Consider the following 144179-nt stretch of genomic DNA (forward strand, 5'->3'; position numbering starts at 1 on the left):
GAGCAGATCATGGCTCTATTCTTCTTGTAGTCTGTAGAATTATTAGCCAAAATAAACCTATTTTCTTTATAAGTTACCCAGGCTCAGGTATTCCTTTACAGCAATGCAAAATGAAATAATACATATCCAAATGAAATAAATTGTTCTACCAATAAGACACATGCACTTGTATGTTTATCGCAGCACTGTTCACAATAGCAGAGATATAGAATCAACCTAGGTGCCCATCAGTGGTGGATTGGATAAAGAAAGTATGGTACATATATACCATGGAATCCTATGCAGCCATAAAAAAGAATGAAATTATGTCCTTTGCAGCAACATGGATGCAGTTAGAGGTCATTATCCTAACTGAATTAATACAAAAATAGGAAACCAAATATTGTATGTTCTTTCTCTCTCTCTTTTTTTTTTTTTTTTTGAGACAGAGTCTCTGTCACCAGGCTGGAGTGCAGTGGCATGATCTCGGCTCACTGCAACCTCTGCCTCATGGGTTTAAGTGATTCTTCTGCCTCAGCCTCCCGAGTAGCTGGGGTTAGAGGCAAGCGCCACCACACCCCGCTAATTTTTGTATTTTTAGTAGAGATGGCTTTTCACCATGTTGGCCAGGATGGCCTCAATCTCTTGACCTTGTGATCTGCCCACCTCAGCCTCCCAAAGTGCTGGGATTACAGGCTTGAGCCACCATGCCCAGCCTTATGTTCTCTCTTATAAGTAGGAATTAACCACTGGGTACACACAGATATAAAGGTGGGACCAATAGGCACTGGAGACTCCAAAAGATGGGAAGGAGGGTTGAAAAACTATTTATTGGGTTCTATACTTACTATCTGGGTGATAGCATCAATTGAAGCCTAAACCTCAGCATCATACAATATATCCATGTTAACAAACTGCATATGTATCCCCTGAATCTAAAATTTTATTTTTAAAATGAAGCTCCTTCCAGGTGTGGTGTCATGTGCCTGTAGTCCCAGCTAAGGCTTAAATGAGAAGATCACTTGAGCATAGGAGTTTGAGGCCAGCCTAGGCAACACATTAAGACTCCATGTCAAAAAATAAAATGCAACTCCCTGTTTCTCCCTGGAAGACGTTTGTGCCACTAATCAAGTGTCACAACTTTTACAGCGCTCTCCCAAAGAACCCAATCCTAAACTTCTTAGCTCTGGGAGGAGAAAGCACTAGGCATACATGAGTCTCCTTAGATGACAGAACAAAGACGTGGTCTTAACAGGTATGCAAACATGTTTACAAACGATGCCCCCTTTGAGTAGTGTGAAAAAGGGGCAGGAATATGCAGCTCCCATTTTCTCTCCAGAAGGGCTGTATGGCACACACTCCCAGTGGCTACTTGACAGCTTGAGTTCTAATAAACTTGCACTGGGGAGCCAATGGGGCAAACAAACAATAGCCCACTGGCAGCTGCAGCCAGAGCTTGGCAGTTCCTGAGCCTTTTCTCTGGCCCACCCCAGGCCTACCATTCTTCCTGGAAGAAGTTTGGCCATGCACTATGTGCCACAACTTCTATACTCACACCCAAGAGGCTACCTTCTTAACAAACTCTCTCTGAGAGTTAATGAAGCTTTGCATTCCTTAGTGACCCTAGACAACAAAAAACAAACAGATGGACATACGATGGGTTCACATCCAGCAGCTATCTCCTTAGGATCAGAGGGTGCAGCCTGAACATGAATATGAATTTTGCCACACATCCACTACCTGGCTTAGTGCAGACAGAGTGGGAGATTAACATCCATGCTCAGCTTCACCGTAAAGATACAAGTAACTGAAACATAGAGCCAATACTCCCACCATTTTATCGACATCTAGAGATTCTGGCTCCTACCTTTCTGGACTTAAAGTACTGACAGGGTATGGCATATCCTAAGCTCCAGGTGGGCACCAAAAACAAAGACAGCAGCCTGGATAAACACAAAGATGTAAGAAGCACCTTAAAATCTTTGGCTGGATGGATTGGCAATGCCCTTCTCCTATATGGAGCCAGTCCGACAAGACTGGGAGACATAGTGGTATTAGCTAATGCACAGCAACCAACATGGAAAGTCAAGAAATATTTTAAAACAGGGGAATATGGTCCAAACAAAGGAACTAAATAAATCTCCAGAAACCAACCTGAGTAAAGTAATGTTATTTACTTGACAGAGAACTCAAAATAACGGCCATAAAGATGCTCACCAAAGTCAACAGAGCAATACAAGAACAAATTAAGAACTTCCACAAATAGAAAGCAGAGAAGAGTACCAAACAGAAATCATAAATCTGGAGAAATATTATGAATAAATTGAAAACTGCAGTAGAAGGGGCTCAACAGCAGACTACATCAATAAGAAGAAAGGATCAGTGAACTCAAAGACAGGTCACTGAAAATCATCCAATCTGAGGGAAAAAAGGAAAAAGAGTGAAAAACAATGAAGAAAGCTTAAGGGACTTATGGGAAACCATCAAGCCAAACAACTTATGCATCACTGATATGCCAGAAGGAGAGGCGAGAAAGGGATGGAAAACATATTCAAAGAAATAATGGCAGAAAACATCACAAGCCTGGAAAAGGAAATAGAAAGCCAGAATCTGAAATCTCAAAGGACACCAAATAAGATGAATCTAAGGACACTCACACCAAAACACAGCATAATAAATTATCAAAAGTTAAAGACAAAGAGAGAGTGCTGAAAACAGCAAAGGAAAAGTGAATCATTACATGTAAGCAAACAACTATAAGACTATCAGTGAATTTCTTAGCAGAAACATTGCAGGCCAGAAAGGAGTGGGATGATATATTTAAAAAGCTTAAAGAAAAAAAACTGTCAACAAAGAATACTATAACCAGCAATCTTATCTTTTAAAAACCAAGAGGTGATAAAGAATTTCTCAATTAAAATCTGAGAGAGTTTATCACTACTAGACCTGCCTTACAAGAAATGTTAAAGGGGGTTCTTAAGGCTGAAGGAAGAAGACCCTAATTATTAATGTGAAAACATATGAAAGCATAAGACCCACTGGTAAAAGTAAATACATTGTCAAATTCAAAACACTCTAATAGAGTAATTGGAGTGCATAAATCAATGATATCTAGTATAAATATTGAAAGGTGAAGCTATTAAAACAATTAAAGCTACAAGAATTTGTTAAGGGATACAAATTATAAAAAGATGTAAAGTTTGCCATCAGAAACATAAAACATGAGAGGAGGGGGAGTAAAATTGTAGAATCTGCGTATGTAATCAAAATTGTTGTTATTATTTTTCACTACTCTCAGCTCATACCTATAACTTTTTTTATCAAATTAAAATAGCCTGTTATAAGTATAAGATGATTTTTTTGGTTTGCTTTTTTTTTTTTTTTTGAGATGGAGTCTTGCTCTGTCACCCAGGCTGGAGTGCAGTGGTGCAGTCTTGGCTCACTGCAACCTCAGTCTCCTGTGTTCAAGTGATTATCCTGCCTCAGCCTCCCAAGTAGCTGGGACTACAGGTGTGCACCACCACACCCGGTTAATTTTTGTATTTTTGGTAGAGACAAAGTTTTGATAGAGACGGGGCCAACCTGTTGGCCTGGTTGGTCTCAAACTTCTGACCTCAGGTGATCCACCTGCCTCAGGCTCCCAAAGTTCTGGGATTACAAGTGTGAGTCACCATGCCTGGCCAGTATAAGATGTTCTATGTAAACCTAATGGTAACCACAAAAGTCTATAATAGATACACAAAACATAAAAAGAAAATATCCAAAGAATATTACTACAGACAGCCATCAAATCACAAAAAGAGAGAAAAAAAGGAACAAAGGATTTATTTACAAAACAATCAAAAATAATTAACAAAATGGCACTAGTAAGTCCTTATTAATAATTACTTTAAATGTAAATCGATTAAATTTTCCAATAAAAAAAGAACAGCAGAATGGATTAAAAACAAGACCCAAGTATATGCTACCTCCAAGAGACTCACTTCACCTTAAAGGAAACTCAGACTTAATGTGAAGAAATGGAAAATGATAGTCTAACAAAAAGAGAATAGGGTTAGCTACAATTATTTGAGACAAAATAGACTTTAAGGGCCAGGTGCGGTGGCTCATGCCTGTAATCCTAACATATTGGGAGGCTGAGGTGGGTGGATCACCTGAAGTCAGGAGTTAGAGACCAGACTGGCCAACATGGTGAAATCTCATCTCCACTAAACAAAAAAATTATCCAGTTGTGGTGGTGGGCACCTATAATCCCAGCTAGTCAGGAGGCTGAGGCAGGAGAGAATCGCTTGAACCCAGGAGGCAGAGGTAGCAGTTAGTTGAGATCATGCCACTGCACTCCAGCCTGGGTGACAGAGTGAGACTCTGCCTCCAAAAAAAAAAAAAAAATAGACTTTAGGGAAAAAAAACTATAAAAAGAGATGAAAAATGTCATTATATAGTAATAAAGGAGTAAATACATCAAGAGGATGTAGCAATTGTAAATTTATATGCACCCAACATTATAGCACTTAAAATAAATGTACAGCAATAATTAAGACATTCAAAGGGAGACAAAGACTGCAGTGCAATAATAGGAGGAAACTTCAATATTCCACTTTCAACATTGAACAGATCATCCGGGGAGAAAATCAATAAGGATACATTGAACTTGACCTACTTTAGACCAAATGAACCTAACAGACATATGAAATATTTAACCCAACAGCAACAGAATACACATTGTTCTCAATGCACATGATACATTCTTCTGGATAGATTATATAATAGGCCACAGGCCAGGCACAATGGCTCATGCCTGTAATAACAGCACTTTGGAAGGCTGAGGTGGGAGGATCATTTGAGCCCAGCCCAGAAGTTCAAGGCCAGCCTGGGCAACATACTGAGACCCTATCTCTAAAAACATGTATGTGTGTGTGTGTGTGCGTATATATGTGTGTGTGTGTGTGTGTGTGTGTAATAGGTCACAGAACAAGTCTTAACAAATTTAAGAAGACTGAAATTATATCAAGTATGTTTTCCAAACACAATGTTATAAAACTAGAAATCTGTAACATAAAGAACCATGGAAAATTGGCGGAATTTGCGGCTTTGGCAGATTGAAATAATGGCAGGTCCAGAAAGTGATGCGCAATACCAGTTCACTGGTATTAAAAAATATTTCAACTCTTATACTCTCACAGGTAGAATGAATTGTGTACTGGTCACATACAGAAGCATTGCTTTGATTGTCTTATATTTCAAGTTAAGGTCCAAAAAAACTCCAGCTATGAAAGCAACATAAATGGATTTTAAACTGTCTACAGTTCTTAATCTCATCTGTTAAGTTCCCATGCCTGGAGAAGCTAATGCCAACTCATCATGTGATAATTCAATTTGTACAATATATTATGAACCTGGAAAAAAAAGAACATGGAAAATTAACAAATATGTGAAAATTAAACAATATGCTCCTGAGAAAATATTAATATTAGAGCAAAGAAGAAATTAAAGAAGAAATTTTAAAATATCTTGAGACTAACAAAAATGGAGATGCAACATACCAAAACTTAAGAGATGCAGCAAAAGCAGTTCTAAGAGGAAATTTTATAGCAATAAATACTAAACCAAAAAAAAAAAAAAGGATCTCAACAAAATAACCTAATGCTACACCTCAAGGAACTAGAAAAAGAAGAACAAACTAAGCCCAATGTTAGAAGAAGAAATGACAAAACAAAAATCAGAGCAGAAATAAATGGATTAGAGTCTAGAAAAACAATAGAAAAGATCAATGAAACAGTATTTTTGCACGCATTAACCAAATTCTCTTTATCCCCTCCTTCCCCACTCCCACTCTTCCCAGCTTCTGGTAACCATTAATTTACTCACTATCTCCATGAGATCACATTTTTTAGCTCCCACATATGAATGTGATCATGTGATATTTGTCTTTCTGTGCCTGGATTATTTCCCTTAACATAATGTGACTATAGTTTCAAGCATGTATTGTATATTTCAAAACAGCTAAACTAGAAGATTTGGAATGTTTCCAACACAAAAAATGTTAAATGTTTCAGGCAATAATTATCTGAATTACCCTGATTTGATCATTATATATTGTATGCATGTATCAAAATATCATATATACACTATACATTTGTACAATATTATGTATCAATTTTAAAAATGTAAGAAAAGATCAATGAAACTAAAAGCTAGTATTTGGTAGAGCTAAATGAAATTGACAAACTTTAGCTAGACTAACAAAAAGAAAGAAGACTCAAATAAATAAACTCATGAATGAAAGAAGGGACATTAAAACTCAAAACACAAAAATACGAAGGATAATCAGAAAAAACTATAAATAATTACACGTCAACAAAGAGGAAAACCTAGAAAAAATGGATAAATTTCTAGAAACATAAAACCTACCAAGACTGAACTAAGAAGAAATTGATTATCTGAACAGACCAATAATGAGTAGGGAGATTGAATCAGTAATAAAGTCTCCTGTCAAGAAAAAGGTCAGGACCAGATGGCTTCATGACTAAATTCCACCAAACATTTAAATAAGAACTAATACTAATCCTTCTCAAACTCTTCCAAAAAGTTGAATAGGAGAAAATACTTCCACACTCATTCTATGAGGCCAGCATCACCTTGATACCAAAGCCAGACGGACACTACAAAAAAGAAAAACTCTACAATGCAGTATCACTGATAAACATAAATGCCAAATTCCTCAACAAATACTAGCAAACCATATTCAACAGTACATTAAAAGGATAATTCACTGTGATCAAGTGAGATTTATCTCACGGATGCAAGGTTGGTTCAACATATTGAAATCAGTAAATGTGATTCACCATATTAACAGAATAAAGGACAAAAACTACATGATCATCTCCATAAATTCAGAAAAAGAATTTGACAAAGTTCAACATTCTTTCATGATAAAAGCTCTCAACAAATTAGGTATAGAAAGACTGTTCCTCAACACATAAAGGAAAGCCATATATGACCAGCCCACACCTAACATCATACTCAATGGTGAAAAGTTAAAGCCTTTTCCTCTAAGAGAAGGAAAAGAGACAGATGCCCACTCTCACCACTTCTTTTCAACATAGTAATAGAAGTCCTAACCAGAGCAATTAGACAGAATAAATAAAAGGCACCCAAATAGAAAATGATAACGTGAAATTGTCTCTGTTTGCTGACGACATGAATTTATATATAGAAAATCCTGAAGATTTTGCCAAAACTGCTAGAATTGATAAATGAATTCAGTATAATCACAGGATACAAAATCAAGTTACAAAAATTAGTAGCATTTCTATACACTAACAATGAACTTGAAAAGAAATTAAGAAAACAATCCCATTTATAATAGTATCAAAAAATACTTAGGAGTAAATTTAACCAAGGAAGTGAAATATCTATATACTGAAAACTATAAAACTTTGATGGGAAAAAATTAAAGAGGATGCAAACAAATGGAAAGATACCTTGTGTTCATGAATTATAAAAATTAATATTGTTAAGACATCCATACTACTCAAGGTGATGTACAGATTCAATGAAATCTCTATTAAAATTCTAATATCTTAACCGGGTATGGTGGCTCATGTCTGTAATCCCAGCACTTTGGGAGGCCGAGGTGGGCAGATCACTTAAGGTCAGGAGTCTGAGAACAGCCTGGCCAACATGGTGAAACCCCGTCTCTACTAAAAATGTAAAAATTAGCCAGGCATGGTGGCGGGAGCCTGTAATCCAAGCTACTTGGGAGACTGAGGCAGGAGAATTGCTCGAACCCATGAGGCGAAGGTTGCAGTGAACTGAGATCATGCCACTGCACTCCAGCCTGGGTGACAGAGTGAGACTCTGTCTCAAAAAATATATAGATATATATAATATCAGTCTTAACATAAATAGAAAAAACAATCCTATAATTTGTATAGAACCATAAAAAAAAAAACTAAATAGCCAAAACGCTATTGACCAAAAATAACAAAGCTAGCTAGAGGCATCACACTACCAGATTTCAAAATATATTATAAATCTATAGTAATTAAAACAACATGCTACTGGCATAAAAACAGACACATCAGGCCGGACATGGTGGCTCATGCCTGCAATCCCAGCACTTTGAGAGGCTGAGGCGGGTGGATCACGAGGTCAGGAGATGGAGACCATCCTGGCTAACATGGTGAAACCCCATCTTTACTAAAAATACAAAAAAAAAAAAAAAAACAAACTTGCCAGGCGTGGTGGCATGTGCCTGTAGTCCCAGCCACTTGGGAGGCTGAGGCAGGAGAATCGCTTGAACCCAGGAGGCGGAGGTGGCAGTGAGCCGAGATCGCACCATTGCACTCCAGCCTGGGTGACAGAGCGAGACTCTGTCAAAAAAAAAAAAAAAAAAAAAAAAACCAGACATATCAATCAGTGGAATAAGAAAGATAGACATCCCAGAAATAAAACTATGCATCTATGGTCAATTGGTTTTGAACAAAAGTACCAAGAACATGCAATGGGTAAAGGACAGTTGCTTCAATAAATGCCTCTGAAAAAACTAGACATCCACATAAAAAAGAATGAAAATGAGCCACTGTCTCACTTCTTATACAAGAATCAACTCAAAATGGATTAAAGACTTAAACATAAAACCTGAAACTATATAACTACTAGAAGAAAACATAGGAGAAAATTTCCATGACATTGACGTGAGCAGAGATTTCTTGGATATGACTCCAAAAGCACAAGTAACAAAAGCAAAATTAGACAAACAAGACTGCATCAAGCTAAAAAGCTTCTGTACTGCAAAGGAAACAATTGAGTGAGGGAAAAATCCAGGGACTGGGAGAAAATATCTGCAAGTTATACATTCAATAAGAAAGTAATATCCAAAACCTACAAGGAACTCAAACTACTCAATAACAAGAAAACAAATAACCCTTTTAGAAAATGGGTAAAGGACTTGAATAAACATTTCTCAAAAGAAGACATAAAAATGGACATCAGATATATTTTAAAATGCTCAACATTTCTAATCATCAGAAAAGTACAAATCAAAACCACAAGATATCACCTCACACCTGTTAGACTATTATCAAAAAGATGAAAGATAAATGTCAGTGAGGATGTGGAGAAAAGGGAACACTAGCACACCAATGGTGATACTGTAAATTAGTACAGTCATTTTAGGAAATAGTATGAAGGTACATCAAAAAACTAAAAATAGTATTACCCACCCACAGCTCCAATAGAAAATAAAAAACAGAAGAGGGAGGATAAAATTGGCCTATACCGCCTCCTCTAATTGCAGAAACATCTGTACCACCTCCTTCAGTGGCAGAAATAGAGACCCTAATACAAAGAATTTTAAACTCTGCTGCCATAGCTGGAGAGCCCTTAGGACCTTGCGCTTTTCCTATTTCTGCAAGGCCTGATCCAAATAATCCACAGCAGCTTATTCATGAACACACTCCACTAGAGTTTAAAGTTGTTGAAGGAATTAAAAGCAAGTGTGGCAAATAATGGTGTAAAGAGCCCATTCACCTTAGGATTGTTAGAATTTGTGTTTGGTGCTTTGCGTCTTTTACCCTTTGATGTGAAACACTTGGCGCAAACTTGCTTGTCCACTAGTGCATATCTGACATGGAATTTAAATTGGCAAGAAATGTGTGCAGACCAGGCTAAACAGAACCATGTTGCTGGACACGCAGACATTACAGAGGATACGCTACAGCTATCAGTCCCTGTCTTAAGCAGGCAGCATTAGAAGGAGAGCTCTTAACATGCTCAGTAATGCAAAATCGGCAAGGCAATCAGGTGTATGTTTATAAAAAGATAAGAAAAAGACATTAGAAGTCGAAACCACTTGGCCAAGCAGGCGGTGGGCAGAAAAAAAGGCTCAGCGGCAGAAAAGTTTGCAGCAACCAAGCCGACAAGGTCTGCCCAGGCCGGCAGCATCCCCCACCCCACCGGCAAAGAAGGGAGTGAGTGGAGCAGACACAGGCAAAGCCTAAGCAAGTACAATGCGGCTGCCGCCCAAGACCTGCAACCGCTGCCCTCTGGCTCTGAGGGCAGCCCATAGCAAAATTTCATGTGTTACATCCCAGGCTATGATTCTTTGCTAATATTTTAGTAAAATGTAAGAAATTGAAAAACCTCTTTTCTAATAATGGCCACTATTGTTATCGCTCTCCTACCCCTGACGTAGCTTTCCAAATTCAATTTAATTAAAACAGTAACCTCTAAAGGGAGAGAGATTACAGAGGGCCCATGAATTAGTTAAAGAGTAATTAAAAGCTAAGCATGTAAAACCACACATTACCCTTTAAAAGAGAACTTTAAACCTAATTAAATGATATTTGTTAAATTAGAAGGTAAAAATGTTGTGTCCTTCTCAGAAAGTGAAGAAAAGTTGTATGTAAGTGTACTGAAAACTCATGCATGAATGACTGTCTTAACTCACTGATTACAGATAGTCTTTGATTTGTACTTGCTAAGAGAGTCCTAAATTGAGTTCCCCAGCTAGTGAGTCACTGTTTTCAAGACTGTTTGCCAGATTAAAGTCCATAAACTTGGTCAGCCTGAAAACTCAATTACAAGATTTAAGCTATTCTGCCTGTGGCTTTAAGCACATGGCTAAAGTATATTATTTCAGTCTCTGCTTCTAGAGATGCTTTCAGATTTTCTTTTTAAACTTCTTGTTACTTATTTCAGCTTGCCATCTTAATAATTAATGCAGTCATTTGCTAAGTTATGACCCTGATATCATCAGGATTCCTTTAAGTAAAAGGCAATTCAAAGCGGTATTGCACTCCCCCAAACCTAATGTTTTAACACTGTTCACTGATGGGTCTGGTAAATATGGAAAAGCGGCAGTCTAGTAGAGACCACATAATTCAATCACTCAATCTGAGTTTACTAGCACTCACAGAGCTAAGGTTACTCTGTTTATTTATCAAAGAACTTTTACAACCTTAAGCTCACTCTGGACTTTCCAGACTTATGTTGCAAATATAACCGTCAATTAATGGGGTCAAGACTTACAGCATGGGATATGAGACTTACAAATGAAAACTTTGATAATCCAGTATTTAAAATGTTGAAGAACATGTGATATCACAGTGGAAAAGGTTTGGGGAGCTTTCTACAGTGAAATCCTAACCCGATATCAGTAACTGGAAAAACAGATAGAAAAGCGCTAGGAGGTCAGGATTTCTGATGGGGGTCATTAATATTTCTCCTCCGCCCACTGCCTTAACATTAGAATGGCTTAGTGACAAACCTGTATGGGTGGATCAATGGCCCCTAACACAGGAGAAGCTAGATCAACTTCATCTGTTGGTAAAAGAGCAACTGAATGCAGGAAATATAGAAAAGTCAGTTAGCTCCTGGAATTCACCGGTATTTGTTGTCCCAAAAAGTTCCAAAAACAATAATGATCTCTGGGGTTTCAGCTCAACGCTCAGAGCTAATTGCAGTCATTCAGGTTTTATAGCTCACAGATTCAGATCCTATCAACATTGTCTATGATTCAGCTTATGTTGTGAATGTAGCCAGTCACATAGAAATTGCTACAGTTAAAAGTACACTAGACCCAGAACTGCTTAATTTTTTTCACTTATTCTCATATGCTGCATGCTACATGTCAAACAGGTGAGACAGTTGGTCATGTACAGCAACACTGTCTGTCATCATTTGCTCATATGGGGATACCTAAATAATTAAAAACTGACAATGGACCTGCTTATACTAGTCATGCTTTTCAAAATTTCTTGCGTTTTGGGCTATAACCCATAAAACAGGAATTCTTTATAATCCTAGAGGACAAGGCATTATAGAACAGGCACAACGAATATTAAAACGCATGTTGAAAAGACAAAAAGGGGGTAAAGGAGGCCAACTACCACCTCAATCAAAACTACATTTAGCCTTATTTACTTTAAATTTTTGGATTCCTGGTACGGATGGTAAGACTCCAGCAGAAAGACATTGCCAAGTGTTAGAGGAAAAGAGGAAAGTTTATTAGAAAGTGTTACGGAAATCCCCGGAAGGACAATGGAAAGGTCCAGTGGATTTACTGACGTGGGGAAGAGGGTATGCTTGTGTTTTTACAGGAGATGAACAAGCCATGTGGGTGCCCTCACGGTGCATGCAACCATGGAATGGGAAACTGGAGGAACTGAGGGTGGCCCACTATAGGCCCGGTCCCTCCGGTACGAGCCATGAGTCAGCTGAGCCTGAGTGCAAAGATGGACAGAAGGCCGACTGGAGTCATGACACAGTTCTAATATTACACTTGTAAAGAATATCACCACTTAATTTACAGTTTGTGTTTTTAATTCTTATGTCTTTTTAGCAGCTAAGAAGGACCAGCTCCAGTTAAACAACACCCGATTGACCTGTAAATCTTGTCAGTTATATCACTGCATTAATCATAGCACATTGCAAACACATAATATCTCTACTTTGATGATTTTAGGTAGCATCCTTGGGCTATGGATTCCTGTTAATCTATCTGAGCCTTGAGCTGCCACACCTGCTTTGCATTTTATGAAACTTCTTCTAACTCTGCTTACTTATTGTGTCCGTAGAGCCTTAGGCATGATAATTTTTGCTATTGTTTCCTTGGTCACACTAATAACTTCTATTGTGATATCTTCTGTAGCTTTGCATAGTTCTGTTCAAACAGCTCAGTACATGGAGAACTGGACATGTACAGCTAACCAAGCATGGCTACTTCAGAATAAAATTAACACTGAGTTACAAACTGAAGTGCCAATGTTGAAATCCACGGTTCTATGGTTAGGGGAACAAGTACAAACCTTGCAATTGCAGCAGTAATTGCGTTGTCATTTTAATCACACTCATATTTGTGTAATCAACTTAGAATACAACCAAAGTGAGTATCCGTGGGACCCTGTGAAAGCCCATTTGCAGGGAGCTTTCACATCCAACATCACCTTTGATATTGGTGAATTACAAAACAAAATTCTTGATTTAAATAGGCAAACTCAAGAGTTTCAGCCTTCTTTAGAAGACTGGACCGAATTCCAGCAGGGCCTGGAGAGCCCCAAGCCTTGGACCTATCTAAAGCACCACATTAACATCTTATATGTAGTTCTTGGAATAATGTTGTTTTGTCTCTTCTTTTTATAGTCTGTAAAATCAGATGGACCACCAATCAGAGAATAAGAGCTGCCCAGCCTGGCCTTACATTCTTCCAATTAATTCATAAACAGAAAGGGGGAATATGTAGGGAGCCGAAGGCCTGTGGGACATGACCAACTCGGCATTCCACTGGAGGCTATATGATCAAACAGCAAACTGTTTATCATGAATGCAGGATGTGAGCAAACTCAGGACTGCTCCTGCTGACAGAAGGTTTGCTGGAGGCAATCACTCCCTGGCGCCAAAGTTATCTACTGTGACATCTAGAGCCTGTTGATCGAGGAATGCAGTCTTGCAAGCCTACTCCGGACTGAGCAGCTGACCCTTTCTTCCACCCCCTTTCTCACTATCTCTTTTGCCTAATAAATACAGAGGGCTGTGTAAAGTTCAGGGCCCTTGTCCACTAGAGGCAAGGCGCCCCCCGATCCCTCCTTCCAAATATATTCTTTTGTCTCATGTCTTTTATTCCCACATTTGCCCCGCTTTGTTCAGTCCCCCTAAGTCCATGCGGGTTACATAGTGGCACCCCGAGCAGCGACAGAATCGGGTGCTCAACATTACTTGACTAGACTTGTCAGGGATATCTGTTTTCCGTTCAGAAAACTAGAGTTTTGATTTGTTTATCAACTGATTTTGTTTTATAATATGCTAATTTCTCATTTTAGACTTATTATTTTGTTTTCTCTAGATTTTTTCCCCTAACTCTTTGAGACTGATGCTCATTTTTTGTTTGTATACAAAGGAATGCATTGAAGGATTTTGAACTATCTCTTAAGTTCAAATATGTTCAAATCCCATCCATTTTGATGTGTGGCAGTCTTGTTTTCTAAGTAGTTTACAAATGTGTTTTAAATTTCTGGTTCAATAATTAAGAGTCTTTAAAAAAAAAACCACAATAAGATACCATCTCACATCAGTCAGAATGGCGATTATTAAAAAGTCAAGAAAAAACAGATGCTGGTGAGGCTGCAGAGAAACAGGAACACTTTTACACTGTTGGTGGAAATGTAAATTAGTTCAGCCATTGTGGTAGACAGTGTGGTGATTCCTCAAAGACCAGAACGAGAAATACCATTTGACTCAGCAATCCCATTACTGGGTATATACCCAAAGGAATATAAATAATTATATTATAAAGATACATACATGTACATGATCATTGCAGCACTATTTACAATAGCAAATACATAGAATCAACCCAAACGCCCATCAACGATAGACTGGATAAAGAAAATGTAGTACATATACACCATGGAATACTATGCAGCCATAAAAAGGAACAAGATCATGTCATTTGCAGGGACATGGATGGAGCTGGAAGCCACTATTCTCAGCAAACTAATGCAGGAACAGAAAACCAAACACTGCATATTCTCACTTATAAGTGGGAGCTGAACAATGAGAATACATAGACACAGGGTAGGGAAAAACGCACACTGGGACCTGTTTGTGGGGGTCGGGGGAGGGAAAAATAGCTAATGCATGCTGGGCTTAATACCTAGGTGATGGGTTGATAGGTGCAGTAAATCACCACGGGACACATTTACCTATGTAACAAACCTGCATATCCTGAATGTGTATCCCAGAACTTAAAATAAAAATTTAAAAACTTAAAAACAACAAAAGTAATGAAATCAGTATGCTGAAGAGATATCTGCACTACCATGTTCAATGCAGCATTCTTCACAATACCCAAGATATGGAAACAACCTAAGTGTCTACCAACAGAAGAATTAATTTTTAAAAGTGATATATATGCACAATGGAATACCATTCAGCTCTTTAAAAACAGGAAATTCTGTCATTTGCAACAACATGGATGAATCTAGAGGACATTATGTGAAATAAGTAAGGCACAGAGAGACAAATACTGTATGATCTCACTTATATAAGGAATCTAAAAAGTCAAACTCATAGAAGTAGAGAATAGAGTGGTGTTTGCCAGAGGCTGGGGAAGAAAGAGGTGAATGGGGAAAGAGGAGACATTGGTCAATTGGTACAAAGGCACAATTAGGAGAAAAATTCTGGTGTTATATTGAACGGCAAGGTGACTATAATTAATATTGTAATGTATATTTCAAAATATCTAAAAGAGGATTTTAAATGTTCTCACACAAAAAAATGATAAATATTTAAGATTATAGATACACTAATTACCTGATTTGATCATTTCACAATGTATACAAGTATTGAAACATCACCTTGTACCCCACAAATATATATAATTACTATTCGTCAATTAAAAATAAAATAAAACTTAAAAAAACAAATTAACATCACCAGCAATAAGACAAATCAACATCATATATTTTCTGATATGATGCATTGAGAAGATACAACATGTCCTCTGTAGTATTATCATCAAAAATGCATAACCTTAATCTAATCATAAGATTCAATCAATCCAAACTGAGGAACACTCAACAATAAAAGTAGTAAGTGGAATTCAAAGATGGCTCCCAAGTTTCCTTTTCTCTAGTGTTAACCCCTCTTTTTTAGTGTGGTTGTAACCTTTAAATATGATGAGATAATCAATGTCTTGATTAGGTTACATTTTATGGCAAAGGTGATGAAATAGTAACTATTATAATAATGTTACATTATATAAGAATCTCCCATAGCAGACTAGAGATTTATCTGCTGGCTTCCAAGAAGTAAGCTGCTATATTGTGAGAGGTACACATGACTAGGACCTGAGGGAAGCATCTAAAAACAGAGCAAACCCTTGACAATAGCAAAAAAAAAAAAAAAAAGGAAGACTGCAGTCCTCAAACTGTTAGAACTATATTCTGCCAACAACCAGCGAATCTGGAAGGGGATCCCAAGCCTCAGGTAAGATCACAGCCTCAGGTGACATTTTAATTTCAGCCCACTGGTACCTGGAGCAGAGAACTCAGCTAATGCATACCTGGACTTTTGAGCCATGAAAGCTGTGAGGTAATAAATTTGTGTTGTTTTCAGCCTCTAAATTTTTGGTAGTTTTATGCAGCAATAGAAAATAATACAATAACTGACACACACTCTCCAAAACTTTCAAGGTCATGAAAGACAAGGAAAGATTGAAGGCCTGTCACAGATTAAAAGAGAACAAAGAGAAGTGACAACTAAAGGCAATGTGAGATCCTGAGTTACACCTTGGGACAGAAAAATACATTAGTTATATAACTGGTGAAATGTAAATAAAGTGTGTAGTTTAATTTAACATATTGTACCATGTTAATTTCCAATTTTTTATAATTATACTATGGTTATGTAAGTTATTAACATTAGGGAAAAAAGGGTGAGGGGAAATGAAAATTTTTATCTCCTATTTAAAATTTCTCTGGACTATAACATTATTTTAGTAATAAAGAGTTTAAAAATAAAACCTGGATGGTGGGAGGCCAAGGAGGGCAGATCACCTGAGGTCAGGAGTTCAAGACCAGCCTGGCCAAGATAGTGAAACCCCATCTCTACTAAAAATACAAAAATTAGCTGGGTGTGGTGGCGGACGCCTGTAATCCCAGCTACTAGGGTGGCTGAGGCAGGTGAATCGCTTGCACCCGAGAGAGGTTGCAGTGAGCCCGGATCGCACCACTACACTCCCGCCTGGGCAACAGAGCAAGACTCCATCTCAGAAAAAAAAAAAAAAAAGAAAAAAGAAAACCTGAATGGATGATCAGGAGGCTGAGGGCCAGTGGCCTCAATAAAAAGACATAGTTTCCTGGTCCAGTTTCTCGACCTGAACCAACGTTCAGAGCCACCATAAACTGAAACGGGACTGGGTTCCCAGGAGGAGAGATTTGTAACATCATGGCAAGTATACATGGTAATTATTTTTTCAGTCCTTCTCCAAAGGGTCCTACATCCATTTACTTGAGTAATTGTGCATTGAAGAAAGAAGAATACTCAAACAAGTCAAGGACTTTTAGTCACAGTGTCTGTGTTAATATTGATACTCAGATACCCAATTGGCTTCCTGGCTTTCCTATCTAGTATGATTGCCCCTTCTCCTAAGAGCAGTGAAGAGGAAGAGCAAAAGGATGAAGAAGTTCTTCAGGGAGAACAAGGAGATTTTAATAATAATGATACCGAACCAGAAAATCTGAGTCACAGGCCTCTCCTCATGGATTCTGAAGATGAGGAAGAAGAGGAGAAACGTAGCTCTGATTCTGATTATGAGCAGGCTAAAGCAAAGTACAGTGATATGAGCCCTGTCTACAGAGACAAATCTGGCAGTGGACCAACCCAAGATATTAATACAATACTCCTCACCTCAGCCCAATTGTCCTCTGATGTTGGAGTGGAGACTCCTAAACAGGAGTTCGATATATTTGGCGCCGTCCCCTTCTTTGCAGTGTGTGCTCAACAGCCCCAGCAAGAAAAGAATGAAAAGAGCCTCCCTCAACACAGGTTTCCTGCTGCGGGACTCCAGCAGGAGGAATTTGATGTATTCACAAAGGCGCCTTTTAGCAAGAAGGTGAATGTACAAGAATGCCATGCGGTGGAGCCTGAGACACATCCCAAAAGCATAGATATATTTGACTTCACTCCATTTCAGCCCTTCCTCACATCAACAAGTAAAAGTGAAAGCAACGAGAGGACCTTTTTGGGCTTGTGCCCTTTGAGGAAATAATGCGGAGCCAGCAGCAAAAAGTCCAACAGCGCAGCTTACAGAAACTGTCCTCTCGCCAAAGGCGCACAAAGCAGGATATGTCCAAAAGTAATGGGAAGCGGCATCATGGCACGCCAACTAGCAAAAAGAAGACTTTGAAGCCTACCTACCGCACTCCAGAGAGGGCTCGCAGGCACAAAAAAGTGGGTCGCCGAGTCTCTCAAACCAGCAATGAATTTTTAACCATCTCAGACTCCAAGGAGAACATTGGTGCTGCAGTGACTGATGGGAACGATAGGGGGAACATCTTACAACTCGAGGAGAGTCTGTTGGACCCCTTTGGTGCCAAGCCCTTCCATCCCCCAGACCTGTCATGGCACCCTCTACATCAGGGCCTGAATGACATCCGTGCTGATCACAATACTGTCCTGCCTAAGCAGCCAAGGCAAAATTCACTACATGGGTCATTCCATAGTGCAGATGTATTGACAATGGATGATTTTGGTGCCATGCCCTTTACAGAACTTGTGGTGCAAAGCATCACTCCACAGCAGTCCCAACAGTCCCAACCAGTCGAATTAGACCCATTTGGTGCTGCCCCATTTCCTTCTAAACAGTAGATACTTCTGATGGATTACTGGCATTAACTCCTGTTTCAAAAAAGTATGAATAGTTTTATGAATTTGAAAAAAAAATTTAATGGCTGTTTATGTCGTTCGTTCTTAAAGATCAATCAGAACAGGTGATTTTGAAAAAACCAAATAGAAAAATGAAGTATCTCTACAGGGTAGTAACTTGATGCCTCTTCCAAGCAGGAGAAAAGGGAGCTAAATTGCCAGCTCTAACTAAGGGTTTCTGCTACTGACCTCACAACACAGAAATGCAAGTGTGGTACTTCCAGTGAAAGCACATGGCACCCTTCCAGGTGTGTAACCACTCAGGAGGGACAGTAAAACTGTTATTTTTAATATCAGAATGTCATTTTTGTGAGCATATCCCTAAAATTAGGGTTATTTGTTCATACACTAGTTATGTTTGTGAATTTTTTTAAGATCTCTTCTAATTTCCATGCAGTTAAAAACAATCTAGTTCTCTTAAAGCATTAGAAAGTTATTATCTGGAGAGTGCAGAGATTTCACTCCATACACCTTTCTCCACAAAGCAGAACCAGAAGTAACTGACTATTGTGCCTAAAACTATTTCATTTTAAAAACAAGTGCCATTAATATGGAATATCTAATGATAAGTACATGAAATAACGTTATATTAATTAGCTCAATTTAGCTATTCCACAATTTACATATTTCAAAACAATGTTATACATGATAAATATATATAATTTTTGTCAATTAAAACATAAATTTTAAAAATTGACTATCGCATAGAAGCCTAGAACAGAAATATAAAGAGAAATATCTGACATTCAAAAAGAAATGATAAGCAGAAAAAATGATATAGAAGAAAAAATTCACTACTTTAGAAACACTTTATATTGTTTATGAATGGCTTCTTGCCCCAAACTTTTATTAACATGGCCCTAATAAAGCAGATTATTGGAAAAAATTGGGAGTGAGGACAAGGGTTATATAAAAATTTTATTTTAGGAAGAAAATATGTAGGAGAAACTGAATTTTCACGACATTTACAGTGTGAAATCATGTTGCATTTACTAATGTACTTTATTAGCAACTTCACCAAATATTCCCCAAGTCATAAGCAACGATTATTTTTATTAGGTTTGGGGGGTGGAGTAGTTTTAATAAAGTGCACAGAATGGTGACATCCACAAAGCCTTACAGGCAGGATTCATGCATCCTGCTGCAAGTACCTCTGCACTAATAAATTAGATCCTAAAATGCCTATAAGGTGGACTAGCATCTTAACTCTGCTAGTTGATCGTATCTTCACTGAAAAGAACCCAGCTACCAATTGCCTTTTTTTAACACCACAAATGCTAATTAGAAACTTGAGATTTTATAGAAATTATTTAATGATAGAGATTACATATGTGAATTAATGTGAATATAATATCTGTGATTCCTGTGTCTATAAATATTTTAAGTTATAATTAACTGTCCGGCACTATCAGATTAACATTTGGAAGTTTCTAGAACAGTTAATGCTATTTACAGAAAGGAGTGGAAACTCATCAACTGGCACTCTCTTTGATTTTTATATTTTAAATTAACTCTCTTTGAACCCAATTAAAGTATATTTTATGAGTAATTTTGTTAGGCATCTTTTTTTTTTTTTTTTTTTTTTATTGATCATTCTTGGGTGTTTCTCGCAGAGGGGGATTTGGCAGGGTTACAGGACAATAGTGGAGGGAAGGTCAGCAGATAAACAAGTGAACAAAGTTCTCTGGTTTTCCTAGGCAGAGGACCCTGCGGCCTTCCGCAGTGTTTGTGTCCCTGGGTACTTGAGATTAGGGAGTGGTGATGGCTCTTAACGAGCATGCTGCCTTCAAGCATCTGTTTAACAAAGCACATCTTGCACCGCCCTTAATCCATTCAACCCTGAGTGGATACAGCACATGTTTCAGAGAGCACAGGGTTGGGGGTAAGGTCACAGATCAACAGGATCCCAAGGCAGAAGAATTTTTTCTTAGTACAGAACAAAATGAAAAGTCTCCCATGTCTACCTCTTTCTACACAGACACTGCAACCATCTGATTTCTCAATCTTTTCCCCACCTTTCCCCCCTTTCTATTCCACAAAACCGCCATTGTCATCATGGCCCGTTCTCAATGAGCTGTTGGGTACACCTCCCAGACGGGGTGGTGGCCGGGCAGAGGGGCTCCTCACTTCCCAGTAGGGGCGGCCGGGCAGAGGCGCCCCTCACCTCCCGGACGGGGCGGCTGGCCGGGCAGGGGGCTGACCACCCCCACCTCCCTCCTGGACGGGGCGGCTGGCCGGGCAGAGGGGCTCCTCACTTCCCAGTAGGGGCGGCCGGGCAGAGGCGCCCCTCACCTCCCGGATGGGGCAGCTGGCCAGGCGGGGGGCTGACCCCCCCACCTCCCTCCCGGACGGGGCGGCTGGCCGGGCAGAGGCTGCAATCTCGGCACTTTGGGAGGCCAAGGCAGGCGGCTGGGAGGTGGAGGTTGTAGCAAGCCGAGATCACGCCACTGCACTCCAGCCTGGGCACCATTGAGCACTGAGTGAACGAGACTCCGTCTGCAATCCCGGCACCTCGGGAGGCCGAGGCTGGCCGATCACTCGCGGTTAGGAGCTGGAGACCAGCCCGGCCAACACAGCGAAACCCCGTCTCCACCAAAAAAAATATGAAAACCAGTCAGGCGTGGCGGCACGCGCCTGCAATCGCAGGCACTCGGCAGGCTGAGGCAGGAGAATCAGGCAGGGAGGTTGCAGTCACCTGAGATGGCAGCAGTACCGTCCAGCTTCGGCTCGGCATCAGAGGGAGACCATGGAAAGAGAGGGAGAGGGAGACCATGGGGAGAGGGAGAGGGAGAGGGAGAGGGAGAGGCAGAGGGAGAGGGAGAGCTAGGCATCTCTTAATTATAGTGCCTCAATGGGATAAGATACTTGCCTATTTTCACAGTTCTGAACTTGGAAAGAAGCAAAGTATATGTAAATAAACCACATATTTGTCTTTTTATTGCTTTTTTCCCTCTTTTATATGCTAAATCAAATACAAATTTGTGGATAGGGAAGCAATATGTGAATCACAATGTAGCAGAGGCAGACCAAGCATTACATTATTACTTAGAGTTGTACTTTTAGAGCTGGACTGCACCAATTACTTGTCCTCATGCCAAAGGCAAATATATTTGCAACTTTTTTTTTTTCAATTCTCAGGTTGATTAATACTGCTAATGCAAATGCTCAAGTAGATGTTTAAAAACTTTACAAAATAGATTCAAGGAATACTTTCTTTTAAAAGTGAAGACTTGATGATTACACATAGTAAATTCATGAACTACAGTAGGTTTGTATCAAACAGAATAACTTTTTAAATGAAAATCTTTTGAGGTGTGCACAATATGCTTCTTATTTTAGTCCTTGGTCTTTGCTAGATCTCATGAGTTTCATCATTTAGAAAAGGGGTAGGGGATGAACTAATGTGGTCTCCTTCAGATGTAAACATGAAATACCTAGCGTTTTACTCGCTTCTCAATACACTGAATAATTTTAAATGATTCAGACACTGATGTAGACCCTTTGGCTTATAATGTTGGATAAATTCTGAGGAAACAACTCTGACACCTTAAAATATTTACATTCTTATGTTATAACACAGCACAGTAACTTTCTTCTTTCAAGATTGTAGCTCAGAGAAAAGATACAGGATTCCATTGGGGGTTCAAAGGGATAGAAATGGAGAGATTCCTTTGTGTTGAAGTAGAGGCATTTTCCTAAAAAGTATATATTTATACTTTGCATTTTCATTCATCATCCCCCAGAATCATGGTCAAAGTGTAGGTCACTCCACACAGCTGATGCTCAGGTCATTGCATTATGAGAATTATGAGAATAAAGCTCCCAAGGTATGTGAAAGTGCTTAACACAGTACCTGGCATACAGCACTCAATAAAAGTTTGGCTCTATTATGGGATGTTCCAATTCTGGTTTAAGAATGTAAGAAAGGTTATATATATATACCACTAAGCAAATATAAATATATATGTATATATATAGCAAAGACCATATATATATACGGGTTTTTTTCCCTAATATTATTTGGGTGTCCCCTGTGCTTCTTTAGGATGTAGTTATAACTCTCAATGAGAACACATGGACACAGGGAAGGAACATTACACACTGGGGCCTGTCAGAAGGTGGGGGGCAAGGGAAGGGATAGCACTAGGAGAAATACCTAATGTAGATGACGGGTTGATGGGTGCAGCAAACCACCATGGCACATGTATACCTATGTAACAAACCTGCACGTTCTGCACATGTATCCCAGAACTTAAAGTATAATAAAAAAAAGATAAAAACAAACAAAACAAACAAACAAACAAACAAAATGTCTGCTGGGTTTGATAAGGATTGAATCTGCAGATGAGTTAAAGGGGTATTGCCATTTTAACAATATAAAGTCTTTATGGAATGTCATTCTATTTATTTAAGACTTCTTTAATGTTTTAACAATGTTTGTTTGTTGTTTTCAGAGTATATGTTTTGCACTTGTTTTGTTACATTTATTCCTAAGGATTTTGTTCTTTTTCATGATATTGCAAATTAAATCATTCTTTTCATTTTTGTTTTGCTCATTGCTGCTGTAGAGAAATACAATTGATTTTGTATATTGATCTGTTCTCCTGCCACTGTGTTGAAATTGTTAATTATTTCCAATAGTTTGTAGTAGATTCCTTAGGATATTCATGCATACATTTATGTCATCTACAAATACAGATTGTCTTACTTCCTTCCAAATCGGGTTGATTTTTATTTCTTTTTCTTGCCTGATTGCCCTGACTGGAATCTTCAGTACAATGTGGAATAAAAGTGGTGAAGGCAAACATCCGTGTCTTGTTCTGGATCTTAGGGAGAAAGCTTTTATCATTAACTATTTTGTTAGCTGTGGCTTTTCCATAGATGCCCTTTGTCAGCTTTGAGGAAGTTTCCTTCTGTTCCTAGTCTGTTGAGTGTTTTTATCATGAAAGAGTGCTAGATTTTGTCAAACAGTTTTTACTTCTATTGAGATGATCATTTGGTTTTTGTTTTCATTCTTTTGACATGGTGTATTACATTAACTGATTTTCAAATGTAAAACAACCTTTCATTCCTAGGATAAATGTTACTAGGTCATGCCGTACAATTCTTTTTATATGTTGTTGAATTCAGTTTGTTAATACTTTGCTGAGGATTTTTGTGTCTATACTCATAAGCAATATCAGTATGTAGTTTTCTTTCCTTGTAATATTGTCTGGTTTTGGTATCTTGATAGTAATGTACTCACAGGATGTGTAGGGAAGTGTGCCCTCCTCTTCTAGTTTTAGAAATTTGGTATATGTTATTAAGTGTTGGATAGAATTAACCAGTGAAGTCTACTGTTTTTGGCCTTTTCTTTGTATGAAATTGAACGATTGCTTATTTACATCTCCTTACTCTCTATAGGTCCACTCAGATTTTACATTTTTTTCTTGAGTTAGTTTCAGTAGTTTGTGTTCTTCTATGAACTTATCCATTTCACATGTTATCTATTTTGTTGTCATATAATTGTAGACAGTATTTCCTTACATTTCTCTTGTTTTTGTAATGTTGGTAGTAATGGCAACTCTTTCATTTTTATTTTAGTAAATTGAGTATTCTCCTTTTTTCTTGATTTGTGTAGCTCGTTTCATCAATTTTGTTAATCTTTTAAAAGAACCAAGTTTTTGATTACCTCATTTTCTCTCTTGTTTTTCTCTTTTACATAATATTAACTTCTGACCTAATCTTCATGATTCCATTCTTCTGCTTAATTTGTGTTTATTATTATTGAATTACAAATAAAAATTTTATATATTTATGGTGTACAACATGATTTCTTAAAGTATGTATACATTATGAAGTGGCTCAATCAAGCTAATTCACATATGCATTACCTTGGATATCTATTTTTGTGGTGAAAACACTTAAAATCTACCCTAAGCAAATTTCAAGTACAAAATATATCATTAATGCATTGTTGTAAGTATAGTCACCATGTTAGACAATATTCTTGAACTTATTCCTCTTGTCTAACTAACTAAAATTTTCTATCCTTTAACCAATATCTCCTCTATCTCCCATTTCCCCAACAGGGCTCCTGTCTACACTCTGCCTCTGTGAATCTATCATTTTTAGATTCCACATATAAGTGAGATCACGGAGTTTTTGTCTTTCGGTGCTCGGCTTATTTCACATAACACATTATCCTCTGGGTTCACCCATGTTGCCCCAAATGACAGGATATCCTTTTAGAAGACTAAAGAGTATTCCATGTGTATATATACCACAGTTTCTTTATCCATTCATTTGTCAATGGACATTTAGGTTGCATCCATATTTTAGCTGTGGTGAATAATGTAAATAATATGGGAGTGCAGATATCTCTTGAAATACTGATTACATTTTCTTTGGATATTTACCTAGAAGTCGAATTGCTGGATCATATGGTAACTTTTTTGAAGAACCTCTGTATTGTTTTTGATAATAGTGGTATTGATTTACTTTCCCACCAACAGTGTACAATGGTTCCCTTTTCTTTTCATTCTGCCCAACACTGACCGTCTTTCCCCTTTTTGATACTAGCTCACTCTATGGGCGTGATGTGATACGGTGGTTTTTAATTTTCATTTCCCTGATGATTAGTAACGTTGAGCATTTTTTTTCATATATCTAATGGCCATTTGTATGTCTTCTTTTGAAAATAACAACTTAGGTCTTTTTGTCCATTGTTTAATTGGGTTACTTGTTTTCTTGCTATTGAGTTGAGTTCCTTATATATTTTGTATATTAACTTTTTATCATATATGTGGATTACAAATATTTTCCCCCATTTTATGGGTTGTCTCTTCACTTTGATTGTTTCCTTTGCTGTGCATAACCTTTTTAATTTGTTGTAATAGCATTTGTCCATTTTTGGTTTTGTTACCTGTGCTTTTGGGGTTATAGCCAAGAAATCATTGCCCACACCAGACATGGAACTTTTGCCCTATGTTTTCTCGTAGTTTTACAGTTTCAGGTTTTACATTTAAGTCTTTTATCCATTTTGAATTGATATTTTGTATATAGTGTGAAATAAGGATCTAATTTTATTCTTTATTCTTCTGTGTATGTATATCCAGTTGTCCCAACACCATTTATCAAAGAGACTGTCCTTTCCCCATTGTGTGTTCTTGGCACCTTTGTCAAACATCAATTGACTGTAAATGTGTGGATTTATTTCTGGGCTCTCTGTTCTGTTCCATTAGTCTATTTGTCTGTTTTTATGCTAGTATCAAGTTGTTTTGACTACTATAACTTTATAGTAGATTTTAAAATCAGGAAATGTGATGCCTCCAGCTTTATTCTTTTTGCTCAAGATTACTTTGGCTATTCAGCATCTTCTATAGTTCCATACAAATTGTCGGGTTGTTCTATTTCTGTGAAAAATGTCATTGAAGTTTTGATATGGATGGCATAAAATCTGTAGATTGCTTTGATTGATTTGGGCATTTTAACAATATTAATTCTTACAGCTTATAGACACAAGATACATTTCTAGTTATTCACATTTTCTTTAGTTTCTTTCATCAGTGTTTTATACTTTTTACTGTACAGATCTCTAACCTTCATGGTTAAATTTATTCCTCAGAGTTTTAGTTTTATAGCTATTGTAAATGAGATTGGTTTGTTGATTTCTTTTTCAGAAATTTATTGTTAGTGTATAGAAACACTTCAGATTTTGTATCTTAATTTTGTATACTGTAAATTTTCAGAAGATGTTTATTAGGTCCAATTGTTCTTTTGTGGAGTCTTTATAGTTTTCTAATAAGATCATGTTATCAGCAAACAGAAATAACTTCACTTGTTCCTTTCTGAAATAAAAGCCTTTTATTTCATCTTCACTAACTGCTCTTGCTAGGAATTCCAGTATTCTATTGAATAGAAGTGAGTGGGCATCTTTGTCTAGTTCCTGATCACAGAGAAAAAGATTTTAGCTTTTTCCCATTGAGTATGATGTCAGCTGTGGGCTGTTATATATAAATGGCTTTTATTTTGTTGACATATATTCCTTCTATACATAATTTGTTGAGGCTTTTTATTATAAAAGTATGTTTTGTCAAGTGCTTCTGCACCTATTAAGATGATCAATTGGCTTTTGTCTTTTATCCTATTAATGTGATGTACCATATTTATTAATCTGCATATGTTGAACCATTCTTTCCTCCCTGGGATAAATGCCATTTGGTCACGGTGAATGACCCATTAATGCGTTGTTGAATTGAGTTTGCTAGCATTTTGTTGAGGATTTTGCATCTATGTTCATCGGGAATATTGGTCTGCTGTTTTCTGTCCTTGTAGTGTCTTGTCTGGCTTTGGTATCTGAGTAACGCTGGCCTCAAAATGAGTTTGAATGTATTCCCTCCTCCTCAATTTTGTGGAATATTTTGAGAAGGATTGGTATTAGTTCTTCCTTAAATGTTTGGTATAATTCAGCAGTGAGGTCATCAGGTCCTGGGCTTTTCTATGTTGGGAGTTTTGGATTAATCATTTAATATACTTGTTATTGGTCTACACAGATTTTCTGTTTCTTCATGATTCAGTCTCGGTAGGCTGTATGTTTTTAGGAATGTATCCATTTTTCTAGGTTATCAATTTTTGGGGGAATATAATTGCTCATAGTTTCTTATGACTTTATATTTCTGTGGTATCAGTTGTAATGTCTTCTCTTTCATTTATGATTTTATTCATTTCAGTCTTCTCTCTTTTTCTTAGTCAAGCTAAAAGTTTGTCAATTTTGCTTATCTTTTCAAAATACTAACTCTTAGTTCTGTTTATCCTTTCTGTTGTTTTTCTAGTCTCTATTCATTTTTATTCCTGTTCTGACCTTTATTCCCTTTCTGCCAGCTTTCAGTTTAGGCTGGTCTCTTTTAGAGTTCCTTGAGGTATAATGTTAGTTTGGATTTTTAAGTCTTTTTTCTTTTTTGATGTAGGCATTTATTGCTATAAAGTCCCCTCCTAGAACTGCTTTTGCTGCATCCCATAAATTTGGCGTGTTGTTTCCACTTTCTGTTGTCCCAAGATATTTTTCAATTCCTTTTCATTTCTTCTTGACTCTTTGTTCAGGAGCATGTTGTTTAATTTCTACATATTTGTGAATTCTCCAATTTTTCTTGTTATTGATTTCTAGATTCATACCGTTATGGTTACTGAGATTCCTGGGGCAGGCCTGGATCCTGATTCTGCTGGACTGTCAGGGGTGGCCTCAAGCTTGGGTCTATGCATGCCAACCTGGTGCTGGAGTGAGACTGGAGGCTAGGTCCACAAGTGTTGGCCTGGAGTCTGGGGCTGAAGAGGCAGACCAGGCAATGGTATGGGGCGGGGGGCGCCTGAAGCCTGGGCCCATGTGGTACTGGGCCAATCCCAGTCTGGTACTGGGCCAATCTGAAGTCTGGGTTGGGCCTGAAGCTTGAGTCTCCAGGGGCCAGCCTGGACCCTGAGGCTGCAGGAGCAGGCTTGGTGCTGGTGCCTGTTGGTGCCACCCTAGCACTACAGTGAGCCTGAAGCCTGGGGCTTCAGGGGCCAGCCTGGTGCTAGAGCAGGCCTGGAGCCTGGGTCTGCAGATGCTGGCTTGGAGTCTGGAGATGTGGTGGCTAGCCTGGCACTGTGGTGGACTGGTTCCTAGGTTAGTAAAGGCTAGCCTGGAGCTAGGGTCTAGTGGTGTTGGTCTGGTGCAGAGGAGGGCCTGGAAACTAGGCCCATGGGTATCTGCCTGGTGTCTGGGGCTATGGGGCCTGGCCTGGCAGTGGGGCAGGCCTAGAAGCTGTGTACTTAAGGTCATGGCTGGGTCCTAGGGCTGTGGGTGCTGGCCTGGTGCCTGAGACTGCCAAGGTTATCCAGGAGCTGGGTCCTGGGTGTACTGGCCTGGAGGTTCCATCCACAAGTGCTGGCCTGAAGCCTGGAGGCATGACTCTTGGCTACACTCACCAGGAATTTAGTCAATTCAAGTTGGAATTGAAGGGGACAAGAAATGCAGGCAGGTTGACACTCCAGGTGAGATATAATAAGCCTTGAATGGGAGCTAGACACAGACCTTACACCCTTCATAAAAATGTTCTTAAAATGGACCATAGACCTAAGTGTAAAATGAAAAACTATAAAACTCCTGTAAAATAGCATAGGAGAAAATCTGGTTGACCTAGGGTTTAGCAATGACTTTTTAGAAGCAATACCAAAAGTACAACCAATGCAAGAAAGAATAGATTAACTGAACTTCATTAAAATTGAAAAATTCTACCCTGTGACAATGTAAAAAGAATGAGAAGATAAGCCACAGACTGAAATAAAATATTAGCAAAGGACATTCTGATAGAGAACTTTTATCCAAAATATAGAAAGAACTCTTTAAACTCAACAATAAGAAAATAAACCTGATTTTTTTTATGTTTTAAATAAATTTTATTGTCTATATTAAGGTATACAACACAACGTTAAATGAAACATATATATATATAGTAAAACTATAGTGGAACAACGAACATACCCATCATCTCACATAGTTACTGATTATTCCCCCATTGGCAAGAGCAGGTATAATCTACTCATTTAGCAAAAAATCCTGAACACAATATACAATATGTATTAACTATAGTCCTCATGTTGTACATTTGATCTTTGATCTTTTCACTTGTTCATCCTGCATATTTACTACTTTGCATCCTTTGACCTACATCTCATTTCCTCCACCTTATCCTGACCTTAGTAATTACTGTTTTATTCTCTATCTCTATATATTTAACCTTTTTTTTCTTGATTCCACATATAAGTGAGATCACGCAATATTTTTCTTTCTGTGTCTGGCTTATTTCATTTAGCATAATGTCTTCTAGGTCTATCCATGTTTTGGCAAATGACAGGACTGCCTTCTTTTTAAAGGCTAAATAATATTCTAATTATCTATCTATTGATCTCTCTATATCACAGTTTCTTTATCCATTTGCCCATTGATGAACACCTAGGTTGTATCTGTATCTTGACTATTGTGAATTGTGCTGCAATAAACTTGGGAGTGCAGAGATAATCTCATTCCCTTTGGGGATATACCCAGAAGAGGGATTGCTGGGTCATACGGTAGTTCTATTTTTAATTTACTTAGGAACCTCCATACTGTCTTCCATAATGGCTGCACCAATCTATAATACATTCCCACTAACAGTGTACAAGTGCTCCCTCTTCTCCACACCCTCACCAACACTTGTTAGCTCTTGTCTTTTTGATAATAGCTATCCTAACAGGTATGAGGTGGTATCTCAAAGTAGTTTTGATTTGCATTTTCCTGATGATTGGTGATATTGAGCACCATTTCATATACCTGTTGGTCATTTTCTGTCATCTTTGAAGAAATGTCTATTCAAGTCCTTTCCCCATTTTTTTAAAATCAGGTTATATGTTGTCTTGCTATTGAGTTGTATGAGTTCTTCCTAAATCCTGAATATTAAACCCTTGCCTGATATATGGTTTGCAAATATTTTCTCCTTATCTGTACATTGCCTTTTCATTTTGTTGACTGTTTTCATTCTGTGTAGAAGTTTTTTAGATTGATATAATTTCATTTATTTATTGTTGCTTTTGTAGCCTGAGGTTTTGGTGTGATATCCAAGGAAACATTGCCAAAGCCAGTGTCAAGGAGCTTTTCCCTTATGTTTTCTTCTAGATTTATGGCTTCAGGTCTTACATTCAGATCTTTTATCCATTTTGGATTGATTTTTGTGTATGGTGTAATGTAAGAGTCTAATTTCATTCTTTTGCATGTGGAAATTCCAGCACCTATTTATTGAAGAGACTACCCTTTTCTCATTTTGTCTTTTTGGTGCTCTTGTCAAAAATTCATTAACCATATATGTTTGGATTTATTTCTGGCTATTTCACTGTCTTGTGTATCTCTTATGCCAATACTGTATTGTTTTGATTACTCTCGTTTTGTAATATAAATTTAAATCGGGAAGTATGATGCCTCCAGGATTTTTTTTTCTCAGAATTGCTTTGGTTATTTGGGATCTTTTGTGGATCCACAGAAATTGTATGATTTTTTTCTATTTCTGTGAAGAATGCTGATGAGATTTTGATAGGGATTGCATTGAATCTATATATTGCTTTGGGTAGTATAGACACTTTAACAACATTAATTCTTCCAATCTATGAGCATGGAATATCGTTTTATTTATTTGTGTCCTCTTCAATGTATTTCATCAGTGTTTTGTGGTTTTCAGTGTGCAGGCTATACTGATGCACTTTCATCTTCTTGGTCAAATGTATTCTTAAGTGTTTTATGTTATCATAAATGGGATTGTTTTCTTGATTTCTCAGCTAGGTTGTTATTTGTGAATAAAATGGCCATGGGGAGGCTGAGGCAGGAGAATGGCGTGAACCCGGGAGGCGGAGCTTGCAGTGAGCCGAGATTGCACCACTGCACTCCAGCCTGGGCGACAGAGCAAGACTCCGTCTCAAAAAAAAAAAAAAAAAAAAAAAAAAAGGCCATGGATTTTTGTATATTAATTTTATATCCTGCAACTTTACTGAATTCATTTATTAGGTCTAATAGGTTTTTTTGGTGGAGTCTTTGGAGTTTTCTACACATAGGATCATATCATGTGCAAAGAGAGATCATTTTACTTCTTCCTTTCCAATTTAGATATCTTTAATTTCTTTTTCTTGTCTAATTGCTCTTGATAGTACTTCCAGTACTATGCTGAATAGAAGTGGTGGGAGTGGGTAATAACTGATTTTTAAATGTACAAACATCTGAAAAGGACCCCTCACCAAAGAAGATATACATATGGAAAATAGGCATATGAAAAGAAGCTCAAGGTGATATGAGTTGTCTTCCAAAAGGTAATGAAAAATGCATATTATGAAAAAATTATGGAGTCCAAATTTTTTATACCAAAATAAGCTCATACTAACTTGTTATAACATGCCTGAACAGGATGTAGTTTGAGGCACTAAAAAGGTAAGACGTAAGTTTGAAAAGAGCACCTGTCAGAGCAACATAAATTCTACTAAAATTGAAGCAAAAACAAACATCAAATTAGTGTGAAGCTTGGGTGGAAGAATGGTAAAATCATTGATGCTTTATGAGAAGTTTATGGGGATGATTCTCCAAAAGAAATCAGCAGTTTGCAAACAGATAACTCATTTTAAGAAGGGATGAGATGATGCTGAAGATGAAGCACATAGCAGCAAGCCTTCCACATCATTTGAAAAAAATCTTGAAAAAAATTATGTCCATGCCTTAAATGAAGAAGACCAAGAATTAACAGCACAAACAATAGTCAACACCATAGATATCTAAATTGGCTTAGCTTACACTATTCTGACTGAAAAATTAAAGTTGAGCAAACTTTCCACTCAATGGGTACCAAAACTGTTGTGCCCAGATCAGCTGCAGACAAGAGCTGAGCTTTCAATGGAAATTTTAACAAGTAGGATCAAGATCCTGTAGCAATTTCTTGAAGAATTTTAACAGGAGACAAAACATGGCTTTACCAGTATGATCCTAAAGATAAAGCACAATCAAAGCAATGGCTACCAAGAAGTGGAAGTGGTCTAGTCAAAGCAAAAGTGGACTGGTCAAGAACATAGCTCATGGCAATAGTCTTTTGGAATGTTTAAGGAATTTTTCTAGTTGGTTTTCTGGAGGGCCAAAGAACAATAACATCTGCTTATTATGAAAGTGTTTTGAGAAAGCCAAAGCTTTAGCAGAAAAACACCTGGGAAAGCTTCACTAGAGAGTCCTTCCCCATCACAATGCTTCTGCTTATTCCTCTTATCAAACAAGGGCAATTTTGTGAGAGCTTTGATGGGAAATCATTAGGCATTCATCCACTTTACAGTCCTGATTTGGCTCCTTCTGACTTCTTTTTGTTTCAAAGTCTTAACAAACCTTTAAATTGCACACATTTTTCTTCAGTTCATAACGTAAAAAAGACTTCATTGACCTGATTAAATTCTTAGAACCCTCAGTTCCTTAGGGATGAACCAAATGGCTGGTATCATTGCTTACAAAGTATCTTGAACTCGATGGAGCTTATGTTAAGAAGTTTATATTTTTTACTTTTACCTTTTAGTTCAATTTTTCCATGAATTTTTGAAGTCCCCTCATACATCATCAGGGAATTGCAAATTAAAACAACACGATGCCACTATGCACCTGAAAGAATAGCCAAAATCTATAACACTGACCATACCAAATACTGTAGAGGATGTTTAGCATAAGGAACTCCCATTCACTGTTAGTGGAAATGCAAAATGATACAGCCACTTTGGAAGACAGTTTGCAGTTTCCTACAAAACTAAACAGAATTGCTATACTATCTAGCAATTATATTCCTAGGTATTTAACCAAATGAGTGGAAATTCATGATAACACAAAAACCTGCAAATGAATGTTTATAACAGCTTTATTAATATTGGCCAAAACTTGGAAGCAACCAAGATGTCCCTCTATAGGTGCATAGATAAACATTTTATGGCCCATCCATAAAATGAAACATTATTCAGCAATAAAAGGAAATGAGGTATAAAGCCATGAAGAGATATGGGGGAAATTTAAATTCATATTGCTAAGTGAGAGAAGCCAGTTTGTTAGTTTATTTTATAAATCAGGATATGGTTTATTTTGGTGAATATTCCATGTGTACTTGCAAAAATTGTGAATTCTACCACTTTTGGTTATAGTGGTCTATAAATGTCCATTAGGACAAGTTTATTCTAGTGTTGTTCAGATCTATCCTTATTAACTTTTTAGCTAATTTATTTAGCTAAAATTAATTTTTTAGCTAATTTTTTATTAATTATTAAGAGTAAAGCATTTAAATCCCAAATATAATTGTGGATTTGTCAATTTCCCCTTGCAGTTATGTCAATTTTTACTTCCGGTATTGTTATGTCTTTATCAGAGGGCAATTCACCAGGCAGTGCCCTCTTTCTCTCTGATAATATTGCTTCTTTTGAAGTCCACTTTTGTTTATATTAATATTGTCATTCCAACTTTTTTTTGACTAGAGTTTGCACAATATATTGTCCCTTTCTTTTTATTTACGGTGAGTTACTGGTAGAAAGCATATATTTGGGTCTCTAGGAAGAATTGAATATTTAATACCTTGTGACTATATAAGATTTCTATTTTTTCTTGAGTAGGTTTTGATAATTTATATTTTGCTAGTAATTTGTCTATTTTCTCTAAACTTTCAAACCCTATTGGCATAAATTGTTAACACTGTCCCTTAATCTTTTTAATCTTTATGGTGTTTTTCAATATGCTCCCCCTTTTCTTTCATAATATTATTTCTATATACTTTTCTTTTTGTCTTGATTAATCTGCCAAATGTTTGTCTATTTTATTACAAAACTAAAATAACCAAAACAGGCTGGTACTGGCATAAAGATAAACATTTAGACCAATAGAATTGAATTGAGACTGCAGAAGTAAACTCATACATATATCTTCAATTGAATTTCTACAAGGGTGTCAGGACCATACCATCAGAAAATAATATTTTTCAACAAATCACTTTGGGTCAATTGCATAGATACATGCAAAACAATGAAGCTGGACTCCTAACACATACTATATTAAAAATTAACTTCAATTGATTACAGACATGAATACAAGAGCTAAAACTAAAAATTATAGAAGAAAAAGTAAGAGTAACTCTTCATGACCTTTAATTTAACAATGAATTATCAATAATGATACCAAAACACAAGCAATAAAAAATAAAAAAGACAAAAGACAACCCATAAAATGGGAGAAAATATGTGCAAATTACATATCTAATAAGGATCTGTTATCCAGATTATAACTCTTACAACCTAACAACAAAAAGACAATAACTCATTTAGAAACTGCCAAAGACTTGAATAGACATTTCTTCAAAGAAGATATACTAATGGCCAAGAAGCACATGAAAAGATGCTCAATATCATTAATCATTTAGGGAAATGCAAAATAAAATCACAATGAGATACCACTTTACACCTACTAGGATGGCTATAATCAAAAAGAAAAACAGAAAATAATAAAGGGGTTCTCAGGATGTGGAGAAATTTGTAACTTCATACACTGCTGGTAGGAATATACAATGGCACAGCCACCATGGGGAACAGTTGGGAAGTTCTTCAAAAAGTTGAACAGAACTACAATATGACCCAGCAATTCCACTCCTAGATATATACCCAAGAAAAATAAAAACTTGTGTCCACTAAAACCCTGTACACAAATGTTCACAGCAATATTATTCATAATAGCTAAAAAAAAAGTAGAAACAACCAATCAATGGATAAATGGATAAACAAAATGTGGTATACTCATACAATGAAATATTTTTCTCCATGAAAATGAATGAAGGCTGAGCATGGTGGCTCACGCCTGTAATCCCAGCACTTTGGGAGGCTGAGGCAGGCGGATCACCTGAGGTCAGGAGTTTGAGACCAGCCTGGCCAACATGGTGAAACCCTGTCTCTACTAAAAATACAAAAAAATTAGCTGGGCATGGTGCCAGGCGCCTGTAATCCTGGCTACTTGGGAAGCCAAGACAGGAGAATCGCTTGAACCTAGAAGGCAGAGGTTGAAGTGAGCCGAGACTGCACCACTGCACTCCAGCCTGGGCAAGAAGAATGAAACTCCATCTCAAAAAAAAAAAAAAAAAAAAAATTAAGTCCTGATACATGCTATATGGATTACCCTACAAAACATCCTAAGTGAAAGAAACCCATGATAAAAGGCATCTATTGTATTATTCCATTTACGTGAATTATCCGGAACAGGGGAATCCATAGAGACAGAACATAAATCAGTGGTTGACAGGGATGGGGGAAAATAGGGGTGACTGCTTAATGAATGCAAGATTTATTTTGGGGGTGACAGCAATGTTCTGGAACTAGGTAGTGGTTAACGCCTGCACAACATTATGAATTTTCTGTTGGTAGGACAGCAGTAGAGGCCATGGGTCATGGCAATCTTCTCACGTCAGTCAGCCGAGGCATCATCATCCTGTCCTTAATGGCCTTAGCAGGTCCGGGGGCTATGTGGTTCCCAATCCACGTGCAGATGACAGTGTTGCAGGCATAGGGCCAGGGGCCAAGAACCAAGGGCCTGAGGGTACAAGCAACATGTACTCGGTGATTCAGGTGGGTAAGGAGAAGTATGCCACCTCAGTGTCAGAGGAGGAGGCCACCTTTGAGCTGCTGCTGCTACTGTACTTGGGCTTCGCCGAGGTGTACCTGCAGGACCTGCACCCAGACTAGGGGAGCAGGAAGATGCAGTGGTATACCTTGAAATCCAAACCAGGAGAGAAGGATAAAGAGGAGAAATTGAGGTTGACATCAAGCTTATGAGAAACAACATGACTGCCAGTATGTTTGACCTTTTCATCAAAGACAAGCCTCAGAATCCATTTGGAAAACTTTAAGACAAGATCAAGGGGAAGAATATGGATAGTGCATCAGGTGCTGCCTCCAACATAGTCTCCAGCACTACACCTTCAGTCAAAAGTGATGATTAGTCTTCGTCCAAAGACAAGAAGGATCAAGACCTTGTTTTCCAAGTCTAATTTGCAGAAATTTCCTGATCCATGATTGCCCTGCAGACTTCAAAGCTAAAATGCTGCCTCAACTGGGAGACTTTCAGTCCTGGTGGGACAATGACAACAATCAGAGGGACTCCTCTTCAGCTTCAGATGTCATGTCTCACAAGACAACAGCAAGTACATATCTTAAGCAGCTAAACGAAATCAATGTCACCCTTCCCAAAATGGAAGGACTTTCCTTTCTTGGGGGTCTTCGGTCTATGAACGAAGTCCTTTCCCACTCTAATGTCTGTATCAATGGGAACCATGTTTAACTGGAGCAGCCAGAAGCCAAGGGTGAGAACAAGTATAGCAGTCCTTCTTCCTACCTGAAGCCCCAGGGCTTCAGGAAGAAACATTTGTTCTCATCTACCAAAAACCTGGCTGCTCAGTCTTGGAAGTAACCTGGGGAAGGAAGTGGGATGTCTCATGACAGGTGGCTCTTTGAGTCTTCTACCAAGAACTCGCTGAAGTCCATGTCTCTGCCATCCTACCAACCACTGTTCTGTGGGGACATTAGAGAAAACATGGCTCCAGCAAACTTGGAAGCTGCAAAAGAAACCAAAGAGAGCAAGAAGCAGAATAACGAGAGTCTTCTTTGCTTTCTCGGGTGACGGGGAAGAAGGACATGGCTAAGAACAGTGAAGGTGAAAACCCTCTTACCATCCTGGAGAAGAAGGAAGGCATGCTTATGGAGGTCAAGCTGGGTAGCATGCTTCAGGGCCTGTTAAAGACCTTACGAGAAGATTGGAGAAAGATATTGTAGCTATTGTCTCCAGAAGGGGTAACTCCCTGAACCCCTTTGAAGATGCGCAGATCACAGAACCAAACACTGACCCAGAATCCAAGTCTGAACAGAATCACCAATTCTCTCTGTGATGGCTCCAAAAACCAGAGCTGTCAAACCTTGACTTCATCCTGTGAAGCCAATGAACACAATGGCCACGAAGATTGCTATCTCTAGCTTGGGAACTGCCACCATCATCAGTGAGAACTTGATCAACAAGACCACGATCAAGAAAACCCCTCAGATTCTGCTTTTGCGTACGCACAGCTAACCCAGAATGAGCTTATCCAGCTGCTCCTCAAACAGAAGAAAACAATAATAATAATAATAAGAGGATTTCCAGGATCCTGAGCTGGAAGACTATACTGACAACCTGCCAATCAGTCATGGAAGAAACCCCCACGCTCCACATTCTGGGTCAGGTTAGCAAAAAATGCAGGAAAGATGTAAATCACCAGAATTAAACACAGGCATGTTTCCGTGAGTTTGTTTCCACCTGTTCTTGAGGTAAAGGACTCGCTATGCCTCATAACCAGCTAGCAGGTTCCGAATCACCATCTCCCTCGCATGTTATCTGACAAGAGTCAATTCTACCAATTGAAGCCAGGTTAATAATTACAGTGAATCTTTTACCATGGGTCCCCAAGACTTTATTTTTAAATGCCACTGTGCCTTTAACTAGATTGTAAATATTTTATGACCACCAGAGACGTGATCCTAAGTTCTGATCCTGAGCCAGAGATTCAGATGGCACAGGAGGTATTAATGTATTTCAACACTGAAGTTTTCTTTCTTTCATATTGAGATTTTTTTCAATATGTATCCTCCAGCTATTAAAACTTACCTGAGAAAGCTTTAAATAAGAAAAGGACCATGCAATAGTTGCTGTGTTACATACATGTACTTTCTCAGCTTTTGAGTAGCACAGGTGTGGCTTTTGGCTGCAGATGCTAAATTTTTGATACCATGTAAATGTACTCAACTTCTCAGACTTCGGTCCTGTTTTTAATTTTTTTTTTTTTTATGGGAGCCAAAATGTTTAGAGAAAGCTTCTGGGTGTGCCTTTCAGATTTTGAACAAGCTGCCTTGTCTAAACATCAATTTCTACTACTCTCTAGCCTTAAAATGTGCTCTATTTAGATCCACAGGACCCTTCTACTGGTGATATGAAAAACAGAATACAGAAATCAAGAGAAGCACTTTTTACTCAATTAGGGGAAGTAAGTCAAAGCCCTCCTCTTGCGACAGCACATTTCCTGCTGGCCACCTGTTCAGCACCTTGATAGGGGATTGGGTGATCGAAGCACTCACGAAAACAGTTCATTCAGGTATGGAATGTCAGAATTCCTTTGGCCATTTTCTCCTGAGTCTTTGCTAGGTCCCCTGGTTTCCTTGGCAGCACTTCCTGGATGGAGGACAGGGTCCACCAACTTCTCAAGACATTGAGTCTTGAGACACAAGAAACCAAAGACTTCGACCCTGAAGGGCCTAACTCTGTCCATATGTCTGTCCTTTGAATACTTCCTGTCCCTGCCTAAAAGGAAACCCAAATTGTTTCTAGGATACTGGTGAAGTTGTAGTGAGGGGCTTAATGCAGTTAATAATCTAAAAGCCAGCAGAAAACCAAAATGCCTCAGCCTTAAATGGTTGTTTCTTTTTTATTTTCCATAATGAATAGACTCACAGGCATTTTACCCCCGTATTATAAAATTGTGAAGAGAAAGAAGATGACACATTTTTGGACGCTGTATTTTATGTATTTATTTTTGAGACAGAGTCTTGCTCTCCTCGCCCAGGCTGGAGTGCAGTGGCACGATCACAGCTCGCTGTAGCTTTGGCCTGCTGGGCTCAGGCAATCCTCCTACGTCAGCCCTCCAGGTACCTGGAACCACAGGTATATGCCACCATGCCCAGCTTTTTAAAATTATTTTTGTAGAGATGGGGGTCTCCCTATTTTGTTCAGGCTGGTCTTCAACTCCTGGGTTTAAGCAGTCCTCTCACCTCGGCCTCTCAAAATGCTGAGATTATAGGCATGAGCCACCACATGCAGCCAATTGCTATGTTTTTAAAACTAGATTTATAGACATATTTTTTAAAAGCTAGGGCACTTTTCCCCTTAACTAAAAGCACTAGTTCAGTTCTTCAGGTAATTTCATTGGAACTCACCCAAGACTGGAATTGGAATGTTTCCATGTTGCTCATTTTTTCTACAGGTTATGATAGAATCTCATTAAATCTTGACATCTCTCCCAGGGGAAGAATATCACAGGCCAGTGGTGTGAATGGGGTATGAGATGATAGCATTTACTAAATCAGTAATCTCTTTTATGTATGTTCTTGTTATATTGAGGTTAAGAGGCAAGATGATTGGCAGCAGAATTCTTCAGGATTTTGTTTGCTGTGGTATGGATTATATTGGAGCACCTTAATCTGAAGGATGAAACTGTGACTTGATTTATCTAATTAGCTTTTAATTACCTATAGCTATTTTATTTTATTCTCTCCTATAGTTTTGGGGACCACTGTAAACATCTCTCAGATGACTTGTATTTTTGTAGTGCTATGAAATTTATTTACACACTTGAAAACTGTATATTCACTTGAACTCTAACAATGTACATGTATATGTATATATTTGCTCCACATTATGTTTTTTACTTTATATAAATGTATTTTTATTGTGATAACCCAAGTGTGCCATGGGGGCATGTGTACTCTTAATGGTTGGAGAGCTGGTGTGGAAAACTGGTGTGGAAACCTGCATTTTTCATTAGGGTGGTTGGCTTCGAGATATCTGCTGCTAGATACTGGGGTGCGTGACTCAGTGTGAGAGGAATATCTGGGTGGAAGAGTGAATTCCTGTGCTCTGAAATGCCACTTGGGAACTCTGGAGAATGAAGGACAATTGACTTCAAGGTGTCTGGCTTCTGCCACTGCTGGAAAAAAATTCAGTTTATAGCATTTCTGCATTTCCCAAAGTAGATAACCTGGAGGTTATTCAATAAATATCTGTCCCCGAGGACTCAATTTTGGGGGAGGGATTATCTAGGAGAAGCTTTACCCTGCTCTGAGCCATCAGCAGAATTTGGTGAATTGGAGCACAGGAGAATCCTACAAATGGAGTATGTCTCAGGGCATACATCAGCTATACAAGAGAGCTGGGACTTGCCTCTAGCTTCTGCAGGCACTTACCTGATGGGCCCTGGGGGGGGGGGGGGGGTGGCCTGGAGGAGCCAGAACAACTCTTGGCCTGGCCTCTCTGCTTCCAGAAAGAGTATTCAGTACTTGAGGGAAGCATCAGATTAAATACCAGTGAACAGTTCGAGGTCAACTTCCTGAAGTGTCAATCCTTTTCCCAATTGTTTCATATACTCTTATTCCTTGCACTTTGGCAGATGTCCTGCCCTCCTCTTTCATTCCAGTATGTTAACCTCATCAAGGCAGCAAAGTGGAAGAGAAAGCAAGTCTGCCCTTTGCCATACTGAACAGCTATGGACCCTGAGGGGTAGTACACATGCCTGTAAGAATGAGATACAAGTGTGTGCTTTCCAGCTTTGCTAACAGTGGGAGTTCAAAGGGGCAGAGAGGGAGGAAGGTCCATGACACTCAGCCACATAGTGTAGGGAGGCAATTTAATATTAAGTGATGCACCATCCTCCCTCCCTAGGTCCCTTCTCCCAATCAACCTTTTTCCTTTTTTCAAGAATGACTAATTATCCCTCAAGAACAATTAATTATCCCTTAATTGCCTTAGGTGGAGAACTTAACTCCTAGAAGCCACATCAACCAACCTCAACTCTGGTTTGTCCATATCTACTGTGTGAGCTACTTAACTGACTCCTCCTCTCTCCAACTGAAGGATCACCCAGTGTTTTTTGGACTATAGAATTATTATTTCCTGCTTTGTTACTTTGGGAATTTTTTATTTCTTTTGTTTGTTTTTATTTGTATGTGTTTTTTTTCATTTTTTCTTTTTGGAGACAGGGTCTCCCTCTGCACCCGGGCTGGAGTGCAGTGGTGCAATCATGGCTCACTACAGCCTCAACCTCCCAGGCTCAAACAATCTACTCACCTCAGCCACCCCAATAGCTGGAGTCTTGCTATGTTAGCCAGGCTGGTCTTGAACTCCCAAACTCAAGCAATCCTTCTGCCTCAGCCTCCCAAAGTGCTGGGATTATGGGTGTGAGCTGCCGCACCTGGCCACGTTTTAAGAAGTAACCTGGGCTCAGTGCAGTGGCTTGCGCCTGTAGACGCAGCACTCTGGGAGGCCTAGGTGGGTGGATCTCTTGAGCCCAGGAGTTTGAGACCAGCTTGGGCAACATGGCAAAACCCTGTCTCTACAAAAAGTAAAAAATTAGCCAGGCATGGTAGTGCATGCCTGTTGTCCCAACTACTCAGGAGGCTGAGGCAGGAGGATCACTTGAGCCAAGGAAGTTAAGGCTGCAGTGGGCCATGATCACACCGCTGTACTCCACTCCCATCCAGGTTGGGTGACAGAGTGAGAGAAAAAGGAAAGGAAAAAGGAAAAAGGGGGGAAAAAAAAAGGAAAGGAAAAAGGGGAAAGAACCTACAACCTCACAGGTTTTTCTTTTTGTTATTGTTTTTGAGGCAGAGTCTCACTCTATCGCTCAGACGAGAGTGCAGTGGTGCGATCTCGGCTCACTGGTACCTCTGCCACCGAGTTCAAGGGATCCTCCTGCCTCAGCCTCCCAAGTAGCTGGGATTACAGGCATGCACCACCACACCTGGCAAATTGTCATAATTTTTTGTGAAGATGGGGTTTCACCATGTTGGCCAGGCTGCCTAGGTTTTGTTTTTAAGAAGTAACCTGAAATTTCCTACAACACTGAATAAAGTGGTACTACTTCCCCCCACCACCCCTCCCCCAAAAAACAAACAAACAACAACAAAAAAAGCCATGAATTTTCTATGGGAATGAATATACCTTAATAAAGAAAATCAAGCAATAGAATGGGCTACAATGACTGACTAAGAAAAACACATGATTATCTTAATGGATACAGAAAAAGTATTTAACAAAATTGAAATATCAACTCATGATCTTAAAACAATTCTGAACAATCTAGTAATCATAGGAAATTTTCTTAAACTGATAAAGAATATCTACAAAAAACCTATAGCTAACATCATACTTAATGAAATACTGAACGCTTCCCCCCAGCCACACTAAGATCAGAGACTTGGCAAATACGTGTGCTCCAAACACTCCCCTTTAACTTCTTACTGCAAGTCTTAGCCAATGCAGTATTTCAAGAAGACATAAAAGGCAAGCAAATTGGAAAGGAAGAAATTAAACTATCCGTATTCACATGTAAATAGTAAACTATACAGACACCACTGTATGTAGAAAATGCCAAGAAATATACATAAAAGTTCCTATAATTAATAAATGAGTTTAGCAAAGTTGCAGGATACAAGATCAACATACCAAAAGTGACTTTCAGATGCATATACCCCTATTTGGTGTTCAATCACATCAGTGTGTTCTCTCTATAAAAGATGATGCTATTAATATTCCCACTCTGCCCTTCCTACTCACTTCCTCTTCTGTCCCCATATACTGTCTACTACATTTTTACCTTTATATTATCAAGGTAAAAATTGTTACCTTTACCTTTACATTTACATCGTCCCAACTGTCAACATTTTTAATCATTGTGTTGTCTAAATGTGGTTTATTAAATTGAAAAACAATAAACGCCATTACACTTTTAAAAAGTGATTTTATTTCTATATACTAGTAATGAATGTTTGAAAATTTAAAAACCACTACCATTGACAGCAGTAGAAAATATATAAAATATTTGGTATAAATATAAAATATGTCCAGGATCTGTATGCTGAAAGTGGAAAAAAAAGCAAGACCAAAATAAATATACAGCTATATCATGCTTGTGGCCTAAAGACAAAATATTGTGAGGATGTAAATTTTCTTCAAATTCATCTATAGTTCTAACTCAACAGATATACTAGCAGAATTTTTTATAGAAAGCAACAATTCTAAAATTTCTGGAAAAGCAAAGTAGTAACCAACACGATTTTTGAGATGGACGAAGTTGTACACACTACCTAATTTTAAGACTTCCTATAATTAGGAAAGTGTGGTATTTGTGAATGGATAACAATGGAACAAAATAGGCAGCCCAGAATTAGACCCAAACAAATATAATCAATTGATTTTTTGACAGAAGTGCAAAAGCAATGCAATAAAAAAGAAACAATCTTTTCAACAAATGGTACTAGAACAATTAGATAGCCATATTTTAAAAACTGAACCTTGACCCATAGCTAAACTTTATATAAACCTTTATTCAAAAAGTATCATAGATATAAATGTAAAACTTAAAACTATAAAATTCCTGGATGAAAATAATATATAATCTTCATGACATTGGGTTAGACAAGTGTTCTTACATTGCACATCAAAAGTAAAAAAAATTGATAAAGTGAATTGTATCAAAATTAAAATTTTTGCTCTAAAAAAGTCAGTGTTCAAAGAATGAAAAGACAAGTCACAGACTAGGAAAATCTATTTCCAAATAATGTATCTGACAAAGGATCTGTATCAATATATTAAAAAACATATAAAAACAGTAAGAAAAGGAACAATCCAATAAAAAGGGGAGCAAAAGATCTGAACAGAAACTTTGCAAGAATATATCATCTTTAACTGTAAGATCATCATAAGGTTTGAGGTGATATCCTGATTTGATCATTATACAATGTACACATGTACTGAAACATCACAATGTATCCCATAAATAATTATGTGTCAATTATAAACAAATAAAAGATAATGCCATATATCATTGGGGAATTACAAATTCTAACAACGATTAAAATTTAAATGAATATATATATATACATACATATATATGTATAATACAAAATTACTAAATACTGGTAAAGATACAAAGCTACTGGAACTCTCACATATTTGTAATTGGAATGCAAAATGCTAGGGAAACTTTAGAAAACAGTCTGGCACTCATTCCCACTCCAAAGCATTTACCCTATAAAAATGAGCATTTATGTCACACAAAACTTATACCTGAAAGTTTATAGCAAATTTGTTCATATTCACCAAAACTAGAAACATCTTACAAGTTCATCAGTTAGTGAATGGATAATAAAACTGTGGTACATCCACACAATGAAGTACTACTCAGTGATAAAAAGGAATGAAATAATTATCCACAAAACATGGGAGAATCTTGACTGCGTTTTACTAAGTGAAAGAAGCCAGACCAAAAGGGCTACATATTGCTTGATTCCACTTATATGACCTTCTGGAAAAGGCAAAACCATAGGGATGAAGAATAAATTGATGGTTTCCAGAGATTGAGTATGGGGTAAGGGGTTGAATACAAAAAGAGCCACCAAGAGAAATTATTAAAGTGACAGAACTTCTCTGTATGGTACTAGTGTAGAAGATACATGACTGTGCATTTGTCAAAACCCATAGAATCATACACTAAAAAGAGTGAATTTTACTGTGTGTAAATTAGAAATAAAAATTTTAAAGCAATAAAGGTATATTTTTACCTATTAAGTTAGCAGAGATTTACAAAATTAGAAAGGCCATGTTTTGATGAATATATGGAGGGATATTCACATTTATACACTACTGGTGGGAATGTAATTTGCACAACTGTATTGAGGAAAACTCAACATCACCTGTCAGATGCTCTAATAAATGCTCTCATCATCCAAACTAAATAATTTTAATTCTGGAACCTTATTATAAAGAAATAACTACAGATGTGCATAAAGGTTAATGTACAGTGATGTTCTTCATTACATTTAAATTTTATATGCAAATGATAATAATCAAAATGTCCAATAACATGACATCATCTAAATAAACTTTGTTAAATCCATAAGATATTATGGAGCACTTAATATTGTATTTTTCAAAGAACAATAACATGGAAATATGCTTGTGAATTTTCAAATGAAAAAATTAGATAATAAAATGATATATACAATATGATGTCAATTTTGTTATAAAACTGTGTTAAATACATAATTTTTAAAAAGAATGAAAGGACATACACCTGAATATTACAAATTATTGTTTTCTGGCTTATAAAATTATACATATTATTTACTTTTTAATTCATACTTTACACTTTATTTTTTTAACAATGATCACCTGTTACTTTTATCATGAAGGAAAACTTTTTTTTTATTTTTAAAAAACAAGCCCAGCCCAATCTAGCCAAGCCCATGATCTTTTCAGTTGCTATCTTCACTCAAAATGCCACACTGTTGTCCACTGGGTGCTTATTGTCCTTTTGCTCCTTTAGGTACTGCACTCACTGGTGATAAACACCCGCCAAAGTGAGAGTGCAGGTGGCAGCATCCCTCCAAGCTCATTAAATCTTTCAGTTAAACTGGCCTAGTAAGCCATAGGCTGATACTGGGATCAATCTTCATGACCCATATAGGGAACCAATGTTTTGAGAAGCTATAATGCCCACTTATGTAATTGGGAGTTTCCCCTCTTCTAAATCTCTTCTATGAAATAATATTTTGCAATCCTTCTCCAAAGCAACTCTTTTTATTTTAGATATTCCATCATGCCATGGGGAATGACAAATAGTAGGTCCAAGGATAGACTTTCCATTGTACTATTTCCTTATCCCAGATGTGGTGTTTGGGGATGCCTAGAGCCATTCTGTCCACTGTCCCTGTCTCATCTCACCTATCCAATTTTTTAAGCTGGCTATTTAGTACTACTTGTACTATCTCCTGTGTACTTGATCCCTTTAAGGGGGTCACAGACCCCTTGTCACAGAATCAAAGAATTCCTCTAAGTTACAAATCTTGTTTTGGGTTGTTTCTAAATTGGGTCAAGAGAAACCTCCTCAAGGGCAGCTTGACACGAGAATAGTGGCTGGCAATGACTCTCACAGTAGCAACAGAGGTATTACAGCGCAACAACTTCTCTCCAATCCACATTAAAAAGGTATGGATTTATGAAGTAAGTCTCACTGCCTGCTTCAAAGGATTACTTCAAATCCATTGAAGTAATAGATTTTATGGCATCTCTCATTTTCTCCCTTCCTTCCCTCCCTCCATTCCTAAGGGCAGTAAGTTCACTCCTATCTTCATTTACAAATATCACAGATCTCAGGTTTGCCTCATTCATGTAAGCTTCTAAATCCAATATCCACTAAATTATGTCAAGCATCTGTAACTCCATTATGGAATTTCATAGCCTCCTTCTCTTTCCTCTCTATTTTTTAAAATCTTTAAAAATACTTATTTCAGTAACTTTTGGGGTACAAGTGGTTTTTGGTTACATGGATGAATTGTATAGTGGTGAAGTCTGAGATATTAGTGTACCCGTGGTACTGGTATAAAAGTAGACCAATGGAACAGAATAGAGAACCCAGAAATACAGCCAACTATTTACAACCAACTGATCATTAACTAAGCACACAAAAATATAAACTAGGGAAACAACATCCTACTTAATAAATGGTGCTGGGAAAAGTAGATAGCCCACATGTAGAAGAATGAAACTGAATCCATCTCTCTTACCTTATACAAAAATCAACTCAAGATAGAACAATGACTTAAATCTAAGACCCGAAACCATGACATTTCTACAGTATAACCAGGAAAAACTTTTCTGGACATTGGCCTAGGCAAAGGATTCACGACTAAGACCCCAAAAGCAAATGCATCTGCCTCTCTTTTTATATCCAAGGGCAACATGAATGTAACTCGCAACACTCTCTAAGGTTTCATTCACTCATTCACAATAAAACTTTCAGATGGGGACTTGTTAGAGACAAATGGCTTAGGATGAAAGAAAGTAAAAAAGACCTACTGAAACTCATCAAGGTGGGGAAAGAAATGGAGGAAGGTCAGTGAGGGCAAGAAATTCCCTAGGATGACTCTAGAAAAGAAAAATGAGGCAAGAGCCAGGATAAGGTGACAGAAGATGTGAGCAAAGGTCTCCTGGGGATTCATTAGGAATGTATTTGACTCAGGCACAGTGGCTAACGCCTGTAATCCCAGCACTTTGGGAGGCCGAAGGCAGGCACATCACTTGAGGTCAGGAGTTCAAGACCAGCCTGGCCAACATGGTAAAACCCCATCTCTACTAAAAATACAAAAATTAGCTGGGTGTGGTGCCATGTGCTTATAGTCCCAGCTACTCGAGAGACTGAGGCAGTGGAATCGCTTGAACTCAGGAGGCAGAGGTTGCAGTGAGCCAAGATGACAAGATGGCGCCACTACACTCCAGCTTGGGCGACAGAGCAAGACTCCATCTCCCCGCCACAAAGAAGGAATGTATTTGAAACACACAAGAATTTCCACTTCCCTTATACCCTATCCTGCCCATCCTCGAGAGACAAAAACTAACCAGGACTCCTGATATTGTTTCTGTTCATATCTGTATGTCCTAAAACAAGGACATATCTGATGACCAAATCAGAAGGGGGACCTGGGATGGGGAAAGCCCTCCTACCAGTATTTCATGATCAGTTGAGACATCAGGCATAAATCCTGGGGCTGGAGTTCGCAGAGTTGCTGGCCTTGACTACATCTCCAATGGCTGATATGAGATCAGGTAAGGCGTGGGCATCAGAGTAATCAATTTGAGTATTTTTCAACTCCAGCCATAACTATGACAAATTCATCCTCAATCTTAGCATTCATGCTTCTCTGGGTCTTAAGTGATGGGACGAAAGTGCAAATGAAAGAAGAGGGTGGCTCCCAAAGGCATATACGTGGGAAAGAAAAGTGCCGGTGGAAGGAGAAAGTTATGGCTTTTGTTTGATCTCATCAGTGATATGTCTTACTTATAAGGCTTAAGGAAAAAGTAAACAAATATGAGCACAAGGATTGGGGTTACTTTCAAATCAGCTGACTACTCTCCTTCTATGAAGCTGGGTCATTTATTGCTGAAATCCAAACCCATCTCTGGTGGCCTATATTCCAGCAGTGGGGATCCACAACATTATTGAAGGCCTAACAGAGCAAGTACTCTACCATGTTTTAAGAATTTTTTTTCCCGTAAACATGGGGAGCTGTATGGGAAGTAACTGTTCCTATACACATATCCGTGAGTATAGTAACTTCTGAAATGCGACAAGAGAAAAGAGAAATCTAAGCATGCATTTGAAAATAGCAACCTGTGATCTGGAGAGGATCTTAATAGTGATCCATTTGTTGAATGATGCTTTGTGAAGCTGAGATGAAGAGAGGTTGTAGTCATCCCCCGCTACTTCTTTCCTTTTCTTCTCCCTCACATTAAGTCTTCTACCAGCTCCTCCTGAGGAATAAATATAAAGCAGCCCCTACAAGAGGGGATGGGTTGTCTGAGGGCCTGATCACTTTAACACAGTAGTTCTTAAACTTCTTTTGGAATATTGAGTCATTTGGAGAATATAAAAGACATGGATCCTCTCCCCAGTAAAATGTACTCAAAAGAAAAATGTCTGCATGCCATGTCAGAGGTTTTATAGACTCTCTTCTCCTAAGCTTTACCTTCCATGTCCTTAAGGCCATCTCTCTGCCTCAATTGCCAGCCCTCTTCCCTAACAGCACAGGGAAATTCTACAATATGGACCACTAAACTGGATGTATTCTGACCCTAGAGTGGCTTTTACAAAGTAGTTGTTACTCACCTATTGATGTGAGCTTTCTTTTGTCTACCCTTTATCCTAAAAAGCTGAATTAATAGGATTGTGTCTTGCTCTGGTTAATTAACATGTGTGTACTATGACTGGTTTTTTGTTTTTGTTGTTGTTTTTTAAGAGCAGCACTAGCTCACTCTTCAACTCAGAGGCTCAGAAGCCAAAGTACATTATGGAACATGGCCAACAAATGCTTGTAACATGTAACTAACTTAGGTCAAGATCAAGGAAAAATTTAGATCCTAAATAAATCTTTTTATGCCACTTCAAGCTGACCAGCCCGCAGCTCTTTGAAAGAGTTAGGAGACGGCCACAAGATTCCAGCAGTGCTAAAGGCCAACAGCTCCCCTAGCTGTTCTCACCAGGAATTCTTGCGCATTCTCCCACTCCTGAAGTGTGACAGACCCAAAAGAGGGAACAGATGGCATATAGCAAGGTGTCAGGCATAGAGCAAATACTCAATAAAAGAAGGAATCACCTGGATCCCCCCACTCTTCTAAGGCTCATCCACTATCCCACTACAGCCTTTCTTCTCTAGTATTTGCACAGTTAACATGTGCCAACCTCCAAGTCATTCCTCACAGTCACTGAAGCCTTTTGTACCTGGCCCAGTGTTCATTCTAAGCCTAGCTTCTACTATAATCCTGGGTTAGTATAATAGTCATGTAAATGATCATCTGACATCCTAGCTTCACAGGTATCTTAACCACTCCAGTTTTGAAATCTAACACTCCAAAGTCTACTCTGATTACAGGTCCTATCACTCCAGTTTTCCAATTACTCAGCACTCACCTTGTTCACATTAAAGCCTCTTTTTGGCCCAGACTGAGGCCACTCCTGACCTTACTTCCTTCCATGTCCAGGTTGGATTTTTTTTTTTAAATGAAGTCTCACTCTGTTACCCAGGCTGGAGTACAGTGGGTGGGATCTCGGCTCACTGCAACCTCCGCCTCCTGGGTTCAAGTGATTCTCCTGCCTCAGCCTCCTGAGTAGCTGGGATTACAGGCATGTGCCACCACACCTGGCTAATTTTTGCATTTTTAGTAAAGACAGGGTTTCACCATGTTGGTCAGGCTGGTCTCGAACTCCTGACCTCAGGTGACCTGCCCACCTTGGCCTTCCAAAGTGCTGTGATTACAGGTGTGGGCCACCGCGCCCGGCCTTAGTTTGGATTCTTAAATCCATTTCTGTGTAACTCCTCTCTTGCTAGCTGTCCACCCCTCAATCAATCAAGGCAACCAAATACTGCTAGTGACAATGCCCCAAAACCACTTCATATTTTCCTGAGCTTCTAACCCAGTTTCAAACTCATTTCTTACTCTGATATACCATAAGCTCTCCTGTTAATGGTCTCACTCCAGCGTTTTGGCCTGAATACTCCTTAGGGACTCTGGTTCATATTTAGCCCTCTAGTATTTCTGTTCCAGCAGCTTTTGTCTCCATATTCCTGTTCCTGGTCAGCTTCCTCCCCATCATCCACCTCTACAATTACAAATCTTCACCAACCTTGCCAAGTCCTCTTCCTTACTCCTATCCCTATCTCTGTGCTCCAGCAAAGAGGTAGTTCCACTCACCTAAGGCTAACCCTCCACCTGCACGTGTTCTAGAGCCATAAATTTCACCCTTCCAGCTTCACCTGCATCATCTTTCAAGATCATCTTCCATCTATTATCATCTCTCTCTTTCTCACATCTACAATGACTCCCTTCTCAATTCCTTCTGCCCCATGATCTGCAAACACACTCAATTTTTTTCTCATGTTAAATGATTCACTGTAAGGCGCTGGATAAGTGGTTTTAACTTGTATTCTGGTTGTCACATCTACAATCAGAAAAGCTTCTCACAAAATAATGATTAAGTACAATAAATAAGATAAAGAAAATATGAACCTGGTGAGAGGTGAACAGGACGGTGGAGGATTACCTGTCAGTGCAGGTAAGGGGATAGCTGGAGTAAAGTTGAAAGGGGAAAACTTTAAATATCAGCCACAGGAGCAAACCTCAGACTGTGAGGATGAGGTTTCTGTTCAGACAATGAGCACTCTGGTCCAACCCAGGGAGCAATTAGCAGCAATTACAGTAGCAGCAACAGCCATGCAACATCAGCAAGTAGCTAAGACTAAAATGCAGGCATAGAAATGAAGTATTTCATAGAAAACAAAGTAGCAAATATGACATATGAGGCACTTGTGCTGCTACTCCCCCTTCTCTGACCCTCAGCAGACATCACTAAATAGTCATAAATGTCTTTCACACTGAGATAAGACCTGGTTTCAGAATCTTGTTATAAAACATAATCAGGGCAGGCATTATCAATCAATTGGAGATGGTACTTGAGATCAAGTGTATTTGCTATCATTGCACTACACAGAAAAGTCCTCAACAAAAGAATTAGAAGACAGGAATAAGCTTCAGGAGTAAGCATTCTGAAGAGAGCTTGGACGTTGTTGGCAACTGGCGGGGACAAGCTGAGCCCATGGAGATCACAGAGCAGGCGCCCAATTAATGTCTGTTGATGATTCATTTTTTCATTCAACAAACATTTAATGAGGCCTACAATGTGCACCGGATTAGGCACTGTGAATACAAAGATGAGTAAGGCACTGTCCTTGCCCTTAAGGAATTTAAAGTCTGGTAGACGAGAGCCATAGACACGGACAATGATAATACAACCTGCTAAGTGCTAGGACACTTAGCAGGTTGTATTATATCCATCCGAGTAGGATTTCTTCAGAGGAGCACCACTCCAGGTTGCTGCTGGATCCATGAAGTCCTCCCAGGCACCAGGGTCTGCTGTTGTTTTTGTCACGTGCTGGGTGTCCCAAGATCTAACAATAATAGCTGTAATTAATGTATAGAGTGCCTATGACAAACACTTTACAAATATCTTCATGGAAACTCTGAAAATTAATAGTTATATTAGAGGAAGAAACTGAAGTTCAACGAGTTTAAGTCACACAGCCAGCAAGCAGTTGAAATTAGGTTTCAAATCCAGTTTTGACAAAGTCTAATGCATTTTTCTGTTTTCAGGATAACCTTTATGCAGGTGTAATACAACAACTTTTCAACAGCTTTCTATTTGGAACTAAAAGCAAAGGCAATAGATTAGTCACTAGAGCATGGAGTGATTAATTTGGTTTCCCACTCTACCTGGCAGAGAAATAAAAGGTGAAATGACCTCACACTTACATACCATTGAAAACCTTCAAGTCAGTTACTGTTTTTCTTTCTCAACCCTAACATCGTCACTGATCATTCAAAATATAAGTACCTCTAGTCAAATCTCTTCTTTTAATACTTGTCATAGTCAACACCATTATCAGCAACAACAGTTGACACAGCATTTAGCTGTATATTCCAGGCCTGTTCTAAGCAATTTACATAATTAGTCCCTTTAAGTACTTTTTACCCCCATCATTGAAAATAAATATTATTCCTATTTTACATAAGAGCAAACAGAGTCCTGGGGAAGTGAAGAATCATGCTCAAGACCACATTGGTAAGTGTGAGAGCAGATTTGAGCCCAGGCTACCTGGTCCCAAGACCCAAACTCTCACTTTACATAGCTCTGCTGCACTGCTCAGGGCCTCCTTTCCCAACTCTTGATGGCAAGTTACACAAGGCCCCCTGAAAAACCCAGTCCTACTTACATAAAATCTCCTCACTAACCATTCTGGTCATAGAAAGCCATTCTCTAAATCCCAAATATCAATACTCAGAGCCTTAATTGGAAAATTTCCCGAAGAACATTGAGTTTAGAATATACCTTTGAAAAAAGAGAAAATAAACACTCGATATGTTTAGGTTTTTAATTATTGAATTTTTTTTTTACTTGCAGATATAGTCATAAACGTTTTAAGATCCATAAGCAAACTAAAGCAATTATGCCAATAATGACTAAGGCCACTGCTTCCTCAATTGAGTCTTTGATATAAAAGCCTTCACTTTTGGTTAATTAAAAAAAAAAAAAAAAAAAAAACCGTGGGAGATATGTGACAGTGAGAGTAGGCCTGCTACTGATGAGAAGGACCAGCAACTTAGCAACACCATAAAATGTCTGCTGCAATTCAGGTGTCTAGGTGTCTCCCTGAGAATCAACATTTCATATACAGCTGTTCCCAGAAAACAATCTTGCACAATCTGTACAGTCAAGTTATGATCTAAAAGGAGTTAATTGCGACATTCATCCAAAGAATATGACAGTATTTTTCATCAAGGTCTTTTTCTATAAGTTTTTCTATAACTTTTCCTATAAGTTCTATTATGTCTATACAGTCATGTGCTGCCTAACAATGTTTAGGTCAATGATGAACCTCATATATGACAGTTATCCCACAGTTGTCCCACCACAAAATCATATCATATTTTTACTGTAGCTTTTCTATGTTTATATATGTTTAGGTACACAAATACTTACCATTCTGTTATAATTGCCTACAGTATTCAGTACAGTCATATGCTGTACAGGTTTGTAGCCTAGGTGTGTAATAGGCTATACCATTTAGAGAGGTTTGTGTTAATATACTCTGTGATGTTCACATGACAAAATCGCCTAACAATACACTTCTCAGAACATATCCCCATTGCTAAGCAATGCATGACTAAATTTTTATAACTTCCTAAGAGATTATCCCCTCTTCGCCACTCCCACTCCTTTCAGCCCTACATCATTTCTCATCTTAGCCACCACAGTATCCTTCTAACTCATCTCCCTGTCCAGATTTGAAAACATTCCTGAACACACCCCACACTACTGCCAGTGATCATCTAAAAGCATCCCTTTCTGAAAACACTTATAATGAAATCCAAATCCCATGGCATACCATATAAAGTTCTATTCCTGGACTACATTTCCAACCTAATTTAGAGAACTATTTGTAGTTCCCCAAACTCATCATACTACTTCCAATGTCCATGCTTTTGCTTGGAAAGCCTTTCCCTGTTTTTCACCTAGTCAAAAGGTGACTTTACTTCTTTAAAGACTCAACTCATATACCAGGTACTCTGAGCTCTGTCATCTCCAGACTCTGTGAAATGATTTCTCTTTGAACTCCAGAGTATCTTGTACATACCTCCATTGTAGAGCATACCATATTGTTGTAATTATATGTGTACATAGATGTTGATCTCTCTCACTAGACTGAGAACTCCTTGAGGACAGGGATGGTGTCTAATTCATCTCCATATCCCCACTACCCAGCACAGTGCCTGGCAGCTCAAATGACAGTAGAGAGGAGAGATGCTGAATATGCAGGAGTGAGAATAAAGCAATGTTCTTGAGTAGTGGTACAATACAAATATGCTGAATGAATTGAAGCTATAGAAAAACATTTTGGGGCTCAATGTTGTAAAGAGGTCTCAAAAGAAGGGACAAGCTAACTCAAGGAGGAGTCCCCAGTTACCAAGTAAACTTACTCAGAAGTTAAAAGACCATTTGTTGGGTATGTTACCCAGGGACTTGAACTGGGGTTAGTTTAAAATAATCTATTTGGGATAGGAGACTTTTAAGGTCCTCCCATACTGGAGCTTCTAAATCTATGATCAGTGCCACAGTCAAGAGAGCCATCATTCTGAGAGCCTATGTCACAGAGTGAATGGTGACTCCCACAGTTGTGGACAAAGGCTAAAAACAGATCACAAACTTATAACTCATTTGGTTGGGTGTGGCAGTTGACACCTATAATCCCAGCACTTTGGGTGGCTGAGGTGGGCAGATCACTTGAGCCCAGGAGTTTAAGACCAGCCTGGACGACATGGCAAAACCCCATCTCTACGAAAAATACAAAAATTAGCCAGGCATGGTGACATGTGCCTGTAGTCCCAGCTACCCAGGAGGCAGAGGTGGAAGGATCATCTGAGCTCAGGGAGACGGAGGCTGCAGTGAGCTGGGATTGTACCACCGCACTCCAGCCTGAGCAACAGAGTGAGACCTTGTCTTAAAATGATACAAAAACAAACAAAAAAAAACCCTCATCCTCTGTTGATCCTGTTCCCAATTGACCCTTGAACCTGGCGCAGGAAGTGTTTTTAAGGCCAACAAGAAGGACATCATGACCCTAAATATATCCTCTACAAGCTGCTACCTAATGTTTTAAATTCCCCCTTAAACTTTTGGTGCCTTTCATTCATGTTTGCTAAAATGCCACTTAATCTAATATGTTGAGCTAGTATCAACTAACTTTACACTACACAGTAGATACAAGGAACACACCATCCATTCCCATACCCTGTGAGATCATCTAATCCAACCCTCTTGCATTAACACAAATCTAAGAACACCCACCAAATGTCCAGATTTTTAACTCTGGTACTCAGTTTCTTGAAGTGCAAAATACAGAAGTTGTATTGAATAATTCCCCACATCCCTTCTTCTCATGATATTCTAAAGAGCTTCTGAGCCTGTTTTCCACCTATAAATTAGACACATTGGTGAATCTGTTCTTATTCCTAACCAAACTGTTATAAGGGTCAAATAAAACCATGTTTGTAAAAAGCTTCTAGAAACAATAAAGTACAAAAATAAATTAATTAACTAAAAATAAAAATAAAAAGGTTGGGCTCGGTGGCTCACCCCTACAATCCCAGGACTTTAGGAGGCTTAGGTGGAATGACTGCTTGAGCTCAGGAGTTCAAGACCAACCTGGCCAACACAGCCAGATGCAGAAAGAAAGGAACAAAGGAAGGAAGGAAGGGCTATACAAATGTAGGAGAATTAAGCTATATGTGTGGGGGAGTGTGCTCTGCCATTAATTAGACATTACCTTAGAAAACCTACTCTACCTCTCTAACATGCCTCAGAGGGTTGGTGTGACGATTAAATGGGAACATGTAAAGTAGCACACTCATTTGCCAATCGAGACCTTCACAGAATCTCAGGAATAAAAGTGACCTTTGAGTGCACGTAATCCAACTCATTCCACCCAAGGAGATTCTGAAGTTCAATTCCCAGAGTTCATACAAGCCTCTAGGTGTCACTTCCAAGAATTATCTTTGGAGAGTCCTTAAAACTGCTTCTCTATTAATTAGAACTGCCTTCAAAAGCAGCAAAAGACAACTGTCCCTGACCCAATAAGAGATCTGAAAACAGACAGAAGACAACAAAGCAAAGACAAATTCTTCTTTTTGGAGTTCTCCTACAATATAAACAGCTCTACTTCCTATGATGCTTCTCATAACTTCTACATTCAGATCCCTCTCTGTATCATGGATGTTCTCCTCCAGCTTCCTCTCAAAGAGTTGCTCTTAGAATTAAAATAAACTACCAAATGGAACAGAATTCTTATCTTCTTTGGTTCCAAATACTTTTTTCTTTTCTTTTCTTTTTTTTCCTTTTTTTTTTTTTTTTTTTTTTTTTTTGTGAAATGGAGTCTCACTCAGGCTGGAGTGGCACGATCTTGGCCCATTGCAATCTCCGCCTCCGAGGTTCCAGCCTCCCCAGTAGTTGGGATTACAAGTGGCACTACCACGCCCAGCTAATTTTTGTATTTTTAGTAGTGACAGGGTTTCACCATGTTGGCCAGGCTGGTCTCAAACTCCTGACCTCAAGCGATTCACCCACCTCAGCCTCCAAGTGCTGGGATTACAGGCCAGCTGGCCCCAAATACCTACCTACCTACCTACCTTCCTTCTTTCTTTCTTTCTTTTTTTTTTTTTGACAGAGTCTCTCTCTGTCTCCCAGGCTGGAGTGCAGTGGCGTAATCTCGGCTCACTGCAACCTCCACCTCCCAGGTTCAAGCGATTCTCCTGCCTCAGCCTCCTGAGTAGCTGGGACTACAGGCGCGCACCACCCCGACTGGCTAATTTTTGTACTTTTGGTAGAGACGGTGTTTCACCATGTTAGCTAGGCTGATCTCGAACTCCTGACCTCAAGTGATCCGCTTGCCTCGGCCTCCCAAGGTGCTGGGATTGCAGGCATGAGCCACTGCGCCTGGCCCTAAATACTTTTCTAGTAAGAACATAACCAGTTACACTGAAGGCTTTGAAAGTCTTCAACTGGTACGAATCCAAAAAATAAAATGAGCACCAGGTCTACAGGAGCTTTCAGGACGGAGAAAGCCCTTCCAAATGGGAAAGGAGGTCAAACGGATGCTGCCATTACTGAAAACAAATGCCTTACTATGTCATTTTCCTAATACCAGCTCTCACCTCTGGACTTACCTAAACCAGGAATACAGAACATTATAAATAATGCAGGCTGCTAGGAACATTTGAAAGAAATGGTAAGATCAAACACAAAACACATTTTGAATGACATTCCCTACTGACTGGCCCTAGTCTATGCAGATGACATCTATACTTTTCCCACCAGAATTGCAGTTCCAAAGACATCTTTTTTTTCCAGAAAATGGGGGAGATTAAAAGTAATAAGTAGAATATACATACACAGATACCAAAGACCTGAATAAAAGGAGAAAAATATTACACTAATGTATGGGAAGATTGTAAAAATGACAGCTCTCCCAAAATTAATCTACAAATTCAGGGCCATTCCAATTTAAATTCCAGTGATATTTGTGAACACTCGACAAGCTGTTTCTATAGTTCACATAAAATAACTACATGATAATGAGATAAAATTTTGGAAAAAAGAAGAATGAGGGATGTGTCCTGCAACATAAGGTTGTTATTAAAACTAGGCATGTAGGAAATGACAGCACCCACAATGTCTCATTACCATGAAATAAAAACATGATTTTTTTGAGGAAAAAGAAAGCCAGAAATCCTCAACATGAAGCATCACACTAAATAACTATTGAGTAAAAGAATAAATATAAGTTATAATCAAGCATATTTAGCAAACAACAAAACAAGAACATTACTTAGGAAATTCAGCCAATGCTATCATAAGTTCTCTTATTATAAAATAATGAAAAAGAATTACTCTTAGTAAACATAACAAACATAATGAGAGGAGAGAAAAGGGGCAGAAAAAATATGTGAATGAATAATGGCTCCCAAATCCCAAATCTGATCAAAAATATTAATCAATATGTGCAAGACCAACAAATGCCAGAAAGGATAAACTGGCAGGCTGAGGTGAGCAGATTACTTGAGCCCAAGAGTTCAAGACCAGCCTGGGCAACATGGCAAAACTCTGTCTATACCAAAAAAAAAAAGAACAAAAATTAGCTGGGCGTGGTGGCATACACCTATAGTCCCAGCTACTTGGAAGGCTGATGTGGGAGGATCGCTTGAGCCTGGGAGGTGGAGGACGCAGTGAGCTGCGATTGTGCCACTGCACTCCAGCCTGGGCAACAGAGCCAAACCCTGTCTTAAAAATAAACTCAAAGACATTCAAATTTACACATAGTAGTAACATGATCAAAGCTAGACGTCAGAAAGAAATCTTGAAAACAGCAAGAGAAAAAAAAAAACATCACATTTAACTGATCTTCAATAAGATAATCAGCTGACTTCTTATCATAAATCAGAGACCAGAAAACAATGGGAAATAATTTTTTTTTCTTTTTTCTTTTTCTTTTCTTTTTCTTTTGTTTTTTCGGGGATGGAGTCTCACTCAGCCACCCAGGCTGGAGTGCAGCGGCGCTATCTCGGCTCACCACAGCCATCATCTCCCGGGTTCAAGTGATTCTCCCATCTCAGCCTCCTGAGTAGCTGGGATTAGAGGCACCTGCCATCATGCCCAGCTAATTTTTACATTTTAGTAGAAACAGGGTTTCACCATATTGGCCAGGCTGGTCTTGAACTCCTGACCTCAGATGATCCGCCTGCCTTGGCCTCCCAAAGTGCTAGGATTACAGGTGTGAGCCACTGTGCCCAGCCAACAATGGGAAATATTTTCAAACTGCTAAAGTAAAAAGAATGTCAACTGCAAATTCTGTATCTAGCAAAACTATCCTTCACAAACAAAAGAGAAATTATGGCATTTGCAGATTCACAAAAATCAAAAGAATTCAATGCTAGCAAACCTGCCCTACAAGCAATACTAAAGGGAGTGATTCAGAGAGAAATGAATGAATACTAGACAGTAACTCAAATGCATGAAAAATAAACAGCACCACCAAAGGTAATTAAATAATTATAAAAAACAGAACAGATCTACTTGTGTAATACTTTTCTTCACAGATCTATATTAAAAGACAACTGGATAAGGAAATAATTACAAAATGTGTTGATATGCCTATATTGTGTAGAGATCTAATTGGTATAGTAATAATAGCACAAAGGACGGGGAGAAAATGGAAATATAGTGAAGCAAATTTCCTATGCTATTGAAACTAAGTTGATATTAATCTGAAGCCAACTATTTCAAGGTAAAATGTTAATTTTAATATCAGGGCGAACAATAAAAACAAAAGTAAACACAAAAAAACATTAAAAAATGAGTGGGAGAGGGAATTAAAATGGTACCCAAGAAAATAGTTGTTTAATAAAAAAGTCAGTAATGAAGACATAAGACATGGGGAAACAAATAGCAAAACAGCAGACATTAGTCCCCCCCTCATCAGTAATTACAAACATAAATGAAAGAATACTCCAATCAAAAGACAGAGCTTGGCAGAATAAATATTTTTAAAATATGATCCAGCTACATATTATCTGCGAAACACATACTTTAGATTAACAGGCACAAAAAAGGCTGACAGTTAAAAAATGGAAAAAAGATATACCAGGCAAGCAGAAATCAAGGGAATTCTGGAGTAGCTTTAATTATGTGACAAAATAAAAGGAAAAATAAAATTTGCCAGGCATAGTGGCTCATGCCTGCAATCCCAGCACCTTGGGAGGCAGAGGCCGGGAATCGAGATCGATCACTTGAGTCCAGGAATTTGAGACCAGCTTGGGCAACACGGTGAAACTCTGTCTCTACAGAAAAATACAAAAAAATTGCTGGGTGTAGTGGCGTATGCCTGTAGTCCCAACTGCTCAGGAGGCTAAGGCACTGAGTTGCAGACCTCAGTACGCTTTCAAAAATAAAACTGGGCAGAAAAAGAAGAAAATAGAAGACTTAAACAACACTATAAAACCATATCACCTAAACATACATAGAAAATCCACCCAACAACCACAGTATACATATTATTCACAAGTGTACATGGAGGCTTCTTCAACACAGACCATATGCTAAGTCATAAAACAAGTCTCAATTAATTTTAAAACATTGAAACCATACAAAGTATGTTCCCCATAACAATGAAATGAAATTAGAAATCAATTTAAAAAAGGCAATTTGGGGAATTCACAAATATGCAAGTCAGGTGCTGTGGTTCATGCCTATATTCCCAACACTTTGGGAGGCCAAAGTAGGAGAATTCCTGGAGCCCAGGAGTTCAAGATCAGTATGGGAAACATGGCGAGACCCCGTCTCAACCAAAAAAAAAAAAAAAAATTCTAAGTATGGTGGTACATGCCTGTAGTCCCAGCTACTCAGGAGGCTGAGGCAGGAGGATCACTTGAGCCCAGGAGGTCAAGGCTGCAATGAGCCATGATTGTACCACTGCACTCCAGCCTGGGCAACAGAGTGGTACTCTGTCTCAAAATAAACAAACAAATATGTGTAAATTAAACAACAAACTCCTAAACAACCAATGGATTAAAAATGAAATCCCAAAAATGATTAGAAAATACTTTGAGATGAGTGAAAATGTAACAAAACATAAAATTTATGGAATGCAGCAAAAACAGTGCTTATAGGGAAAAGTAAAACTGTGACCATCTACATTAAAAATGAAGATCTCAAATAAATAAGCTAACTTTCCAATTTGAGATATTAGGAAAAGATCAAACTAAAATTGATTAGGGGCCAGGTACAGTGGCTCAAACCTGTAATCCTAGCACTTTGGGAAGCTGAGGCAGGTGAACTGACTGAGCTCAGGAGTTCAAGACCAGCCTGGGCAACACAGCGAAACCCCGTCTCTACTAAAATACAAAACATTAGCCAGGCATGGCAGCATGTGCCTGTAGTCCCAGCTACTCAGTAGGCTGAGGCAGGAGAATTGCTTGAACCCAGGAGGCAGCGTTCGCAGTGAGCCAAGATCACGCCACTGCACTCCAGCCTGAGTGACAGCGTGAGACTTGGTCTCAAAAAAAAAAAAAAAAAAATTGATTAGGACAAAGAAAATAATTTAAAAAAATAGAGTAAAAATAAATTTAAAAAACAGAGAAACATAAAATTAAGGAAAGCAAATGTGGTTCTCGAAATAATTTTAAAAATGAACAAATCTGTAGCTAGACCAAAGATGAAAAACAGAGAAAACACATATAAAATCAGAATAAAAAAGACATTATCACCAATGTTATAGGAAAATAAAAGAATTAGAAAGGAATACCATCAAAAACAGTATGCCAATTAGATACCTTATATAAAATGTTTGTTTTTAGGAAGACACAAACAACCAAATCTGACACAAGAAAAAAAAACCTGAATACTTACAAAAACAGAATTGAAGGCCAAGCACGGTGCCTCGAGCCTGTAATCCCAGCACTTTGGGAGGCTGAGGCAGGCAGATTACCTGAGGTCAGGAGGTCGAGACCAGCCTGACCAACATGGAGAAACCCCTGTCTCTGCTAAAAAATACAAAATTAGCCGGGAGTGATGGCGCATGCCTGTAATCCCAGCTACTCGGGAGGCAGAAGCAGGAGAATAGCTTGAACCCGGGAAGCGGAGGTTGCGGTGAGCCGAGATCGCGCCATTGCACTCCAGCTTGGGTAACAAGAGTGAAACTCCGTCTCAAAAAAAAAACAGATTGAATGGTTAATCTACAAAATTCCCATAAAGAAACATTCATGAACAGATGACTTCACTGATGATTCTGCAAACGTTTAAATAATAAACATCAGTTATTTACATAACTTTTCAAAAAATATTACAGGAGGAAACACTTCCCCAATTAATTTAATACATGGTATTTACATATGCATGGTATTTATAGAACAAAGATAAAACCTTATGATTGTGTCAATAGACATAAAAAAGCCATTTGACAAAATTCATTTATAATTTTAAAATCCTCAACAAACTAGGAACAAAGGGATCTATCTACATTTGACAAAGGGTATCTACAAATACTGTATAGCTAGCTCTGTGAACCTGGGCAAGAAAAAGAAAAAAAAAAAACATACAGCTAACATCATTTAATAGTCAAAATCTAATTGTATTACCCCTAGTCAGAAACAAGTCAAGGATGACTGCTCTTGCTACTTCTGTGCCGGTTTTCGCCATGGTGATTAGGCAGGAAAAAGAAATAAAAAAAATCAATGCAACTGGAAAGAGAGTACAACTATCTATATTTATAGGTGACATAAACATAAAAACCCAAAGGAACCCACAAAAAAATGCTAATAGTGAAACTATTAGAAAAGCTTTTCCAATAAGTTCAGAAACATTGGAGGATACAAGATCAACAGAAAACTAATTGTATTTTAATACACTAGCAATGAACAATCCAAAATTAAAGTTAGGAAAATAATTCCATTTTCAATATTATGAAAAATAAAATGAATGGAAAGGTATCTATTGTTAATGGATTGGGAATATTAATATTTCTAACATGGCAATACTCCACAAATTGATCTACAGATTAAATGCTTTCCTTAGCAAAATTCTAGCATTTTCTAGAAATTTACAAGCTGATCCTAAAATTCATATGGAAATTCAAAGCCTTCAGAATAATCAAGGCCAAAGCAAAGAACAAAGCTGGAGAACTCATACTTCCAGATTTTGAAATTTACTCCAAAGCTACAATAATCAATACTGTGTAGTACAGGCATAAGGATAGATATAGAGATAAATAAAATTGAGAGTCCAAAATAAACTCTTATATTTATAATCAACTGATGTTCAACAAGGGTACCAAGACAATTCAATGATGAAGTAGTCTTTTCAACAAATGGTGCTGAGAAAACTGGATATCCATATGCAAACGGACTAAGTTGGACTTCTTCCTTAAACTATATACAAAAGTAAATTCCAAATGAATCACACACCTAAATGTAAGAGCTACAACTTAGGTCAGGTAATGGTTTCTTTGTTATGACACTAAAATCACAACTAACAAAAAAAAATAGATAAATTAGATTTCATCAATATTAAAAACTTCTGTGCTATAAACAATGTCATCAAAAAGGTGGAAAGGCAATACAAAGAATGGAAGAAAATAATTGTAAATCATGTATCCAATAAGAGTCTGTTATCCAGATTATATAAAGAACTCTGATAACAACAAAACCACACATAACCCAATTCTAATGAGCAAAGGATTAGAACAGACGTTTCTCCAAAGATACACAAATGACCACTAAGCACATGAAAAGTTGCTCAATGCAGAAATACAAGTCAACAGCACAATAAGATATTTCATATCCACTAGGTGGCCATAATTTTAAAAGGCAGAAAATAACAAGTGAGAATATGAATAAATGTAATTCCTCATATTGCAGATGAAAATGTAAAATGGTGCAGGCACCTTATTAAAACTTGTTAATTACCCACAACATTAAACCTAGACATGCCATGACAAAGCAATTATACTCCTTAATGTATACTCAAGAAAAATGAAAACATGCCCACATAAAATGTTGTACATGAATGTTTTTAGCACCATTACTGACAAAAGACAACATCTGTAAATGCAAACATCCGTCAAATGATGGATAAACAAAATGAAATATATCCATACAGTGAAATATTATTCATCAATAAAGAACAGTAATATATACCATAACCTAGATGAATCTCAAAAAAACATGGTAATTAAAAGAAGCCAGTAACAAGGGTAAGAAATTGCATGATTTATATGACTGCCCAGAATAGACAAATCTATAGGGACGAAAAGCTAAATTAGTAGTTGTCACGGTTGGCAAAAGGGAAATAGGGAATAAGTGCTAATGAGGTGGTGATGAAAATGTTGTAAACTATAATAGTGGCAATGGTCGCACAACTCTATGAATATACTAAAAGTCACTAAACTTTAAAATGGTGAACTTTATATTATATGAATTATATCATGAGCTCTTTTTTACAAAAGAAGGTAATTACCTTATCCAGAGTATAGTGCTTAGCAGGATTGCTGAGATAGGCATTCCTACTCCAAAGCATTTACTCTTACTACAAATTTCAAATACCATTTGTTAACTGTAAAACCTTTGGCAAGTTGGCCCCAGGTAATGTTTACAGTTTACTGACCATGAGTGAAGGTAGAAGATTTGTACAAGCACCTAACTACTCAATACATGTAGATACACAATAAAAACAAACAAGCATATGTTAGGGAAAGTAAAGGAATACCACATGGCGATTAGTACTATAAGTGAAACACTTTCATCCAACAGAACATTTAAGTTTTCCAGTGACACCATGAAGTCAAATGATCCCATAACACTGTTGGGCTAAATAATAATCTAATAGAGGAGTAGCAGATGTAAGACTGCAAAAATGAGTCACTAAAGAAACTCAAAACTAGATAAAGTTACCACCCTACATTCAACCACCGGTGGTGAAAAACCATAGCAGAACCGCATCTACAATACATAGGGCATGCTGACCTAACTAGATATTTTTCAGTGAAAGATTTGAAAGTACAATAATATCTAACTACCAGTATAAAGCAGTGGAAAATAAATTTTCTTGCAGGCAGATAAACCCCAAAGCCTACCAAAATATAGTCTTCTTGGTGACTATGGTGTAAATTAATACTATTTAATAAAGGACAGCAAGATAGAAGCAATGACTGCACATCACGATAAAATTTTGGAATATGTTTCTTGTTAAAGTAGTTAAGTCAATCTTTGCAGTATGACAAATCATGGGCTGTGCTTTCATAATAGGACAAGTTAAAGTACCTCAGGAACCATTCAACCTATGGTTAGCAACTCTTAATAACTAACATTTTACCAACAGACAAAATTCCAGACAGCCAATTGGAGTGGCAATGGGTTAAGTGGTTAATACTATTGGAATGCACCCTTTCTAAATAGCAACGTTGAATTAAAGGTAAACAATGAAGTTACACGTGTAAAGCACTATAACGTGCTGAACCACCAGGTGACAACACTAAAGCACACTACCTAAACAAATTTTGCCATGAAAAAAAATTATTTTTGAAACCAGAAGTGAGATGAGAATGAAAATACTGTGAAGTATATAATAGGGGCTGCTAGAGAACACCAGCAAAACTAAACCATCACTCATTACTGCTTCATATTTATGGACCCTAGATGACTGTTTAAAAAAAAAAAAAAACCTGGGAAGACAGAGGACAACTATAGGAAAAGCACATTGATACATACCATGTTTTTTATTACACAACAGGACTTACCACAGGGCATGTGCTTACTGGGGTACATTTAACAAAAGTCAACTGAACTTACTGCAACAAAACTACAACATGTAGGCCAGGTGTGGTAATTCCAGCACTTTGGGAGGCCAAGGTGGGAGGACCACTTGAGCCCAGGACTTTGAGACCACCCTGGGTCACATACCGAGATGCTGTCTCAGATAAAATAATAAGATAAAATAAAATAGTTGGGCTGGTAGTGCACACCTGTAGTCCCAGCTACTCAGGAGGCTGAGGCGGGAGGATGGCTTGAGCCCAGGAGTTCAAAGCTGCCATCAGCTATAATTGCTGCACCATGTTCCAGTCTGGGTGACAGAGAGACCTTGTCTTAAAAAAAAAAAAAAAAAAAGTACAACAATACTTTTAAAAGCATGTGAAATACCAATACTTGTAAGTTTTGAAACAGTAGTACATTAAGCCTTTAACACTAAAATATAGTCCACAGATGTGATGAATTCCCATGAGGTCAACTCACTTAGGAGAAACACATTAACACTAGTGCCTGATGAAGATAATCAGTATATATTTAGTTTAATGGCAACGATAAAGCAGAACCATGTAGCTAATAATAGTACTGAATTAAACAAGAAATTGTACATCAACACACTTTACTAGACAATATTAAATACCTATGCAGTCTATAAGCCAGGAATTGTAATTAGAAAAATGCGTAAAATACATCATGCACCCTTGGAAATCCTCAACATAGCACAGTGATTAGGTTACCATATTAGTTTTCACTCTAGAATTTCACACCAAATTAGTTATGCAAGCTATGCAACTATTCAGAAGGACGCACTGTGGACTAAGGTGGTACTACAGAATTTCCACAAATTAGGTAGCGACACTGGGCACACTTCCAACAATGCAAAGGATGTCAAAACCTATAAACCAGAACTTGTAACAAGCCAAAAAAAAAAAAAAAGACACAAACATCCATGAACATTTTCAAACATATTTTTGGCTCACTAACACATTGACTAGGGTACTGTATTAATAACCCTATGAGAACCAAATCCATGATAACAAGCATCCAACATAATTTCAGAAGGACATGCTGTGGACTAATGGTAGTACTTTCTTTTCCACCAAAAATTACTTTGTGTACACAAGGAGGCCATACTGAACATACTTTCTGACAATAAGGGAAACAAAATAAAACAGAAATGGGGGGAAAGAAGTCTAACGTTACAGTATTCTCCCCTTATCTATGGTTTTCCTTTACAAAGTTTCTATTACCTGGGGTCAAACGTGGTTCAAAAACATTATATGGAAAATTCCAAGAATAAACAATTCATAAATTCCAAATTGTCTGCCACTGAGAGTAATGTAATGAAATCTCAAACTGTCCAGCAAAAAGAATCACCCCTTTTTCCAGTGTATACCCCACATTATATGCTACCATCCATTAGTCACTTAGCACCCTTCTCAGTTCAGGTTGACTGCTGCAGTAACACAGTGCTTAACAATGACCCCAATATAAGAGCTGTGATGCCATCAATACAGACGTGCCAAAGAGAAGCCACAAAGTGCTTCCTTTAGTAAAAAGGCGAACACTTTCAACAGAATAAGAAAAAAAAAAATTGTATACTGAGGTTGCCAAGAGCTATAGTAACAAATCTTCTAAGTGCACTTTGGGAGGCCAAGGTGGGAGGACCATTTGAACCCAGGACTTTGAGAAATTGTGCAGGAAAAAGAAATTTGTGCTAGTTTTGCTGTCACACCTCAAACTTTGCCACAAGTATGTATGTGTAGATAAAAACATATAGGGTTCGGTACTATCCAGTTTAAGGGATCCACCAGGAGAATTAGAACCTATCGCCCATAGATAAGTGGTGGAGGAAATTACTGTACAGGAAATTAGCCACTTTAATATAATTACACTGACCAATTTTAAGATGTCACCTTCGTGTGGAAATAAAATGACATTATATGTAAACAGCTTTTAACTGAATATATTTTTTGCCTCTATAGTAAGGAGATCAGATTATATTGTTATGATCTTCCTATAATCAAATTTCTGATGGGAATGATGAACTAACATTTCTAAAAGGTCTTTTGGGTGAACTGAGTACTGCAAGGTTTCCATAACAATGCTTCTTTCTAGTCTTTTTATTCCAATAGAGTACGCAAATCTGGACAGCTCCGTGGAGTTTCAAGGTTCAAGGATGAAAAATCTAGTTTATGTGTTGTATACAGCTAATGTCAAGCCTACTACTTCACATACCATGTAACAAAAACTGAGCTATAAACAAGGAAATCATACAAGCAAAACTACATATCAGAACCTACCACAATAGCTAAAAATCACAATGCCCTCAAGAAAGCTACATTAATGTTGGTTTACTAATAGAACAGCAAACTAGATAGCTACTGGAGTAATAATCTCTGAAGGGCAATATTACCAATGCCACTATCACAAACTATAAATAATCAATTACTAGTGAATTTCCATTATCATTGCTTAGTGCAACAGGAAGTCACAAAATTTAGAGGTGCATGATAAACAGAATGGGAAGGCACTACAGGTATCAGTAAATAGCCCTCCTAATACCTCAAACAGTGGAAATACACTATTGGCCCTCAAAATCCTACCAGAGTATTCTTTTAATTTAAATATATGAATAAAGGACACTTAACAATTATACAATACACTAGTGATTATGAGAGGAAGTGTTGGATAGTAATACTAGAAAAAAATTAGGGAACCATTTCAGGTATGTGCAGTTCTGCCAAGGGCACAACCATGTGGAAAAAATTCATACTACACATCTATCGTATCAAGTTACTTCACAAGACAGCACCAAATCTAATAATTCATACAGAAAATAGAGTTGACCATCACTTCTACAGGGCCCTTAATTTTAGAGGACTTTAAAAGGGCGTAACTGTAATGAGACAACAGGGAACCAAAGAATTACAGTACCAGTGTACAATAAAAAATTACATTTTAAAACTTTGAAGGTCTCTACCAATTTCAATATATTTCTGGGCAAATAGCACTGAGCCATTAAACTCTAGTGCTAATGGAACTGATTTCCTAAACTCACATGAACCTCCAACCATCTATATCAGCAAAATGCAACACTGCATGGTACAAATTATGTACCACAGAACTTGTGATTAGACATCAACTGTCCAGAATTCCACAATGAATCTGGAAAGGCCCAATATATTACAACCTATGAAAACTGAACACTATTATCCTGGAGTTACTGGGATTGAACAAATGGCCATATGAGAACCAAGAGAATCTGGCAAATATTTTTGACTAAATTCACCTATACTGTATATACTTTGTCAAAAGTCCTTATAAAAACTATTTTTGTCTGTAGGACAAGAATGATATTTCTATTAATTAGGAGCAGATACAGATTCTTAACTTTGGACTCTATGCCACCAGCTAAAGAGCGCTGCTGTGTAGACAAATTTAGTACAAAACTTCCAATTGATTCGTTACCAAGTCCCTGAAGAAGCACCAAACTGAAAATTTTAAGATTACAAATGTGCTAGATAAAATACATGCTACCATTACAGGGGAGGGAGTTCTAAAATTACTTGCAAATGACAATGGTAAGAAATCAAATTTGGTTATGAAACATTCAGGCTAAAGGATCAAAGCATATATACCTCTACACTTAAAGCAAAAATGTTGGTTGCTTCATCAAATGTCTTTATTACTGAATAATTGATTTCCAATGTTGCTGAAGTGCTATATTAAGAGGAATTTTCTTCTTTCATAAATTTATCAATTTATAAACGGCAACATTGTGAGGGCAAATAAAGCACTACTTAAGATTCAGAGTAATGAGTTATTTGTGCAAAAGACATCACAAAATTTGGCATTTAGACATGCGAAAAATATGGGCAATAAGATACTACTTAACGTTGCCAAAAATTCATGACTCCCCTCGCCAACTCCCCACTCCCAAGAAAAAGTACATAGGTACTAAACTTATGGAAATACATTGCATTGAATAGTTCCTTTAAAACCTTTATAATTGGCTGGAAAGAACGGAGGAATTCTAATTGAACTAGAAAACACACAAGAAATGTGCGTGTAATGTACTCTCTGAAGGGGCAACAGAGTGGACAGTCAAGGAACTCCACATATTCATAGTGCTATTTGCAAGTTTCTAAGCAGCATCCACAAATAAAAAGTAGGTGGCTGAAGTTATAGGCAGATGCTACACATTAGTAACACAATGTGATCACACAAATTTGGCAAAACATAAGTATTCAAGTTTGAGGTGAATCAATTTGACAAAACATATGTCAAACAGATGTCAGATAGCAAAAGGCTACATTAGGGACTACAGATTTGCACATTAGTTGTTCACCATCTCAAAAACAAGTACCAAACCTTTAATTTTATTGAGTACATTCATTGTACCAAATATCAATTGGCACAGAATGGAAATATCCCTACTAGGTAACATGAGTTGGCAAATGTAATTAGACATTGCACCAAAACCAACCCAAAACAAAACCCTAAACACAATTCACCTATCACTGTGTATATGAGAAAGCATGAATACTATCTCCAAGAAGTCCTTAAGATCCTGTATTTTCCTCAGCTGCAAAATCTTACTAAAATTTTACTCTCAACATTAGAAGACAGCACTGTACCTGTTATTTCCAAAAGACAAGGCCACGCAAATACATATGAAAGATTTCCATTGTTTCCCATTTTGTCCAGAGAAGCCAAAATTGGAATTTCAATTATACACAGATCAAAATATCCCATTTGCTGAGTTTAGCTGCTAATTGGATGTTAAATCCAATTTGAAAAACCAGGGCAGGTGCCGTGGCTGACCCCTGTAATGTAGTCTCAGCACTTTGAGGAGCCCAGGTGATAAGATAGCTTGCGCACAGGAGTTTGAGACCACCCTGGGCAACATAGCAAGAAAACCTTGTCTCCACATAAAATTTAAAAAGTAACCAGTGAAACTAGAAGATAGAGTAGCACTACTTAAAATGTTTATCCTACTTCAGGACAGCAATAATCTGGGAATGGATGTTGACAATGCAACTGCAAAGCAGCATATATCAACATGTATAACAGGAGCAGATGGACAATTTATTATTTTTTAAGACAGAGTCTCGCTGTGTCGCCCAGGCTGGAGTGCAGTGGCGTGATCTCGGCTCACTGCAACCTCTGCCTCCCGGGTTCAAGCGATTCTCCTGCCTCAGCCTCCCAAGTAACTGGGAGTACAGGCACTTGCCACCGCACCCGGGTAATTTTTTTTTGTATTTAGTGAAGACGGGGTTTCACTATGCTGGCCAGGCTGGTCTTGAACTGCTGACCCTGTGATCCGCCGACCTCAGCATCCCAAAGTGTTGGGATTACAGGTGTGAGTCACCATGCCCAGCCGCAGATGGACGATTTAAAAAGGGTTATGGCATTAGCTCCTCTTCAAGAAGCCAAAGTACTACTAAGACATTCATAAAAAGCTCCTGAGAGAACTTAGTTATACTACTAATGTTGGGATTCAGTCTGTTAAACCTTAATTTTATGAAACGATGTCCTAGGCAGAATGCTTGAAAATAATTAAGTGGCTACTAATATCATTAGGTCACTTAACCCAGTAGTGGTTAACTGGGAATATATAACCCAGTCTATCAGGTAAATGGTTCAGAACCATAGCAGAAAAACCTCAGTTGACAAAAAAAAAAAAAAAAAAAAAATTAATAGCTTCATGCCCACTTGCAAGATGACTGTCCTTAGAGCTATCACCTTGCCAATGGGTGGAGAGTCTATTGTAAAGATATGGTTCCCATCCAGCAGGGATACTATGGTAGCGGACAAAATTTTATCAGCATCTTTCCAGAGAGCAAATAATTTGAAGATACGCACTAATACCATCAAGAACTCCACCTTTTTAGGATTCAGGGACTGCTGTGTTTATTGCTTGTGATGGTAAACTCTCATCTAAAATTTTCCTGCTTAGTTCAATCTAGGTGATACTTTATTAATGCCATAATTAAGCAATTCTGATTTCTTATTATCAGTTGATATAGGAGATATTTCACAATATGCTGACAGGTTCTAGAAAGCCCCTTTCTATGCATAGAGATTATGACAAGCTATATAGAGACCTAAGTGTTTCTAGATTAAATGCTTTAGTCCAGTGTAGGGAGGAATCAATGAAGGTGAACTAACCTTAACTTCCAACGACGAAAAATCTTCTGTGCTGCAACATGAGGCTCCTTCACATCATTGAAATGGTGAACCAGAGAAATGTATCCACGAATCCCACCCACTCTCCAAGGACACAGAAAAAAGTATTTATTCCCTCCCTTGTGGAAAGTGTGCAGTTTGTAGTTCCCTCATGCATAAAATCCAAAGTATTTAGCTTTAAAATGGTATTTTGTGTGCTGGATCGAAATTTTAAGATGTGTAAGCTAGTTATATATTTATATTATTATATAAATTTTATTGTATATATATTCATAAGCTCTGTCAGTATGTTATGCTTAAAGCTTAAGATAAGCCAAATCATTCTTTTCCTGACTGCTTTTAACATGTAGTTGATGTTGGGATTTGAACCAGTAAGTGCAAAGAAAGCTTTCAGGGCCCTAAAAACTAAGTACAATAAGCACCGCATACAGTCAAAGGACAGATACTTCAATATAGAGTACTGAATACAAGGTGCACTGGCCAATCCAGCTGGCAGTGACCAAAGATTACCTTTCTCAATGTTTGTTGGCATCACAGAGCTCTTTTGGCTACATGTACCACAAGCAAAAGGCACTATTACCATCAGGCTCATTCCTCCTCCCAGTGAAAGCACAGATATTCTTTGTTGTCTTCACTGAAAACCTTTTGCAGACATTCTTGAGGTTGATACCCAAAAGCATCCTTCTGGGTCAAAACCATATCACAACATCCTTTACTACAAGCTCTGGTCCTAATGTAAGGCATGGAATTTCTTAAATCATTTATTTTGGGGTCCCATCCAAGATCTCCTAACTCTGAATAGCACATGTAGTTAAAAAATAGTATCCAGTGAATCCCTGAGATGAACATGAAGAATTCAGCATAGCAGTATCTGTCTCGGCAGTCTTCTGATCCTGTCAAGCAGAAACTAGTGAAAACCACAGCTAACCCAAAGCTAACCCTTTTAGCTCCCAACCTAAGGGAACCCATGGAATTTCACAAATACATGTATTAGGTGACCAAGGGCTGTGCCTGCATGTTGCAGTATTCCCTTGGGAACAAATGTACAGTGCTGGTCCCTATCATCTTGTCAAGGCATTCTCATCACCTTTGAAGAAGACTGGTTTCCTGTATCAGGTGAATATAGTTTCAGGATCAAAGAAACTTCTCAGTAAGTTAACTTTTCTTAACTGTACCCTCAAGTGTAAAACATGGAATACAGGAAGTGCTTAAAGTCTTGCTGAAGCAGATGACTTCTAATGTCTGTAGTTGTGTTTGTTGCTTAAATGTCTTGTACTTACCAAACACTAAGAGTATTTGGAACATGTGAAAACCACAAGAAAACTTTAGGAATATACACAGCCCAATCCCCATTTTAGTCCCTCTGCCCCTCTCCCATCAATCAAAAAATTGAACACAATAATAAGTATTCAGAAAACACTGACAGGACGCAGGCTGGCCCATCAACCCCAACACGGCACTAGAAGCCAAGGAAGGGGCAAAGAGAAAGCCTGCATATAATAATGGAGGCATTACAAGTTGCGACTTTTATATAAAGATAGTCCATAAACTTCATTTTCAACATACTGAGCAGGTTGAAAGTGAAATAGTAAAGTTGCAAAGGAGAAACTTTTAAAAGTCACTGCTAATAACCAAAATGGCTGCTTGTCAGGGCTTGGTAATAGAACTGCAGCCATTCCTGACTTTCAGGGCACGTGATAGGTTATGAAACCCTGTCCCCTGATTCTTACAGGATATGCACCCTTCCCTCCATGCTGCCCCAAACACCTTCTCTGATGCTCCCCATCACACAGACACCACAGCCCCATATCACAAGAAACCATCCCTTCCATATAGTTCCCGTGTCCTAAACCCAAGTGGTCCCTCACACAGTGTTTGAACTCACCCAGCGCATGGACAATTGCTGACCCTCAAAATACATGAAACCAGCAAAAGGGGGTAAAAGTAGGGCTATGACTTGCCAGCAAGATAGGGGAACAGGCTTGGGGGTGATGTGAAGATGGCTGCTGGCATCACATTTCTTCTTGGACTGATGCTCAATTTCTTCAAAACACTATGCAGTTTTTCCTTCTTTGAAACAGATTCCAGATAGATCCTCCATCCCTTCCCTTCCCTCCTGTCCCAAACCCTCAGGGCCCTACCCTTAACTATCTACCCTTCCCAAAAACTTTCAAATAAAATTCCCAATAACATCAACACTTGTATTACAGGAGATGTTTACCAGCTATACACTATCCCACTCCTACTTTTTATTTCCCTTTTGTTATATAATAAATGAGAAGCCAAGACTCTAAAACTTCTTAAACTCCAAAAACAAAAGTAATAGAAGGGTACATGCAGTTTGTTTGAGTTTTCAATCTAGCCTGGGGAAGCCCACACAAGCCACCCTACACCCAACCCCAGATCTCAATGTTCACACCTAAAAATTGATGGGTATAATCAAGGTAATGAAGTAATCATCTATTAAGCTCTAGTATTCTATAGATTATGGACTTGTATTCCACTTCTCAAACTACATGTCCCTTACCTTGAGGCTCTGGAGAGGTACTGCCAAACTCAAAACAACTCTGACAGTAGCAGCGGCCCCAAAGGACTTGGATCAATATTCTGAAGATGAAGAAGGTCTTCCAAATAAGCACCATGAAAAAGTCTAATGCCAAATGAGTTTTTCTTCTATCGTCCTACCCTCAGGACACAAGGGCACTACCAGATTCTGCCTAAAAGCTACCTTTAAGGTTTGATATAAGGGAACATGAGGCATCCAATGCCCAGGTAAAAGTAAGGGAATATAATCCCTGATATTTGGGAATGCACTGGGACCAGGGTCAAACAAAGTGACTTCTTGGGCAGACTAACTTAATTCTATAGGCAGTATGAAAATAAGAGGTCATTGGTGATGTGGTAAAAGGCTAAAGGTAAATAGGGGAAACCCACAAAGGGCTCCCTAAATCACTCGTGATCACTCTCTTGGTAAGTCATATACTAAGTATATACTTCTGCTAGGCAACTATTGGGAAATTCATCCATACTTCTCTTCCTGTAATATATGTTAGTATATCCTAAATAATTCAAAGCTTTCTTTGAACTATAAAATGCCATGAATTAAGCCTTCGAATTCAAATTGAACTGGAAGGCATTCTGATCTTGTTAAAATTATCCTCTCCAATTCACACTTATCTGTACAATGTACATTAATAACTAATTTGTTAGATGATTAATACCAATAATTAACTTGCTAGAGGACCCAGGAAACAGAATATCTGCAAGGCCCAGAGTAGACCATAAATAAATAGGAATGCAGACATAAGATGTTCAGTTTTGGAACAGTAAAGCTATAATGAGTTTTCTTTAAAATCAAACAATTGTACAATGCATTATAGTCTATAACTTATTCTGTAGTTCAAATAAATAAAACTTTCCCCTGTTACAGAAAGACAGCCCTCCTCCCAGCAACATTTCAGACTGGATGGATTGATTCCTCACCTGACATAACTCTAAAATCCTCACTGAAGAAGCCAGGAAGTCAAATTGAGGCTGAAGACCTGAAAGTACAGGGGACTAAACCCAGAAAGCAGTATCTGTAGCAAAATAGTTGACCTGATGGCTGGTTGGCTCCCAAGAATCTCTCTGTCCTGGTAGCCAGATAAAGTAATCAAAGGGTAATCCTATACTTGGTAAGCCAGTGGAGTACTTAGGAACAAGTCTCATGTTAAAGGGCTTCTTCCATGGAGTGTGGTTAATGTGCAAAAACATGTCTATAATAAGGCTGTTAGGACAGACTCACCATAACAGGAAATACCAGAGAGATCAAGGGTATCCAGGAAAGTCCAAAGATGACAATGTAGTACAAATAGAGCAATTAAGAGGTTACATTCTTGCATTGTAAGACATGGGGGTTCAAAGAGAAAGTCTAGAATTTACTGGCTAGCCATTCTTGCCAAGTTCTGAACTTTTATTGATTTGATGACCTCTTTGAAATGTAATAAAAACAATAGTAACATTAGTGTTGGTGAGATGAGTATATCAATTAGAACAACCTGTAGGTTTGGCTATCCCTAAAACAAGCCAACCTTAGAAGAAATGTCCTTTAAAAAGAAAAAAAAAAAGGCATTTCTTCCTAAGGTTGGCTCTTTAAAAAAAAAAAAAAGAGAGAGAGAGCGAGATTGCTTCTTGCTATGTTGCCCAGGCTGAAGTGTAATGGCTATTCACAGGCATGATCTCACTACTGATCATCATGGGAGTTTTGACCCACTCCATTCCCGACCTGGGCTGGTTCACCCCTCCTCAGGCAACCTGGTGATCCCCCGTGCCCGGGAGGTCACCATATTGATGCCGAATTTAGTGCAGGAATCCAATCGGCATAGCTCACTACAGCTCGGAATTCCTGGGATCAAGCAATCCTCCCTCCTCACCCTCCTGAGTAGCTAGGGCTACAAGTGCATGCCTGCAAGCCCGCAAAAATAGCCTTTTTAGAAGTCATTTCTGAATGGGGTTATTGTTCCTGCCAGGTTTGAAAAAAATGTGGACACAAGAGTCACATCCAGGTGTGTACTAGAGAGGCACTGCACTTAATCCTACCTACCTAAGCTATAAACTTTTCGGACTGTGTATCCTTGGCTGATCTTCCTAGGAGCACAGTCACCACTGGATATTGAAAAGGACCTAATTTTTACCTCCAACTGACACATCATTGATAAAGATAATGAGTCTTCACTATGTGCTATCGGGTTCAATGTTACTGAGAGTAGCTGCCCTCAATTACCCCATCAGAAAAAAATAAGGAATATTATTAGAATTTACTTCCTAAGTTAAAAACTGAGCTATGCATACACAGAACAGTGTGTGACACTTACCATTTAATGTATGCTCAGTTAATGTTAACTCTTGGGAGGTTTTTGTTTGCTTGTTTTTTTTTTTTTTTTTTTTTGAGACAGACTCTCTTAGTCTGTCACCCAGTCTGGAGTGCAGTGGCGCGATCTCGGCTCACTGCAACCTGCACCTCCTGGGTTCAAGCAATTCTCATGCCTCAGCTTCCAGAGTCGCTGGGATGACATGCATGCACCACTACATCCAGCTAATTTTTTTTTTTTTTTTAAGTAGAGACGGGGTTTCACCATGTTGGCCCAGGCTGGTCTCGAACTCTCAACCTCAGGTGATCCGCCTGCCTCAGCCTCCCAAAGTGCTGGAATTACAGGCATGAGCCACCGTGCCTGGCCTCTTAACTACTGTTATCAAAAGACTGCTATAAAAAAAGAATGCACTGCTTAGAATGGAAAAACAGGTAAGAGATGATTAAGAGATATTTAAATGAGGCCGGGCATAGTGGCTTATGCCTGTAATCCCCCAGCACTTTGGGAGGCTGAGGCAGGCAGATCACTTGAGGTCAGGAGTTGGAGACCAGCCTGGTCAACATGGTGAAACCCCGTCCCTACTAAAAATACAAAAATTAACCAGGAGTGGTGGTGTCCACCTGTAGTCCCAGCTACTCAGGAAGCTGGGGCAGGAGGATTGCTTGAACCCGGGAGACAGAGGCTGCAGTGAGCCAAGATCACGACACTGCACTCCAGCCTGGGTGACAGCGCGAAACCCTGTCTCAAAAATAAATAAATAAATATTTAAATGAGAAGTAACACAGTTGTTTTTGATGGAAAAGTACTGCAAAAGCAGATTACAAGCGTAGAATAACCTTACAGTCATTAAAATCATCTAGTGAAAGAGAAATGAACACAGCCATGTCCTAGCATAGGGATGAAACTAGAAAACAAAGAATAGAAATGCAAAACACGCGCGCATGCACACACACACACACACACACATACACACAAAATCAGGTCACTAACAAGTTTGGTTTGTAATAAGAGAAATTGTCAGAGAAATATGCCCACAAAAATGTATCCATAAGTATGTTAAATATATTATGTTCAAATTTAATAAAAAACTAAGTCCTAATATTTAAAAGGAAAAAAATTTAATCAAAAAATAAAGGAAATGTTTTAAAACGATCCTGGTCCAAATGAAAGAATTCTATGCATTCACATCTAAAGAGAGGAAAATGTTCTTGTTAAGAGCCACCTAAAAATGTCATCAATATCCGTACACACTAGAAAGAAAGAAATATAGCAATAATCCAAGTTGGTTCTGCATATGCTTTAATTGTGCCATGCCTTTTTTTTTCAAATATTTGAAAATGAATACCTATGGCCTTTTATAATTTTTTTAATACAAAGTATACTGGAAGCAAAGAAAATATTCTTTGTAACCCTAAGTCATAGATACATATTTGAACTTATTATTTCCTTTAAAAAATTTGACTGAAGGCCCTCAGAGAATATGGAGGAAATACCAAGGAATAAAAGAGAAAGCATCACATGTTCAGGTAGTGGACATCAATTTACATAACACACTGACCTACATTAAAAATAATAGCTTAAAAAAAGAATAATTTTTAAATCATAAAACTATTTTAATGTAATTGTTTCACTTTAATCAAGGAGGAAAAGAATGAACAGTGATGTCAAAGATATCACATCTAGAATAGAAAATATTTGTGCTAATTTTTGGAAAACCTGTGGTAATATCGCTATGGCTGCCTCATAATCCCAGTACATTGAAGTTGCATCTTACTACTTCAGAGTCAACATCAAGATTTTTATTGCAAAAGTTAAACGATTCTTGATTTTATATGTTACCATGACCAAGCTCATTAGCTTAATAAAATGTGTAAGCAATTAACAAAAGCATCACATGAATGTTCCAGAGCAGCATAATCCATTAGATAGCAGAAAAACAAAATGTGGTATATAAGCAAATTGTATATCTAAACAAATACATACTAATAGATGTATATAAACAAAACATGGTACATAAACAAAATGAATGATAAACAAAATGTGGCATATACACACAATGAAATATTATTCAGCTATAAAAAAGAATAAAGTTCTGACATATGCTATAACATGGATGAACCTTGAAGGCATTGTGCTAAGTGAAAATACGCCAGAAGCAAAAGGACAAATATTGTATGATTCCACTTATACAAAATATCTGGAATAGGCAAATTCAGAGACTGAAAGTAGATTAGAGGTTACCAAGGGCAAAAAGGAGAAGGAGACAAATGTACTATACTAATTCAAGATATTAACAATAGGGAAAACTGGTCGGGCTCGGTGGCTCAGGCCTGTAATCCCAGCACTTTGGGAGGCCGAGGCGGGCGGATCACGAGGTCAGGAGATCGAGACCATCCTGGCTAACACAGTGAAACCTCGTATCTACTAAAAATACAAAAAATTAGCCGGGCACGGTGGCGGGCACCTGTAGTCCCAGCTACTCAGGAGGCTGAGGCAGGAGAATGGCGTGCACCCGGGAGGCGGAGCTTGCAGTGAGCCGAAATCGCGCCACTGCACTCCAGCCTGGGCAACAAAGCGAGACTCCGTCTCAAAAAAAAAAAAAAAAAAAAATAGGGAAAACTGGGTGTGGAGCATTTGGGAACTCTCTGTACTATGTTTGTAACTTTTCTGTAAATAAAAAACATTCTGAAACAAAACATTTATTAAAAAAAAAAACAGGATGACATCCACCCTCATAAAAATTTACTCTATAAACAGATTAACACATATTTTGAATTTTCTATGTGCTAAAACATACTTACTACAAATTCAGTAAGTCAAACTGAACCAAGTTTATAATATCCTTGTAAAATCCCAGGTGTGCAAGGACAATTTTGGAAAACCTGTTTTGTGCTATAGCGGTAAAATACAGGTTAAATAGCCTGGACTCGTGTGTATTTGAAGAAAATTACTTAAGCAAGTGTAAAATGGTTAACATTGCAGTATAAACTAAAATGTTTTGGAAGAGCAATTTGAGAAGAACTTTAATAAATAAGAACTATTCTTATTTTTACCAACTTTTTCAAGGATGCCATCATATAGAAATCATAGAACTACTCACAAAAAGACACAAGGATTAAGTTTTAACCGCACCATTTTTTTGTGAAAGGGACAATCTAAAGTCTTATTAATAAAGAAATGTTAAATTATGTCACATAAATTATGATATCCATGAATTTTCATTTCACACTAACAGTCAAGTATTCTGATGCATAGTCCAGAGACACATGTTAAACACTAAAACTGATGCTATTAAAAACATAAAATTGAATGACTTGTGTATGAAAAGGGGTCCTGTTTAAGCCATGCAAAGACCATGGGGCAAGGCAGACAACTCTCTATGAATATGACAGTCATGACACACCCCATAAAAATTACTTATGACTCAACCAAGAACACAAGCAGTATGAAGCAATGGGCATGCAACAAACTATAGATCATGAAATATTATCAGAACTGTTTCTGATATAGCTCTGCTACTGTTACTATGTTACATGCACTCTTATTAAAAAGCCCCCTACATTAATTCTAGTAAGTAAATTTTCTGTTACAAAAGTCCATATAGGCATTTATACCATGTGACATCTGGCAGAAATATATATAATAGTAGCAAGGAAAAACAAAAAACCTGGGTAGAATTAACACAAAATAGATTAATAAAAACATTCAAGATGGAGACTAGTAAACTGTTGAAGGAGGGAAGTCAAGAGTCATGAAAAGTCATTGACTCAAACATTATTAAAATAGAACCAAAAAATTTAGAGTATACAGAATGGCATCACATAAATGAGTCTAAATATAGATAGACAGCAAGAGGCACAATAAATAGCAACATTTATAATACTTCCACAATCAAAATAATTCTATGCTATCACAGGAAAAGACAGTCAATGACACCAACCAGTGAGTCCAGAAGTCAAATAGATGAGAATTTAGTATTTGATGTGTAGAACTTTAAATAAGTGAGCAGGCACAGGTGTACTTGCCTGCAGTCACAGATACTCAGGAGGCTGGGTCGAGAGGATCACTTGAGCCCAGGAGTTCAAATCTAGCCTGGGCAACATGGCAAAACCCTGTCTCTTAAAAAAAAAAAAAAAAAGAGTGAGCAAAATGTAGATTTTTCAATAAATAGTATTGGGACAATAGCTAGCCATTTAAAATAAAATGTGAAATCATTATATGGCTATCAACCTCAAAATAAAATCCAAAATGATCAATAACTTAAAAATAACTAAATCATGAAAGTACTTTGAGATACTGATTTCCTCTGACCTACTAAAAGCTATATTCAAAGATTTCCTAAAATTGAACCATTTTTGCATGGTTGGTATGAACACCACTTGCCCAATTGTGTATTGATCATAAATTTGCTCCTGGATTCTTGTTGCCAAATTTTTATTTACGTTATTTCCTTATATATCACTATTAAAAATAGGCTACAGATTTTTCAGTTTTTATCAAGCTATAAATATGCCGACTTCATAATAAGACCATTGTCTTTCATATACAGAGACCATCTCTGGAAGGTTGAAGGTTGCTTGTATCTGGTAAGGAGGAAGGAAGATTGAGAACTGGGAATCTAAAAGCAGAAAGAAGACTTTTAACTAAAACAACTTTAGTACAAATTGAATTTTGTACTATTTACCATTTGCACATATTACTTTTTTTAAAACAACTTATAATCTCATCTCTACAAAAAATTAAGAAATTAGTGGAGAATGGTGTCCTGCGCCTATAGTCCCAGCTACTCAGGAGGCTGTGGTGGGAGGATCACTTGAGGCCAGGAGGTGGAGGTTGCAGCCAGCCAAGATGGTGCCACTTCACTCCAACCTGGGTGACAAAAGGAAACCCTGTCTCAAAAAAATAAAATTAGCCAGGCGTGGTGGCACGTGCTACTCAGGAGGCTGAGGTGGAAGGAGTGGAAGGATTGCTTGAGCCCGGGATGTCGAGACTGCAGTGAGCCATGATCTTGCCACTGCACTCCAGCCTGGGCAACACAGTGAGACTGTCTCAAAAAAAAGAAAAAGAAAAAAAAGAAATGCCACTGGACTGCAACTTATAAATGATTAAAATGGTAAATTTTATGCTATATATATTTTACCACACACAAAAGGAAAAACAAATCACCTGGATCTTCCAAACATTGTATATAGAAAATTTTTGTTCTCACTCTGGATACACCTGCCCCATTCTCCTAGCACCTAGAGGTAACTGCTTTCATATCTCAGTGCTATATGTTTAAAAAATATAAGTAAACATATGTTTCACCCATTTTCTTCCACAGAAGAAAACTCATTATATGTATTATCTTTATATGCCTTTGTTCACTTAATATAGCCTTCAAATTTTCTATTACTGCATAGACTGCCACCTCATTCATTTCTAAAGCATTCTAGTATTCCATTGTGAGAATCTACCAGTTTATCCAGTCCTTTATTGATGAGCCCCTGGATCGTTTCCAACCTTTTGCTATTATAAAATATTCTTCAATGTTACATATACAACTTGTTTCGCTTTTTCAGCTATGTAGGATAATTCTTAGAAGAGGATTCACTAGATCAAATAAAGGCGACTTTAATTTTTTTTTCTCCCTTCCCTCCAGGAAGGCCGCCTCTACTCAGCCAGCAGCAGGAAACAGCCTGCTTTGGAGGTCAAATGGAGGGCTGGGTGGGGCCTGCTCAAACCTTCTATCCCCAGCTCTTTTGAAATTCCAGATCCCTGGCTTTGTCTTAAGCAAAAGTACTGTGGAAGCTGCAGCATTTCCTCCTCCTTTCCAGAAACTGAGTGAGAAAAGCCACCCTGGAAGGTGTACGAATGCTGCCTCATGCCCAACAAGCCACAGGGCCTGGACGCACTAACTGCAGCCCCACAGCCACCACCCACCAGAGCCCAGGGAGATTCCCCAGGGCAACTATTACTTTGATAAATATCTCCAAAGTATCCTTCATAAGTATTATATTATTTTGCATTCCAGCATTCTATAAGTGCCAGTTTTCCCACAGTCCTGCCAACAAAGTTCTCAAATATTAACTTTCTGTAGTTTTTCACATTTCTCCTATAAATGACTTAAGCATGGTTTTATATATTAAAGTGCCATTGGTTTTCCTGGGAACTATCTGTTCATGGCCATTGCTCATTTTTAACTAGGGTCTTTTAATTTTCCTTATTTTTTTAGAAGCTTTTTATATATTAATGGAGATCAGCACTTAATATGTGTTGCAAATATTTTTTCCAGTTTCTTGTTTCTCTTTTGACTTCATTTAGAGCATTTTGACACAGAATATTTTATTTTTAAAAAAATTAATATTAATATTTAAATATTTAAAAATATTTTTTATGTAGCTGCATTTATGAATCTTATTTTATGGCTTCTATGTTTGAAGAAAGAAAGATAAAGATGTGTTTACAATGCAGTGAGCAAAGGATAGTTTCATTAACAAATGGAATATGTAATTAACTAAGATAAAGAGTAAACCCTTTTCACTTAAATATCAGGTTAATTAAGAATTAAAAGACTTTGGAAGTGTATGAAAAAATATACACAAATATACTGATTTGGTCTCAGAGTTCAGAATTCCTTTCTGAAAATAAATCTGTTAGGGACAAACTGCCCCAAGAAGCTTCTCGGTGCTGCCTGCCCCTCCCCACTCTGCAACTCCTCTCCATGCTGCCCCAAGCCTTTTTACATTTCTAAGCCCTTATCTAGGCGCCGCAGTGAAGCCAGCAGACTTTACCTATCAGGCCTCGCTGCTATAAAGCAAACCCCAATTACAAACCATCGGGACCACACAGAGGGAGGTCGTGGGAAGCATAAACAAACTTTACCTACAATCTCCGGTACCATAAATGTCACAAGGTGATAATGTGGCAGAATTAACCAGCAAACAACCCCGGGATGCGGCCATACCAAAGAACTCCCTCAAACTCCCTCCCCAATATAAACCCCTCATTCTGTAAGCTGGCTGCTGCTGCCTCCTTTGTCTGTGATAAAGCAGCTGGCGGGTTTAATAAAAGCTTGCCTGAACTTGGGTCTTGCTCTCTTGTCCTTTCTCCCGGCTGATCTTACAAAATCAAAAGTCAAATATTTACTTAAATATGTTAAACTCAATTAAATTTCATGTCATGACACTTATCAATCTTTTATCTTAGGAATTCTTCTTTTGGTATTAGGAATAAGAAAAGGATTGACATGCTTAATATCCTTAATATTTTAAGCACTCTTTTCCATTTTTTTTTCTTTTTTCTTTTTCTGGTTCAGGTTTGAGCATTGATAAACACTCTTTAAAGAGAAACATTTTAATGTTTTGGAAGTGCTTTCCATAGTAATAAGCCTGTCCTCCCTTGACTCCTCAGCCAAGCTGACTAGCCTAGCTAGGAAAGAGCCAGTCAGGCTGACAGTTAATAAGAACTCAAGCTCATGACTGTATTCACAGTGCTTTAGGAGGCTGAGGTGGGAGGATCACTTGAGGCCCTTAGGTCAAGACCAACCTGGGCAACATAGCCAGACCCCATTATCTAACAACAACAACAACAACAAAAATTAGCAGGGGGTGGTGGGAGGCTGAGGCAGGAGGATCACTTGAACCCAGGAGTTCAAGGTTGCAGTGAGCTATGATCACACCACCGCAATACAGCCTGTGCAACAGCCTGTACAACCCTGTCTCCAAAAAAAGAACCCAAGTTTTCAATATGCACAGCCACATATAAACTAGAACTTAAGCTCTAAGGAGTCCTGTGAAAGCAGAAACTCTAAGTAGAAGCCCTAGGGTAGAGAAGGGCATAGAAAGTCAAACAAGAGAGCAAAACAACCTGAGGCAAGAGGATGACAAAGCAAAAATGCAGCACAAACATGAGCATGTTGGCGGGCACACACACATAGTTTCTCCAGATGCCTCAATTTCCTAATAGCTTTCTAGTTCCCCTTACTGAGAGGCATAGCTACATACCAGTTCCTTTGGTGGCTTTCCAGTAAAATCCCTATCTCCCTTACTGCTCACAATCCCTTGCAGCCTTGCTAATTACAGCCCCCTCATTTGATCTGGCATTTGTGTTCTTCACAACAAAAACTTTACTAAAACCAGAGGCAAAATATAAAAATATATCTGTCATATAATGAAGAATAAATCTAGTCTTTGTCTCCTGTTCCTGGTACAGAGCTTAGAGAGGCTTGGAATTTCCTGATTAATGGAAGTGTCTTTGTTATTCATAAGAAGCCCCTTTGGACTATATCTGAGTTTATACTTGGGGGTGACTCAAGGTAGGCCCTCACATAGTTTCAAAGGACGAGCTGGCCATGCCAGACAGACCAAGCATATGGTTAGAGGGTTGGAACTTTTAGCCACATCCCCAGATGTTCAGAGAGTAAAGAGGAGCTGGAGAAGGAAGTTAATCATGTGGCCAATAAAACTCTGGAAACTCAAAGCTCAAGGAGCTTCCTGGTGGGTGAACACTTTGTGTGCCTGGTAGTTAGTGTTAACTCTGGGTAGTGTCAGAATTGAAATGAATTGCAGGATACCCAGTTGGTGTCAGACAATTGGTGTCAGAACAGTCTCTATCACTCATTATTCACCTACCAACTAACGAAATTATTAACTTTTTTCCACCAAAGTAGTACATTTTCATTAAGGAAAAAAAAAGGATAACCAACATGAATGTTTTGGTGGCTATACTTCAACATTTTTAACTCTACTAGGAAAATGCATCAAAAAGGTTATAAAACTTACCTCAATTTTCGATATGGAGGAAAATACTATTATCTATATCAAATTATGCCCAGATACCACAGCCAATCTGTGTTTTTAAATCTCGTCAAATGAAAAGGCCTATTATTTTAAACAAATTTCCTATATTCTAATTACACTGATGTGAAACCACACAATAAAAATCTAATATTCCCTTGTACTTCTTTCTTAAAGAATGGTGCCAGGCCGGGCACGGTGGCTCACGCCTGTAATCCCAGCACTTTGGGAGGCCGAGGCAGGTGGATCACAAGGTCAGGAGATCGAGACCATCCTGGCTAACACGGTGAAACCCCATCTCTACTAAAAATACAAAAAAATTAGCTGAGCATGGTGGCACGTGCCTGTAATACCAGGTACTCGGGAGGCTGAGGCAGGAGAATGGCGTGAACCCAGGAGGCAGAGCCTGCAGTGAGCCTAGATCGCACCACTGCACTCCAGCCTGGGCGACAGAGTGAGACTCCGTCTCAAAAAAAAAAAAAAAAAAAAAAAAAAGAATGGCTCCTTCCAAATATTTGAACGCCAATTTCCAAGTAAACTGTGGGGAAGGAATGACATCCAAATTTTTAAATTAACACAATTCTTTCAGGTAACTCTATGCATAGTATGAGAGCAAAAGGAAGCAAACAAAAACAGCCAATATATCAAAGATTTTGTTTAAAATCCTGTAAGCTTAGGTTATTGTCTGTAACTTAACCTAAAGGACTCCCAATATTTTTTAGCATGCCCCAAATACAACAGGAATCATGTATTTAAACTCACTCTTATTAAACTGGCCCACTTCTGCCCTTAGGCAGTTTGCATGTGATCAGTTACAGAAGGGTCCAGTATTTAACCATTTTACACATTCAGCTTATGTGCACAGACTGAGACTAGTATCCTTAGGAAGACCTGCTGCCAAGGTTGGCCTTTTACTAGATTGTTTGTGCAAATAAAAGTGGGTCATGTTGAATACCTGCTTTCCTTCTGGGAATTTGGAATTTTGGTACATGCAAAGCAGAAAGTGCCTACAGGACCAACCTACAATAGAAACTTTGGGTGCAGAGTCTCTAACGGGCTTCTCCAGCAGAAACATGGCACACGTGTTGCCAAATTTTTATTGCTACAAGAATGCGCTCTGTATGACCACTCATGGGAGGGAGAGAGCATAAGGAGGCCTGCACGCTGGTTTCTCCAGACTCTACCTTCTCTTTTCCCCTTATGCTAACCTTAGAAAGGCTATATATGCTTATTATGTTGCTGTAACAAGTCTTAGCTGTATGACTTTATGTTGAGTCCCATGATCTATGACCCGCAAGACACTGTCTACTTTTCGGTATTAAGCTGCCAAACCATAGAGGCAACCTTTCTTTTTTTCCAACTTTCAAAATGCATTTTCACAATTACAGTTAAATAGTACATGTATGTATAATATAACAGTTAGATGTTTCTGGTTATAATTCTCCTGTTGCACTTTCATTACTAGGTTAGAACTGTCAATAAATGAGATTATACATACAGAACACAAAACCACAGCTCAGTAATTACTTCTGACTTAGAATAAAATGTTACACTGGTTTTTAGGCAAAACGGTGCATTTATCTAGCAAAGCAAGACATTCTTTTTTTTGGACAGGGTACCTTTCTCCACAAAAAAGGAACAATGGTATTTCCCAAATTTGTTTCCTAATCTCATTCCCAGCAAGACACTTTTCTTCTTTAGTGATGCAGAAGATCCTTTTACATATTAAACTAAAATATATAGTTTGTGTCCTACTTTCAGTTAATGTCATTACTATCAAGTTCCAGGCTAATAAAAACAGGAACTTGGGGGACCTCCTCTTTCAGCTTTGGTGTCCCCCTCCCTCTGTCTCTGTAAGGGGGAGCTTCTTCCATCTGTCTTCTCTCTTCCTTCTTGCCTATTAAACTCTCCACTCCTTAAAACCACTCCACGTGTGTCCATGTTGTTTTATCTAAACCGGCCTGAGGAACAAGAACCCTGGTGTTCCTCCACTCATCAGAGCCATATCATTTTGGTGCATGGGCCGGAAAAGGAAAATTCAATCATCAGACTGGTGAGTATGGAGCGGATCTCAACTTCAAATCTGTCCTTTAATCTCAAGGCTCTCTTCCAGCTTCCCTGTCACCAAACTTTCTATTGGTGGTCTCTTACCCTCTCTCTGTGTGTTTAATGTGCAGGAATCTTTACAGTTCAGGGAAGACAGGTCTGTCAGAAAAGATCGTGAATCACGGCAGGCAGTAACTCAATAAATGTTTCTCTCTCTGTTTTCCCTGGCAAGCACATGGTATTTCTAAGCCGCCTAGTAGAAATCAGGCTCTAGGCCTCTTTTGGGAACGGGAAGTTTTTGCTTTTAACAGTTAGGAGTAAGATGTCTTCCCTAGCCCAATTTTAGTCTCGATATTGTCCTCACTGGCAGGAAAACGGCCATTCGGCTCCTACGTTCCTTTAAGGCATTGATTTTGTCTCCTATTAAGACAGTACTGAATTAGTAAGGGGATTTTTGAGTCCGGAAGTTGACCAGAACCATTATTCCACGAGTAAATGCTTTAGCATGGGCTATAATAGCAGAATACACAGTTCAATCTAGCATTCCCCCTCCCTTAAAGGGGCCTTGCCCAATTACATGGTTTTTCTTGAAATCCGTGTTTTGGAAGGCACACAGGCCACGCAAGTCTAGAAGGTCAAAGGGAAATAAAAGGCAGAGAACTGATTGCTTAGGGACAGCGTGACCAAGGAACTCAGTTCCTCTGGTGCCACGGCTTGGAGGGTCACACCTGCAGTCATGGGTGGCACATTTAAGCAGGTGCCGGGAATCCAGGAGCAACAGAGAGAAAATAGTTGGGGGGACGCCCTCTATTGTTTTCGTCTCCACCCTGGATCACATACTGAAAGGAAGGAGACTAAAAGGACGCTTTTATTCTCACTTCTTTTTCTAGATGGGTAACAGATCGTCTTCAATGTGCACTCCCATGGAGTGTATATTGAAGCACTGGGACTCCTTCGACCTTGAAACTTTGAAGAAAAAGTGGCTTATTTTCTTTTGCACAAGGGTATGGTCTTTTTACTAGACCTTTGCAAATGTTGCAAGATCAACCCAGCTCTTTTAGCAACCATATCGGGCAGGTCCAGGGAAACTAGTTCCCCAAAATTAAAAAAGTAACTTTCAAGGAAATCATCTGATGGTCCCTCTTATTTTGGGCCCCTTTAATGACCTTAGGCAAGTAAAGGCAAACTGAGGCTGATTTTCTGACGACCCTGATAGGTATATAGAAGCTTTCCAAAATTTAACTCACGTATTTGACCTCATATGGAGGGATGTTATGTTGCTGCTAAGTCAAACCCTCACTGCTGCTAAAACAGGCAGCTCTGCAAGCAGAAGAAAATTTTGGAGATGAGCAATATGTCTCCTATAGTGGGCCAGAAGGGAAAAGAGAAAAATAGGGAAGGCAAAGAAATAGGGGAAACACCATTCCCAATAGGAAGAGAGGTATTACTTCTTAACAACCCTAATTGAAACTCCTTTCTAAGGTGTTTTTCCTTCTTTTGTGGTTTAAAATGGCTTCTATCTCTTTTATAATGTTCTTCCAACCTAGGAAAAGTTAATTTGCCAAATCTTAAAATGCTTGGCATAGAGTTGAGCTAGGGGAAAGTGGACCCAGAAGCCTGATGTGCCGGCAAAAGGGTAAACATTTCTTACCAGTTGGGCTTTTGGCTTCTCTCTCCTTGTGCAAACCGGTAAAAGGAATAATAAGGATCACTGTTGATGTTCTCTGTAAATGCATAATTAATGAAAAAGGATTTGTAAGGCTGGCCTTAAGCTGTAGACAATCTTGTGTGCTTTGCATGTCTTTCTGTATGGTTCTGTCAAAGAAAGGGAATCTTAGGTTAGGATGCAGGCCCAGGACCCCATAAGCCTGCTGTTCAAGCCAGTCCAGCAAAGCGGTCGGTGGCAAAGTCGGCTACAGGTCTCCATCTTGTTTCATGTCTTTGGGAATGTCATCTGTAACTGCATGGCAATACTTTGTTTTAGTCTCCGCCATTTTACAATGGTGGCTGTCTTTTTGTGCTAAATCAGATAAGCCAGTTTGTCAATCTGGGTGGTGCCAGCTGATCTATCAAGGGCAGGGTTTACAAAATATCTTAAGTACTGATCTTGAGAGCAGTTTAGGGAGGGTCAAAATCTTGTGGCCTCCAGCTCCTGGGCCATGGTTTCTAATCCTGTGGTTGGTTTCTTGGTCTGGTCCCCAGGCAAGAGGGAAATATATCTTGGGAAGCTGCTGTTATCGTCTTTGTTTTAGACTATAGACTGTAAACCAGGCTCCTCCCAAAGTTGGTTTAGCCTACACCCAGAGATGGGCAAGGACAGCTTGAGGGCTAGAAACCTGGAAACAAAATGGAGTTGTTTGGGTGGGATCTCTTTGACTGTCCCAGTGACAGTTTTGCAATGACAGTTTCAAAAGCTGTCTATCACTCCTTTAAAAATACCTTGTACACTCGTAATTAAATCATAACCTAATTAAGGCTCATTGGTTTCACCTATAAGGGTACTTTCTGTAAAGTTCAAAAGCCGAAAATCTTAACTGCTCGGTGTGGCTAAAGTCAAGTAACAAGGGATTTAAAAGGATTTTCTTAAAGAGTGCTCAGCTTAATTAAAAGTAAATATTCAAGTTATAGGTATATTTAAAGGCCTTTATGCTTTTCTCTTCTTGAATCTTGCTTTTCTGGAAAAGGGCTCTTTTCTTCTCAGTTGACTGAATTATTTTCCCCATTTTTTGTCTTACCCCTCTTAATGCATGCATAAAAAGCCCTAAAATAACTTCTGGTAGTATGGGACTCCTGGGGAAAAAGAGAGGAGGCACCGCAAACCCTGTTTTCAGAAAAAGCCTGTTTTCCTCATGAAACCCCGGGAATTAAAAGGAGATAGATCCCTCTCAAAATAAAAGGCTTTATTCTGTTTTGCACTGTGTTATCTGATGGTTTTGAGTTTTGGGGGTTATCAGAAATTACTTTGCATTATGAGAGAGCTTTGGTGTGTAATAACTAGGTAGAAAATACACAGTAAGGGATGGCTAATAGTAGTTACAAAACAGAGAAGCATGCTCTTGGCCACCTGGAAGATAAGGAAACATCCCCATCCCCCACTGGGAGATGAGACACCCATCAGGGATGGGCTGATTACAAAATAAGCCAATTGGCTTTGGGTTGCCTTGCAATGAAATGCATGGTAGAAGCACTACACCATCTTCTCCCATAGCATCTATACGGTCTTTTCATGAATTAAGCATTAAAATAGAAGCACAGCAAGGAGGTCTTAAGACACTAATCTGCCCTTTAGTAAAAGGGTTACAAAAGGTTTGTAAAGATTTCACCTCATGGTCAAATTGGTTAGGATTAGACGGGATAATCTATAAGGGTTCATGGAAACGAACTGGAGTTAACATTAATAAACTAATGCAAGGGAAAAATTTTGCTTTGAACAAAATTTTCATATCATAGTAAAGGCTGATGAAAGGCTTTTGCCTTTTGAGTTATTTTTACAAAATAATTTATGGCAATCTGGAAATTGTCATTACTGCTGCCTGGCTTTCTGGATGGTTCAGAGGGCCCCTGAAATATTCAGAAAAGAGGTAAACAAGATCACTTGACATGTTTAGTCACATGAGATTGCCAAAATGATGTCCAATCTTCTTTATTGCTATAAAGTTATATTGTTATAAGTTATATTTTGGTGAATAAATACTAATATGTTCCAAAATTGTATGAGATTTCTAAAATTCTAATGTCTAAGTATATGCTATCAATCATAATTAAGGGTAAAGTTATTGTAAACCACGAAGATAAGTAAACTTCTTTCTTAGTCATATATTTAACTGTAACTATCCTGGAAATTTGTCATTCGCAGACAATTGTTGTCTTCCTTTGTTCCTTCTCAAAAGACAGTTTATAATAAAGCTATATTAGGGACTTTAACAGGTGTTGTTAAATGCAGGTTTTTAATAGCCTTAAAGATTGTAACATTGAAATAAAGAATGTACGGGACTCAAAGAATTGACATGTTGACAAATACCAAGCAAAACAAAAGTTAACTAAGTGGACTACACGCAGAAAGTTAAAGCAACCTTTTTGACTGTTGCTTGGAATATTGCTAATCCTTGTTTTGATTTTCAGAGTCAAGGAAAGTTATTTTAAACTATTTATGGCCTTTAATGATTGAGTAAGGTATACCCCTGTGAACAAAATTTGGAGCATGTTTACTTTTCTCTGCCTGGTTCCTCTAGAATTTGGAAACTATCTGTGAGTACTCTTAACTTATGGCAATATAGTTGTTTGCATCAGTGCAATACGAATCCATTTTTCTTTGTCAACAGGACACAATTGGAAAAACTGGTTATTTTACCAAGGCTTTGACTGAAAGGGTGTGTTTCCCTTTAAGGAATCAAGCTTGACGTGCAAAGCCAATAAAAGCCCCTTGTGGAGAACTGGCCTCATACCTTGTCTGCACAGTCCCCACACAGGGTTCCTAACCTGTGGTCAGTAAAGAATGTCACTTTCTAACAGGTATAGAAGCTCAGAGTTTATCTTGGGAACTCAAGAGGAGAGGATCACCCAACTCACAGGTATTAAAGGATACAACCCATGGCTGGGCTCGGCTTTAAGTCTTATCTGAAATTCCTTGTGGAACAGAGTTTCATCAAAGCCAATCCAAAAGGCCTATGTAAAAATAACCATTCTTGCTGCACTTTATGCAAATAATCAGGCCAAGTATAAGACTAAAGTTTATTCATAGTTTTTACCAAAAATGAGGACTGGAGAGAAAAATTTTGCCCCAAAGCTTATCATAATTTGTCATTAAAGCCTACTCTCATTAATTGTTTTTAAGCTTTTTGCCTACGTTTTAGACTAACCCTGCTTATTCCTGTGAATCACGTGGTGATCTTCTGCAGCTTGGAATAAAAGAATAGGGATGGGTAAGGTAAAAATGTGAATCAATATGCTAGTTCTGGGCAATTATCTTGCAAATTCTGCCAGATAATTAAAGTAAGTGCCCATAACCTGGAGGTTTCTGTTTGGGAAAATAAAACCAGGGAACTTCATAGACCCCCAAAGGGGAATTCTAATATCTTGGCAAGTAAAATTTTAGATGGAAATTACCTGCCACACCACATTTGTGGGAACTGCTGTCCTCACCCTACTATTTGCAATAGCGTTACACATGGTACCAACTTCTAACTGAAATATCGGACAGAGAGTTTCCATTGCTGTAGTATTTTGCTTAATTATTATCCTTATAGCAGGGATAATAGTTGACAAAAAGGAAGCATGAAAGTTTTACTATCACTGAGTCTGCTAGGACTTTTTATTAGGTTTAGTAATGTAGTTTTAAATGAAACATGCTGCTTTTGGATTAACAACTCTAGTAAAGTAGAGGAAAATCTACAGGTACTTAGAAATCAAATCAAAATTATTGACAGGCTCAGGGAAAATGCCAGCTTCAGCCCGAGTGGCTACAATCCCTCTTTAATAAATTCCAGTCTTCTTTATGGAATTGGTTAACCCCTTTATTAAGCACTCTCTTGCTTATATGTCTTGTATTGATATTTGGACCCTGTATACTCAATATTATAACTCAAATTGTTTCTTCTCGCCTAGAAGCAATCAAACTTCAAATGGTGCTGTAAACTGAACCACACGCCATTCTTCCGAGGATCCTTAGATCGACCCCAGAAGGAGCCTTAGCTGCTGTTCCCCATTCGACGCCCCTTTTCAGCAGGAAGTAGCCAGAAAGAGTCATCGCCCCAAACCCCCTACAGCAGTTAGTGTGGCATCTCCACAGGGGGGAATGTTGTAGGAAAAGGGGTCCTTGGGAAGTTTTTGTTTGTTAAAGCACCTCTGGAAAAGTTTCTTGCAAAGCCCTGGCTCTCAGAGCCAGGCCAGCAACCATTGATATGCAAATGCAGGCCATTAGAAACTGGGCCCACCCAAACATGGAGATTCCCCCGGCCTTCTTGCCCTTTCCCCACAGGTTCCTGGCAACATGGCCACCCCCACATATCCCCACGTGTGTAGACCATCATGGCACCCTGCATTTGCATATTAAAAGGCTAGAGTGGGAGGGCCAGCTTTTTCCATGGACCATGTGAATGAAATGCCTAATCAAACCAATCCCCTGGGCCCTAGGCAAATCAAACACCGCCTCCTCCAGCCTCTGCATATATACATGGCTGGTATGGTTGGCAGGTAGGCACCTCCTCTTTCGGCTTTGGATCCCCCCTCCCTCTGCCTCTGTATAGGGGGAGCTTCTTCCTTCTGTCTTCTCCCTTCCTTCTTGCCTATTAAACTCTCAGCTCCTTAAAACCAAAAACAACAACAACAACAACAAAAAACAGGAACTCATACTTTTCAATTACAAATAGTGCATGCAATCCACCCTACTTGGATGACTACAAGAAGTTTAGAATCTTTCCGTGGCCCATCACAGCTAACTGCATAGACTTGACCTCCAGCAACCATACCTCAGGACCAAGATAAAGCATATGCTGCTATCTCTAAAATGACAAAGTTGGCTGGGTGCGGTGGCTCAGACCTCTAACCCCAGCGCTTTGGGAGGCTCAGGTGGGTGAACTGTTTTAGCCCAGGAGTTTGAGACCAGCCTAGTTTGAGACCAGCCTGTGATACATGGCAGAAACCCCGTCTCTACAAAAAAAAAATCCAAAAAATTAGCCAGGCATGGTGGTACATGTCTGTAGTCCTGGCTACTCAGAAGACTGAGGTGGGAGAATTACTTGAGACTGAAAAGTTGAGGATAGTGAGCCATGATCATGCCACTGCACTCCAGCCTGAGTGATAGAGAGAGACCCTATCTCAAAAAATTAAGAAATTAAAAAAATAAATAAACTGACAAAGTTCGTTATCTAGGTACAGTTAAAAAATGAGGGAGGTTCTCCTAACAAAACTATAGTAATTGATTATTATCATATTATCTTCTCTAACACCTCCAAATGCATATTCCTCCTCATGCCCGCTTTGGAACCATACTATCAGTATTTTTGTTAGGCTTTTTTCCATGGGTATGAACCATATTTCAGAGTCCTGAGAGTATTCACTGCACCTTCTATGACTAAAATTACATTTGGTAAGGAAACAATTAGTCAACTGTGCAAAGATAAATTATAAGGACAATCATCACAGCTGACATAAGAAGGTGAATAATCTTCAATGTGCCAGTTTATTAATTTACTACAATACACCCATCAATGTAACCAGAATACTTGTTTCCATATAAAGCATACATTCTTTTCCTATAGCCAAATTATAATCATAAAATTGCTTAATTAAGCACAGAATCAAAACAGGTGTCATAATTAGATAAAATATATGCTCAATAATATCAAAGAAGTCTAGCATTTAAAAATCTATACAAAGGCCAGGTGCGGTGGCTCATGCCTGTAATCCTAGCACTTTGGGAGGCCGGGGCAGGCAGATTATTTGAGGCCAGGCATTTGAGACCAGCCTGGCCAACATGAAGAAACCCCATCTCTACTAAAAAATACAAAAATTAGCTGGGTGTGGTGGCACAAACCTGTAATCCCAGCTACTCAGGAGGCTGAGGCATGAGAATAGCTTGAACCTGAGAGGCAGGGTTTGTAGTGAGCCGAGATCTTGCCACTGCACTCCAGCCTGGGTGACAGACTGAGACTCTGTCTCAAAAAAATAAAAGTAATAAAAGTCTATACACCAAAAGTTTCATAGTTTTAGTTGAGTGACAAGATTATAGCTTATCTTGACTATATTTATTTCTTTATGTGTTATCTGAATTATTTATTAGTATCTCTTTACTTTTTTTTTTTTTTTTGAGACAGGGTCTTGCTCTATCACCCAAGTTGGGGTGCAGTGATGCGATCATAGCTCATTGCAGTCTTCAACTCCTGGGCTCAGCAATACTCCTGCCTCCGCCTCCTGGGCTTGTGAAAGTGGCAGGTAAATTTCTAAAACGGTCTCATGACATTACTTCAGACTATAGCATCCGGCTGACATTCTCTCTAACACTGCTGCTTCAGTAAGAGTTGGAACAGTATAAACAGAAGCATCTTCAGAAACGTATATATAAGATGAAGGGCACATGTGCTTAGCGGCCAAGATGTAGAAATGCAATATGAACACATCTGAATCAAGTGGTGGCCACACTCACATTCCCATCTAAGGTAAACTGTTCCACCTATAGTTCTGGAGAACATAGTTCTGGGAAGCAGTCCTAGACAGCAATGATTTTTAGAATACGATCTGCCTGGTAGTCCAAAGCAGAAAGTATCAGGTGTGGGGGACACTTTCCAAGTGCCATTATATATCATTAAAAGATTCAAAAAGTGACTCCCAAGCAGGGCAGAGTTATGCCACTGAAATTCTTATACTAAGGAATAAAGTCTGTGAAATGCAAAATAAATAGAATCTGTGAAATGCAAGAAAGTTGGAAAACATGAAATAAATCCCTTTGGGCACTATCTCATACACTGGGGCAACAAGCAACATTTAATTATGAATAGCTGAAAATTGAAGGGGAAGCAGAATGCAGACTAAGCTAGGAGGTAAAGTAAAGGTTGAGTCAACAATGAGGAAGGCACTGAACAAACACACAGAGGAATTAAAAAATGTTAAAGGTGGTATACTAGGATGGATGACACAAACTCTTGCGCTGACATTCCCAGATCTGTCTTGGAACTAATTTCCAAACTCAGGAAACTGAATTAAAAATTTTCTTTAAATTTTAATTGTCTTTACTCAAATTCCTTACTTGAATTCTTATGAGATCCCTGTCCATCTTAGAGGCTGACCAAGCCCAGCCATGGGTGGTCCAAATTGCTTAGGTGGTCCCAATTGCTTGGCTGGCCCAAGAGATGTCTGTTTCTTAACAATACAAGAGCCTATAGAAATTGCTAAAGGGATTTCAGCCACAACTGAAGCTCACCAAGAATGAGTTTTCTGGAAGTGGTTAAAGTGTCACAGTAGGGAGTAAGGAAATAAGAATCCCCACCAAACATAAGAGAACAGAATGATAATAGTCCCTACTAGTCCATGACAAGGCTGCCAATTAGGCATTTAAAGCTATCAAAGATGATGCTGTGAGGGACCTGGCAACTTTTGTAATAGTCTGACTTTAAATGTTTTATTAATGGCCAAGTAGCAAATATTTTAGGATTTGTAGGCTATATGGTCTCTGTCCCAATTACTCCATTCTGCTACTGTAGCATAAAAGCAGCGATACATGACACACATAAGAATGAGTATGAGGCCGGGTGCGGTGGCTCACGCCTGTAATCCCAGCACTTTGGGAGGCCGAGGCAGGTGGATCACCTGAGGTCAGGAGTTCGAGACCAGCCTGACCGACATGGAGAAACCCTGTCTCTACTAAAAATACAAAATTAGCCGGGCGTGGTGGCGCATGCCTGTAATCCCAGCTACTTGGGAGGCTGAGGCAGGAGAATCACTTGAACCCGGGAGGCGGAGGTTGCGGTGAGCCAAGATCACACCATTGCACTCCAGCATGGCCAACAAGAGCAAAACTCCGTCTCAAAAAAAAAAAAAAAATGAATGAATGTGACTGTGTTCCAATAAAACTTTATTTATGGACACTTACACTTGAATTTCTTGTAATTTTGATGTAATTAAGTTTTATAATTCTGATTTTTTTTCAACAATTAAAAAATGTAAACAACAATCTTTGCTCACAGACTGTATAAAAACAAGTGGTTGGCCAGATTTGGCTCTTGGGCCAGTTTGCTGGACCCTGATATAGAGAACTGGGAGGCTGCATCAAAGATAGTCCTTTAACTTACTTTTGTTTGAAGATGCTGTATTTTAATATTCTCAAGGATATTCTGATGTCCCCAAGGATATTCAGTGTAAACTGCCTACTTAGTGAAATATTGTTGCTCTATTTTTCTTACAATTTTATCCACTTTAAGTATATACAGTTCAGTAGTATTAAGTATATTCACATTTTTGTGCAACCAATCTCCAGAACTTTTTCATCTTGCAAAACTGAAACTCTATTCCCATTAAACAATGACCCTTTTCCCCCTCCCCCGGCCCCTGGCAACAACCCTGACACCCCCTGGCAACTACTTTCTGTTTCTATTAATTTGGCTCATGCTTCAGGCTACCCCATACCATCATTCTGGGACACAAGAACTAGACAGCAATTTGTGTTACTATCTAGACTGGCAGGGGTGAATACATTAGAGATTCCATACATGAAAATTGTAATATGTTAAGGGGCTCTAGTTTAAAAATATGTAAATAGCCAGGCGTGGTGGCTCACGCCTGTAATCCCAGCACTTTGGGAGGCCAAGGCAGGCGGATCACTTGAGGTCAGGAGTTCAAGACCAGCCTGGCCAACACGGTGAAACCTCCCATCTCTGCAAAAATACAAAAATTAGCCAGCCATGATGTCGGGCGCCTGTAATCCCAGCTACTCGGGAGGCTGAGGCAGGAGAATCACTTGAACCCGGGAGGCGGAGGTTGTAGTGAGCCGAGATCGTGCCACTGCACTCCAGCTTGGGCGAAAAAGCAAGACTCTGTCTCAAAAAAAAAAAAAAAAATTATGTAAATAATATTAAATGTAAGTAATATATAAATATGAAGAAATGCCTGTCTGCCTGGCGGCCGCATAATAAAATACACCTGTCACATCAGTCATGGTGTCTGACAACACACCCTCAGCCTTCTAAGAAAAACAGAATTGCACAAAATTCTTAATACATAGCCATAGAAAATAATGTTTTATTTCATATGGCACCAAATCAAAGGACAACCATAGGTTAAGCCATAATCTTATGCCAGAATCTGAAGTGAGAAGCTCTAGTCAAAAAACGGTAATCTGAACCAAGGAGACTGTTTGTCTCCCAGAAATTTGAATTGCAGAACAAAGAATCACATAAATATCAGCAAAAACTGAAGTTGAAAGATTTCCCAAAATAAAAAATAAAGGCATGAGGGATGCATAAGCATGTTCAGTTGTCATAATGATTGGATTGGGGTCACCACTGACACTTAGTGGAAAGCAGTCAGGGATATAAGATATTCTGCAATGTAGCAGCCAGTCCCTCAAAGCAAAAAATTGAAATATACCATCAGACTCATTACAAATTCAAATTAGTACTTTGGTACATAAGAATGAAAACTTTAACATGAAGTGATACAAAAGCTCAGTAATTCAGGATGTTGTTAGGAAAACGAAGTTCAAAACAGAATAGGTGGCAAGGCACAGTGGCTCACGCCTGTAATCCCAGCACTTTGGGAGGCTGAGGCAGGCGGATCACTTGAGGTCAGGAGTTGGAGACCAGCCTGGGCAACATGGTGAAACCCCATCTCTACTAAAAATACAAAAATTAGCTGGGCATGGTGGTGTGTGCCTGTAATCCTAGCTATTCGGGAGGCTGAGGCAAGAGAATCGCTTGAACCCGGGAGGCAGAGGTTGCAGTGAGCCAAGATTGTGCCGCTCCATTCCAGCTGCATGCAGCTAGACTCCGTCTCAAAACAAACAAACAAGAAGCCCAGAATAGGTGCATGGGCTTAAGATTTCATTACTGTGCCAAATTACAAATCTAGTTGAAAAATTGAGTCTAATACCAGTTACTGCTTACTGTAAGCTGACAAATTTAGTTACAAATAAGAGACACTTGTTCAGGGAAGGTAGAAAACTGATGAGGTTCTTAAAAGTTTCCTTGACTCCCTTACTATGCTGAGGGGATTGGCCACCCAAATTCTCTAATTAGATTCTTGTGAAATACCAGATTGCCAATTGTCTTACGTATAGCTTCACAACCTCTTCCTCGTACGTGATTCTTTTTTTTTTTTTTTTTTTTTTGGAGACAGGGTCTCGCTCTGTTGCTCAGGCTTCAGTGCAGTGGCACTATCATGGTTCACTGCAACCTCCACCTCCCAGGCTCGAGCTATCCTCCTACGTCAGCCTGGGACTACAGGTACCAGCCACCATGCCCAGCTAATGCTTTTTAAAATTTTTAGTACAGGCGGGGTCTTACTATGTTGCCCAGGCTGGTCTCAAACTCTTGGGCTCAAGTGATCCACCCACCTTGACCTCCTGAAGTGCTGGGATTATAGGTAGGAGCCACCGCACCTGGCCTGATTGTTTTCTTTTTTTTTTTTTTTTCATTTTTTTTATAAATAGAGACAGGGTCTCGCTATGATGCCCAGGCTGGTCTTGAACTGCTGAGCTCAAACGATCCTCCCGCCTTGGCACCCAAAGTGCTAGGATTACAGGCATGAACCACCGCCATGCCCAGCTAATTTTTTTTTTTTTTTAATTTTTAGTAGAGACGAGGTCTTGCTATGTGGCCCTGGCTGGTCTCGAACTCCAGAGCTCAAATGATCCACCCACCTTGGCCTCCCAAAGGGCTGGGATTACAGGCATGAGCCACCACACCTGGCCTGATTGCTTTTAAATGGCAGCAAGAACAGGGTTGGACAGCAAGGGCAAATCACATAGTATGTGGCATATTCAGAATTGGTTGTGAGTTTCCAGTGGAAAGCACTGAGAATATCCATAGGACAAAATGGAATACTAATAATCCTCACTTGCCTTTGCCTTTGTACTGGAAACCAGACCTTACTTAAGCCCACCAAAGGCAAGGTTTGGGCCTGCCACAGCGGATTTCAAAAGACAAAGCAATGCAAGCCACGTGTTCAAAATGCCCTAAGTGGCTATTCAGGTAATATATAAAAGTAAGACCAGGCTAATTAGTATACAATGTGGTAAACCAGAGAGCAGAAAGCCCTTCTTTAAAATGAGCCTACCACTGCTTGGCCTCAGTGTGAATTTAGACCCCATCTTCTGATATTTCAGGAGAAAGTAAAAATCTAGATTTTTATCTAAAATCTTTTTAATTTTTAAACAGTCACCTGATTTTAACGAAATACTATGTGTGCACAATGAACTGTCTACGGGAATGATCTAGTCCAGAGGATACCAGGTTGCTCACAATGTCTTATAAAGTTGTTTAACTCATAGTAAGAAATATTATACAATTATACCGGACCAAAAACATACATACATACAAATATGTAGCTGGGACAAAAATTTCACAGAACAATACAGTCATCCCTCGGTATCCATGGAAGACTGGTTCCAGGAATCCCTACAGATTCTAAAATCCATGGATATACACGTTCCTTATATAAAATGGTATATTTACATATAACCTACATATATCTTCCCGTCCCTTTAAATCATCTCTAGATTACTTATAATAACGAATACAATGTAAACACCACATAAATATATTGTATTTTTTAAAATTTGTACTATTTTGCATTGTTGTATTTTTTTCCAAATATTTTTTATCAGTGGTGGTGGAACCCACAGATAGGGAACCTGTGGATACAGAGCACCTCCTGGTGATGCCTGATGATGCCCTTTGCCAGATAAAGGCTGGTATTTTCTTTGCCAGATGAAGGCTGATATTTTCTTATTTTCTTATCTGTATTCTATCTTAATCTATTCTTTCCTAATATATTTCATTTTAATATCCACAATTGCATTCAAAACTGTGGCCCAGTTTTAAACACTGCACAAGGGACACTGCCAAGCCACTGGCTGAGTTGAAGAGGTAATGGTACATACCCATGTTTCGTACCACATGAGAAAAAGGAAACATTACAAATAAGCCAGAACTATAAAGAAACAGAAGCTATGAGGTTATAAAAGCATTTATAAGCATATTCTGTTGGCCTGAAACATTTTAAAACAATTGAAGCTGCCCTCCCAACCCCATTGGTTCCAGGATCCACCACAGATATTCATGACCTTTATAGAAAATGTTCTAGTAATTGCATACAACCTATACACATCCTATCATATACGTTAAATCATATCTAAATTAAAAAAAAAAACCTGAAGCCAATCAGGCTTTTTGTAGACAACTGGTAATCTTAGGCAGACATTTCCACTAGGCAACAATCAGCAGAAGTACTAAAGTCTTCCCTCTTGGAGGAAATATGTATGTCCCAATTACACACAATGTCAAACACTCCCTACTATCCTCCTAGTAGCGTCAGTTGCCCTTTACCATCCCATTTGCACCCTTGTTTATATTTTAAAGAAATCGCTCTTCTAATGTCTCTATCAAAAATGACTGAACAAAAGATCAACCCCCTCACAAACACAAGACAGTGTTTCAAGAAAAGAAGAAAACACCAGAACCATCTTATACATTTATGGCATCTGGATCCTACAGGCATTTGCAATTGCAGTCCTTGAAACAAAGAGAGAGAACACCAGAACCATCTTATACATTTATGGCATCTGGATCCTACAGGCATTTGCAATTGCAGTCCTTGAAACAAAGAGAGAGAAGTCCAACAGTCAGTTGTTAATGGATGCTTTATAAGCTAAGCTATAAGAAACAAGCAAAGTAAAAGCAGCAAAACAGGGTAATCATCATATTAATGGCAGAAAACAAAAGTGAAGATCCACAAACTGTTGCTGCGGGTATATAAATATCTTAACTAAACTGGGATACAACAGGCCTAGTAAATTTGTCTTCTCAGGAATTGGAATTGAGCTATTAAAAGTAATCACAGTTCGCAAAGGAAACTGAAGCTGAAAGGATACACAGCAAGCCAACACAATGCAGAGGTGAGGTCAAGAGGGTCATAAGCAAGCAAAACTTATGAGGAAGACGAAGCCATAAGTAAGCAGAACCAATAAATAGGCTAAAAATATGAGATGGAGGGCTGGGCGCAATGGCTCATGCTTGTAATCTCAGCACTTGGGAGGCCGAGGAGGGAGGATAACCTAATGTCAGGAGTTCGAGACCAGGCTGGCCAATTTGGTGAAACCCCATCTTTACTAAAAATACAAAAATTAGCCAGGCATGGTGGCTGGTGCCTGTAATCCCAGGTATTCGGGAGGTTCAGGCAGGAGAATCACTTGAACCCAGGAGGCAGAGGTTGCAGTGAGCTGAGATCTCACCACTGCACTCTAGCCTGGGTAACAGAGCGAGACTCCGTCTCAAAAAAAAAAAAAAGAGAGAGATGGAGAAAAAACAAAGTGGATGGGCGAGCCAATATTTAAAAAGCAGAAATTATAAGACACCAAAGATAAGCAGAGAGGCCAGGTGCAGTGGCTCACACCTATAATCCCAGTACTTTGGGAGGCTGAGGCAGGCGGATCACCTGAGGTCAGGAGTTCAAGACAGGGAGAAACCCCGTCTCTACTAAAAATACAAAATTAGCCAGGCGTGGTGGCGGGTGCCCGTAATCCCAGCTGCTTGAGAGGCTGAGGCAGGAGAATCGCTTGAACCCAGGAGGCAGAGGTTGTCGTGAGCTGAGATTGTGCCATTGCACTCCAGCCTGGGCAACAAGAGCGAAACTCCATCTCAAAGAAAAAAAAAAAAAAAGATACGCAGAGAGACAAAGTAGCTCAGTTAAATAAATGGCACAGTGCTAATGGAAAGATGTACAAGCTCTGGCTGCTGAGTTTTCTAGAGCTTCTCTGAATCCAGTTCCCATCCCTAACAGGCATAATCACATTAAGGTCCCCCTAAACAGGTGTCCCTTGGTATCCACAGAGGAACTGGTTCCAGAATCCCCCGCAGATATTCAAATCTTTTATATAAAATATTCTAGTAAATGCATACAGCCTATACACATCCTCTCATATACTTTAAATCATCTCTAGATTACTTATAATACCTAATACGATATAAATGCTATGTAAATAGTGGTTATACTCTATTGTTTGGGGAATAACAACTAAAAAAAGTCTGTATATGTTCAGTACAGACACAACCATCCATATTTTTTAGCCAAATATTTTTGATCCACAGGTGGCTGAATCCACAGATGTGAAACACACAGATACAAAAGATCACCTGTATGTGAAACTGCATGTGATCCAAGTCACCATTATTTCCCCACAGGTGGCCTGCAAATAACCTGTCATTATGTGAGCTCAACAGAGAATTTGTTTCTAGCAATCACAAGTGCCTAACCAATAGTAAGAAGCAGAACAGCCCCCTAAGAGGAATGCAGTTTAGGAAGCTGGCTACGAACCTGAAGAGAATCCTCTTTGTTTTGACGATGTTGTGCAAACCAGCTTGTGATATCATGGAACTTTTAGAACTTTTACCCAGGGGAAGGTGAGTCTTTAAGAGACTTGGTAGATGCTGCAATCAAGCAGCTTTAAAGAGCTAAACCAGATAGAATGAATGTGTCATAGTGTTACCCACACCCAAAATCTTTCTGAAGAAAAACTTTCTCAGCCAGGCAAACAAGCCTGCTAAGAAAGCATTCTTATGACCAACTATCCCTCCTCCAAATCCAAAGTTGATCAGACCAAGGGTAAGTAAGGCTCAGACTCAAAGGCATATGTCTACACGCTGATCAACAGCCTATGACTTGTGACATGAAAGCCCTTCCCAAACAAGGATGAGGTGAGAAAATTAGATTAAATTTGCAATTGGGAAAAACAGAAGAACAGAAACTTAGCTGAAGTGAATGGATACATGGTAAAAGAACATACCACAGCTACGTAAGAAGCATGAAAGATTTAAATAAGATCAACTTGTGAGGAATAGGCACAGGAGTCAGAAGCTATAAATAAGCAAAAACTGGCCAGGCATGGTGGCTCATGCCTGTAGTCTTAGCACTTTGGGAGGTTAAGGCAGGAAGATCACTTGAGGCCAGGAGTTCAATAATAACCTGGGCAACACAGCAAGACCCTGTCTCTATTAGTTAAAAAATAAATAAATAAATAAATAAATAAATAAATAAATAAGCAGAAACTATCCATTAGCAATGGGATAAAGAATAGAAATGAGGAAGTGAGTATGTAGCAAGAAGGGAGTTCATAGCAGTAATGTAAACTACTACATTCCTAGTAATTTACCAAATTAATTAATAAAGACATTCCTAATAAACTGAGCTAAGTTGTCAAGTCAGAATACTATATTATGGGCCAGGCATGGTGGCTCATGCCTATAGTCCCAGCACTTTGGGAGGCTGAGGCAGGCAGATCGCTTTGAGCTCAGGAGTTTGAGACCAGCCTGGGTAACATAGTGAAACCCTATCTCTACAAAAAATACAAAAATGAGCTGGGCATGGTGGCACACGCCTGTATTCCCAGCTACTTGGGAGGCTGAGGTGAGAGAATCACTTGAGCCGGGAGGCGGAGGTTGCAGTGAGCCAAGATTGCACCACGGCACTCCAGCCTGGGCAACAGAGCAAGACCCTGTTTCCAAAAAAAAGAGAGAGAGAATACTATATTATGATCTGGTGTAAGGGAAAAGGGAAAGAATACTGAGTGATGAGAACCAATAATGCCTATAACCAGTAACAAACAAAAAGTATCTGTGACCTCACAAAGGGTTGCTTAGAAAATTATAATCTCCAAACTATAGATCAGAATGTAGACCTGATACAACCTAACAGGCATATAAAATAGCATCAGGATATAAGGAGAGTAAGGTTGCAGAGTTAACTGTGAAACTGTCAAGTTCCAAAGATGGTTCAGGTACTTCTGGATGCTACATGACTGGGTTGCATTCTAGTTTTAGAGCTTGATTCTGGATACACTTATAGTAGCTGGATTGTGTAAGGCTAAAGCAATTTTGTATTATAAATAGGGAAAGAGATACATTTGCACATAGTAATCAGTAGGGGGAAATGTCCTAGACCTGCCAAATAGCAACTACTATCCCTGCGGTCTCAGGAAACTTAACCCACAGGGAATCAGATTCTCAGTTTAATGACAACTTGGCAACATGGAGAGTAGCAAGAGCTAAAGTTGATAGTCTGTAGAGAGAAAGATAATGTAGAAGGAAGGTCACACCTATAGTAGTTGCAAAAGCTCAAGTTATGAATGAGAAAAAAAATCTAAGTATTCAGTAACCAGGAGGTTAGAGGAAGACAGAGTATGAGGAAACCAAACTGTAGTAGGACCAACATGATGTGCATAAGGAGAGAAGAGCTTAATTACGTTAATGATACCACACTAGAGTTGAATTCCATAAACTTCCTTAAAATGATCCAAATCACCCCATTTCTTGCAATGAAATCTGGATTGCAAGGAAGAGACCCTCAAAAGGAATGCAGCTATTTGGAATTGGTTATATTGAAGCAACAGGGTAGACAGCCAAGCAAAGTACATAATAGTGGTAACATGCAAAGCATCTTAATTTAGCTATCGCCTGTGCTCTCGGAAACTTAAAACTGTGAAATATGGAAACAGGTAATCAGTAGCAAAGACGAGAGGTGAAAAAGGTATTCTAAGAAGTTACAGGCCGGGCGCGGTGGCTCACGCCTGTAATCCCAGCACTTTCGGAGGCCGAGGCGGGCGGATCACGAGGTCAGGAGATCGAGACCATCCTGGCTAACATGGTGAAACCCCGTCTCTACTAAAAAAAATACAAAAAATTAGCCGGGCGTGGTGGCGGGCGCCTGTAGTCCCGGCTACTCGGGAGGCTGAGGCAGGAGAATGGCGTGAACCTGGGAGGCGGAGCTTGCAGTGAGCTGAGATTGCGCCACTGCACTCCAGCCTGGGCGACAGAGCCAGACTCCGTCTCAAAAAAAAAAAAAAAAAAAAAAAAAGAAGTTACAAGGGAAAATCAGAGGCATAACTATGAGAAAGCCCACTATGACGAAGCAGAAACTAGGTGAGCAGAAGTTGTAAGAGTACAGTATCATAAAGCAGGTATTGGCAAACTACCGCCAACAAACCAAATCCAGCCCACTACCTTTTTCTGTAACTAGTTTTGTTGGAACACAGCCATACTCATTCATTTATGTATTGTCTATGACTGCTTTCATGCTACAAGAGCAGAAACCATATGGCCCACAAAACCTAAAATATTTACCATTGCACTTTTTATAGAAAAAGTTTGCTAACTCCCCTCATAGAAGATAGCATAAGCCAATGGCAGGAAAACTGAAACAGGCTGAGAGAATATTTAAGTCATGTTAAAAGCAGAGCACTGGAGAAAAGATTTTTAAAGTCCTGCTGTTGAGAGCTCCACAAGTACCCTTACTACAACCCCCCAAACCCTGAATGTGCTGAACATTTAGAAAAATTAGTTACATACCACACACCAAAAATAGGAAAGATTTGTATTTAAAAAAATAATAATAAAAAGTATAAAGGAATTATGAACTATAAAAAATATATTTATCTTCCTATTATAAAATGCAAGTGGAGAATAAACCATAAAGAAAAAGATATTTGAGCTACATACAAATTAATAATTTATGGGCCAAACTGGGGGAAATATCTGCAACATATGATAGACTAAAACTAAGTGTGAAAAATAAACTCAAAAATAAGACCCAAGATTTTTATCTGTTCTATCTTGTTAGGAATCAAAGAAATACAAATTAAAATATCAAAGGCCATTTTTTACCTTTACAATTGGCAAATTCTTCTGAAACCTTAACATAGTGTACGGGTGAAAAAGTTAAAAAAAAAAAAAACGGGCATTCTTACACACTAATAGAAGGACCATATATTTTATCCAACCTCAGGAAATAAAACACACATATGTACAAAAATTTATCTATAGAGTTATTCACTGTAGCACTATTTACACACAATTAAAAGAGCAGTAATTAAAACAAGGTTCCAAATATCAGGTACAAGTTAAATTTTTACATTCATGCAGTGGTGTATTATGTGCCAATTTTTAAAAGATGTTATTAAAGTATATTTAATGGCATGGGATATATTTGAGATTGGTTCAGTTTAAAACAATAGGCAACAAAAGATTTCATTAATGACCCTAACATCAACAATTGAAAAAGACTGCCATCCCCCGCAAAACAACTCACTTTTGAACACAGAAAAAGGCCGGGCATGGTAGCTCACCCTGTAATCCCAACACTTTGGAAGGCTAAGGTGGGCAAATAGCTTGAGCCCGGGAGTTTGAGACCAGCCTAGGCAACATGGAGAAACCCCGTCTCTACGAAAAATACAAAAATTATCTGGGTGTGGTGGTGCACACCTATGGTCCCAGCTACTCAGGAGGCTGAGAGGTAGGAGGATCCCTTGAGCCTGGGAGGTCAAGGCTGCAGTGAGCCATGATAGCACCACCACACTCCAGCCTGGACAACAGAGTGAGACCCTGTCTCAAAAAAAATAAATAAATAAAGGAAAAAAATAATAAATAAAATAGAAAATAAAATTTGAAATATCAAATTTAGCAAATATAATTCAAAATTCTTGAAAACTATGAATCCGGCTGGGCGTGGTGGCTCATGCCTGTAATCCCAACACTTTGGGAGGCCGAGGTGGGCAGATCACGAGGTCAGGAGTTCGAGACTAGCCTGGCCAGCATGGTGAAACCCCGTCTCTACTAAAAAAAATACAAAAAATTAGCTGGGCATGGTGATGCACACCTGTAATCCCAGCCACTCGGGAGGCTGAGGCTGGAGAATTGCTTGAACCCAGGAGGCAGAGGCTGCAGTGACCTGAGATTGCACCACTACACTCCAGCCTGGGCGACAGAGCGAGACTACATCTCAAAAAAAAGAAAAGAAGACTCCGTCTCAAAAAAGTACGAATCTTCTTCCAGAAATGCAAAGTTGGTTCATTATTAGGAAAGCTATTAAACATAACAAATACAACAAACGATCAAAGAAGAATATTTACTTTCATATTCAAGAATTGCTTACCTGAGATACCTGTTCCTTTGTCCAGATCACCTTTTGAGATATCAGTGGAAGAATTAATACTTCATAATCCTGAAAGCCAAATTTAGGGTTTGAAATAGCACAGCCCACTATCTTGCCTGTTAAGATAATGATTATATCCAAAATAACCTCTGTATTAGATTCACTTATGAGGTAAGTAGGGTAGAAGACACATTGGTGAAAAAGGTAAGCACACCAGAGCTGATAATGTAAAGTTAAGAACAAATAACACAATATAAAGACAACATCACTTCCAAGCCATACAAAGAAAGACCCATGACCAGGAAGAGATTCCTCTAAGGGATGGTAATAACATGGCCCGTGAAGAATATTCATGGTATTTGTATGAATATTCTGCAATTCATGCACGTAAGACACAGATCACAAGAGACTTTTCAGTGCTGACTCAAATACAGCTGTATTATTTTTATTATATTATACACACTGTGAATCAAATAACTCTGAATGGTTGTTTTATTGTATACATCTTTGTTTGAAAGTCTTTGTGTATGTATACTGTAGAGCAGGGGTCAGCATGCTATGGCCCCTGGGCCAAATCCAACCTACTACCTGTTTTTGTAAATCAAGTTTTATCAGAACATAATCATGCTCATTTGGATCCATATTGTCTATGGATGTTTTCATGCTACAACAGCAGAGTTGAATAGAGAGACTACCTAGCCCTTTACAGAAAAAGTTTGCCAACCCGTGCCATAGAGTGTCCCTTAATGGAACAGCTGGCAAAACCTAGACCTAGCAGAATGAATGAAATGTTCATTCATAGTAATTTACCAAATTAATTAAAGGCTATTCATAATAAACTGAGCTAAGTTGCCAAGTCAGAATACTGTATTATGATCTGGTGTAAGGGAAAGAACACCGAGTGATCAGAACCAATGATGAAGCAGTAACAACAAAATGTATGTGTGACCCCCCACCTCAGCCTCCCAAGTAGCTGGGACTACATGAGACTACAGCCATGCACCACCACACCCAGCTAATTTTTATTTTTTGGCAGAGATGAGGTCTCACTACATTGCCCAGACTGATCTCAAACTCCTGTGCTCAAGCTCAAGCGATCCTCCCACCTCAGCCTCTCAAAGTGTTGGGATTACAGGCACGAGCCACCACATCTGACCTCCATCTCTACTCTTTGAGTCTATGTGACTTTATTCATTGTATGAGTCAGGCAGCTACTCTGAATGGAAGGAAAAGAATTATTATTTCACAGGAAAGAACAAATATGGTTACCCTTATATACAAAGGATCAGAGCATAGAGGTATTGAGAGCAGATGAAAACACAAAGACATTTCAGAGCACAAAAGATAATCGACCAAATGACAGGCCATTGCTGTACATACTTACTTAGCTGTGAGCGCCAGAGTAGAGTGAATCAGAGGAAAGTAAAGAAGGGGTACCCATTCAATACTGCTTCTTGGGTCTAGCTAGTTTTAATGGTGCTAATGTATACAGTGAATGCTAATAAACTTGGTTCTGAAATCAGAAATTTCTCTAAAGAAAATAATCAAAGAAGTACACTAAAATTAACATTTAAAATGAATATTTAGATAATAATAAATTTTAAAACCTGTAGGGAGGGCACAGTGGCTCATGCTTGTAATCCCATCACTTTGGGAGGCCGAGGTGGGCAAATCATGAGGTCAGGAGTTCGAGACCAGCCCAGTGAACATGGTGAAACCCCGTCTCTACTAAAAATACAAAAAATTAGCTGAGTGTAATGGCGGTCGCCTGTAGTCCCAGCTACTCAGGAGGCTGAGGCAGGAGAATCGCTTGAACCCAGGAGGCGGAGGTTGCAGTGAGCCGAGATCGCACCACTGCACTCCAGCTCAGGCAACAGAGTGAGACTCCATCTCAAAAAAAAAAAAAAAAAAAAGTTTGTGTAAAGAGAAAAATGGCTGAATAAAATAAGACTAAAAATAGCATATGACTGCGTTCTGGGATTGTAAGTAATTTTTATTTCCCTTTTAATACTACCTTTTGGTGGTTTCCAATTTTTAAACTTTTTGTTGTTGTTGTTGATTTTGAAACAGAGTTTCCCTCTGTCACCCAGACTGGAGTGCAATGGCACGATCTCAGCTCCCAGCCTCAAGTGATTCTCCTGCTTCAGCCTCCTGAGTAGCTGCAATTACAGGCATGAGCCACCCTGTTCCACAAATTTTTGTATTTTTAGTAGAGACAGGGTTTCATCACGTTGGCCAGGCTGCTCTTGAACTCCTGACCTCCCGCCTCAGCCTCCCAAAGTGCTGGGATTACAGGCGTGAGCCATCAGGCCTGGCCAACAACAAACTCTTTACATGCATAAACATAATAAATATGTTAAAAAAGAGAGGAGAGAAACCTACTGTGTGTACCCCATGCTCTAGATAAATGCCATACAGCTACAACAAAAAGACTTTAAATTGGGGATAACCCAGCTGCCTGGGTTATCAAAAGATTTTAAGTTGGGGAGTGTAATGCAGTCTCGAAGGCTAGCCTACCAAAGAAAAGAGAAAGGGAATTAGAAACAGGACATGCCTATGACAAAGAGGAAGATGGACAAAGTGATCATGGAAGGAGAACAAAAGAAGAGTAAGAGGAGGGTTCAGATAAAAAAAATCTTCCTTATTCAACAGGATTAAGAAAGGAGACCAGAGCTGAGCATGGTAGCTTACACCTGTAATCCCAGCACTTTGGGAGGCGAAGGCAGGTGGATTGCTTGAGTCCAGAAGTTTGAGACCAGCCTGGGCAACATGGGAAAACCCCATCTCTACAAAAAAATACAAAAAATTAGCTGGGCATGGTGGCGCTTGCTTGTAGTCCCAACTACTCGGGAAGTTGAGGTGAGAGGATCACCTGAGCACGGGAAGTTGAGGCTGCACTGAGCAGTGACCTTATCACTGTACTCCAGCCTGAGTCACTGTCTCACAAAAAAAAAAAGAGACCAAAGATTGTTCCATAAAATGAAATGCTTTCTAGGGACTATATAAGGCACTTGGTTTTGGCCTTCCTCATCTTGGTGAATGTCTCTTTCCAGTTACCAAGACTTCCAGTGCCTAGTTTAGGAATGCTTTGCCACGGATCAGGAGAGAAATTAAAACCCCATCATCCTTGGCCTGTCCCGAGAAGAAAACTGACCTTTGTACTCAGAATGGAGGCTCTGGGAGCTTAGGGTGGGGCTGACACACTACGCATAACCATTTTTCACTTTACTTGTGAACCATTTCAATGCTCCACATAGCCCCATAAGAGGCAAGGCTGTTAAAGGGGAGTGCAATCAAGAAGGCCTTCTACTCTTTGAAATTCTCCAAGTGCCATACATTTGGCTGTCTTAAAACAATGAGCCATCCTTGCTTTTACAGGGTCCTTTTATGGCTCATTTCTCTGTGGGAGGCCATTGTGTCTGCCATATTATAAGACCCTGCTATAGAAACAATGGGCACGGTGGTGCATCCTGTAGTCCTAGCTACTTGGGAGGCTGAGGAGGGAGGATTATTTGAGTCTGGGAGGTTGAGGCTGCAGTGAGCTGTGATCGCACCATTGCACTCCAGCCTGGCAGATAGAGCAAGACCCTGTCTCAAAAACAAGAAACAAAAAAACACACAAAAAAACCAACTCCTTCTTCTCAGCAATTTATCCTTATCTGAGGCCAGCCACATACCCACTTTCTAAGAACTTTCTTGCTGTCTTAATCTTTTCAAGGCAGGTGACAGCTTTATATAGTAAATAGGTCTTCATACTCAAAGAGACTAGGTCAGGAGCCACCTTTTTTTTTTTTTTTTTTTTGCTTCTTTTAATAGCTAGTGATTTTGAGATGATGGGGTTTCTGGGAAGGATTGGGAACCTTTAAGAATTCTGTTAACTTTTAGAACTTTAATACCAGATGGGATCAGATAAATAAATAGTTGTAGGTAGAAGAATTCCCAGAGTAGGTGTATTAGTGTCAGGTGCAGGATAAACTATGGTGCCCTTCCAGTAACAGGACATCTGGATGTGATCGTTTCTTTTTTTTTTTGAGACGGAGTGTCACTCTGTCACCAGGCTGGAGTGCAGTGGCGTGATCTCAGCTCACTGCAACCTCCGTCTCCCAGGTTCATGTGATTCTCCTGCCTCAGCCTCCCATAGCTGGAACTACAGGCGCCTGCTATCACGCCCAGCTAATTTTTGTATTTTTAGTACAGACGGGGTTTCACCATGTTGGCCAGGATGGTCTCGATCTCTTGACCTCGTGATCCACCCGCCTCGGCCTCCCCAAGTGCTGGGATTACAGGCATGAGCACCACCGTGCCCAGTTAATTTTTCATTTTTTTGTGGAGACAGGGTCTTGCTATGTTACCCAGGCTGGTCTCAAACTCCTGGGCTCACACAATCCTCCCACCTCGGCCTCCCAAGGTGCTGGGATAATGTAGGAGCCACCACACCTGCCCAGAGAAGAAGGGTTTTAAGCCAGAAGAGTATTATCAATCCACTTCTAAACAGTCAAGTGGGATTACAGAAGGGATGATCATTGCTATGTACATCAACTATGATATGCCAGGGCAGAGTGAAGAAGGATATGTAGGGATAGGTGATCAGAACTGGTTTCTGATTCCTGATTCCAGTGAGCATTTCACTTTGTACCCACCAATTAAGTCTTTCCTAAAGAATTCAAGGACTTTTTTCCCCAGCTCAGGTATTACACTTTGCTATTCTATGCTTACTAAAGGCCAAATTCCGAGATTTAAAAAGGAAAAAAAAAAAAACTTCAAGATCACTTAAATAGAAAATGCAAGGGGCAGGCATGAGGGCTCATGCCTATAATCCTAACACTTTGGGAGGCGGAAGTGGAAGAATTGCTTGAGCCCAAGAGTTCAAGACCAGTCTAGGCAACATAGTGAGTGAGATGCTATCTCTTTAAAAAAAAAAAAAAAAAAAAAAAGAGAGAGAGAAAGAAAGAAAAGAAAATGCAGTCATGAATTATGTTCTTAAGTCCCAGTTCTGCCACTGATTACAATGTGACCTAAAGTTACTTAAGCTTTCCAAGACTCATCTTTGAGATGGAGGTAGTAATAACACAAAACTAACTCTTTCAGTTTTTTGTAAAAATTCAACGAGACAGGGTACATAAAGCACACAGTAGGTACTCAATGAATGGCATCAAATTATTAAAAAGCTAAATGTCATGTATTTCCTCAATAGAGAACTACAGAAAATTAATCTTCTAAGGGGGCTTACTCCCCAGAAAGGTCAAGACATCTGCAGAAATATGCAAAAAAGCCAGAGAGGGGAAGTATACTAAAATAAGGATGAAGTCTTAATTAGAAAACATAAGTTGTAACTTTTTGGATACTCATGAATGGCTCAAGTTTAAAAGTTACCCCTGAAAAGAAGGAAAAAATGGGGGAACCATACATATAGGATAAATGAGTTGACTACAGTGAGGCATATAAAACATAGCTCCTTCTGTATATGTAGCCCAATTTGTGAATGTGCTTTCTGAGTGAGCTTAATTTGAGTGGGAAGAAATTCAGAAGCAAGCTGATTACTATGAGATTCCATACATTCTAGGATCAACTGTAAATGCAAGTCCCATTGAAAGGAAAATGGGGAGAGGAGGATTTGTGGATATAGTACATTTATTTAACCTATGCCAGGAATTGGCAAACTTTCTGTGAAGGGCCAGACAGTAATATTTCAAACTCTATGTTCCATATGGTTTCTCTCCCAACTACTCAACTCTGCTATAGCATGAAAGCTGCCATCGACAATAATGAATGAACACAACTGTGTTTCAACAAAACACTTACAAAAGCAGGAGCTTATGTCACCTATATTTCAGTTCTTCTGATCTTCTGCAGGAGTGATCCCAGACTGGGTGAGCATATAATCTACATGAATTGTTTTAAGAAGGATATATTATAGAATAAGTTGCAGGCTTTGAAAGTGCTGGCCTGTCACTTATGCTCTGGAAATGGCATCTCTAAGAGCCTCCCTGACAAGAATCAGGGCAAAGTAAGCCTCTCTTTCCCTACTTACCTTAATCACTATGTTACCTTAATCACTGAGAGGACCCTCCTTCTTTTGCTGCATGGTCACTCACATGGATGATCTGGTGGACTCTAAAATACTTTTCAAATATCCTTCACAATCCAGCCTAGTGAGAAGTTACAAAAAGAGAAAAGAGTGTTTGCATCATCTATGACCTTCCTGACATTCAGCTTGGTCAGCCTCCATTGCATTGAGCAACTGTGGCAGGTATTAAAAGGGAGAATGGGAAAAAGGGAGAAAAACACAAGATGTTGCTTAGTTTAACCTAACCATTTTTAAGTGCAATTTTTTACATTATAATGGGAAAAAACAATTGATATAACACTTATGATACATTATACATTTACTGGTTACTTATCCCTTTGTCTAACTTCACAAGAATGAAAGTTCCACGGTAAGACTTTGTTAATATCTGCAACAGTCTCTGGCACTTAGTAAGTACTTAATAAGCTAGAAAGCTAGAAAGGGCCAGATCATGACCAGTTTCCCTTCTCTTTTCTACCACCAACTGGGGAACCCCACCAAAGCCACTGACAACTTACCAAGGCTTCCCAACTGCCTCACAAGGACATTCATGGCAACCGTAATTCATCCTCGCCCTCTGATGAACTTGCTGGGCAGGAAGCATCAGTATGAGTAACAGGCAGATCTTAATGTTGCTCTTGACCAATGACAAGTTTTCTGGCCATCCAGGAATCTGCATGTTTAACAAGCACCCCAGGTGATTTTATGCATAATAAAACTTCACACTATGGAAATTTCCAACATCAGAGGAGTAAAATCTCAGGAGCTATTACACAATCTTTTAGTGTGAAATGAGTCCAAGGTGTGTGGATCACTTGAGCCCAGGTGTTCAAGACCAGCCTGGGCAACATAGTAAGACCCCCACCTCTAATTAAAAAAAAGAAAAAGAAAAAAAAATCTTTTACTGTGAAATAAAAACATTTCTGTCTTACATGGCTTCCTTGGATTTGATAGAACCTAGATGAAGCACTGAGTAGAAGACACAGTACTGGCTTGGACTCAAATCCATTTTCTATGCCAACTAGCTATAATCTTGGGCAATTTGTGCCATCTACTGTGGTCTCATATAATCTTGGGCAATTTCTAATTCCCCCATCTATAAAAATGGGAGAATAGGGAAAAAAGAGGTTAGACTCTTTATTCTGTAGTACAGCCTGAATATTTTAAGACTTTTTTTTCATATCATAATGTGAAAATATCCAGTAATTGCTTAGTGCCTATTAAGCACTCTTACCCTACCCCATCCCACTAACTGGGCAAGCCCACCAAAGCCACTGGCCACTTACCAAGACTTCACAATGGTTTGATAACTAGGTGCAGGATGCTGATTTGAGCCTCTCCCAATTCTCTAATAACCTCACTGGAGGTTAACCAGGCAGGGCTCAATATACCTCTTCAGCAGTAGCATAGTTTCTGATTGAGTGTGGCATCACCTATAGGACAGGGAGAAGAAAAGAAACAAACGTAAGATGGAACAGTCAAGGTCTGAGATCCAGCTTTAATTTTATTTTTACACCTTAGTCAAGTTATCCAGCCAGCCACACCATGGATCTCAGATTTTACTCTTGCTAAGCATTCACACTTAGCATCACAATTATATTTTCTGGCAAAGGCAGTTGCAAGGTCTACAATTGTTAGTAAGGATTCCTGCCCTTATTTTAAACGAGAGAACCTGGGTACAGAGCTACCAATGACTACACCAGTGTTAGTACCCAGATGTGAACTCTAATGCTTATCTTCATAGTTTCCTTCAAGTTCTTCCCCTCTTTAGACTTCAATATCGCTTTGAATAAGTGGGCAAACTTGACCCCTTAGTGGCCCTTCTGTGTCTGGTAGTTACTGAACCTACATTCTTTAGTCCTGATCAAAACAGCCTGCAAAAGGTGAATGAAACCTTCATCTAGTCATCAGATGGCATCTGGTTTTCACACTGATAGGAAAAGGTTACAAAACTCTGGGCTCTTGGACCAAGACCCTATCATTTACAATCTCAACTCCCACCACGACTCACCTTACCTTAAGTGAAAAGGAATTGAACATTATCTGCTCCCTCACCCAGCTGTCTGGGTTATCAATAGGACCACAAAAAGCTAGGCAGACCAGTGGCTATGCCCCTAACTCCAAGAATCAACCACTGGAGTAACAGGCTCGAGTGATGAGACACAAGCCAAAGACCATCAAGGAGTCCTTTCTTTCTTTCTTTTTTTGAGACAGTGTCTTGCTCTGTCGCCCAGGCTAGAGTGCAGTGGTGTGAGAGTAGCTGGGATTACAGGCACCTGCCACCGCACCCGGCTAATTTTTGTATTTTTAGCAGATGGGGTTTCACCATCTTGGCCAGGCTGGTCTCAAACTCCTGACCTCAGGTGATCCACCCACCTCAGCCTCCCAAAGTGCTGGGATTACAGGTGTGAGCCATGCTGCCCGGCCAAAGGGTCCTTTCTTTCTAAGGAAGCAGCCTATTGCCTGTAAGTTTCTCAGTCCCTAGCTGCTTAGCATGAAAAGTAACCCAGAAATCTGGCAATTCAGCAACGGCCCAAAGCCCAGGTTACTGTTATCATTATATGCTGGCAGCACAAGCCAATACTGCTAAGTGTCCTGTTAGTCAGTGAGATGCGGGAAACCCTCAACTCAAACCCCTGGAAGTCCCAAGGAGCAGTTACCCAGGACTCATTTTTAACTGTTTTACCTACCACCAGCAAGAAAGTATCTGTCCTCTAATCTACTAGTGACCATGAGACCCAGGCAGAAAGTTCTCCCACCATAGATAGGGAAGATTGGTGCTGCCTAGCTGAGAGGAGAGGGGAAGCAGGAGCCTTGATATGTTTGAGCCATCTCTTTATTGGAGCAACTAAGGCCACCATTTACTAGAGCAAGACTTGCATATTCATAAGCAGCTGCTGCCACTAGCAATTATTGTAGCTTTAAAGCCCAGAGGGACAAGGGCAGAAAAGGAATGTGTAGAGGGCCTAACTGTGAAATAAATGAGAAGTGTAAACACTGATCCAGAAAATGCTTGCACTAAGGAGCCAGGAATAGAGGGGTAGGTGGTAGTTAGTGCCTTCCTCTGAAGGCAGTGATCTTATTTCCACCATTCCCTTCCCCCCACCCCACCCAGCTCTTTTCCAAACTAAATTTCTCCAGTTTCCAGAACCCCTCACCACCCCCATTTATTCCACTTCTGTTCAGGTCAACAATTTCAAAATGGAAATAGTTTCAATGTGTCTCTAACTTTGATAGTCATAGATGAACACTGCAAAAAAAAAAAAAAAAAAAAAAAATTCCAGAACTATATTAGGCAAAGAATGTAAAAATCAGCCAGAGGCCAGGTGCGGTGGCTCAGGCCTGTAATCCCAGCACTTTGGGAGGCCGAAGCAGGCGGATCACAAGGTCAGGAGATCGAGACCATCCTGGCCAACATGGTGAAACCCTGTCTCTAATAAAAATACAAAAATTAGCTGGGCGTGGTGGCGCATGCCTGTAATCCCACTCGGGAGGCTGAGGCAAGAGAATTGCTTGAACCAGGGAGTCGGAGGTTGCAGTGAGCCGAGATCACGCCACTGCACTCCAGCCTGGCGACAGAGCGAGACTCCGCCTCAAAAAAAAAATCAGCCAGAATCCCAGAAAAGTTTAACACTTGGGGTATGTTCATCCAACAACTTCCATGTACATACACAAACATGAATTCTTATTTTACAATGATTAGATGAAACTATACTATTGCTCTTTAGCCCTTTTTCAATTAATATACTGTATACATCTTTCCAAGTCAAATATTTATCTTCAAGACTATTTTTATTTTTAATGGCTATGTTGTCCCATTACATGAATACACCAAAATGTATTTAACCAAGTTCCTATTCATGACTAGGTAAGTTTTTCCATTATTTACTGTTATGAACACTGTGAATATGCCCATATCTAAATCTTTTTTTAAATAATGTTAAACATATATTTGGGGGTATATCCCTATAAATGAATACAAACCTTACAGTGTAAGAGATTTGCAAAGATCAGTAAAACACATCTCTACCCTTGAGTTTAAATCAAAGGAGATAGACACAAACAGGTAACATTTACCATTATCATGTCCATGGATAAAGATAAACAAAATTTCATGGTGCTTCCTAATTGAAACTGCAGCTGTTGCTAACAGAAAAGGCTCAAAGAATACTATTAGACAGTAGCCCAAATTAAAATTCCATTTGCTAGAATTCCAAAGTTATTCTAATGCTAAATATTGCCTCATTGGCATTTCAATATGACATTGTTGTTTCTCCCTTAGCAAGCCTTAAAGGAGAGAACCAAGCAGAAGCTGCTCAGAAAACCACCTACCCTAAAGGCAGAGAAGTGAGTAAGGTGCAGGGCAGTATATGACACTGGACCTGGACTTCCATCTTTCCTTCCCCCTACTATTTCCAGTAAACAACAGTGAGCTATAGCCATTTTCTTTCAGAAACAACATGGATTCTCTCCCTGGGACTCTCATTCCTGCACAGATCTGCTTACACATAGTTGGGCTGTGCTGGTATTCATGCTGACTTAGAAGACACAAATAAGAATGAAAAGAAGCTTTTTCAGCACCATGATGGGTCAGATACAGATGACATTAACACAGAAGACAGACAGATTTTTAAAACCTATTCAACAAAGATGAGTCACTGTGATAACACAAACGGTCCTGAATCTTATAGTAACATTTCAGTCACAGGCGCATATACAATGGTGGTCCCATAAGATAATAACACCACGTTTTTACTGTACCTTTTCTATGTTAGATATGTTTGGATATACAAATACTTACCACTATATTCCAAATGCCTACAGTATTCAATACAGCAACATGCTGTACAGGTTTGTAGCCTAGGAGGAATAGGCTATACCATATAGCCTAGGTGTGTAGTAAGCTATACCATCTAGGTTTGTATAAGTACACTCCCCTATGATGTTCGCACAACAACAAAATGACTTAATGATCCATTACTCAGAACATATCCTGTCTTTAAGCAACACATGACTATATAGTTAAATGTTAATTATAAAATCTAGGTGTTGGGTACATGGCTTTTCACCGTACAATTCTTTCAACTTTTCTGTATGTATGTTTGACAACTTTCACAATACAATTTTGGGAAAAATCCAGCAAGCAGCTTTAAAAATATGGCTGTAAGACCTTTTCTTCTATTATATTTTATTCCTAGGATGATCCTATCCAACGAGATGAGCCTATTCAGTGTTTCCTCCATTTTGTTTTAGATTTAGCTTTCTCAAATATGACTTTGAGCTCTCCGACTTTTTAATGAAGTGAAATGAATCAACATGTATTCATAGGCAGGTTACCAAGATAGTACATGTAAAGTTGGGGAGGCACAAGGGGAGGGGCTCTAAGCTCTTGGAAGTCTAGGCTCACTATCTGTATATGTCTAAATAAATGAGTATTTCAGACACCCCACTTCTTCATTTAAAAATTAGTGTTAGGGACCCTCTAAACATTTGCCTCAGCTTACCTTTCTGCCTTATCTCACATTAAGTCCTTATTTCCCATATTCTCATTGCAAAGAACTGTGTAGGAAGGAGGGGGGCAAGGACGAAGGCACCAAAGCATGCTATGTCCACGTGCTTCAAGTTTGAATATAATAAAAGGTATTTCTAGAGCAGAGGTTCAAAGCTTGATGTTGAAGGGCAGGGTATAACTGACTGACTGCAGGACCCTGGGGGAGGTCTTATAATCTTCTACTTTAAAACATGTCTTAGCTGGCTTATCTGTAAAAGAGGAAAAAGACTTGTCACAAGCAATGACAAATGAAGTAAATAAATATGAATTTCTGGTCTGGTGAATGGAATGAGAAATGAAACCATCACTGTCGAGTGATGATCCAGAGTAGGCACAGATCTTTTTCTACAAAGGCTTTGTGGGCCACAATGTCTCCAATATATTTAATGGCAAAAACAGCAACTACTTTTGTACCAACCTAATAGCTACTTAATTGTGCCACTGGGCCGCAAAAGCGGCCCCAGGTAAAACATCGATGAATGAACATGGCTGTGTTCCAATATAGAATGGTATTTACAAAAACAGGTAGCCCATGGGCAATAAAGTTTGCCCACCCTTGGTTTAGAATACGGAGTCTGGTTGGGTGCAGTGGCTCACACCTGTAATCCCAGCACTCTGGGAGGCTGAGGGAGGTAGATCGCTTGAGTCCAGGAGTTCAAGAACAGCCTGGGCACCATAACGAGACCCCTTCTCTACGAAAAATACAAACATTAGCCAGGGGTAGTGGCACACACCTATAGTCCTAACTCAGAATGCTGAGGTGGAAGATCACCTGAGCCTAGGAGTTCGAGGCTGCAGTGACCCGTGTTCGCACCATTGCACTCCAGCCTGGGCAACAGAGTGAGAACCTGTCCCTTAAAAAAATAAAAAAAGAAAGAAAGAAAAATGCAAAGTCCTATCTAAGAATACTATTTGGATGATTACCTGGGCCCTGAGGATGAGGCCCCAATCTAACAGTTATCACTCAAGTCCCACCAAGAAAGCAAGTGTCAGCAATAGCAACAGTTGCAACATCTGTAAATATCAAGGACTGAAATCCAAACACAAAAATGGCATTGTCTCATGAGAAACTCTTAGGAAGATATATACAGAAATATCAAGTTTCTGACCACATGCTTTTTGAAGAAACAGCTGACAATCCAGAGCCTGTGGAGCTCACTTTAGCAGGCACACAATAAATGTTTGCTGATGAGTCATTCATTTATTCATCTAATAAACATTTACTGAGGCCTACTAATGTGCCAGGCTGGGCTCTGGAGATGAAGACACCTTCCTTGCCCTCAAGGAGCTCACAGTCTAACTGATAACAGGAAGAGAGACAGGCATATACACAGACAATTACAATACAATCTGATAAGTGCTATAACACTTATCAGGTTGTATTATAATGGCCGATGTAAAATTTCTTCCCAGGGGGTGCTGCTCCAGGCTGCTGCTGGCTGTAACATCAAGAGAGGGGAGGAACAAATTATAGAAATCAAAGGTTAAATGCTTTTCGGTTATTTCAAATATTCAGGCTTTCCCCTAACCCGTGGCCATAGACGGAATTGGGAACTAGACACTGGCATGATGTAAAATGGGACTTCCGCGCACAGACTTACAATAAAGGAACTTCTCAATCCCCTCCTCTAAAATATGAGCTTTTTTTTTTTCCTTTTTGCTTATACTCCTCTTAACCTCTCCACCCTACTACCCACATGAGCCTGGTTTAATATCTACAGCTAGCAAAATGCTGAAAAATGGGAGCTTACAACTAACTGGATTAACCCAGTGTAACTGGATAGCAAAAAGCAGTAAGTAACAGCTCATTTGGCACTTCTAAATCCAATAATCCTCATCCTTCACTGGAAAAAAAAAAAGTTAGAATGTTATTAAATACAAAATAGATAATATACAGATCAGAGTAGGAATAAGTTAGAAAAGTTTATTTAATAAACATAATTAAACAGATTCTCTAAACTAGAAATAACATTCAGTTTCAGGAAACCAGAATTAGACCCCTCCAAGACCTTTGAGAATATCTAATTCACCTATGTATTATAAACAAGAAAAATGAAACAGAGAGATAACATACTCTGCCCACTCCCTTTTCAAAATCATGTGAGTGATAGTAACAGACTCCTTGAGGCAAGATTATTACTGTAATAGTTATTTGGTTCGGATGGTTTTATACAAAGATAAGATGGCATTTTTCTGTGCCTCATACCTTTCTTAATAATACCTAGGTTTTTACTGGCTTTTTTGTCTCTGACCAGCAAATAGGGCTGATAACATCAGCAAGTTGTTGACAGTTATACTGAGATCACTGTTTTGGGACCCAATGTCTCTATGAGGCTGTTATTTAATAAGCTTAACATACTATTTTCCCCTAAAGTTATTACACTGCTCTTGCCTATACACTGTTCCTTTCTGCCAATTAGCCCACTCCTGGTGCCTTCTCACATGCTAGTGTGTTCCTATTAGCATTTCACATCCCCAAAGCATTTAACAGTATGTATAAATGTGGACACTTCACTATTGCCCATATCCTCCCTCAGACCACTCAGAAATATTTAAAATAAGACCAGTCCCTGAATGGATGGGGGAGAAGGGACCGCTGTTTTGTTTCTTGTCTAAATTAGTTTCTCATTAGGGACAAAATGTTGCCCTGTCTTCTCCCCATGCCCAGAGCCAGGAAGCACCACTGTTGTACAGTACTCAAAAGTGCTTTCCTTTTAGATAAAAAGAAATGGATTTCTGTTTAAAGGTCAGACAAGGCCGGGTAAGGTGGCTTATGCCTGTAATCCCAGCACTTTGGGAGGCAGAGGCAGAAGGATTGCTTGAGCCCAGGAGTTCGAGACCAGCCTGGGCAAGACCTCCACTCTAAAAATAAAAACAAAAATAAGATAGAGGTCAGACAAATGTTATCTCAAAATGGCTACCAAGAACCAGATATGTATCCACACAGCAGTTATATTTGGAATTGCAAACATTTCTTCAGACTCAATGGCAACAAATATTACTGGGAGCATATCTGCAACAAACGACATTTGCAACTTACAAATAACATTCAGGCACAAATTGAATAATTCACAAAAGGAAATAAGAGCTAGTAATTAAGATCTAAAAGTCCAGCCTCACTAATAATCAGAGAACTGTATCACAAAACAAAGATATCGGCCAGGTATGGTGGCTCACCCCTGTAATCCCAGCATTTTGGGAAGCCGGGGTGGGAAAATCACTTGAGCCCAGGAGTTCAAGACAAGCCTGAGCAACATGGCAAAACTCCATCTCTACAAAAAAATTTAAAAATAAGCTGGACATGGTGGCACACACCTGTACTCCCGCTACTCAGGAGGCTGAGGTAGGAGGATCTCTGGAGCCCTGGAAGTCGAGGCTTCAGTGAGCCATGATCACGCCACTGTACTCCAGCCTGGGCGACAGGGGGAGAGCCTGTCTCAGAAAAAAACAAAAAACAAAAAAACCCCACAGAGATATCATTCATTCATTTACATATGGAGTAAGCAAAAAAAAAAAAAAAAAGCAAAAACATTTTTTATAAGTACCTAAATGACTGGGTACAAAAACTGACATTAATTTTTTGAAAAGTAAATATGCCAATTCTTTATAATGTTCAAATCTTTTGACAAACAACTAATTCTAGAAGTCTCTTCGATAAACAACCCAAAATAAATAATAAAAACCAAATGAAAAGATATTCATTACATAATTTAAAATACTGAAAACCTGTAAAATACTTCCATACAACAGAACATCATGAAACAATGACAATTACAAAGAATGTTTAACATGGACATACGCATGTTATAATGTTAAAAACAAAACACAATATAAAATAGTACACATATATTATCATCTGCATAGAAAAATGCAGAGAATGAAGTGAATAAATGTATTAACAATAGTTATCTCTGGGTGGTAAAATCATGGATGTTTTTTCTCCCATGCTTGATAGTTACCCTCAGGCAAAGTTACAATATTTACCAAATTTCTAGACTGAGGGAGCTATTCAAATTTAAACAATAGAATAAAAATCACAAAATAGAAGATAAATTTGTCAAATAACTTCAAATCTCTACTAACCAAAAATTTAAAGACAAAAATTAAGAGGCAAACAATAACATGGAGTAGGTATTTATAACATTACAAAAGTCTGAGTACTAATCTTTATTTACAGAACACACTCAAACAGATAATAATAAACAGTAAACTAAAACTTCAACGCATAAATCAACATAAGATATGAACTATCATTACATGAAAGAAAACTGCTGAGATATATATGGAGGAAGAAAATCCAAACTAATAGGCAAACGAAAAATTAATACTGGTTTTTATCCATTAAAAATTAAAAAACAACATTCAGCGCTTGTATGAGTAAAAATTGATACAACCTTTTTAGGAAGAAATTTGGCAATAGATACTGAGAGTTTAAAATGTTCATACCCTTTGATGTACTAACTCCACTTCCACGAATGTATCCTAAGCAAATAATAAAAATAAAACAAATGTATTTTCAGTCTTTTATTACAAGAAAAAAGACAATAACCTTTCCATCACTATTGTATATTTAGATCAACACGAAATACTAATAATGGGTTAAAAAAAAACTACTGCAGCAAATGACTGGTTAGATGTCTCAAAGCATTAGATCAGAAAGAAAATCAGGCAAAACAAGAAGGGTGTGTCCAGCCTGCCGCAGTCGGCCATTTTAGACCCTCTGCAGAACAAAAAGCACAGAAAACAAGGGTAGTTAAGGATAGCCACCCCACTAGGCACCAAATCAACAATTCTTTATCTTTTGTCTCCTAGGTATGTAACCCTGTAGTCTGCACAGTCAGAAACAGAAAACAGGTCTTCTTTCTCAAATGGTTTTGGTTAGTTACAAACAAATTTTGAAATCATAAAAGAAGGTTCCTTTAAATTCGCCTCCTCTTTTTAGGGAATAAAGCATAATGCTTAAAAGCACATGCTTCTGGAGCCATCCCACCTGGATAAAAACCCAGTCTCAGCCATTCAGCTGGCTGTAAAGCTTTGAGCAAATTAGTCTCGTGTCCCTCAAATTTCTCATTTGTATAAACTTAATAACAGTACTGTGTTTCGTAAGATTGTCGAGAGTACCAAATGAGTTACGGCCTATGTAAAAGCACGCAGACCAGAACCTCGAACGTAGTAAGTGCTATTGACGTTTAATCATTATTACAGATAGAGAAATAGGCCCAGCGGCCGGGCGTGGTGGCTCACGCTTGTAATCCCAGCACTTTGGGAGGCCAAGGCGGGCGGATCACTTGAGGCCGGGAGTTCGAGACCAGCCTGGCCAACATGGCAAAACCCCGTCTCTACTAAAAATACAAAAATTAGCCGGGCGTGGTGGCGCGCACCTGTAACCCCAGCTACTACTTGGGAGGCTGAGATATCAGAATCGCTTGAACCCGGGAGGCGGAGGTTGTAGTGAGCTGAGATCGCGCCACCGCACTCCAGCCTGGGCGACGGAGCAAGACTCTGTCTAAAAGTAAATAAATAAATGAGCGAGAGAGAGAAATAGGCCCAGAGAAGGAAAAGGACCACCATGAAATCATAGCTAGGATTATTGGGAAAAGATGTTTTTTTCAGTTTTTAATCCTGTGCTCCTTCTAACTATGTCTGTATCTAAGTGCTAACTTACTAGTTTTAGCGATTAACAGCAAGTCTTCAGAGAGTCATGACAGTACATCTGCCTTTAAAATAGAAACTCTAATCTTCTCCCTTGACAAAACCGTGCTGAAAGTTCTACAGAAGAAAAAATAAAGGAAAGGGTGAAAGCCCAGGTTACCTTCATACCACCACTGCCATTAACTACTTTTCAATCTTTCTCCACGACAGTATGAGTTCCAGGCAGCCATAGGTCCAAATTCCAGGTTTACGGCAAAGAGTAACAAGCATTTGGAAACACATCCAAATCCTCACGCCTATGTTCTCAGGGGAGAAAATCAAGAGCTTTCGGCCAACATTAACATTAGATTCTCACACTACAACCACAGTGTTTTGCTACTCTGATGGGGTGACTGTATTCAGAGCCAAGTACAGCGACCCAAGATCGGAAAGCCAGAGAGCCCTCCGAATGCGTACTGCCCAAATGTGGCCTGTCTCCAAGTGCTCCCTTTTTACGCATTTCCTACGCACCGCCAGCTGCCGCAACCTTTTGCAGAGTCATCATCGCCTTCTCATTTTTGTACCCACTTACCGATAGGCCACTGAGAGGCTAAGATTCTGGGTTAATTTCTAGTGGATCTGGCCACAGCATAGGAGAACTCCAACTCAGGTTGATCCCTTCACTCAGCTAAAAAGGTAGTTCTCTGCAAGGCCTGCTAGCCCAAGATGGCCAAGCAAAGACAGCTTACCTCCCCCCTCGCCATTTTGCAACCTTAATTACCCGAACGCTGAGCGCCTCCCCTCCCCGGCACTCCGTCTGAAATACGCATGCGCGCCGCTTCCTCCTTACCGTTCTCCCCAACCATCCAGATGTTGTCTCAAATATGCATGAGCGCCACCTCTACCTCCCAAACGCTGGTACCAACTCCTAGCAACTTTGCGTTGGTAAATATGCCTGCAAGTCCTCCACTTCCCGACCTTCCAACCCTCCAACCCCGACTCCATTCAAGCCTTGCGCATGCGTGCCTCCCTCTCCCCACCCCCCTACCCCCGCCCCACTGGAGCCCGTCCCCATAACTCAGGTCGTCTCAAATACTGTAAGCTTGAGCGCCGCCCCTCGGCGCCGCGCCTCCTCATCCAGCCTCTCAAATACCCTGCGCACCGCGATAGTCCTCTCTCTTCTTGCTCCCATTTGTATACAGTATGCATGCCTGATGCTATCTGGACGTGTTTCTCGCCACAGTTCTGCCCCAGTGCCCAGGGAGAGCCATTACTAGCCTTCCCTAATGCGGGTAGATGCGATAAACTAGGGAAGTTGAATCGCGGAAAGAAGGCGTTGCAGGTGATCAGAGTGAATCCCAGATCTAGATGGAATCGGTCCCAACTCCAAGGGAGGGGGCTAGAGTACCCCAGGATTCACATAAGACCGGTCAACCTGAACAAAGGCAAGGAAAACTTTCACAAACCATCGGATGAACATAATCCTAAAGCCTCGCCCTTTAAATACATCTGCTACAAATGACGAACCACAAATGTTTTAAACAGGGAACATTATGGAAAACACCGATGCTCAGGTGCCTTGACTCTAGTTAGAGGAAAGGAATCCGCATTCCTTTCACAATGGGAAGCAAATGCTCAACATCCTTTTGGAAAACTGGGGCCTCTAACGTATTCCATTTTTTCCTCCCGTGAACTGGAAAAATGCACAAATTAAGGATCTTCCTGGCCCAAGTTCCCTCCGCCGCCCTCCATGTTCTGTTCTTCCCCTACATCGTTCCTTTACCTCCTGGTTGAATTCAGTGTCGTAGCAGGAATTCTTAGAGCTGGCCGTCCCAAGATGGGGTGGAGAGAGCGGCATGAAAGAGAGAGAGAGAGAGAGACACGCCTGAATGGCAGCAGCAGGCCTTAGCGGCAAAGGACAGCAGGCACAGGACCAGCTTTGCCTTGAGCCGCAACGCTGATGCCAGAAAAGGACAACCTCTCCAGAATCGCCGCAGTGTGCTTCCAGCGCATGCGCTGCTAACGCCCCTTAACCCCCCCCCCCCCACGCGCCCCCCCTCCCCCACGCGCCGCTCTCCAGCCTCTAGGAGTCTAACCCTTAGCGGTCCACTGACCTCCTTCACTTCTTTCCCAGGACGCTATCCCACTCTGCTTCTTCCACCTTTCCCCTCCCCTCGGTCACACTGGCCTCCACCATCATCCCTCCCGCAGCCCATACTTCTTTCGTCAATCCCTCTCCCATTATTCTTAGCCCACCATCTACCTTTATTTCCTCTGTTATCGTTAGTGCTCTGCCCTCCAATTCTTCACTTTCCCTGCCAGTCTGCAGCCCTCTTGGGCCTCTTACTCCTCTCCTCCTATGCCTGATGTTGAAATTTGTAAAAATTACCGCAAAAAAATTTTTTTAAATAATTGTAGCCCGGGCGCGGTGGCTCACACCTGTAATCCCAGCACTTTGGGAGGCCGAGGTGGACGGAACCCTTGAGTTCAGGAGTTCGAGACCAGCTCGGGTGACATGGCGAAACCCCGTCTCTACAAATAAATACAAAAATTAGCCGGGCGTGGTGGTGCGCACCTGTACTCCCAGCTATTCAGAAGGCTGAGGTGGAAGAATCACTCGAGCCCAGGAAGTCGAGGCTACAGTGAGCTATGATTGTGCCAGCTATGATGTTGCCAGCCTGGGCAACAGAGTGAGACCCCATCTCAAAAAAAGAAAAAAAATATTTCCACACATCCTCTCCAAAGCAGCTCTCAGGGTGAGCCCAACCAGCCTGTCTTGAGCAAAGAGAACACCTTTTTGATGATGACCCACAGAGAAGATCCAGAGACAGGGAACCAGAACAAAAACTGCAAAAGTGTTCAATCAATTTGGGGGTAAGAGGCAGTAGACCACCAACATGGAAAGCTCTTTTCTTTCTATTCACAACCCTGGTATTGTCTGGACATTAAAAATGAGATTCAATGTCCTTAACTGCTTACTACAAGGCCTGTTCTTGTCTTCTGTAAGAACTCAAATATTAATTTTGAGGGAAATGGCATTATTTACTTAAGAGGCTCTGAAATAGATCCCTCTTTGGGTGTGAACTAGAAAGAACACAAAATAATATTTTGTTTCTCTTTATTATGTTTTACTTTGGTGTCTGGTTCTTATTGCTTTCTAAAAGAGCCAGTTTGGAAATACCAAAAACTGAGACCCGCAAATTCGTAAATCCTAAAACCCATAAACTTATACATCACCATCCTATCAAATTAACTTAAGAATGTTATATCAACATTATTCAGAGAAAAATGGGTTTGCATTTCTTATATAATACGCCCAAAAAGATTATACAACAATGTGCATATGAAGAAGAAAAAAGAGAAATAGGCATGCATTAAATAAAAAAGAAATGCCGAAATCTCAGTGGTACAAAGAACCTCTTCTAAATTAAAATAATCATTTATTATTACACAAAAGTTAAAATATAAGAAATTTTACCCCAAATTCTACAACACTATTTTAACAAATGCTTTTATCTCTGTTATTTTTCTGTTTTAATGGTTTTATTAATATATAATTTACATATCATACAATTAACCAACTTAAAGTGTACAATGCAATGGATTTTAGTATATTCACAGAATTGTGCAGCCACCACTACAATCAATTTTAGAATATTTTCATCACCCCAAAAAGAAACTTCATACCCATTAGTATTGTCTTAGTCCATTATGTACCACTGTAACAAAATACTGCAGACTCGGCAATTTATAAAGAACAGAAATTTATTTCCTCACAGTTCTGGAGAATGGGAAGTCCAAGACTGAGGGGCTGGCATCTGACAGTGGCTTTCCTGCTACATCATCCCATGGTGGAAGGGCAAAGAGATAGAGAAAGAAAGAGCACGCGCAAGAGGGGGCCAGAACTCATCCTTTAATAAGGAACCCACTACTGAAATAACAAACCCACTCCCTCAATAATAGCATTAAGCTATTCATAAGAGTGGTGCCCCCATGACTCAAACACCTCCCTTTAAGCCTCACCTCCCAACACCACCACATGGGGCATCAAATTTCCAACATATGAACTTTGAGAGACATATTCAAACCATAGCAAGCATCTTTGTGTTCTCTTATGATTTTTGTTCAAATATATAATGTTTTGGCTGGGCGTGGTGGCTCATGCCTGTAATCCCAGCACTTTGGGAGGCCAATGCAGGAAGATTGCCTGAGACCACAAGTTCGAAACCAGCCTTGGCAACATAGCAATACCCTGTCTCTATTTAAAAAAAAAAAAAAAGAGGTGGGGGCTGAGCACAGTGGCTCGCACCTGTAATCCCAGTAGTTTGGGAAGCCAAGGCAGGCAGATCAGTTAAGGTCAGGAGTTCAAGACCAGCCTGGCCAACATGGTGAAACCCCATCTCTACTAAAAAATGCAAAAATTAGCTGGGCGTGGTGGCGGGCACCTGTAATCCCAGCTACTCGGGAGGCTGAGGCAGCTGACTCGCTTGAACCTGGGAGGCAGAGGTTATAGTAAGCCGAGATCGTGCCACTGCCCTCCAGCCTGGGTGATAGAGTGAAACTCCCGTCTCAAAAAAAAAAAAAAAAAAAAAAAGTAAAGAAAGAAAAAGAAAAAATGTATATATAATGTTTTAACATTAACTTTTTTTTTTTTTTGAGACAGTCTTGCTCTGTGGCCCAGGCTGGAGTGCAATGGCACGATCTCGGCTCACTGCAATCTCTGCCTCCCAGGTTCAAGCGATTCTCCTGTCTTAGCCTCCTGAGTAGCTGGGATTACAGGCGCCCACCACCACGCCCGGCTAATTTTTGTATTCTTAGTAGAGATGGGGTTTCACCATGTTGGTCAGGCTGGTCTCGAACTCCTGACCTCGTGATCCGCCCGCCTCGGCCTCCCAAAGTGCTGGGATTACAGGTGTGAGCCCTTGCACCTGGCCTAACATTAGCATTTTTTATGACACTATATTTGTGTTTGAGGCTGTGTTTTTACCATGCACAGATGAATATTCATCAGCAAACAGATTTAGTTCTGTTTCTTTCAAGGAACTTCTACTTCTACCTTCAACTCAGGCAAGGAGCTTGGTCCTAGGCTCAGCCATATGGAAATCACTACACATTACCCCAAAGGTTCAATGCATAAGAGACTCAACTTTTCCCCCACCAACACTATTTACCAATGGCACAGACAAACATCAACATTTTATAGATACAATATTGTGATGTTTTCACTGCTTTTCCATGCCCCTAATTATTAATTATCTTCACTATTTTTAATAAATGGACAACATTGCATTTTTTGAAAGTATTATAAAATTGAAATCAGCACATAATTCTTACAGATTGAGTTACTTACTCTTTCCACGTCTCTTTATTTTGAAAAACTTCCATAATGTACCATGGCCCCTTAAGAAGAGAAATTCAGGAAAAAGGCACGGGCTGGGTGCGGTGGCTCACGCCTGTAATCCCAGCACTTTGGGAGGCCGAGACAGGCAGATCACGAGGTCAGGAGTTTGAGACCAGCCTGGCCAACACAGTGAAACCTCGTCTCTACTAAAAATACAAAAATTAGCCGGGTATGGTGGCAGGTGCCTGTAATCCCAGCTATACGGGAGGCTGAGGCAGGAGAATTGCTTGAACTCAGGAGGCAGAGGTTGCAGTGAGCCAAGATCGAGCCACTGCACTCCAGCCTGGGTGACAGAGCAAGACTCCGTCTTGAAGAAAAAAAGAAAAAGAGACACAGCTTGTAAATCTTGAACCCTGTAAAATACTTAGAGTCCTAGGCCTACCTATTTGTCTAAACTTCCCAGTTCACAAGCCGTTCCTAAGGAGTGGTAAGGAAGAAATTTGGGAACCTCTGTTGTATCCACTCATTTTAAGCTAACATCTGAGACTTTATTTTTCTCTTTTCCCCCATCCTATACATTTCTTAGGAGACTGGGCTTCTTCTAGAGGATGTGATGATTAATTTTATATGTCAACTTGGCTGGGCCACTATGCCCAGATATTTGGTGAAACATAATTCTAGATGTTTCTGTGAGGGGTGCTTTTGGATGAAATTAACATTTAAATTAATGGATTTTGAATAAAGCATTGCCCTCCATAATGTGGGTCGGCCTCATCAATCAGTTGAAGACTTGAATAGAACAAAAGACTGACCTATTCCGGGTAAGAAGGAATTCTGCCAACAGATGGCCTTTGAACTGCAACATTGGCTCTTCTCTAGGTTCCCAGCCTGACGGCCTTTGGGCTTGAACTACGGTATCAGCTCTTTCCTGGAGCTCCAGGCTGCCAGCCCACCTTGCAGATTTTGGACTTGCCAACCTCTATAGTCATGTGAACTAATTCTTTAAAATCTCTCTCTCTCTTTCTTTTTACGCACATGCATGCATGTGTGTGTGTGCGCGCACACACATGCACACACACACACACACACGGTGTTCTCTTTCTCTGAAGAACCATGACTAATACAGATTTCCTGAAACCTATGAATACTCTCAATTGAGGTTATGGCACAGGAAGGAAAGGTAGTCAAGAAGACTCTCTCAGTCCCTTGAATTCAGCTTTACCTTGCCAAATTGTATGTTGACTAAATCTGACATGGGACTGGCCTTAACTTTCCAAAAGCTACCATTACAAAAATGTAAAACAACTTGGAAAACAAGAAGTACCTTTTGTCTTCCTAGAGTCCATTAATTTTTCATGATAGTACTAATCTCCTCTGGCACAAGAAGAACTGGTGTGTTCTTTGTGACTCTGAAAAAAAAGGTTACCTGGGCATGGTGGCTCACGCCTATAATCCCAGCACTCTGGGAGGCCAAGGCAGGAGGATCACTTGAGGCCAGGAGTTCAAGACCAGCATAGCCAACACGGCAAAACCTTATCTCTACAAAAAATACAAAAAGTAGGCTGGGCGAGGTGGTTCATGCCTCTAATCCCAGCACTTTGGGAGGTCCAGGCGGGCAGATCACCTAAGGTTAAGAGTTCAAGACCAGCCTGGCCAACATGGTGAAATCCCATCTCTACTAAAAATACAAAAAATTAGCTGGGCGTGGCAGTGCACATCTTTAATCCCAGCTACTCGGGATGCTGAGGCAGGAGAATCACTTGAACCCGGGAGGCGGAGGTTGCAGTGAGCCAAGATTGAGCCACTGCACTCCAGCCTGGGTGACAGAGCAAGACTCTGTCTAAAAAAAAAAAAAAAAAAAAAAAAAAAGAAGTAGCCAGGCACGGTGGCACATGCCCGTAGTCTCAGCTACTTGGGAGGCTGAGGTGGGAGGATCACTTGAGCCCGAGAGGTCAAGACTGCAGTGAACCCTGATTGCACCACTGCACTCCAGCCTGGGTGACACAGTGAGACCTTGTCTCAAAAAGCAAAGCAAAACAAAATGAAAAAGAAGGTAACGGGAAGTGAAGAAGCTGGCAAGATGGTACAATAACAAACATATTAACAAAGGCCTTGATTTCATTGCTAAAGGTTAATTAGTTTGAATATGTGAATAAGATGGCTAAGAGACCAAGAAAGAGAATTGATCTTGTTACTAACTCCCTGATAAATTCTGCAGAAATTTACCTCTTACAACAAAATTCAGTTGGGAAAAAAAAAGAGATATACTAGGGCTAAGAATATATCTACTCTTCTGTATAAACAATAAAAATATCTGGTTATGAAATAAACAGTGTTATTTAAGAGAACTGGTATGTTGTTAAGGAAGTTATTATAATTTTGGAGATGTTTGAATTAATCAGGGTTCAGTGCAAGGAGCAAAAAACCCTTCTGGATTTTAGATGAAGGAACTTAATATAAGAAATTGGGTGCTTACAAGTTACTTGTAAGGAAAGGAAGAACACATTCTAGGGAGAGTCTCAAGGAATGACTCCCAGAAGAATATAAAGCTGACCAACCAGAGTTATTAGGACCTTTGAGGCTACAACCAGATTCATGAATTCAGGAACTCAGAGAGCTGTGATCTGGGGAATTGAAAGACAAAAGGAAAAACAAAAAACAAACGAACAAAAAACACTGCTGCTGCTGCCACTATAACTGATTATTGGCATAGGAAGCTGGAGAATTAATGCTAAAATGCTATTACATTTGAGTGGTAAGTCTGCACAACTCACTTGCCAGCAAAAACAGGCAAAATGTGGCTTGAAAATGGCTTTCACTTCATATATGCCTTTCAAATGCTGAGAAGTTGATTCTAATTGATGTAACCTAGTTTACCTCCAGGCCCATAGCTGCAAGCGTGTGTGAAAAGTGAACACTTTGAATTTACAACTTCTTAAACATGAAGGGGAATTAAATAAAGGTTCAGTGGGCTAATCAAGAGTACCCAGCTCCATAGTAGATACGATATAGTAAAGGGAATATTCAACTGGGAGTTGGTAAACCTGGGATCTAGTCCTTGTTCACAGTCTTAATTTGATCTTGGGCAAGTTTCATCTTCTCTCAGGCCTAACAGAGTTAATCTAGTTGTTATTGGGAATACAGATTTTAAACATGAGAGTGGTGTGATCATCTTTACATTTTAGAAGAAACACTTAGCCAAGAGGTGATGGTGTCCTGCTTAGTATAGTAGTGAGATGGAGAGAAATGTGACACCTCTGAGAAATATTTAACAAGTTAAAGCATTTTATGATAATAACAGGATCAATTCATCCAGAAACTATAATGATCATAAATATATATGCACCTAAAAACAAAGTCCCAAAATACATGGGAAAAACTTTCAAAATTGAATAGACAAATGGGTAATTCAACAATAAGAGTTGGATACTTGAATAATTCACTCTCAATAATGGATACTACAAGTAGATGGAAAATCAGCAATGATATAGAAGACTGCAACAGTGCTATCAGCCAAAATTTACCTAATTGACCTCTATAGAATGATCCAACCAATAGCAGCATAATAAACAGTCTTCTCAAGCACTCATGAAACATTTTCCAGGACAGACTGCATGCTAGCCTCAACAAATGTAAAGTGATTGGAATTATATGTTCTGCAATGCCAACAGAATGAAATTACAAATAAATATGAGAAGAAAATTTTGAAAAGTCACATATATGTGGAAATTAAACATTATATTCCTAAATAACCAAAGGGTCAAAGAAGCAATCATAAAAATAATTAGAAAATACTTTGAGATAAACGAAAAGGAAAATATATCATACCAAAATTTATGGAATGCAGCTACAGCAATGCTTAGAGGGAAATTTATAGTTATAATCAGCTGCATTATAAACAAAGATCTCAAAGTAATAATCTCACCATCCACCTTAAGAAACTGAAAAAAGAAAAGCAAATTAAGCTTAAAGCAAGCAGAAAAAAGAAAGTAATAAAAATTAAAGTGAAAATAAATGAAATATAGAATAGAAATAATAGAGAATAACAAAAAAGTAAAAGTTCGTTTTTCGAAAAACCCTTTAGCTAGACCAACCAAGAAAAAAGAGAGAAGACTTAAATTTCTAAAATCAGGAATGAAAGAGTGTTCATCATTTCAAAAATAAAAGCAGTATAAAGGAATACTATGAACAACGCTATGCCAATAAATTAGAAAAAAATGATGAAACAGCAAATTCCCAGAAAAATGCAAACTGCCAAAACTGACTCAAGAAGAACTAGAAAATCTGAATAGACTTATAACAAGTAAAGAAACTGACTTAGTGATCTTTAAACTTCCCACAAGAAAAGCCCAGGCGAAGATGGCATCGTTAATGAAATGTTCCAAACATTTAAAGGAGAAATAATACCAATTCTTTGCAAACTATTCCAGAAAAAGAAGAGATGGGAAGACCTCCAAAATTAATCTATGAGGTCAGTATTACCTTGAAACAAAAAACAGACAAAAATGTCACAAGAAAAAAATCCCTATTGGTCAATATTCCTCATCAATATGGACATAAAAATCCTCAACAAAACACTAGCAAATCAAATCCAACAACATATAAAAAGGATTACTTTACATACCTTTACCAAGTGGAATTTATCTCAGAAATGTAAGGTTAGATGAACCTATGAAAAATAATCAATGTAATACACCATATTAACAGAATAGAGGAGAGAAAACTAACATGATCATCTCAGTGGACACACTTTGATAAAATTCAACACACTTTCATGATAAAAACACCTAGTAAACTAGGAATAGGAGGGAGCTTTCTCAATCTGGTAAAGGGCATCTACTAAAAGCCCACAGCTAACATGATACTTAGGCGGTAAGACTGAAAGCTTTCCTCTTTAGATCAGAAAGAAGACAATAATGTTTACTCTCACAATTGCTATTCAACAATGTACTACTGTTGGTTATAGCCAATGCAAAAGGCAAGGCAAACTCAAGGATACAGAAAAATCATTTGATAAATTCAATACCCCTTCATAATAAGAGCACTCAACACATTAGGGATAGAAGAGAGCTTCTTTAACCCAATAAAAAAGTATGTAGTTTTTTTTTAAATTAAAAAACCATGGTTAACATCATACTTAATGGTCAAAGACTGAGAGCTTTCCTCCTGAGATAAAGAACGAGACAGGAATGTCTGCTTTCACCATTTCTATTCAGCATTGTGCTGGAAGTTCTAGCTGGGGCAATTAGGCAAGAGCATGAAATAAAAGGCATCCAGATTAGAAAGGAAGAATATAAACTATTTTTACTTATAGATGACATAATCTTGTCTATAGAAAATCCTAAGGAATCCACTAAAAAACTACTGGAACTATTAAATCAGTTCAGCAAGGTTGCAAGATACAAGATCAACATACAGAAATAATTGTATTTCTATACAATAACAATAAACAATTGAAAAATGATAAGAAGAAAATAATTCTATTTAAGATAGCATCAAAAATGATGAAATACTTTAAAAATTTAACAAAAGACGTGCAAGACTTGTATACTGAAAACTACAAAATATCAGAGAATGAAAATAAAAGCCTAAATAAGTGAAACAATAACTTGTGCTCAAGTATTTAATTATTCAATTTTTTTTTTTTTTTTTTGAGACAGAGTCTTTCTCTGTCACCCAGGCTGGAGTGCAGTGGCACGATCTCGGCTCACTGCAACCTCCGCCTCCCAGGTTCAAGCCATTCTCCTGCCTCAGCCTCTTGAGTAGCTGGGATTACAGGCACGTGCCACCATGCCTGGCTAATTTTTGTATTTTTAATAGTGGCAGGGTTTCACCATGTTGGTCAGGCTGGTCTTGAACTCCTGACCTCATGATCCGCCCACCTCAGCCTCCCAAAGTGCTGGGATTACAGGCGTGAGCCACCACGCCCGGCCAGACTCAATATTTTTAAGATAACAATAGTCTCCAAAATGATCTACAGATTCCATAATCCATATCAAACACCCGTTTGCCTTTTTTTTGCAGAAATTGACAAGCTGATCCTAAAATTCATATGAAAATGCAAGGAACTCAGAATAGTCACATCAAAAGAGCAAAGTTGGAGGCCTTACTCCTCCCAATTTCAAAGTATAATGCAAAGCTACAGTAATCAAGATTATGCGGTACTGGTATAAAGATAAACACATAGATAGAGCTATTAAATAGTATTTAGGTAAATATATGAGAAACTAAAGAAATAAACAATGATAATAACTAACTCCAGAGAACATAAAAACCATGCAGGTAATGAAGTGATCAGAGTACTCTCCAAATGGCTCAGGCATGAGTATCATTTACATACTTATAATTATAAAAACATTGAATATTGTCCCAACCAATATTAAGTGAAGGGAGGCATAGTTGGAATGAGGAGTTTGGACTGTGCAAGTGCATAGGGTGGGTGGTAAAAGAAGACTAAATGTTCATCCTCCAAAATGGAAAGACACAGATAATGTCTAAAATCGAAACATCAAAAAGTCATAGTAGCCAGCATATGACTGTGGTTCCAGCTACTCAGGAGGCTGATTGCTCAAGCCCAAGAGTTTGAGACCTGTCGGGCAACATAGCAAGACTCCTCCTGTCTAAAATAAATAAATAAATAAATAACTCGTAATATAAAGATATTTTTACACATATACCTCTAAATAGTATGTTTCAAACTATGAGTTCCAATTATTTAGTGAATTAAGAAACCCAGGGGACAAAGCAAGATCATGGGATAGAAGTCGACACAATTTGTCCCCCTCACCTCCACTGGAACACCAAATTTTTTTTTTTTTTTTTTTTTTTTTTTTTGAGACAGAGTTTCCCTCTGTCGCCCAGGCTGGAATGCAATGGCGCGATCTTGGCTCACTGCAACCTCTGCCTCCCTGGTTCAACTGCCTCAGCTGGGATTACAGGAGCCCGCCACCATGCCCGGCTAATTTTTGTATTTTTAGTAGAGACGGGGTTTCAACCTGTTGGCCAGGATGGTCTCAATCTCTTGACCTCGTGATCCTCCCGCCTTGGCCTTCCCGAAGAGCTGGGATTACAGGCGTGGGCCACCGCACCCGGCCGACTAAGTCTTAAATTATGAAAACTTCTACAAGTCTAATTTTCTAAATAGGAAAGGATTCAAACTCAATGATTCAAGTGTTGAAACAAACAAAAACGGAAAACAACACTACTCAGTTAACAGATTATTGTGCTTTTGGCTTCTTGAGTAGGAGGAAAGTCGGGCGGGAAGGGCGTCAGGAATGTCCGTGACATGTGAATGGGGCCGTGTGCAAACCTTGTACGACATCACTGAGACCCCTAGCGGAAAACAGCTAATTCTTTCTAAGCCGCCCAAAGCGGGGTTGCGCCGGGGCCTCCGGGGCCGAGGTGGGCCTGCTCATTGGAAGATCGCATCGCAGCCATGAGCAGTAAGGATTTCTTCGCGTGTGGACACTCTGGCCATTGGGCTCGGGGATGCCCTAGAGGAGGAGCTGGAGGGCGAAGAGGTGGAGGCCATGGCAGAGGTTCTCAATGTGGTTCCACCACCCTATCTTACACCTGTTACTGCTGTGGTGAGTCCGGTCGTCATGCTAAGAACTTTGTCCTTCTCGGAAACATCTGCTACAACTGTGGGAGAAGCGGCCACATCGCCAAAGACTGTAAGGAACCTAAACGAGAGAGACGCCAACACTGTTATACCTGCGGCAGACTAGGACATCTGGCTCGTGACTGTGATCGTCAGAAAGAGCAGAAATGCTACTCTTGCGGCAAACTTGGGCACATTCAGAAAGACTACGCCCAGGTCAAGCGTTACCGATGCGGCGAGATTGGCCACGTGGCCATCAATTGCAGCAAGGCGAGGCCAGGTCAACTGCTACCGCTGAGGCAAATCCGGACATCTAGCCAAGGAATGTCCCAGTGAGGTTACCGCTTAAATCTCCCCCCTCCCCACCCTTTTGCTGATTGATAATTGTATTATTTTCTCTGAAAACTTCACTCACCGAAAGGTCGATAGATTGAGGCTACTCTCAGGCAAGTGAGCTTTAGTTACCATGTTAAAGGAGGAGAGAGCTAGAAAAAAAAAACCTCAAAAAAGTTAATCATTGGTAGATGCCCCACAATTAACGTGTTGCTTCTGCCCCACGGGCAAATCTAGTTATTAAATAGTCATTCTGAGCACCAATCACTTAAGGGGTTCTTTTATTGTATTTTGATTTAACACATTTAATTAAGAGGCACTATTGGAAGAGCTGGATCTAAATGGTGAACAAATTAGAACAAATTTAGAAACACAGGCCTAGAATCTATTAACAAGAAAAATAGTGTGTCAGATGAAGGTAAATTGCCATAGAGAGAAAGAACAGGAGGTAAAAGGATAAAAAGAGAATGTGTATGTGGGGGAAAGAGGGAAAGAATGTGGTTCTGTTTTAGATACACAAGGGCACCCTGAGGAGGTTATATTTCCTCAGAGATCCATAGAGCAAATAAAGCTGATTCTGAAAATCCATGACCTTGCCAAAGTAACTTAAATTTTATCATATTGATGGCTTTGAATTATCTGGCCTCATTAGCTTTTAAACAACATTGAACGAGACATCTCTGTCTGGCCCTGCATAGAGTGTGTAGTTTAATGAAAATAAACCAGAAACAAAATGTATAATGTATATGAGCTGCTTTGAGAGAGAGAGCAATCAGAAAAAACAGAAACAAAAAATCTTAACAGGCCGGGCGCAGTGGCTCACACCTGTAATCCCAGCACTTTGGGAGGCCAGACCAGAAGGATCACTTGAGCCCAGGAGTTTGAGACCAGCCTGGGCAACACAGTGAGCTTTTCACTACAAAAAATACAAAATTAGCCGGGTGTGGTGGCGCAGGCCTGTAGTCCCAGCTACTCTAGAGGCTTAGGCGGGATGATTGCTTGAGCGCGAGAGGTCAAGGCTGCAGTGAGCCATGATCAATCACACCATTGCACTACAGCCTGGGAGACAGAGTGATAGATACCTTGTCTTTAAAAACACAAAACAAAAAACCTTAACAGCAAATCATGGACATATAGATATTGATGGCAAAGTTTGGACGTATATATACATATATAGTTCGTTTGAGACGGAGTCTCACTCTGTTGCCCAGGATAGACTTCAGTGGCACGATCTCAGCTCACTGCAATCTCTACCTCCCAGGTTCAAGTGATTCTCCTGCCTCAGCCTCCTGAGTAGCTGGGATTACAGGTGCCTGCCACCACACTTAGCTAATTTTTCTATTTTTAGTAGAGATAGAGTTTTGCCATATTGGCCTGGTGTCCAACTCTTGGCCTCAAGTGATCTGCCTGCCTTGGCCTCCCAAAGTGCTGGGATTACAGGTGTGAGCCACTGCACCCAGCCTGGACTTACATATTTTTTAAATATATAAGTATATAAGAAAACAAGTATAAACATTAAGATTAAGCAGAGTTTGGGGATTCAGTAATTTGAAAAATATTCTTCACAGAAATGAAAATCATATTTATATTTAGGAGTTTCTGAAAATATATTTTTATATTTTCTTTTTTTTTTTTTTGAGACAGTCTCGCTCTGTCGCCCAGAGTACAGTGGCGCGATCTTGGCTCACTGTAACCTCCGCCTCCCGGATTCAAGCAATTATCCTGCCTCAGCCTCCTGGGTAGCTGGAATTACAGGCATGTACCACCATGCCCAGCTAATTTTTGTATTTTTAGTAGGGATGGGGTTTCACCATGTTGGCCAGGCTGGTCTCGAACTCCTGAAGTCAGGGGATCCGCCTGCCTCAGCCTCCCAAAGTGCTGGGATTACAGGCATAAGCCACCGTGCCCGGCTCAAAATGTATTTTCTCAGATATAAAAATATTGAGTTTCATATGCTGGAATCCATTTTTAAAATTCAGATTTGAAAAACAACCAAACTTTTATAAAATAGAAAAAGCACTTTTAAACTCTAAATAAAACTGAGGGTGGGAGAGGTAACTGTTGTGTCAAGAGAAAATTGAAGTTGTAATGGAAACTGGTTTACAAAATAATAATGTCAAACCTAGGATACGATACAATTTATAGCAGAAAGTCTAGTACAGGGGTACAGTTTTTGACACATAAACTCAAAGGGTTAAAAAATGTAACTTATTTGTAGCTGAAGCCACATTATTTATTTATTTATTTTTGAGACAGAGTCTCACTATGTCACCCAGGCTGGAGTGCAATGGTGCAATCTGGGCTCACTGCAGCCTCAGCCTCCTGGGCTCAAACAATTCTTCCGCCTCAACCTCCTGAGTAGCTGGGACTACAGGTGAGCACCACCACACTCAGCTAATTTTTGTATTTTTTTTGTAGAAGCAGGGTCTCACTATGTTGCTCAGGCTGCTTTTGAACTCCTGAGCTCAATTGATCCATCAGCCTCAGCTTCCCAGATTGCTGGGATTACAGGCATGAGCCACTGTGCCTGGCCATATTATTTTTTCAAATCTTTTTGTAGATTTGTTTGCTGTCTTTACATGTCCTTGTATAGTGTCTGTTTACATATTTTGCCCATTTTTCATTAAGTTATCTTATTGTCAAGTTCTAAGAGTTCTTTTTGTTTTCTACATAAGTCTTTTGTTAGACCTAAGTTTTGCATATGCATTCTCTCAGTCTGTGGCTTGCCTTTTCGTTTTCATAATAGTGTTTCTTTTTAAAAAAAACAAAATTAGATTCAGGGGGTATATGTGCAGGTTTGTTACATGGATAATGCATAATGCTGGGGTTTGGGCTTCTATTCAACCCATCACCCAAATAGTGAACATAGTACACAATAGGTAGTTTTTCAACACTTCCCTTCCCACCCTCCCCATTTGTAGTCCCCAGTGTCTACTGTTTCTGTCTTTATGTCCATTGTTTAGTTCCCATTTATAAGTGAGAAAATGCAGTATTTGGTTTTCCATTTCTGTATTAATTCACTTAGGATAATGGCCTCCAGCTGCATCCATGTTGCTGCAAAGGACGTGATTTTGTTATCTTATATGGCTGTGTAGTATTCCATGGTGTATATGTAACACTTTTTTTTTTTTTTTTTAAGAGACGGAGTCTGGCCGGGCACGGTGGCTCACGCCTGTAATCCCAGCACTTTGGGAGGCCGAGGCAGGCGGATCACGAGGTCAGGAGTTCGAGACCATCCTGGCTAACACGGTGAAACCCCGTCTCTACTAAAAATACAAAAAATTAGCCAGGCATGGTGGCGGGCGCCTGTAGTCCCAGCTACTCAGGAGGCTGAGGCAGGAGAATGGCGTGAACCTGGGAGGCGGAACTTGGAGTGAGCCGAGATCGCGCCACTGCACTCCAGCCTGGGCGACAGAGTGAGACTCCGTCTCAAAAAAAAAAAAAGAGACGGAGTCTTGCTCTGTCACCCAGACTGGAGTGCAGTGGTGTGATCTCGGCTCACTGCAAGCTCCGCCTCCCGGGTTCATGCCATTCTTCTGCCTCAGCCTCCCGAGTAGCTGGGACTACGGGTGTGCCCACCACCATGCCCGGCTAATTTTTGTATTTTTAGTAGAGATGGGGTTTCACCATGTTAGCCAGGATGATCTCGAACTCCTGACCTCGTGATCCGCCTGCCTCGGCCTCCCAAAGTTCTGGGATTACAGGCGTGAGCCACCGTGCCCGGCCTTGTAACACATTTTCTTTGACCAGTCCACTGTTGAAGGGAAGTTAGGTTGATTCCATGACTTTGCTATTGTGAACAGTGCTGTGATAATCATGAGTGCAGGTGTCTTTTTCATAGAATGAGTACTTTTCCTTTGGGTAGATACCCAGTAGTGGGATTGCTGGGTTGAATGGTAGTTCTATTTTTAGTTCTTTGAGAAATCTCCATACTGTTTTCAATAGAGTTTGAACTAATTTACTTGCCCACCAACAGTGTATAAGAGTTCCCTTATCTCCACATCCTCACCAACATCAGTTATTTTTTAACTTTTTAATAATAGCCATTCTCTCTCCTCTCTCCCCTCTCCCCTCTTTCCACGGTCTCCCTCTGATGCCGGGCCGAAGCTGGACGGTACTGCTGCCATTTCAGCTCACTGCAACCTCCCTGCCTGGCTCTCCTGCCTCAGCCTGCCGAGTGCCTGCGATTGCAGGCGCACGCCGCCCCGCCTGACTGGTTTTCGTATTTTTTTGGTGGAGACGGGGTTTCGCTGTGTTGGCCGGGCTGGTCCCCAGCTCCTAACCGCGAGTGATCGGCCAGCCTCGGCCTCCCGAGGTGCCGGGATTGCAGACGGAGTCTCGTTCACTCGGTGCTCAATGGTGCCCAGGCTGGAGTGCAGTGGCGTGATCTCGGCCTGCTGCAACCACCTCCCAGCCGCCTGCCTTGGCCTCCCAAGGTGCCGGGATTGCAGCCTCTGCCCGGCTGCCACCCCGTCTGGGAAGTGAGGAGCGTCTCCGCCTGGCCGCCCATCGTCAGGGATGTGAGGAGCCCCTCTGCCTGGCTGCCCAGTCTGGAAAGTGAGGAGCGTCTCTGCCCGGCCGCCATCCCATCTAGGAAACGAGGAGCGCCTCTTCCCGGCCGCCATCACATCTGGGAAGTGAGGAGCGTCTCTGCCCGGCCGCCCATCGTCTGAGATGTGGGGAGCACCTCTGCCCTGCCGCCCCGTCCGGGATGTGAGGAGCGTCTCTGCCCGGCCGCCCCGTCTGAGAAGTGAGGAGACCCTCTGCCTGGCAACCGCCCCGTCTGAGAAGTGAGGAGCCCCTCCGCCCGGCAGCCACCCCGCCCGAGAAGTGAGGAGCCCCTCCGCCCAGCAGCCACCCCGTCTGGGAAGTGAGGAGCATCTCCGCCCGGCAGCCACCTCGACCGGGAGGGAGGTGGGGGGGTCAGCCCCCCGCCCGGCCAGCCGCCCCGTCCGGGAGGGAGGTGGGGGGGCCAGCCCCCCGCCCGGCCAGTCGCCCTGTCCGGGAGGGAGGTGGAGGGGCCAGCCCCCCGCCCGGCCAGCCGCCCCGTCCGGAAGGGAGGTGGGGGGGGCCAGCCCCCCGCCCGGCCAGCCGCCCCGTCCGGAAGGGAGGTGGGGGGGGTCAGCCCCCTGCCCGGCCAGCCGCCCAGTCCGGGAGGGAGGTGGGGGGGTTAGCCCACCGCCCAGCCTGCCGCCCTGTCCGGGAGGGAGGTGGGGGTTCGGCCCCCCGCCTGGCCGGCCGCCCGGTACGAGAGGTAAGGGGCGCCTCTGCCCGGCCGCCCCTACTGGGAAGCGAGGAGCCCCTCTGCCCGGCCAGCCGCTCCGTCCGGGAGGGAGGTGGGGGGGTCAGCCCCCCGCCCGGCCAGCCGCCCCATCCGGGAGGGAGGTGGGGGGGTCAGCCCCCCGCCCGGCCAGCCGCCCCATCCGGGAGGGAGGTGGGGGGGTTAGCCCCCTGCCTGGCCAGCCGCCCCGTCCGGGAGGTGAGGGGCGCCTCTGCCCGGCTGCCCCTACTGGGAAGTGAGGAGCCCCTCAGCCCGGCCAGCCGCCCCGTCCGGGAGGGAGGTGGGGGGGTCAGCCCACCGCCCAGGCTGCCGCCCTGTCCGGGAGGGAGGTTGGGGGGTCAGCCCCCCGCCTGGCCAGCCGTCCCGTCCGGGAGGGAGGTGGGGGGGTCAGCCCACCGCCCAGCCTGCCGCCCTGTCCGGGAGGGAGGTGGGGGTTCGGCCCCCCGCCTGGCCAGTCGCCCCATCCGGGAGGTGAGGGGCGCCTCTGCCCGGCCGCCCCTACTGGGAAGTGAGGAGCCCCTCCGCCCGGCCAGCCGCCCCGTCCAGGAGGGAGGTGGGGGGGGTCAGCCCCCTGCCCGGCCAGCCGCCCCGTCCGGGAGGTGAGGGGCACCTCTGCCCGGCCGCCCCTACTGGGAAGTGAGGAGCCCCTCTGCCCGGCCACCACCCCGTCTTGGAGGTGTACCCAACAGCTCATTGAGAACGGGCCATGATGACAATGGCGGTTTTGTGGAATGGAAAGGGGGGAAAGGTGGGGAAAAGATTGAGAAATCGGATGGTTTCCGTGTCTGTGTAGAAAGAGGTAGACATGGGAGACTTTTCATTTTGTTCTGTAATAAGAAAAAATTCTTCTGCCTTGGGATCCTGTTGATCTGTGACCCTACCCCCAACCCTGTGCTCTCTGAAACATGTGCTGTATCCACTCAGGGTTGAATGGATTAAGGGCGGTGCAAGATGTGCTTTGTTAAACAGATGCTTGAAGGCAGCATGCTCGTTAAGAGCCATCACCACGCCCTAATCTCAAGTACCCAGGGACACAAACACTGCGGAAGGCCGCAGGGTCCTCTGCCTAGGAAAACCAGAGAACTTTGTTCACTTGCTTATCTGCTGACCTTCCCTCCACTATTGTCCTGTAACCCTGCCA

At 39.7% G+C, this 144179-nt stretch overlaps 3 protein-coding genes, 3 non-coding genes and 1 pseudogene across 6 annotated transcripts; 4 read left to right on the plus strand and 3 right to left on the minus strand.

Annotated features, from left to right (window-relative positions):
• Positions 1-5057: 5057 nt before the first annotated feature.
• Positions 5058-5390, plus strand: LOC101130654 (ATP synthase membrane subunit K, mitochondrial-like). Its single transcript, XM_055376758.2, has one exon. It carries the CDS (start codon positions 5087-5089, stop codon positions 5261-5263), a length of 177 nt encoding a protein of 58 aa, XP_055232733.1. The 5' UTR covers positions 5058-5086; the 3' UTR covers positions 5264-5390.
• An 11723-nt stretch (positions 5391-17113) lies between these two features.
• On the plus strand, positions 17114-18414 carry LOC101139456 (putative BMP-2-inducible kinase-like protein). The gene is given in 2 exon segments (XM_019018946.2): positions 17114-17713; positions 17716-18414. Coding segments are annotated over 2 exon segments (1236 nt in total). The 3' UTR covers positions 18352-18414.
• A 16954-nt stretch (positions 18415-35368) lies between these two features.
• Positions 35369-36901, plus strand: LOC101131263 (rab11 family-interacting protein 1-like; annotated as a pseudogene).
• Positions 36902-50929: 14028 nt separating this feature from the next.
• Positions 50930-51041, minus strand: MIR421 (microRNA mir-421). Its single transcript, NR_106381.1, has one exon. It is a non-coding gene; the product is annotated as a microRNA mir-421 (primary transcript).
• Positions 51042-51073: 32 nt separating this feature from the next.
• MIR374B (microRNA mir-374b) lies at positions 51074-51185 on the minus strand. Its single transcript, NR_106339.1, has one exon. It is a non-coding gene; the product is annotated as a microRNA mir-374b (primary transcript).
• A 68984-nt stretch (positions 51186-120169) lies between these two features.
• MIR374A (microRNA mir-374a) lies at positions 120170-120280 on the minus strand. Its single transcript, NR_106382.1, has one exon. It is a non-coding gene; the product is annotated as a microRNA mir-374a (primary transcript).
• A 16892-nt stretch (positions 120281-137172) lies between these two features.
• ZCCHC13 (zinc finger CCHC-type containing 13) lies at positions 137173-138024 on the plus strand. The gene has a single exon (XM_004064407.3). The coding sequence runs from the start codon at positions 137260-137262 to the stop codon at positions 137758-137760; it is 501 nt and encodes a 166-aa protein (XP_004064455.3). The 5' UTR covers positions 137173-137259; the 3' UTR covers positions 137761-138024.
• Positions 138025-144179: the final 6155 nt, after the last annotated feature.

Source organism: Gorilla gorilla, chromosome X (assembly GCF_029281585.2).
Source record: "Gorilla gorilla gorilla isolate KB3781 chromosome X, NHGRI_mGorGor1-v2.1_pri, whole genome shotgun sequence".
In the NCBI taxonomy this organism is placed as follows: domain Eukaryota; kingdom Metazoa; phylum Chordata; class Mammalia; order Primates; family Hominidae; genus Gorilla; species Gorilla gorilla.

What these genes read in the sequence shown, in the direction of transcription:
- LOC101130654 (XM_055376758.2), top strand. Translation starts at nt 5,087, where the DNA reads ATGGCAGGTCCAGAAAGTGATGCGCAATACCAGTTCACTGGTATTAAA.
- ZCCHC13 (XM_004064407.3), top strand. Translation starts at nt 137,260, where the DNA reads ATGAGCAGTAAGGATTTCTTCGCGTGTGGACACTCTGGCCATTGGGCT.